The following is a 144,179-nucleotide window of genomic DNA, read 5'->3' on the forward strand; positions in this document are numbered from 1 at the left end:
GATTTACTGGGTGACATTTGAGGAGTCACTGGTTACTTCATTTCAAAATTTTCAGGACTTAGATAGAATTTCACATTCATTACCTTTTTCAGGTCTAGGGAGAGGAATATCAAACTGTTAGGGAATTCATTTCAATTTAGTAACTATTTTTAGGAACTTATTTGCTAGATCTCTTGTGACATAAACATATATTTAAGAGATCTAGCATTTAAGTGAGAAGGTGGAGTATACACATGTAACTAAATTCAAGTCACACCATAATACATACAAAAGAAAGATTTTTTTTTTAACTGTGGGAGATGGGAGCCAAGAAAGAATAATTCATTATGAATAAAGGGGATGGAAAGGCTGGGCAGCTAATACACAATCCTATTGGAGCCTTGAAGTAGAATTTTAAGAAATGCAGAAAAGGGAGAAAACTATTCCAGGCAGAAAAAATAGCTAAGGAATTAGCAAAGAAGGGAGAGGTCAGCCAGTGAATGGGTGAATTTGCCCTAGGTGTAGGGAGGAACCATGAGATATGGCAGAGGCAGGTTGGGGTTCAAGTGGGAGCTTAAACGCTAAGGTACTTGAACTTTTTCTGGTAGACGTCCAAAGATTTTCAGCAGACCAATCCTGCATTTTAGAAAGAAAACTGTGATGATGGTATAAAAAGTGGTTTGGAAACAGGGATGGAGAAAGCACAGAGAGATGATTTAAGAGACTGTCTCATGGTACAAGATCAAAAGGGCTTTAAAGAGAGTAGCAATGGAACAGAAGGTAGGAGATGACATCGATAACCAGGGTAGAGGGTAAAGAGAGAATTGATACAGTGCGGTGGCCGGGAGGCCTGGTGGTAGCTCTGAGGACAAAAAGCAGAGGTTTCTGGTTTAAGTGAATGTATACATGGAAATGAGATAAGCAGAGAAGAGCCTGATATGAAGATAAAAAGAGATCAGAAGGGAATACCGGGAAAAACTCATCTGAACCTCCTCCCCCAAAACTCCTGCCTAGAGCTGAAGGAAGGAATAGAGTTCTTAGCCGTTCTCAGAATGTGGTCCCTGGGTGTCTAAAGACCCTTTTAAGTGATCAGTAGGTCAAAACTACTTTTATAATAATACTGAGACATTAGTTGCATTTTTCACTGTTTTCATGTTTGCCCTGATGGTGCAATGTGATGGTGCCCTGATCTTGCATTGCAAGAACAATGATTAGTAAGAGTAATCATTGCATTCTTCAACACTGAGCACCAGCAGAGAGAGAGAAAGAGGGCGAGAGGGAAAAGAGAGAGTGGGGAAGGAAGAGGGAGGGAGAGAGGAAGAGGAAGACAGAGGAGGGAAGGGGAGGAGGGAGGAGAGAAGAAGGAAGGAAGGAGGGAAGGAAGGAAGAATGGAAGGAGAAGAAAGGAAGGAAGGAACGGAGGGAGGGAGGGAGGGAAGGAAGGCAGGCTAGTTTTACTTGAGAATGTCCTTGACAAACCCATAAAAATTATTACTTTTATTAAATCTTGACTCTTGAGTACATGTCTTATATTTTGCATGAGGAAATCCAGGTAGTACATACAAAGCACCTCTGCTGCACACTGAAGTTGAACGGTTGTCTCAGGAATGAACATGGAACACCAGTTTCACCTGAAAGAACAACTGATAGACAAACTATGATTATCCAGACTTGGGTATTTCACAGACATTTCTCAAAAATGAACAAAGTGGGCCTTTCATTTCAAGTGAAACAACCGATAGTCTATTTTGCCAATGATAAAATTCAAGCTTTCAAATGAAAATTAGAAGTTTGGAAAATGTGTATCTGCCAGCATGAGCTTGACAGCTTTCCAATATGGAAAGACTTTTCTGATGAGATAGGTGGCGATATGATTTTTTTGATATCGTATAATGAAATGTATCAACAAAGAGCTGCATCACTCCATGAACTAGTGTTTTCCGAATGAACAATGCAAGCACAGTGGGACAAAATCTTGCATGAGATCTAGTCAAAATACTCAACGGACCAATGAAGTTTAATGCACCAGGTGCTGGAGAAGGTCACCGAGAGGATAACGGTGAGCTGGACCACGGCAATTTCACAGGCTTTCCCCGCCCCCAGTACACTCTACCCACTGTTCCCACAGCAGGAGTCACTCCAAGCCTTGAGAGATTAATGTTACTGAGACCATCTGAACTGTACATGTGACTGAATGCTATTAAGGCCTCTTTGTAAACTCATCATCTTGCAGGAGGGCACAGAGATCCACTCATCTTACCCAAGTCAAGCCTATTATGCAAGTTCCCTTGCTTATTAAAACTGCCACCTACCAATCTGTAGTGGCCTGCCTCTTTCTGGGGTCTCACCTTGCCCTCCGTGTGCTGACTGTACGTGCATGCCCAGCTGAAGGATCAATGGTCCTATCAAGGCTTAACCAGCTCAGCTTGAACTAGATGCAGCTGACTCCACGCGGAGTCCTAAATTTAGCATGTGTTCCTTATACAAGAAAGTCTTCCAAGATCCTCCAGGTCTGAGTCAGATGGCCCCCTTTGTGACCCTAAGCTACTCTCTGCCTGTATCTATTGGAAGTTATCCTGCGGCTGGTGGTTTATTCCCCCATCTCCCCCACTAGATTATACTCTGTGAAGGGCCAATTTCGAATTTCACCCAGGGTACTTCCCAGGTTGTCAAACCAGCACTAGGGTAGGAAAAGTTCATTGATATGGCTTCCGGTTTCACACTGCAACTGTTACCAAACCAGGTGCATCTTGTCCGACCCGTGGCAAGCCAAAAGGCTGAGGCACAGAGGTTTGCAGCACAGTGAGGGTTTATTTGCAAGGCAGCCAAGTGAGGAGATGGGAGGACAAATCTCAAGTCCACATCCCTGAAGGCAAGGGGCTGGGGCTATTTATGGGATAATGAATAAAGAAGCAGGGTGGTCTGAAGCATGGGGAGTTGGGGAGCATGGGGAAATGTGATTGGAAAAAGGTGCGGTAATCGTTGTTCTGCACAAACATAAAGAAGCTACAGGCCTCTGCACCTTCCAAAGGTCACCCAGGACACTTGCCCAGTTGAAGGATCAGTGGTCCTATCCAGTCTCAACCAGCTCAGCTCAGACTGGACACAGCAGACTCTAAGTTTCTAGAAAACAACTCACTGGGGCAAACATCTTATGATTTAGGCTACGTGCAGCTTGGAGGGCATGCGAGTCTTAAAAAGACTTTGATGAGTGAAGGCAGGTGAAATGGATTTAACCCACAGTTTCACAACTAGTCTTTTAAAAACACCACCTGTTGAATTTTGGTGCAGTATCAGAGGAATAGCCACAAGTATGTTCTATTTTTCCAGCTATAAATCTGTGTGATGACAGATTAATTCATATAATTTCACCAAAACTACATATCTACAACGGATTGACTGCAGAAGCAGATAAGAGAATCCAAGTGTTTATTTTTTAAGCCAGATATTAAAAAGTTTGGCAAAAATGTAAAACAATGTCATTTTCTCGTGAATTCTTTTATTTTGGGAAATAGAGTTATTTTTCATAAAATGTATTATTTATGTTAACATGCAATAGTTTTATTGTTATTTTAAGATGAATTAACACATAAATATTGAAAAATTTATCCATTTCAATTTCTTCCATGGTAAACATTGATAGAAACAATTCACATATACAAAAGTTCTTTGGGATCCTCAATATTTTTTTCCAGCTCTATTGAGGGGTAATTGACAGTTAAAATATGTACATATTTAAAATGGACAAATTAAGTTTTGATACACATATACATTGTGAAATGATAACTGCAACCAAGCTCATTAACATATTCATCACCTCATAATATTTACTTTTCCTGTGTGTGTGGTAAGAACACTTAAGATCTATTCCCTTAGCAAATTTCAAGCATATGAGACAGTATTATTAACTATAGGCACCATGAGGTACATTAGATCTCCAGAACTTAGTCATGTTCTAACTGAAAGTTTGTACCATTTGACCAACATCACCCCATATTCCCCACACCCTAGCTCCTGGTAACCACCATTCTACTCTCTGTACAATAAGCTGACTTTTTTAGGTTTCACATGTAAGTGAGATCATACAGTATTTGTCTTTATCTGGCTCATTTCACTTAGCATAATGTCTTTTAGATTCATCTATGTCACTGCAAAGGGCAGAATTTCCTTCTTTTTTATGGCTGAATAATATTCCATCATATATATAATCACATTTTTTATATTCATTCATCCGAGGGATCCTGAGACCAAAGAGTTTGAGAAGCCCTCCCTTAATCTTATTTCCAGCTCAGAATGTGGTGTCCAGAAAAATTACACCTAGGCAGGATATTTCCTAGGAAGTTTAAGACAGAAGTTCTCAAACTGTTCTGTGTCAGGAACCCTTTACACTCTTAAAAAGTTAATGTGGGGCAGGAGTTGGCTCTTTGTTTCTTGAAATTTGAAATTGTTGCCTGCTCTGGAAAAATATAGCTCCTGATCTATCCTGTACCTCATGCCAGGATGTTAATTTGTCTGGTTCTGAGCACAAAAGCAAAGAAGGGTGCATTTTCCTCTCCAGCGCTCTGAGACAAAGCACAGATTCCTGTCTCACACGAAGGGAACTCTCCTGCCTCCCAAACAAGGGTCTGTTCCAAACACTTACTCACATTTCAGTGAGTCAGAAGGAAACAGACAGATATTCATCTCCCTGAAACCTGGCTGACTTCCTGCAAGAAGTCTGTGAGGAGAGCCACGATTGGGTGTCAGGGTTAGCGAGCGGCCAGCTACAAATTCTCAGGTGCTATGCGGAGTCTTAGTAAGCAGGTGAGTACCATCAACAGCGCAGAAAAAAAAATGTCTTCAAGTGTTTATCGGGATTAGTAAGTAGTAAGTGACAGATAAGAAAACAGGAAACAACCAGGGGCCATAGATTTTGGTTTCAAATGTATTGAGTTTATAGTCATGATTTATAAGCAGTAGCATCTGATGAATACCAATTTAATACTTTAACAATTCGAGACTCCAGCCCTAGCTATGGTAAAGGGGAGCATTTGATTTTTACCAGCTAAGTCCTTCCCATCTTGAACCACTTTGCTTCCTAGTGGCAGTATGCCAGTATCCCATCCTCCTCATAGTACCTGCTCCATAAAGATTTGGAATGGTGATAATAACAATGATTAGACCAGCAAATCCTTAAGTTTAGTTTATTAAAACTTTTGATTACTTCATAAAAGTCACCGGAAGGATTCTGGTTTCAACAATGTGCTGGGAATTTGTGGGTGAACTTTCGGAGGAAAAATCAGATTTAGAGAAAAGTGAATATTCTTTTTCTTAGGTTGGGAAGTAAAAATCTCAGAAGTGGTTATGGAATGTTCTCTTTCCAGATCTGAGCCTGAAATAATGGAAGAAAATGCTCACGATGTAATGTAGACAAACAAAGAATCACGAGTTCATATGGGGGTTCTCACTCTTTTCTGTGTCTTGAAGTAAATCGCTTAAAGTTGGCAATCAAATCAGCTCCTTATTTGGAGAGGAAGGTATGAGGATTTATAACACACACACACACACACACACACACACACACACACACACGGCGCTCTTGCAGCAGCTCTTGCTTAAATATCACTTCGGGATAATCATAACTTGTGGGCAGATCTTCTTTCCTGTCGAGTTAGTTTCTAACCTGGTCCTTCTGCGCTTATTTTTGTCCGTTTTTCCACCCACTTGGGAAAGGCAGGGAAGGCATGCACCGCGCAGCCCCTGAGAACTGTGGCTGAGGCTCACGGCTCCCCCCAGCCCTCCCACCCCTGCCGGGAGCCGGGAGCCGGGAGCCGGAAGGCCTGCACGACGGCCGGGGCCGCTCGGGGACCACGGGTCTCCCGCGGGCCAGCGTCAGGCTGTCAGGGGTGGGGTAGTGACCAGCTAGCTTTCGCCCGTCTGATGCGCCCGGCAGGAAAAGCCCTCAGGGGCGAGGTTCCCACCCCCCGCCACTTCCTGGATCCCCGGGCTGGGAGGGCGTGCGGGGGTAGAGGTGAGGCCTGCGGGGGTGTGGAGGGGCCCAGGTGCAGCTCTCCGGGCGGCGGGGCGGGGCTGGGGCGGGGCCGGGGCAGGTCGGGTGTTTGCTGAGGCGAAGGGGCGGGCCTTGGCGCCCCGGGAGCTGCCCGGCAACTTTTCCCGGCTCACACCCGGGAGCGGGAGAGAAGACCTCGGGACGGCTCCTGGGGAGTCTCCGGGTCCTTGGGTCCCCGTGCAAACCCAGAGCAGCTCCAGTGCCCGGGGCGGCGGGCTCAGGATGCGGCCAGGACGGACAGGCGGCACACTGCTGCGGCTGGTGTTAGTGCTCAATCAAGGTAAGCCACGGGTTCGCTCCGCGTGAGTTGCAGGAGGAACTTGCGTGGGTCCCGGGGGCAAAAGCGAGGAGTTCTGCGCCAGCGAGGCGCAGGTGGCGCGCGTCTCTGCTCTGATTCCACGTGGACCCAGGCGCTTAGCCATCCCAGCAGGATGGAGAGGGACTCCCCATTCCCGCTCTCCCTCGCCTGGTGTCCCCATAAGGCACGGCTCGCCCTGTCTTAAAGCACCCTTCAAAGTCAACTCGATGCGCGCTTCGCTCTTAGGCACACACGCACGCGCACACATGCATGGGGGGGGGGGAGTAAAGATTAGTGGAACGCCTGGAGATCCAGAATCCTGCTGCCGGGCTCGGACAGGTGCCCCGCCAGAGCCGGACCCGGAGGTTCTGTGCGTCCCGGGAATCCGGTCCTGGGAGATAGCCTGCCCCTCAGGGCGATGCCTGGTGGCTTTGCAGGAGCCTGGGAGCCCAATATGCTTATTTTTCAACCCCAGGGTGTGAATAATGTCCCTGTTTCTTCAGGACGCAGCACTGATGTTTCTTCCCTTAGGGGACGTAGGAAAACCAAGCGCCTCTTCAATACTTGGCAGAGGGGAATTCTTCACGCCCTTCTGCCTGCTTCTTACTGTTGTAACGTCGTCTGTTCGACGGATGTAAACTTAGGTCAGGAAGAGTTCTTTTCCGCTTTCTGGATCTTAGGCGCCGCCGCAACGAGAGATTTACCCGCAGCTGCAGCTCCAACGGCAGGGCGTTGAGAGCCGGGCCCACCCGTCGCCTGACTCCTTTTGCACTAAGTGGGGAGATGAGGCTGGGGGTACCCAGCTGCGGCGCAACCACAGTCCCTCAAGAGTACTTTCTCCAGGGGACTTCCCTGGCGGTCCAGTGGTGAAGAATCCGCGCTTCCAGTGGAGGGAGCGCGGGTTCGATCCCTAGTCGAGGAGTTAAGATCCCGCGTGCCGCCAGGTGTGGCAAAACAAAAAAAGGCTACTTTCTCCAGACCATTATCCAGAGCCTCACGTGTGCTTCAAGAACTTTAGTTTACTTTTGGGGTGGGTTGGGGTGGGTTGGGGTGGGGGGAGTCGCATTTGTATATCATAGTTTGAATAGCTATCAAAGCAAAACAAACAAAAAAGTGGTCTCTGATTTTCAGGTGTTTTTACAAAGAGGGTAAATCTTTCTTAAACTGCCCTCTTTTGAGGCATTTAACCAGTTGTTATCATGAAAGAATTCTAATGCAGAAGACCCTGTAGCATTTTCTCCAGGTTAGAGAAAGAGAAATAACACGACCCCAGCGGAGAATAGGCATCGTTAGTTTTCCTGTCTAACCCTGGGTCTGGTGCTTCACAGATATTCTCTCCTGGGACCCCGAGAGTGTTTTGAGGGGCCATCAACCCTAACTTAGGGGTTTCAGAGAAAGTTGGATGCACCTTGAGAATCAGCTCCTGGACACCACCACCTTCCCAAGAGCTAATGGACATTTCAGTGCAAGCCTTTCATCTCTCTTTAATTACCCATTATTAACAGAAGCTATGGAACTATAACATCGTTTTCTTATCTTTGAAGTGTTGAGGCTTGTTCTTTAAAAAGCAGTGAGAAATACTTCAGAGGAATGTAGTGCCGCAAGGCATGAAGTCAGGTACAGAGACTTCACCTGGAGTTGGTTAACAAGCGCAACTCGCCGCAAGCCAGCAGAGGTGATTTAAAATGACATCTGTCCAAATAGTTTGTATATTTCCTCCTTCCTCCTGCTCCAGGTGTTTACATACTCATGGAACAGGTTTTCTCTTAATTCAGGGTAATCATAATAAAACTTTGTCATCTGTTATCTGAACCCAAGTTCCCAGGGAAACAGCATCAGTTTTTGATACCATGAATATCCAAGATTAAAATGAATAATTGAAAGCTCTCGGTTTGTGACAGCTGCAGTGTTTTATGGCATGACCCTGTCTGTATAAAATTTTGAGTACTCATCATTACTGTACAGACACACATGTAGTTGCTTATAAGTTATATCCATGTATATTTGTGTAATATAAATACAAAAAATTAAAATGTAAAAGGCACATATGTGTATGCGTTTATACATCTAGCACACACCAACCACTGTAGAAACTTAAAACCATCAAATCTCACTTTAACACGTAGATTCAAATTCGCTTTCTATAAACATTCTCACAGGTATTTAAGAAAAAGCAGTGCTCATAGTTTGGTTTCATATTTATCACTTTTCATTGATCATTCCTTGGTTTAAGTGCTTGCAATCCTTGAAATGGTAGCCGGCAGGTTGAGGATGGAAGAGAAAGACCATAAGAGGCCTGGATAATCCATAAACTAAGTAATAGGTCCATAGGGAAAAGGGAAATGTGATTTTAAAATGCACGACGTCACTTACACTGTCTAGTGTGTTGCTTGGCTAAGGATAATCCTTCCCTAGCCTCATCTCTTGCTCTCTCTGGTACCCTGCCCGAATCACCCCCTATTTTCAGATCCCTAATTTCCCCTCAGGCGGTAAATATTCTAATTTCCCTCTTAGTAAGCAAGTCCTCCTTTAGTATGTAATTTGGCAGCTCTTTCCTCCTGAAGCACCCTCCACCCCTGGCTTCTGTTCTCCCTGTTTGTCTCCTATTTTCCTGGCTGTTCTTTCTTAGTCTCCTTCCCAGGCTCGGCTGTTTGGCCCAGTCCTTGCTGGTGTTTGCAGAGTTCCATGCTGGATCCTCCTCTTCATTTTACCAGTTCTCTCTGGGCCTGCTCCCCGCTCAAGTCAGCATCTCCAGCCAGACTTCCCTCCTGAGTTCCAGATCAGTGTTTCCATCTGTTAGCAGATATCTCCACCTAGATGCCCTATATGCACGTCCAACTCCACGTGTCCCCAACTGAAGTAGATATCTGTCCTCTGAAATTTTTTCCTGCATTGTCTATTATTGTTTAATGGGCAGCATTATCCTGCAAACGTAGAAACCAGGGATCTCTTGCCTGGTCTACAACCTCCCAAACTGTCTCTAAGTTCTGTCTGCTCTCCCCAACTCATGTGCCTTCCACTACTGCCCAGTTCAGGCCCTCACTTTTTTGTGTCTGGAATCCCACTGTCTTTAAGCTGGTTCTCCTGTGTTTGTCTCTTATCCCTCCGGTCCATTCTCTGCTTTGTCACCAATGTTATCTTTCTAAACACTTATCTGTGTCCAATCACCCCTTTGCGTCAAATGTTTGGTGGCTTCCCATCTCACGTAGTGCACGGTCCAAATTCTGTGGCATGTCAGAAAAAGTCCTTCGCCATCTGGCCGCAGCCTGCCTGTTCAGCTTCTTCTCTACCACACTCCCCTGTGCACACTTACACACAAGCACACACACTGCACATATGCACACTCACAATACACACACCCCAGAGCCATGTATGTGCACCTATACACACCCCTCTGTGTTCTGACTGCACCTGATCATACCATATTTGGTGTTAGAATATTTTCCAGACTATTTTCTTGGCCTTCACTGCCTTGATGCTTTTTCCCTTTTTTTTTCTCATCCCTTTGCAACTCACCATTGTCCTATGTTAAAAGAGACAACCCCAAGTAAAATGATAAAGTAGGGAAGTTTTTATAACAAAAAGGGAAGTTTGAAGTAATCTCTCATTTCTGGGACCCACCCTCAAAGACCTCTCTCATCTCAGCCTCAGCCCCTCAACCACGTTAGACCACCAGCTGATATGGTAACTCCCCTCCCCCATGGCTCTCCAGCTACACCGGCCCAACCTTGACTAAGCTTTGCTTTCCTAAATACTGGTTCACAAGCCACTGTTTTGATTCACATTCATGGATTGGGGCTCTGGATTCAGTATTTAAAAACAATTACTCATACGTTTCTGATGTTCAGCCAGGTTTGGAAGTAATTGCTTAAATATTAGCACTGCACTTTCTCTTTCCTAACAAATTAAAATTCCAGAATTGCCTGTACCACCTTGTTTTGTGATGACCACCAAGTCAGGTGTATTTCACCACCAAGAGTCAGAGAATGCGTCAGTTCAAGTGAATTCCCTCTAAAGTATGTGATGACTGCTCCTGTCTTAGTGTGCTGAAAGCCTTGGGTGTATAAAAAGGGAAAAGCCTGTTAATGCAGAGAGATGAGCTTCTAATGGTGGAATTTTAGACATTCAGCAAAATAAAGGCCATTCAGTCTGTGTGTTGAAAATAAAAGAATTTCAGGAAGAATAGGAAAGATATTTGGGACCGAAAGTGTCATCTTGACATCATGTAAATGTTACCACTAAAGTCACTATCAGCCCTGCTTAACTTGGGACATTACAGAAAGATCCGGCACAGCATAAGAGAAAGAACTATGGAAAGCTGTTACTCCAATCAACAAGTCAAAGATGTGGAGGGTGTGTGTATGCGTGTGTGCTTTTGTATCTTATGGTAACTAATGATTTACCTGGAGGAACACACTGAATAATGACTCTTTTTTTTAACATCTTTATTGGAGTATAATTGCTTTACAATGATGTGTTAGTTTCTGCTTTATAACAAAGTGAATCAGTTATACATATACATATGTTCCCATATCTCTTCCCTCTTGCATCTCCCTCCCTCCCACCCTCCCTATCCCACCCCTCTAGGTGGTCACAGAGCACAGAGCTGATCTCCCTGTGCTATGCGGTTGCTTCCCACTAGCTATCTATTTTATGTTTGGTAGTGTATATATGTCCATGCCACTCTCTCACTTTGTCACATCTTACCCTTCCCCCTCCCCATATCCTCAAGTCCATTCTCTAGTAGGTCTGTGTCTTTATTCCCGTCTTGCCACTAGGTTCTTCATGACCTTTTTTTTTTCCCCCTTAGATTCCATATATATGTGTTAGCATACTGTATTTGTTTTTCTCTTTCTGACTTACAGAATAATGACTCTTAAAGAGAAGAACCTTGATACCACAAATCCCAAGACAACAATAGGTCCTCTGTGTGAAAGTGACCCCTATGATTCTCCCTTCTGATGATACATAGGTGCTTTGTTGCTCTGGATGCAGTGAATTCCATAAAACTAGCTTTTGATCATATCTTTATGCAACACTTGCTTTATGTAAGGCAACGCGCTGGATCCAGTGTGGAACCACTGGAAACTTGAAATGTGGTCCAGAGAGGTTGCAGTCTATTTGGAAACAAGTCCACACATGGGGGAAAGACATTGTCTCAGTCCCTGGGTGGTGCCTAACCAATTTCATACCCTGTCATCCTCCTTTCTGACAGAAGCCCAAGTACTGGGTTAACCCCTCCTCTGCTCCTCTGCACAGCTAGGAGATCCAGGGAAAGTTGAAGGGTAATTGGACTGAGCCAGTGTTGGTGGTCCCAGATCTCTTGCCAGTGTATGATTTAGACATGGACATATAATGGAATTTTGACCAATGAGATATGGAGTGAGATCCCCTCAGGGACTTTGGGGAAAGAATTTTTCATTCCTAAGGGAGATGCTAGTTAATAAACATACTGTCAGGTCTAGATGTAAATCTTGGAACAGCTATAGCCATCTTGCAACCATGATGTCAGGACTAGCTTGGAGATAAAGCCAGTACACTGGCCTAGTGGAAAGAGAGAAAGAAGAGGGTCCTTGATATTGTCTTTTATTGATAGTTACTGAAATTTCGAGCCATCATACCTCCTGGTGTCTTAAAAAATTTCTGTGTAATTTAAAACTTGCTATGTTGTTCTTGTTATGTTGTTGTGTTGTCTATGCCTATAACATAAAGATGTAATGTAAGTTTCTATAACATAATAGGTGTCATATGGTCTCATGCAGTTAATTGCTGAATGAATGATACAGAACTAGATGTTGAGTTCAGAGGATGGAGAAATATCACGGTGACACGTTCAAGTATCAAGCCTCTAGAGAGGCCATCCTGGGGACAGGAAATAATTGTTACCATTCAGATCTACTGTGAAGGGCCTTAGAGATCAAAGTTCAGTTCTTTGTAAATGACTGTAAGTGGTAATACAGTAACGTAATCACTAATAGGCCCCAAGTCTCCTAGTTCCTGGGGCCAGATGTTTTAGATACTTAAATAGGAAAGGAGAAGGCCATTATGCCCGGAACACATTACTCAAGGTATTCACAGAAAGTGAGAGCTGGGAGGCGAGTGGCTGCCCAACCGTGAAAGGCCTTGTACACCCTGGAAAGGAGCATGGAGTTTATCTGGAAGACAGTGGGAAGGCTCTGAAGGTTGTTAAGGGACAGTGACACGCTCAGGTTGGCCCCTTGACAGATCACTCTGGCAGCAGGGGGGATGGTGGAGTGAATGGAAGCCGGACTGAAGGCACCAAGACCACTTAGGAAAGAACTGGGTCTAGGTTCGGTGTTAGAGATGGCAGTGGTTCAACTATACTCCAATAAAAGATAAAATTAAAAAAAAAAAAAAGAAATGGCAGTGGTAAAAACCCAGATAGTGGCAGTAGGGAAAGATAGCTGGGGACAGATGTGAAAGGTATTAAGGAAGAATGGACAGGATTTGGTGATTGGTTTATGAGGGTGGCAGGGAGAGAGGGAGAAGGTTAAGACTGAGACCTGGGCTTCTGATGTAAACGACTCGGGGGGAGCCATTCACCAAGACAGGAGCGCTGAAGGACAGCAAGGTTAGAGGCAAAAGAGAGCAGTTCAGCTTGACAGGTTGAGTTTGAGGCATCCACGTGAGTACGTGTAGCTACTAGATGGTTATGTGTAGCGGTGTTAGGGACAGGAGCGAGAGCAACATGGGGATAGAGATTTAGGAGTCGTGGGCATCTGGAGAGGGATTGAAGACATGATGTTGATGAGTCAGACGAAGAGAGACTAGAAGATGACTTTGGTGACAACCTGGGGAGCTACCTTAGAAGGTCAGGTGAGGAAGCGGAGCTGCCAAGGGAGACAGAAGGCGCAGCTGGAGGAGGAGAGAGAGGACTGCGCAGACTGGGGCACCGCAGAAGTGTTTAGAGAAGGAAGAGTCGGTCCACAGGATCAACGTCTTCACGGAAGTCAGGCAGGTCTGACCTCCTGGGTGAGGGCAGTCTCTGCCGAGGGGAAAAAACAGAACCCGAGTGGGGTCAGCTGAGGAGTCAATGGAAGGTGAGGGATGGGGACAGTGTCAGGAACATTGGCAGGAAGAGAGGAGCGAGGAGCTAGAGGGGCGAGGTGGGAGGGGCTGCTTAAAAACAGACAAGCAAACATTGGAGAAACTTGCATAAACATTATCATTGTGTTTACTTCTGTCACAGTACTGCACGGTACACTTGTAAGTTTTGAAATTTACATTGAGGCATCCGTAGGTGGCAGGAGTCCGTGACACGAGAGAAGCGAAGAGGAGAAAAGGGGCACGCGTGTCCGTGGAAAGGCTGCTGTCAGGGAGAAAGAAGAGGGAGGGGGGAAACTGGATGACCCGCAAGAGCAGCAGCTCCGGACAGATTAGAAACCACAGGTGATCACGTGAAGGAAGTCGGAGCAGGTTCTGGGCTATGAAATGGAGAGGATATTAATTGATGAGAGAAAGGTGAAGCCGACCAAGGCACACAGAGAGAAAACTCAAAACAATCTTTTCAGAAATCATAGTCCCATATAGCACAGAGAACTAGTGTTGTCTTTGAAAGGTTCTGGTCATAAAATATTAAAGCCTTTTATTCTGCATAACAGTGGGTTTTTGTTCAAGGCGTTTTAAACATTTCTATTTAATATAAATTAGAAAAGAAATGAATGTCTACTCTTAATTTTGTTAAAGTTAAAATTAGTTCAAGGTACTATTCAAGTGTTTTATCCAGTCTATGCCTGCTGACTCTTGTACACGTAAATTACATTCACTAACCAGTATAAACTCGAACTGCATATTTTCGTAATGTTTTCAGGTCCATTGAATATTGGGACTGTTGATAATTTTCAAATACATTTTTCCTCCTTGGAGAGAATTGTGTGTTCTGTTGACCAAACAGTTCATAGAAACTTGGCAACTTTGTCAATGAAGATTCCTGCATTATTATTCCATGTTCTGAAAGGGTAACTGCAATTCTTCCTTTTATTGGTTTAAAGGGACTAGAGCAGTTTTTACTGCAGAAACCGTACATAACTCCTGATCATTGAAAGGCTTTCTGTATAAAAATGAGGTTAATGTTTAAATGAGCAAAGGGGAAAAAAAAGAGTGATGGACACTGTATTGTCAGTGTAAGAGATTATTTCATTGTGTTCTGAAGAGCGTGTACAAAGCTATTGTGCCCCTGCATGCCTTGAACATTGGCAGTTGTCATTCTCCTGATTCATTCGAAGGTGGCCTTTGTTTGTCTTTGTGTAGGCCTGATCTCATTTCCATGGATACCATGTAGAAATGCAGACTGAATGCAAGCTGGTTCCTGGCCAGTTCAGTAAGATAACTCTATTCCAAATTGTTTACCAGTTTCCTTCAGGTCCTTTAACCAAATAGCTTCTTGGATGCTTGTTAGAATATGGACAATGAACCTTCTGAATTGTATAACCTTTTTGTAACCATATTCTGAATACTAGTGCATAAAATAGATATTTCAGAGAAATTGACTTAGTTTTCTGTGTACTTATTGTTTGGGGGGGGGTGGGGAGGGAGGACATAGCCTTGGTAATTGGGATACTTTTATGTGATCTTTATTTTCCTTTCAGTATAAAAATGTAATAGCCCAGATAAAAAAATCTTAATGCAAAATGGAAAGATGGTTAAATAATTTATGTGAATGTCATAGTGTCTTAGTTCTTTCAGGCTGCTATAACAAAATACCACAGACTGGATGGCTTATAAACAACAGAAGTTTATTTCTCACAGTTCTGGAGGCTGGGGAGTCTAAGATCAAGGTGCCAGCGTGGTCGCATTGTGGTGAGAGCCCTCTTCCTGGTTCAGAGCTGGTGCCTTTTTGCTATGTCCTCATATGGTGGAAGGGGCTAGGGGTCTCTCTGGAGCCTGTTTTATGAGGCACTAATCCAGTTCATGAGGGCAAAGGCTAAGCACCTCCCAAAGGCTCCCACCTCCTAATACCATCATCTTTGGGGGTTAGAATTTCAACATATGAAGTTTGACGGAACACAAACATTCAGACCATAGTATGTAGTCATTAAGAAGTCCCTTTTATTATTACAGTATTTAATTTTTGCCCCCAAGGAATCAGACTTTAACATATTAGTATCATTTTTGTTTTTTTGGCTACGGTTCCAGTGAAATATGACCTTAGCCCTTTTTAACAGTATAGTCCCTTAGTCTCTTACCTTAATCTGTGTTCTCTCTTTTTAAAATACAATTTAGCCCCCAACCCGTATTCTATACATCCTTTAAGTAAGTCTCAATTTCACTGAGGCTCATGCACCCCAGGAAGCCTTCCCAACCCCTAATCCAATTTAGTTGTCCTCCTCACGTGGACCCTTTCATAGCAGTTGTCACATTCTACCTCAATGATATGTTTACTTGGCTCTAAATCCTATAGATCGCAAACTCTGAGAAGACGGGGGCCATGTCTTCTTCACTTGTGCCAAGTTGAGTTTTGTTGAATGAATGAAACATGTATGACAGCTATCGTAACACGGGTTAAAGGCACACTTTCCAAATGAATGCCAAGCCCAAAACCTCCTAGTTCTTTCCAACTCGCATATGCCAAACGCTTCTATTTGCAGGTTTATCCAAATTTGCTAAAATATTCCTTTAGTTGATCAATTGTTTGTTTGTTTTTTTACTTCCTTGAGAGAGTTTGTTTGCTTTTGGAATATTTCTCCTTTGTCTTGAAATGTCTAACTAGGATAGCGCTATTGACAAGTAACAAGATGAATAAAAGTATTAGGACAGTGCAGACATCTTTTTTTCCCTAAAAAACCCTTTCTTGTTCCCCTCTTCTGTCCTCATACAGCAGTACCATAATTTATCTTCAGCTTGACTCTCTCTCCCACTGAATACATTTTTAAGATCACCTTTCATCCTATTTATCATTGTATTCTCAGGACCCAGCATATAGTAAGCACCCAGAAAATGGTTGGTAAAAAAATTTTTAAATGAAAATAGAATTTTGATAATATGAGGTAAATATGTCCATCAAAGTACTAAACTTGATTAATACTTTCAGTTGATAGCTTTTCTTTATAAAGCAGAATATTTCAATATCCTTATAGAAAATGACATACACTAACATATTCTCGTTAACAGAAAAAATATTTATATTTCTTCCTTTTGGTGTTCGTAAGTGTGGATGTAAATTTTCATAGATATACTTGCCATTTATATGAAAATGACTCATTTACTTTTTTCACTTGGTATCTTTTGTATATACTTTTCCCTGTGGCCCTCATATTTATAACTTTACATTAATACATCCTGCCATGTCACGGTTAACTATTGTCCCATTGTTGTATATTTAGGTTGTTTCCTGTGGGTTTTTTTTCCCCCTACTGCAAGTAATGTGGCTATAAATATCATTGTGCAAGAAGCTTTTTCTTTCTTTTTTCCTTTTGGACAATTTCCAAAAGCAACATTACTGGATCAAAGATTATCTGTATTTTTAGCTCCTGTTGCATACTGAACACTGTGGTCATCAGGAATGTGTGATTTTTACCAATTTTACCAACATTAGATTTTAATTTACTTTTTGTAGGTTTTTTTTTAATATAAATTTATTTATTTATTTATTTTAGCTGTGTTGGGTCTTTGTTTCTGTGCGAGGGCTTTCTCAAGTTGCGGCAAGCGGGGGCCACGCTTCGTTGCGGTGCGCGGGCCTCTTACTATCGCGGCCTCTCTTGTTGCGGAGCACAGGCTCCAGACGCGCAGGCTCAGCAGTTGTGGCTCACGGGCCCAGCCGCTCCGCGGCATGTGGGATCTTCCCGGACCAGGGCTCGAACCCGTGTCCGCTGCATTGGCAGGCAGATTCTCAACCACTGCGCCACCAGGGAAGCTCATGTAGGTTTTTTTTTTTAACTTCTTATAGGTTGATGAGTGTAACCTGGTGCTTCATATTTATTTTAATTCCATGCTTTATATTCATCAGAGTTCATTTCTAAGTTACAATTTTAAAATGCCTATCTTTTGAAAAATATATGTAGAGTAGGATATTCTAGAATTTAGGCCTAGAAGAAACCTCAAGAGACCATCTAGTAAATGCCTCATTTTTACAGTAACCAGCTTTTGAAATGACTAAAGCCCAGGTCCATCATTTCAAGATAGCCTTCAGAATTTCCTCTGAAAATCTCTTTGACAGACTTCTCCTTGTCAGCTATTTCCCACAGATTGATTACAATCCATTTTCATTTGAGGAGTGGCAGTCCTCTGGTTAAGATTTCCATACTTCCGTGGGTCAGAACCTTTTAGGGGGAAAGAGAAGACATTCTGTTTGCCAGAGCACTTGACTTTGAGTCTCCAAATCCGGAGATTGTTCTGGTTAACTATTGCCATGTAACCAATCACCCTAAAAATTAGTGGCTTAAAATGACGACCATCATTTGTTATCTCTCATGGTTTCTTGCATAGGACTTTGACAAGAGCTTGGCTGGGCAGTTCTGGCTTGAGATCTCTCATGTAGTTACCTTCAGAGGGTAGGCAGCTCTCTCTCTTCACGTGGTCCCATCAAGGGGTTTCTTCAGCATGGCATGCTCTGGGTGGCCTGATTTCTTGCAAGGCGACTCAGGGATTTAAAGACAAGTGTCCCCCTCAAAACTGGCAGAAACTGCATGGTCTTTTCTAACCTAGACTCAGAAATCATACAACTACATCTATTCATCAAAGAAATTACCAAGCCATACCTAGATTCTAGGGGAGGAGACTTACTCAGCGTCTTGATGGGAAGAATGTCAAGTAAGTCCCAGACATGTTTTAAAACCACCACAGTGACTTAGTCAACTTAATGGTGTTTACAAGACTGTTGCTTGTTTATATCATAGTTGTTCAACTTCGACATTATTGACATTTGGGGACTAGATAATTCTTTTGGGGGATGGAGCAGTGGCAGTGGCACGAGGGGCTGTTCTTTGCACTTTAGGATGATGAGCGACTTCACTGGCCTCCACCCACTAAATGCCAGTAGACACTCCCCTTCCCCACAACAGTGTGACAACTAAAAATTTGTCCAGACATTACCAAAAGCCCCCTGAGGGACAAAATTGCTCCCAGTTGAGAAGCACTACATTAAACAAACATGTATTAATGTTCATGGCATCATGAAAGGAACTCTAGCTCTGAAGAGTAAATTTTAATTTTAATACCATTTTTCTGGCTGACTTTGGATAAGTCACTGGCAAACTCTTCCCTACCTTGCTGGGTCATTGGGAGGATCAAATGGAATTATGAATGGAAAAGTATTTTGTGCACTGTAAAAGCATATATAATGTTACTTTTCAAAATTCATATCTTTGGTATTCATCCATTTTTTATCATCATTCATTATTTTAAGGGACCTCAATGGAGTGTCTGTCATAGGGTAGTAGAGTGTCAGACACGGAGGAATTGGAGGATTCAAGGCAGTCCCTCCAGGAGCTCTGCTTTCCATTTCTAATGTTACCTGTGGGAGAGAATCTAGATCCTTACCGAATGTAAAATTTAACACTCAAAGCAAAGACTTTTAAGGAAAAGTTGCATTTTTCTTTCTTAATGAAAGCAGGAGAATGTTACGCTGCTACATTCCAAACGCAGTTTTATGCTTTTGGCTTTTGCACTACTTTTATTTTTTCTTTTAAGCACTATAGCTATAAGCCAGACACTCTAGAGCTTAAATCTGTATATACAGTGAATGTGTGGTTCTTTTCAAAGGGCCTACAATTTCTAAGTTTAGTTGCTTTATTTTTTTTTGAGAGGAGGGGGGACAGGCTTTCTAAATTATTTCTGCAGTATTGTCCTTTCAGCATGAAGACAATGCTATTGAGAATGATTTCCTGTAATTTTGTACATGTTCAAAGGATCTAATGTGACCTATGACCGTTTTCTGTTGTACATATTCTAGGTAATGATTAGCTACACTTGAGAGTTTGAAGTCTGTTTTCTTTTTTTTTCCTATTATACTGTTATTTATTTATTTATTTATTTTTGGCTGTGTTGGGTCTTCGTTGCTGTGCGCGGGGGCTTCTCATTGCAGTGACTTCTCCTGTTGCGGAGCACGGGCTCCAGGTGCACGGGCTTCAGTAGTTGTGGCATGTGGGCTCAGTAGTTGTGGCTTGCGGGCTCTAGAGCGCAGGCTCAGTAGTTGTGGTGCACGGGCTTAGTTGCTCCACGGCATGTGGGATCTTCCCAGACCAGGGCTCGAACCTGCGTCCCCTGCATTGGCAGGTGGATCCTCAACCACTGTGCCACCAGGGAAGTCCCATGAAGTCTGTTTTCTTAGTTTCAAAGTCAGGGTCTGAGTAACCCCATTTCCTGTGTTTGTGGTTTCCTGGAGGGTCCGTGGGCTGATAATGTTTTCTTGGCTCTCGTGGTGAGTGTGTCTCAGCAAAATGTAGACACGCTGTCCTCCTATCCATTGCACAGCAGTTCTCAGAAACTTAAATGGAAACTTATTCAGGATATGTTTTTTTATGTGAGAGGTGAAAGTAGGATCACAAATTAACATGCCTTTTACAATTTCTCAAAAAGTATGCTATTATCAGTAATATATAATGATAGTAGTAGTAAAAAAAACAAAAACAAGCTGTCTTTACTGAGTGCTCATCATTTGCTGGACACTGGGTTAGAGTTTTATATATACTGTCTGATCACAATAAGGTAGGCTCATAGATTAGGTCTATTTCACGGGTGAAAAAGCAGTGACTTATATAGGATGAGGAGCTTGTCCAAGGTCACAGAGCTATTCCAACCTCAGAGGCCAAGCTTTTAGGTTCTACGAGGTATTGTTGGTCTTGCCCAGTATGTGGATTTTTCAGTTAAAAAATAAAAGCCTTGTACTTCCAGCACTGGCATACTTCTGCCACTACATCACCCCAAAATATAAGGTTCTCCTAAAACTAGATAAAAAGCAAAGTTAAATGTTCTCTAAAATTCTAAATAGAAAATAAAATGTGTGTATATCTGTATATACATATGTATGTACACATTTATTAATCTTTTAATCTACCTCTATATGTATCTTCTCAGTAACCTGCATTCAAGCATCTTCCTTTGAATCAGTCCAGAACTTATATTTATTGATAAACCTGGTCTTTACTGATCTCCCATTATATGTATAACTTATTATTATGTGGAAAGGCAAAACAATCAGCAGTCCATCTGTTAATTCAATTGATTATTGATCTACAACCATGTAGATACTCTGAGTACGGGGGAATATAGCAGTAAACAAAACAAAGTCCCTACTTTTCGGGACAAAGGCAGATTTACCATAAAACAAGGGAAGCTTAAGCTTCAGGCACCCTCGTTCTGCAGGCCTCTTCCCATGTATTCACATGCCTGATATTTTTATTAAATATGCAAAAGTTCAGATCATTGTCTCTTTTATACCCTAACATAACATATTTCAACAAAGACATCAACAACAAACTGGTTGATAAATGTCATCAGTTCAAAAAGTTTCTGGATTAATCCCTTTAAAAGAAAATTTGAGGTACCTTGAAATATTATAGCTCCTGTATGATGCTGGAAAACAGTCCTAAACATTTACATGACATTACAAATAAGGTGTTATGAAAATGAAAGAAACTTCCCTTAACTGTAAATAATAATAATTTTAAACATTCAATTTACCATGCCAAAAAAATTACTTTTTAGAGAGTATGATTTTATAAAGTTATCAAGTAAAGAGGTGATCAAAAGATGTAGAGCCAAGGCAAAATGTATTACAGAAGTATGTCAGGCAATCAGTAAAAGGTATGTTTTTTAAAAAATTTATTTTTCGGCTTTTAAAACTATTTATTTGCTAGGATTACTTTTCTCATTCTAAACAAAAAGTTAATTTTATACCTGAATTTGTTTCACAATTTTATAATTTTTTCCTTAAAGAGACATTCTGTCCCAAATTGTAGAAATGTCAATCCCTACAAAACTTAACTCTTCTAATACAGATTCTAACGAGGGTGGAAGAAAAATTAAAAAGATAAATACATAACATAAGAGGTAGCAATGCACAGTAAGGGGGACAGAGAATGCTGGGCAGGGAGTGGGAAGCAGGAAGATATTTTTTTGCTTGGGGTTATATTATATCTATTGCTATATAACAAATTACCACACATGGAGTAACTTAAAATAATATACATTTATTATCTTACAGTTTCTGTGGGTCAGGAATTTGGGCATGGCTTCACTGAGGTCCTCTGCTTCAGGATCTCTCATAAGGCTGCAACAGGGTGTTGGCCAGAGCAGGGGTCTCATCTGAATTCTTAACTGAGGAAGGATCCACTTCTGCCCATTTTAATTGTTGGCAGAATTAATTTTCTCCAGGGCTATTAGACTGAGGGCCTCAGTTCCCTACTGGTTCTCAGTGGAAGGCTGCCTTCAGTTCCTTGCCCTGTGGGCCTCTTTGCTTCATCAAAGCCAGCAAGAGAAGGCATCTACTAGCAAGATGGAAGTTACAATCTTATGTAATGTAATTACAGAAGTGATACTCTGTGATATTTGATTCTGCATTTTGAATCTTCATTTCTATTGGTTTGAAGTCACAGATCCTGCCCTCAAGGGGAGAGGATCACACAAAGGCATGAATAGCAGGAGAGGGAGATCACTGGGAGCCCCCTGACCACCACAGGTAGTGAGGATTGGCAGCTCTGATGGGTTGATGTTTAATGTAGAAACAGAACGCTCTGGGAAGAGTGTTTCATGCAGAAGAAACAAATGCAAAAGGCCTAAGGTCAGAGTGAGTTTAAGGGAGCCAAGTGAGTGAGCTAAAAAGTTAGGATAGGAGGTGAGGTCAGACAGGGTGGGGAGGCAATGAGTATGCAACTATCAAGAGACAAAACGTACACAAGAGAACAGTAAGTAACATTTGGAGGTAGTACATCACAATAAGAGATGCAGATGGTGAATTATAAGATGGGTGCATACAGGCTAAAATGATGGGGGAAGACCCAAACCAAAAGTTTATAGAGAAGTGGCCTGTGAACAGAGATATAACAGAAGAAATACTCCCTCAGTTACATCTATTGTTTCCATACATGGCCTCGAGATGTGTCAGGCATATCTTGTTAATGAGCAAGCTATTCAACAGGTGCTGACTTGCTAAATGCACAAAAATGCTATTCTGAGAGAGAGAGAGGGAGAGGAAGAGAGAGGAGTTTCTCCTTTCACATAAAAGGAATTTAGGAAGATACTGTTAAAATAGAAAGTGAATTGATGAGCTGGTATTCCAGTAGTTTACCCCATCCTCCCAGCCATTGGGAGCCAGTGAGTCTGCCAGATGGCAACTCATCCTCCAACATCCTCATGAGAAAAAAGAGAATATATTGAGTTGTTAGGAAGCACTGTCATAATAAATGGACTTCAGAAGCAATTGCTATAGACTTTTGAAGATGTTCATTGCCTGCAAGATCAAAAATTGTGAAAGGGCATCAAAATCACCCAACAATGTGCACAATACTCTAATACTTGATGTAGTTACTTTGTCACAAAATAACGACTTGTATTTTTTTCATACAAAATGTGAACCTTAAATGATATAACTTGAATTAGTATGTATCTCTCCTGTATTTATATATGCACATCTGTATATTGACAGGCTTATCTTTGAAACGCAGCATAGTAAATTGAAAATTTCTGATATTATCCAATTTCCCCCATCTTAGTCTGCTGGAGCTGCCGTAACAAGACACTGCTGAATGGGTGGCTTTAACAACAGAAATTTATTTTCTCACGGTTCTGGAGATAGTAGTCCAAGATCAAGAGGCCATTAAGGTTGGTTTCTGGTGATGCCTCTCTTCCTGGCCTGTAGACTGCTGCCTTCTGGCTGTGTCTTCATGTGCCCTTTCCTCTGTATGTACATGCAAAGAGAGAGATCAGGTGTCTCTTCCTCTTCTCATATGAACACCAGTCCTATCAGGTTAGGTTCCCACATTTATGACCTCTTTTAGCCTAATTACCTCCTTAAAGGTCCTATCTTCATATATAGTCACATTAGGAATTAGTGTTTCAACATGGGAATTTGGGGAAGATGTAATTCATCCATAACACCCCTTTAGGCTTAACTACATAGTAATGCATTTATTTCTGCATGAAAGTGATGCACATATTTCTTTAATATGAATGCAGAGTAAATGTCAAATAAATGATACATGCACACATCATTAAAAAAAAAGTGGCCATAAATTACAAAGCAGAACAAATTATGAAATTATTACCCAGATATTAGCTGTAATCTCTTTGCTTCTTAAAATTGAAATATAATTCTTTTGAATCCCTATTCCACCCTTATAGGAAAATATAGTGCTCTCCCAAGATTTCTCTGAACCCCCAGGAGTTATGCATTTTCATTGTCATTCAGCCCTCAATATCCAGACTGGGGAGTTTTTGTTCTCCACTCTGACAAGTCTGATATTTGATTTTACGCTATGTAAAAGCTAATACATTAGCTCTTTACAGTTTCATGGATGCTGACAGATGACATGAGGTTCCTGAGTCAGAGACCAAGGACTTTATTACTCATAGCATGACAGGTAGCACGAGCATGTTTACATCAGTTTCCCTGTGCTTCCCCACAAAGTATCATGAGGGCAACGGCAAGGGCTCCAAATGGAAGCCTGCACACATTGAGTAGGTCGCATTATGAGAGAGGAAAACTGAGTTTGGTGAGCTGCTGTTTTGCAGCAAGAATTCAGCAAACCCATTCTTTGTCCTGGAGAGTGAGATTACCTTACCCTCAAGGTTTCTTGCTGCAAACACAACCCTGAAAAAATGGCCCAGGTAAACATCGGGCAGGATCTAACTTTACTGGCATACCCATCATATTGAATTGAATGGTGGTCCCCAAAAGATATTTCTATATCTCAGTCCTCAAAATCTGTGAATATTACCTTATTTAGATAGAGGGGCTTTGAAGATCGCCTTGTGGAAACTGTTGGGAGAAACATGAATGTTGAAGCCACTTCCGGTGAGGGCTCAGAAGGAAATGAGGAACACGTTGTTGGAAACTGAAGGAAGGGTGATCCCTGTTATATAGTGGCAGAAAGTTTGGCCTAACTGTGTCCTACTGTTGTGTGGGAAGCTTTCAAGCAATTAACTTAGATATTGAGCTGAGGAGATTTCCAAGCAAAATGTTGAAGGTGCAGGCTGCTTTTTTCCTTGCTGAATGTAGTAAAGTGCAAGAGGAAAGAGGTAAATTGAGGAAGGAAGCATTAAACAAAAAAAGAACAGTACTTAATGATTTGAGAAATTCTTAGTCTATCCAGATTCAAAAAAAAGAAAAAGAGCAAATATTAGGAGACTCATTGTTAGGAAAGTGTGCTCTGAAGAGAAGACCAAGGGTGTGTCTGGAAAACGTTTTGCTGAATGGATTAGGCGTGTGCTTCCTGGATCCTCTCAACCATCTCCGCAGAGGCCAGGAAGAGAGAGAGAGTTATCCAGGAAAGATCTGTGGAGGGCTCTCTTGTCAAATGGCACAGATCCCCATGACATACACAGGAGACCTACAAGGTTTTTAGGAATGTTGTCTCAGCAGAAATGCTGCTCTTGGACTGAAGGGGACAAAGAAGCAGAGGCCAATAGAGCTGTTGCAGGCCCAGAGGACAGAGCCTTGAGCAACAGAGGATTATTTTCAGGCCTGAAAACCTAACGGAATTTGACCTGCTATGTTAAACTTTCTTGGTACCAGTGACTCCTTTATTCCTTCTAATCTCTCCCTTTTAAATGGAAATGTCTCTCACATGCCTGTCACACCATCCTTTTTTAGAATCAGAGAAATTATTTTCTAGGTTCACAGACCCCCAGATGGGGAGAAATTTGCCCCAAGACAGATCATACCTGGAGCTTCACCCATCCCTGATTTAGGTGAGAGTGTTTCTCCTGGACTTTTAAGCACAGTTCTTCTGGGAACCTTTGCTGTCCCTAAGAGAACTCCCCCACGTCTTGGTGATAACTGGACCTTCCTGCTGCCCCTGCCTCTGCCGATACCTCTGCAGCTTCTGAGGACCTGTCCCCACCAGCCATGGGATAGAGATTTGCTCCACATCCTTAAAGCAGTGGCACCCTGTGCTTGCACTTTCGTAGAGATTCAGACCTTAGAGTTCGTGTATATGAGTAATTTGGATTTTATTTTATTTTTTATTGAGATATAATTGACATATTATATTAGCTTCAAGTGTACAGCACAATTAACTTATAAAATTTTTATTGGAGTATATTTGACTTAATGTTATATTAGTTTCTGGTGTACAGCAAAGTGAATCAGTTATGTATATATATGTATCACCATCCTTTTTCAGATTCTTTTCCCATGTAGGTTATTACAGAATACTGAGTAGAGTTCCCTGTGCTAATCAGTGGGTCCCTATTAGTTATCTATTTTACATATAGTAATCTGTATATGTCAATCCCAATCTTCTAATTTATCACTTCCCCCACATTTCCCCTTTGGTAACCATATGTTTGATTTCGAGATCTGTGAGTCAGTTTCTGTTTCATAAATAAGTTTATTTGTATCATTTTTTATTAGATTCCACATGTAAGTGATATGATATCTGTCTTTCTGTCTGACATTATTTAGTATGATAATCTCTGGGTTCATCCATGTTGCTGCAAATGGCATTATTTTGTTCTTTTTTATGGCTGAGTAATATTCCATTCTATATATGTACCACATCTTTTTTATCCATTCCTCTGTTGATGGACATTTAGATTGTTTACATGTCTTTCCTATTGTAAATAGTGCTGCAGTGAACATCAGGGTGCATGTATCTTTTCAAATTATGATTTTCTCTGGATATATGCCCAGTTGTGGGATTGCTGGATCATATGGTAATTTTAGTTTGGTTTTTATTTTTGTTTTTTTATGCCTGTGTTGGTTCTTTGTTGCTATGTGCGGGCTTTCTCTAGTTGCAGCAAGGGGGGGCTAACTCTTCATTGCGGTGCACGGGCTACTCATTGTGGTGACTTCTCTCATTATGGAGCACGAGCTCTAGGCACACGGGCTTCAGTAGTTGTGGCACACAGGCTCAGTAGTTGTGGCTTGCGGGCTCTAGAGCACAGGCTCAGTAGTTGTAGCACACGGGCTTAGCTGCTCCATGGCATGTGGGATCTTCCCGGACCAGGGCTCGAACCCATGTCCCCTGCATTGGCAGGCGGATTCTTAACCACTGCGCCACCAGGGAAGCCCTATATTTGGTTTTCTAAGGAACCTCCATACTGTTCTCCATAGTGGTTGTATCAATTTACATTCCCAGCAACAGTGTAGGAGGGTTCCCTTTTCTTCACACCCTCTCCAGCATTTATTGTTTGTAGATTTTTTTGATGATGGCCATTCTGATTTGTGTGAGGTGATACCTCGTTGTAGTTTTGATTTGCATTTCTCTAATAATTAGTGATGTTGAGCAGCTTTTCCTGTGCTTCTTGGCCATCTGTATGTCTTATTTGGAGAAATGTCTATTTAGATCTTCTGCCCATTTTTGATTGGGTTGTTTATTTTCAACACAATGATTTGATACATGTATATATTGCAAAATGATCTCCACAATAAGTCTAGTTAACATCTATTACCACACATAATTACAAATTTTTTTCTTGTGATGAGAGCTTTTAAGATCTATTCTCTTAGCAACATTCAAACATACAATACAGTATTATTAACTATAGTCACCATGCTGTACCTTACATCCCCCTGACTTATTTTATAACTAAAAGAGTTCTTATATTTTTGTTTACTCCTTAACAGAGACATTTCCTCCCGAAAATGCCAGCATACATCTGCAGGAATGGGCCAGAATGCAATAAGAGAGTCCTAGTTAAAAATACTCCTCTTTTCCCAATTCTACCTCTTGCTTTTGGCCTTAATTCTCTTCTCTTAACATGAATTTTTTTCCCCTTTAATTCTCTGGATCTTTTTGCAAATGAACACCTTCCATGAAAAGCCAGCCCCACCTGCCCTTCAATGTATGTAGATATGCTTAAGTTTTGCATTAGCCACACAGATTAGACTTTCCTACCATCTTCTACTACAAATATGTGTCATTGAGCTCTGACAATGATATCACAGAAATCAAGATACTTCCTGACAAAATTTTGTGTTGAATATAGAATGATATATTTTGTTTAATACATTTATTTCTGCCCTTGTTTTCCGAAGATTTTGTTCCTTTCTGAGCTTCACTACATTTTGAGAACAAAACTGGGTTAACTATATCTCATTACCAAACATATATTTATTTCTCTTTTGAATTATCTTATAACTTAAAATCAGGTTCCAGAATAAAGTGGGAGAATGAACTCCATATTTGCTTAAACTAATTCTTAATTATTAAAGTTTCCCAGAAATCTGTTTCAGAGATGAACAGGAACTCTTAGGGCAGGAGGTGCTATAAAATTTTTAAATGAGTGGAAGAAAAAAGAAGTTTGCATTAATCAATGTGTGCTTAACTATCTGGTTTGCCTGTGGATATAAAAATGACAACAAGCCAGGTTATAATCAAGGATGAAACACAACACCCTTTTAATTGCAGACAGAGAGGAAATTAGTTAACCCTCCAGGACATACATTGCTTATTTTTGCAGTAAGGTTTTGTGAGATTCACTGAATACTTGGGCTCGGTTACTATCAACAAATATACAGCAAGGTCACCTTGGATAAGTACTTTGCTGCACTATTACTGCATTCACAGGCATCCGCATGAGGACAGGAGGGAAGAGTTACACTCTGACATGACCCTGAAAGGGCAAGGCTGAAGTCACCGTGAAACTCACTGCAGCTAATATAGACCTGGAATGTATAAATTAGTAATCTATGACTTGCTGGGCCAGTTTCTCACCGTCCCCATACTCTGCTCTTTCACTTCTCCATAATGCTGAGCAGGATGTTCCTTGGGCCTGGAACGACCTTGGCCTTCCTCTTAATGCAGTGAATTCCAGCTCATCCTCCAAGGTCCATGGATTGCCACCTCTTCTATGAAGGCTTCAAACTCAGATGTACCCTCTTCTCAACTTTTGGATCAGGGTTCTTTTAGCTTTCTGAAATTTAATACTTATCCCATGATGATATAATTGTTCGTTATTTTATTCCAATTACAAGAAAGGAAACTCAAAGACAGCAGAGATCTTGTCTGTTTTGTTCATTGCTGTATCTCTAGGACCTAGGAAAATGCCTCGCACAAAGGAGTTGGATAAATATTTTTGAATGATTCATTTCTTAGTGTGTGGGCATGTTTGGGGGGTAAGGAAACACAGTGAACCAAATAGGGTTGTTATTTTCCATATGATTCAGTTAATTTATGAGAACAGACATAGGAACACATTACTATGACCAGTGGGATTGTAAAAAGGAAATAGACATTGAATTAGACAGAATACTTACATTAAATTTATAGAAGCTAATTAGCTATCATAGGCAAAGTGTGAAATGGTGACATAGTGAGTTTTAAATATATATTTGAGAAAAATAAGTATAGTGAACTGAGATTGTCCAGATTTATCAAAAGTGGCAGGCTCTTGAGGGAAGGATTGAAGTACAGGAAAGAAGAGATTTAGTATCAATGGAATGAAGGAATGGTGATGGAGAAGGACATGTTTTGTGAGAAAAATGAGCAGACCATTTATGAATGGAAATTCTGGACAATAAGTTTGAGAAGATGAGCCAGACCAAGACTCAGATATCAACTACCAATTGTGTGACACTGAGCAAGAAAGACATCTAATCTCCATGAGTTGCAGTTTCCATATTTATACATTGGTAATAATAGCTAGGTTTTTCTGTTTCACAAGGTTGGTGGGGATCAAATGAATCAAGATGATTCTGACATAGACGGACAAACATAAGCATTAAGAAATAGTAGGCTACAAATTGGAATATACATTATGGTTTAAATATTAGAGGGAAAAAATACTGGAAGGAAATTAACTGCACTTGCATGAGAATGATATGATTATGAGTGATCTTTCTCCCCCTAATTTTGTCTATATTCCAAATCATCATCAAAGAACACATATTCATTAAAAATTCATTTCATTCAACAAATATTACCCTAGGTGCTGGGAAAATAGGAGTGAATAAAAGAAATAAGATCTGAGCTCTCAAGTCGCTTAGATTTTAGTAGGCAGAGAGACACAAAACAATGCAGATACATAAGATCACTTCAGATGACAAGTGCTGCGATACTGGGGTAATGATGGAGAAGGATGTTGCTGGTAGAGGAGTGAGGGGAGGTGTCTAAGAGAACAGCAGAGACTTGAGCAAAGACTTAAATGGTGAATAGGTGGCAGGACACAAATACCGAGTGGGGAAGAGGGCTGTAGGCAGTGGGTCAAGCCGCTGCAAAGGCCATAAGCAGAATGAACTGGATGTGTTCAAGGGACAGAAGGAGAGCCAGTGTGGCTGGAACACAGTGAGCAAGGACAGTGGTGGAAAGTGAAAGTCACCAGATACACAAGGGCCAGATCATGAAGGGCTTTTGAAACTGTGGTAAGGAAATTGGATTTTATTCTCAGACATTGGGGTATTTTAAGCAGAGAGATGAAATGATATGATTTACATTTTTAACTAATAGTTTATATATGTATGTATATACACATGCATATATGTGTGTATATACATAGTATATACATATAAGTATGTATACACACATTTGTGCATATATAATAAAATTTAACTGCTACGTGATAAAATGGACTCCATCGTGATTTCATGTCATGCCATGATCTGCCAAGGTCTAATTAATAGGGGAAAAAATGAGGTCATTATATATATGACCATATGTGGTCTTTCGAGCAAAAGATATTTTAAAAGAGGAGACAGTTTGATATCACCTCCCCAAGCTTTTACTAGTTTGTTAGATAATTGGTAACGTATTTAAATAGGATTTATTGAGTTCTGCACTATGGGGTAAAGTTAAACTGTTGATTGGAAACACCAACATTCTGAATGTCAGTTCTGGTTCTCTGCTTACTTTGCTACATTATTTTCGTTTGCATTTTATTTCCTGAAAAGTATAAAGAAGCAGCGGTGCATATCAAAAATAGATATTAAGGAGAAAATTTGCAAATGTGAACCTGTGTAGATTTTGCTACAGAGTATTTGAAAATTATGATTTGTCCTTCTCTTCCTGGCAGCACATTTATTTCTAAAAAATAATAGTGAGCTGAGCACTCTTGAGTGAACAAATCCGCGGTAGAATGATTTGGCAGGTAAAGAGGCACGTCAACTACTTTAAGTCCCCAAAGCTTCATCACTGACCTCATTATTCCTTTGGAGCACATTTCAGAATCTGTCCCCAGAAGTACACAGGCATAATGGAAGAGCCAGCCCTTTTCCTCCATCCTTTCAATGCCTGAAACAATAGATTTATGAAATCCTGTGCACTTTCAATGTGGCCCAGAAAGTGGGTTATTCCTTTGTGAAAACACATATTAATGGAACTTTGATGTCAGTTTTGAAAAGTCCACTCTGCCTTCAGTGTCTGCTAAGGTAACTACTGATCTCAAACAGCTTGAAGCCTGTTCCCTTCTCCATAGAGAACATTAATATCCACACAACCTTCTTTCTCTAGAATGTAGGATGACCAGCATTAACGCTATCAGTGTCAGAGGGGGAGACTTCATCAACCTTACTCTTTCCCCTCTTTCCCTTTCCATCACAAACAAGGTTTTTTAAAAAGGTCTATCCAGGCTTTATCCTATCGAGGCTTTATCCTATCAAGGCCTTTGTTGTTTTTGAAAATGAATATCATTTCTCGAACACTCAGAAAGAAGCATCAAAAAACAAAACCACTTTTGCAGTTCCTGCTGGAATAAAAGATATGACCCCTTTCCCTTACATTTTCATTCTCAGAAATGATCCTTTCTGAAAAAAATGATACAATTTTCAAGCAGCTGTGATTTTTTTTTTTTACCTCCTTTGATGTAGTCAGCAATGCTTTTTCAACAGACATTTCATATAGAGTTCATGTCAAGATCTTCAGGGAGATTCAGAAGAAATAGAAGATAACCTTCCAACCCTGCCCTTGGGTGGTTTAGAGTCTTGCATTAGGAAGGACAAATAGAACTGAAGTTACTTAATCCCTAGAGGTAATATGTTGTTTAAGAGTTCAAGCTCTTCAGTCAGACAGCCCCATGTTCAAATCCTGCCCTTCCCGTATCACTTTCTACCTGTGAGACACACTTATCTCCAGGAACCTCAGAAATTTCTGCAAAACAAATATAATATTAGCAATCAGGGAATTCCCTGGCTGTCCAGTGCTTAGGACTCCACGCTTCCGTTGTAGCAGACACAGGTTTGATCCCAGGTTGGGGAACTGAGATCCTGCAAGCCGTGCTGTGTGGCCAAAAAAGAAAAAAACAATCATATTTTAGGATTGCTATGAAGATGAATGAAATAATGAATCATGGAAGTAAAGTACTTAGCATGGTGTCAGGGCCCCAAATTAGTACTTAAAAATCAGTAGCCACTATTTCTTGGTAAACATTGATAAAGAGAATAATTATTACTTCAAACACTTTATTTTTAAGTGGCCTTTGATAATTATTTTAAACTTATATTCACAAATTGTAAATATGGACTACATTTTTATTTTTCCTTCATAGGCATTTTAAACTGCTGTGTGGCGTACAATGTTGGTCTCCCGGAAGCAAAGATATTTTCCGGTCCTTCAAGTGAACAGTTTGGCTATGCAGTGCAGCAGTTCATAAATCCAGAAGGCAACTGGTAAGAATAGTCTCTTCTTTGTGACTTCAGTAAAAACACTAAATAAATTTAATATTTGACTACAATTGCTTGCTCAAATTGGTGCATGTATATGTAATTAATGGGTAGTCCTCAAATATCCTTAAATGAAGGATTTTTCTTTGGGAGTCGGTAACTCTCCGATTGATAACGGGATGGCATAAAGGTACTTTTTTTAAACCTAGATAGAAAATTTTCTATAAATATTCCATAATAAATTCATAATACCAGATTTTGACCATTTGATGTTAAATAGATAGATAGATAGGTAGATAGATAGATAGATAGATAGATAGATAAATAGATTTGTCTTCCTTTCTTACTCTGTAAACTGGTATCCATTAGGCTTTGTAAGTGCTCAGCTGGCTAGTGCTGCCCCTGGACCATTTCTAGGTGGTAGAATTGTTCCCTAAATTTTCTCCTTCAGCAAAGCTATGTCTATTGGCTTCATTCTAAGTCAGCATTCCCTACTCCAGGTGACAAAGGGTCCTCGCAAGCATTCATGCTCCCTTTTGCAGCAGAAGGCTCCAGACAGATCCCAGCTCATCTAGAGCTCTTTCCAATGAATAAATGGGCTGTTGTTGGCTTATCCAATAAGGGCTAGAATTTATACCTGTCAACTAAAAAAATTATTCACAACCTAAAAGTTGAGAGTTATGTTTTATCCGGTGGGAAATTTTAGGACTTCAAGCCCAGGAGGCCGCGCATCTCAAGTAACCCTGAGAGAACTGCTCCCAGGAGGCGAGGGGGGAGCCAGGATGTATAAGAGTTTTGCAACAAAAGGCAGGTAGTCTGAACGTCAAAAGATTACTGTTAATTAAAGAAAACCAGATATGTCAAGTTAAAGAATTTAGCGCTTTTCTATGTATGGGAAGATGCAAGAATCTGAACTCACTGAAGTCATTCCTTTGATGTGCACCTCAGCTATCTGGGGTCAGTATCCTGTGTTTTCATACCGTGAGTTTCCTCAGGGCTCACCGAAGGGAGTGGCTGCAGTCTGTTGGCTGCTAGACGGCAGGTATTCTTCCCTTCCTGTGCCCTCAGGGCTCACCAGCTCACCATGGGCAGTGTCTGCAGTGCTGATGACTGTGGCATCCTTTGTTTACTGATATGGCGGGCAGTATTCCATCTGTCATACCCTTTTTCCTGTGTGAACTTACGTCTGGTGCTCTAAAAAATGGAATTCAAAGAAACACTCAGAATCCAAATTATCCACATTTTGAAGTGTGCCTGTCTGTATGATGGGGAAACAAAATGAAATTATCACTTATATGGGTAGCGTGTCACAGAAGGCATCCTGGAGGAGGTGAATCATGAGGTGGGTCTTAAGACTGGAGATGAAGAGGTGGGAGAAGATTGTTAACTCATTCCTGCTTCAGAGCTTCGGTGCACACGCTTTTCTCCTGGAAGGGACAGTCTTGCCAAGATTTTGGCTCTGATTTCTTAGTTTTGCTCAAATGCCTCCTGCTCAGGGAGACCTTTCAGAGCCAGCCTGTCTGAATTAGCACCTCACAACACCTCCCAGTCCCTCTCTAGCCTTTTATGTTGGTTTATTTTCTAAATAGCAGTTATTACTATCTGAAACTATCTTTATATGTTTCTATGCTCATTATGCATCTTCTGCCCTGTCTCCGAGGATAGGGACATTGCTTTGTGCGCTGGTACGTGCTCAGAACCCAGAGTGGCACCTGGCGTCGAGTAGAGGGGTCACTAATTACTTGTTGAATTACTGAATGAAAGTCCTAGTCCCCGCTGATTCACGCGAGGGAGTCTACCAAGTGATCTCTAGCAGACAGACTTACGTAGGCGCTGAACAAGACCTTCAGATGCACTCTGATGGTCCACTTCATAAGTGTGGCCTTGCTGAGGACAACCTGGCATTAAACTTGAGGTTATTCTTTTTAAGTAACAGCTTTTCTGGGACAGAGAAAGAGGCACCATTAGCAATAGATGCTGTTAGGGATGATAAGCCTGTCGAGGATTGTAGGCAACTCAAGCACTGGCCGCATTGCAGGTTGGAAGTCAAGACCGAAAGGGACCAAGTTGACAGGAACCTAGCAGGCAGAGTCCTGGCAAAGTGAGCCATATCTCCTTTCTCTTTCCAGGACTCCCTCTAAGCATACAAAGCATTGCTAAAAGACAAATATGTTAACAGTTTATGGTGAGATTCTGGTGCTGATAGGGTTATGTCAAGACCGGGGGACACCAGGCATTTCTAAATCCTGCCTTGACCTTCTCATGACATCCTGGAAAGATACATAAACACAAGACAATGGTTAGTGGCCACCAAGGTAGCACTCTACTATTGGCTGGGCTGGTGCTTTTAGCTCCAGTATAGAGCTTTCTGGTTAGATGTAGTATGAGGCTTACTGAGGCCTTCCTTCCCTCAAGCCTGTGAATAACCACCAGCGGGTATGTGCATACCCCACCCCCAGGAAGAAGAGAAGGGAGCATCTTACCTGAGGGCTACAGCCTGTGAAGGTGTGAAGCAGGAAGGAAAGAGAAGAGAAGTTGGCCCGGCATGCCAGCCTGGGTCCCTCACTGATCTGGCCTTGTAACATCCAAGTCATGGACATGATTTTCTCACGCACCACAGGCTGGATGCTATGTGAGGTGCAGGAAGTACAAAATACAGACCTTGACTTCAAGGCGCGTGGAGTCGAGTCAGTGAGGAAGATGGACGTGCAGAGCAGACAGTCGTGAATAGTGCCAGAGGCGTAAGTGCCAACCCCATAGTTAACAGCATTTGTGTTCCTTTAGTGTCACTTGCTATATTAACTTACTATTAAAAGCTCATTTTCTGAAAATGAAGCTAAATTTTCTGAAAATTTAGCTTTCTAAAGAAGCTAAATTCTTTAACTTGGCATATCTGGTTTTCTTTAATTAACAGTAATCTTTTGACGTTCAGACTACCTGCCTTTTGTTGCAAAACTCTTATACATCCTGGCTCCCCCCTCGCCTCCTGGGAGCAGTTCTCTCAGGGTTACTTGAGATGCGCGGCCTCCTGGGCTTGAAGTCCTAAAATTTCCCACCGGATAAAACATAACTCTCAACTTTTAGGTTGTGAATAATTTTTTTAGTTGACAGGTATAAATTATAGCCCTTATTGGATAAGCCAACAACAGCCCATTTATTCACTGGAAAGAGCTCTAGATGAGCTGGGATCTGTCTGGACTCTTCTGCTGCAAAAGGGAGCATGAATACTTGCGAGGAGCCTTTGTCACCTGGAGTAGGGAACGCTGACTTAGAATGAAGCCAGTAGACAGAAACCAAGGCCTGGGGCAGGGACAGGGTTGCATCCTGACCTCTCTCACTAGCTGGCCCTGCCAAGGTGCCTTGCTCAGAGGGCACGGATGAGCAAGATCCAGGTGAGTGGGCTTTCCCGCCCCAGTGCTGGGGTGGCCGTGGGTAGGACCAGCAGCGTTCACAGCCCTCCGGCTCAAGGAACATGATACGAAACTTGGAATCCAGAATTGCCTGTTTGCTTTGACAATTGGCACTGTGCCCTTCCCCACTCCTAATTTATGACAATTGCACAGACATTATGGGAGTAGCAGATGTGGGAAAGACTGTTTAAGCATTAACTTTTCTTCTGATACTAATCAAGTTAACTTCGGGCACAGAAAGTGATATTACTGTGAATTTCTTTAATAAACTGTGAATTTTTTTCCCTTAGACTTTATATATGTAATACACACTCACACACACATCCCTTTATTTTTTTTTACTCCCTACTGCCTGTTGTGAAGCTGCTGTCTTGGCAGTGTTTTCCTCTGCTCACTTGGACTTTCTTTACAATCTGTCTTGTTGAGCCCTGACTCTATCTTTCAGCCCTTTCCTGCCTTCTGACTACTCACTTAGAGCTCTAGTCTGAGTTTTCTTAAATCACACTCCACTGTTTTTAAAGTGCAACTTTAGCTGTTCCATATGTCCCATTTTTCTAAGAATTTATAGGCATATTTTGCACTGGGATCTACAAGATTTTAACAAAATAATCTTGACTCCTTTGCTAGTTTTATTTATTATACTTTTATTACACTGTGGACTTTTATTCTAAAAACAGTAGTAATACAGCTTTGCAAATTCTTGAAACTTTCTCATGGTCTCACATGAGCTGGATGACTTTGAAAGCAAGATTACCTCACAAACAGAGTACAAGAGCATTCTACCTGTACGGAAATCTGTGGTCTCTTCTCCCCTGAGTGAGACCCACAAAGGGTCGTCCCACTTTGGAGCCCTCACTTTATACACAGGATGTTCGAATGTAGGTGATGCAATCCTTATCACAAACAATTACACAAAGGATTGTGATATGTTTAAACTCACTTCCTGGAAGCTTGTGGTGATATGCACTCTTTCTGTTTGTCTCATCTGAGGGCCTGTCCCAAGAACCGTCTGAGCTCATTATATGACTCAAAAACCTTAGGACACTGCAATCACTTGTGTGACGAGGACTGTCTGGGAATTGAGGGTATTTCCAGTTGTAGAAATGTATTTTCTTGTTCTAGTGAGGACCAGTGCTTGCTTGTTCTTTAAGAGGAGAAATATAATGAACAAGTGCCACAGCCAAAAAAAAAAAAAACTTTCCATCTTTATATAGTATAGCTTTTACTTTTTATAAATTTATTTATTTATTTGTTTGTTTGTTTATTTATTTATTTATTTTGGCTGCATTGGGTCTTCATTGCTGCACATGGGCTTCCTCTAGATGCATCGAGCGGGGGCTACTCTTTGTTGAGGTGCGTGGGCTTCTCATTGTGGTGGCTTCTCTTGTTGCGGAGCACCAGCTCTAGGCGCACGGGCTCAGTGGTTGTGGCTCGTGGGCTCAGTAGTTGTGGCTCGCAGGCTCTAGAGCGCAGGCTCAGTAGTTGTGGCTCACGGGCTTAGTTGCTCCGTGACATGTGGGATCTTCCTGGACCAGGGCTCGAACCCATGTCCCCTGCATTGGCAGGTGGATTCTTAACCACTGAGCCACCAGGGAAGTCCCCGTTTTTACTTTTTAATTAGGAAAAATTGTAGTAAAGCATTATGTGTGTTACAAATATAACAGATTGTACAAAATATCTCTTGTAGAGAATTTTAGATAAATAATGAAGAAGTAACATTCAATTCTGCAACAGACATCAAAGATTATGTCACATAGTACATTGGTAATACCAATACTGGTAAATTCTTTGCCAAACACATAATACTCATGATGACTCTTTAAGAGCTTTGTCGAATACTTACCTATTTTACAAATGAGAGGAGAGGAGCGAGACTTAGAAAGCTTTATTAGTTTGCCTAAGTTTACAGAGCTAAGAAGTAATAAGCATAGGGTAGGTTAATGCAAACAGAGGTAAGGTGTTCCAAGTGGACATATTTTTATAAGTAACCAAGGAAGAAAGTGGCAGAATGTAATTGGCATTTATAAATAATATTTAAATATAATTTTCATATAAACTTTATAAAGTAAGATAAACTTCATTTAGCATTTTGAATTAAAAATTGTTACAGAAAAGGGTTGCCTGGGATGACAGTTCCCATTTGTCTTTTCATTCTCTCATAGACAGGGATTTGTCATATAAGTCAAGAGCCAGAACAGAAGGGTTTTACCCTCAGCTTCCCCACCACTAGCTGGGTGACTTTGGGAAAGTCACACCAACCTCTCTAGAGCACAAAGAAAATGCCATCCTGACCAAACCAGAAGTTTTTAGCACCTTGTGAGAGAATAAGAGTAAAAAACTTCAAAAACTAAACTACTGTGCACATATGAGGTACTCTCATTAGCTCCTTGTAAAAATATACAGGAGGAAAATCAGGATTTTAAATAACGAGTTCCTCCCCAGCTCCCTCCACTGCCTCATCCTCAGCCATTTCTCATCTGTCACGGATTAGCTTTGGTCCATTTCTTCTTTTTCTTGGCCAAGGATGCTATTCTGATCCCTTTTCCAAAATAATCATATCTTCATCTTTCATTATATAACCTTTAAATATTAGCCAATATCCTCCTTTATGTCTCTTTCCAAAGGTAAAATTCTCTTGACATTAAGGTTTTCCTGGTAGTGCCATTTAACATGCTTACTTTGCTTATTCGCAAGGTTTGCTTTTATTTTAAATCCATGACATATGTTTTCCTTTTTGTTCTTCCATTACATTTTAGTTATTTTCACCAACTTCTAACTTAGTCATATTTTTGATTCTGCAAAGGCATTAGAAGTCTGACAGTAATATATTCTTGCACTTTTAAGTTTAAAAAACTTACTGTTAACATTTTTATAACTAATTATTATGCTTGCTATTGTCATGTACTTAAACCAACACTGTTAATATAGGTATACAAAGTGGCGTGTTTCCTATCAACAATGACTTTCACTTGGCTGGCAGTAGGGGCAGGGTAAGTAGGGAACCAAGTACCTTTTAGACCCCCATGGACCACTCTAGTGTTGATTCACCTACCTTTGTCACACCATAGTCGTTAATTTTTTTCCACTAAGTTAAAGTTATCTTTATGGCTAAATTTTTTAAATGGTTTGCATTATAGTAGAAAGGGCACTTGAAATGTTCCCTGCTCTGGACACAGATTTGTATGTGTGCCCACAAACATAGGGACACACATACATGCCCATCTTTCGTGACTTGCATGTGGAATAGATCTGCTGCTCCGGAGTATCTGGAGACCTTCAGTGATCTGTGAAAATCCTCTGTGCCTCACCAGCTAGTCTTATCATTTTAAGCTTTCCTCTGTGTTAATGCCTGAATGTCTGTTTTTAGAATGAGTTCATTCACGATGGTGCTGGGACTCACACACACACACACACACACCTTCCCGGTGGCTACTTGTCTGAAACTTTTCCATCCATCAACTCTGTCTGAAGAAGGATCTGGTAAATGCTAAGTGGCACAGGTGGAACCTATTTGTTAATTTGCTTAGGGCCCAGGTGACAGGACAACAGTGAGTAGCTCTCCTGGAAGAGTTCTAAGTCAGCTTAATACGACAGAAAGAATTGGAGGTTTGGAGTGAAAGGGCGTAGGTGCAGATCTAGACTTTGCTGCCAATCAGACAGAGTCAGTTTCTTTATATGAAAACAGGAGTAGTTATAATATTTGATCTCACAGAGTATTTATAAGGATCAAAGAAGATCCTTATAATAAAATAAAGGATAAAATGTGCTTTATAAAATGTAAAGTAGTTTACAAATATGGTTGCTTTTCCAGTTCTTAGCATTGATAGCCATCTGCCAAAGCACCTATTTAAAAGGTACTATCTCATGGGCTTTGATTTATAAAAATGTGTGACCTTAAAAGCATTCCTTTCCTCCCCGCCGGGGCACAAGAATGTGGAATTTATACCATCCCAAGGCTTTAAATTGACTATTTTGGCTTTTGAGTTTAACTTCAGGAAAACTGCATGTTGGATGAGTCAGCGTAACAGGATCAGTTTTTATTGATTCAATTGCTTCCAGTGCAGAAGCTAATTTCCAGGATTTTTGTGAGACAGAACAGTAGGCTTAAGATGTTCTAGCAATAATGAAGTCGGTGGACTTTGCATTGGGGAACTGAAAGACCCTGAGGGTGTAGCCATCCCACTATTTGAGGAAGTGATCTGGCAGCCACAGAAGTCTGAGGCAGCATAATGAGGCCAGGAGACTAAAACTGCCTTTCAACATATGCCAAAGAGTTTAGCTATTAAATTTGTAATCGCAGTGTTTCCCAGCCAAGAGCTAAAAATGAACTCTCTTACCCGTCTTCTCCCTTCCTAGAGATGTGGAGTCTTACAGGTGAATTCTTCCCATCACCAGCTCCTTTTATGTTCCAAGCAGGTAGCCATATGGAACTCACCGGACTCCTTGTGTTGTCAATGGCCTGGAACTAAACAATATAAGGAACAGTATTTATATTTATAAGCTGTAGGCTTTGAAATTTGTCATCTTAATGTGGGTATTATATATAGTAAGCTTCTAATGCCAAACAAAATACCACCATGGATGGCTGATAGACATCTCCAACTGAAAACACCTCCTGCTGAACTCCTGAACTTCCCTTACCTCAGAATCTTGCTCTACTGACCGTATCCCCCTTATCTGATGATGGCCACTCAGTTGCTTTTAGTTCTAGCTGAAAACCTTGGGGTCATCCTTTGGTTTTTTTTTTTAATTATCATTATTCAAAAACTAACCTCTCAAGAAATCCTGCTGGCCCTACCTTCAAAATATATCTAAAATAAGGATACTTGTCACCACCTTCCCTTCTGACAGCCCCGTAGGAGCCTGGCATCACCTCTTGCCTGTATTATCCCAGGTGCCTTCTAAGCACTTCACCTGTTCAGCCTTTACCCCCATGCAATCATTCTCAACAGAGAAGCCTTCAAAATCCTTCTAAAATATGTCAGATCATACCACTGCTGTGCTCAAAACACTCCAATGACTTTCTTTCTCATATTTCACTCAGAGGGAAAGCTGAGTCCTTACGATTTCATACAAGGTTCTACATGACCTGGGCCTATTACCAACATGACCTCATCTCCTACAATTTCCCCCTTGTGCATTCTGGTCCAGCCACAGGGCTTTTGCACTTGCTGTTCCCATAGCCAGGACTACCCTTCCACCAGAGTCTTACGGTTTTACTCCTTTCCCTCCATCTACTCTTTACTTAAATGTCACCTCTGTGAGGGCTTCCCTGGCCCTGCTAATAAAGATTATAACACCCTCCACCTCATGCTCCTAACTTTATCCTCCTCACTTTTCCCACAAAGCACTGATCACTATCACCGTATGTTTTACTTACTTATTTCACTTATTGTCTGTCTTTTCCCACTAGAATGTAGCCTTTGTGAGGCCATAAATTTTTAACTTACTCTCTAATATCTCCCCAGTGCCTAGAATTGAGTCTGGCACACAGTTGGCCTGGCCACCAGGTACAGCGTCACAGGTTGTATACTGCACAAGGCCAGGGCACACCATGCATGTGGGAATGGTACCCGCTAGAGCTGTGCAACATGTCAGCCCCCTAAGATCTTAAGAAACATTTATTGAATCAAATAAAACATGCTTTGCCCTAGCGTCAATATTTTTAAGTGCACCTCTGTCCATAATCTCTGGAAAAGTCTCTAGTATCGAAGGAACGCTTGGAGAGTTTAGAAAATCACAGACCAAAGGAAGATATTTATAACAGGCCCTGGATTGTGGGTTTAAAACTACCTACACCACCATAAATACTGTTTACTAACTAAACAAAGTATTTTGAATTCCACTGGAGGTGGGCAGATTGGCTATGTTTTGGAACTCTATATAATCACTATTTTCCCACAAGATAATTGAACAGTAAGTGTTATTTTAAGTAGTCTTGGAAGAATTCCCAGTTTCACTGTCGGAAAAGAGGAGTTTATATCTTGGGATTTTGTTTTGCTTTGAGAATCAGCACACACGACTGTTCACGCAGCTCTTTGTCTGGTTGTGATTAAATTAAATCCGTAACTTCAAAGAGGCTTTGCCACATTTCAGCAGGGTTTACCTACCAACGTATCATATTCCCCACCTTTATAACATTCTCTCCTGGCACGTTTCTTCCTGCTACAGCTGATTACATAAAATTTTATAGATAAATATATCCGCCTCCCTCATCTTTCTGTCTGATTAATTTGAGAATGTCACAGTTCCCTCGGAGTAACCATGGGTGATGTCATAGCCTTTCCTTGTGAAGGTGAGTTGTCAGGAACAAGGATTTCACTAGGTGCAAGGGAGGAGGAGAATCTACTGGAAACACTGCCAATAAAGGAGGTGAGCCATGGTTTTACAAACTATTCTCTGTAGTCACTAGTATGACCTGTGACTTCCTACTTACTAATGTGGTTCACAGTATTTAAAGAATGAATCATACACGATGAGGGCATCCTTGCTGTTTTTCAGCAGTCACCAAAATGGTCTGGTTTGCCACTGTCTTCCATTGTTTTGGGTTAAGAGTTCAATATGGCATAATGCTGCCAGAGATTTGTGTGTTCTGTGCGAGAATCTCAGGTCCTTTCACAAATGTCTTGTTAAGGGGCGCACAGCTGCACAGATGCTTGCCTTCTCTTCTTCCTGTCTGATGAATGGGGTGGGGGGGTAACTATCACCGTGGTGGTGGAGATGTCATCATCTCCCTGAGCCTCGAGGTTATCAAATCATGAATTCTGGGAGGAGATAGGAGGAGGTGGGAGGAGAGTGTCCAGGGAATGCTTAGTCGATAGGAAACAGCAAGTGGCCTTTTGAGCTTTCTGACTGAGAAAACAGGTAGCTGGTGATACAGCTTTACTGCTGGAGGCTCTGAGGAACAAAATAGTTAAATTTTAGGTGAGAAACACTAAACTTTTGTTTCTCGGTGTGTTTCTCTGGAATATGCTGAGGGTGGATGGGAAAGGTGCACAGTAGAAGCCACGCAAATGACCACATTTGGGACCATCTGAACATACGCTGTTCTTCCCTGTCTGTAAACAGTACACCGCCCATCTCAGTAGGTGTGGCCTGACGCTCAGGTTCCAGTTCCTACTCCTTGATGATTCTGGAGCTCAACCCATCTGTTCAGACAGTTTTCCCAAGCTGGGCCCTTTGCCAGGCCTTCTTGACACTAATAGGAAAGAGAATAAATAGCCTAAGGGTCAAGAGCTTGGGCGTCAGAATCAGTTATGCTTGGCTCTCACGACCTAGGTGAATATGAGTAAGTTGCTCATCTCCCTGTGTCTCAGCGATTCCATATGGAAAATGGAGATAACATAATCTCAGACTCGTTTTGCACAGGAATTTAATAATGTTCGGAAAGCCTCTCATTCAGTACCAGCTCTTGTAAGATTTGCTGTAATTAATATCAATTCCCAGCATGTAAAGGGGCAAAGCCACACTTCCTATTATAGTTTCTTGCTATCAGGTGCTATGTTGTTCCCTACAGACTCCTCAGTCAGCTTTTGTTTAAAAACATAAAGACACAAGTTAGACGCATCATGGATATGTGGAGACTGAATCAGGCACAGCAGAGAGAACAGTAACCGTATAATGCTTTCCTCTCAACTTGGTGGAGTTTTTTCACCTCTTCTTGTTTGTCTGTTTTTTCTTCAATTTGGACAAAAAGAAATGCTCCTCAATAAAAACAGAACTAAAAATTTTCTACTCAACTTTTCCTCAAGTAAGAGAATTCTCTTAGGTAATAATGTAGAATCAACACAACATTGTAAATCAAGTATACTCCAATAAAAATTTTAAAAAAATAATGTAGAATCAGCCATTCGTTTGTTTGTTCACTTGTGTTTTCATTCATTTGTTCAACACCTAGTCCCTCAGTGCTATAGTCTCAATTCCTGGTCCCCATGGACTTTTCCTCTCTAGGGGGGATTTAGTCAGGAGGCAAGCACTTCCAGGGTAACGTGATGAAAACTGGGACAGGGAAAGCTCAGAGGCTATGAAAGTCTTCAGGAAATCCACCTTGCTCAAATGTGGAAGAACCAGGTGACTTCCTGGAGGAAGTGGTTGTCTAATGGGAGACATAACTAATGAGCAGAATTTCCCAGGCAGGGAACAGCATGTGTGAAGGTTTAGAAGCAAGAAAAACTCAGCTCCTCCACCAGATCAGAGTCTAATGACTAAAATACAGAATTTCAGGAATGTACCAGGAGAAAACAGGGCTGGAAAAGTAAGCAAGGGCCAGATTATCTCTTTCTTTCTTTATTAAAGAAATTTTTATTGACGTGTAGTTAATTTATAATGTTGTTAGTTTCAGGTGTACAGCAAAGTGATTAAATATATATATGTGTGTGTGTGTGTGTGTGTGTGTGTGTATATATATATATATATATGTATGTATATTCTTTTTCAGTCTTTTTCTTTCTTTCTTAAATTTTAAGATGTATCCTGCACACAAAGATCAGAGGTAATACTGTGTAGTTCCACTATGGAATGAAGACCAGAGATTTGTACAAATGGAGAAAAATCGAGCTGCTGGAAGATAGTTTTTACAATACAGAGTCTTCATAAGTTTCCTGACTTCCTCTGAGTTGTCATGAATTTGAAGAACATCAGATATGTTCAAGCATGCACTTCAAATCCTGCTCTATGATTCTCTCCCTCCATTAAAGTGAATATTGGGACTTACTAATAGCCAATATGTCAATTCCTATTTCTATTTGTATTTCAGGTATACAGATAGTGGTTCACAATTTTTAAAGGTTATGTTCCATTTATAGTTATTATAAAATATTGACTATATTCCCTGTGTTGTACTATATATCCTTATAGCTTATTTATTTATACATAGTAATTTGTGCCTCTTAATCCTCTACCCCTATATTGTCCCTCCTCCCTTCCCTCTCTGCACTGGTAACCACTAGTTTGTTCTCTGTATCTGTGAGTCTGTTTCTTTTTTGTTCTATTCACAAGTGTGTTTTATTTTTTAGAGTCCGCATAGAAGTGATATCCTACAGTATTTGTCTTTCTCTGTCTGACTTATTTCACTAAGCATAATACCCTCCAAGTTCATTCATGTTGTTGCAAATGGCAAAATTTCATTCATTTTTTATGGCTCAATAGTATTCCATTGTGTGTGTGTGTGTGTGTGTGTGTATACCACATCTTCTTTATCCATTCATCTGTTGATGGACACTTAGGTTGCTTTCATATCTTGGAAATGGTAAAAAATGCTGCTTTGAACATTGGGGTGCACATATCTTTTCAAATTAGTGGGGGTTTTTGTTTTTGTTTTTGTTTTTTCCCCACATAAATACCCAGAAGTAGAATTGCTGGGTCATATGGTAGTTCTATTTTTAGTTTTTTAAGAAACCTCCATACTGTTTTCCATAATGGCTGCACCAATTTACATTCCCACCAAGAGTGTACGAGGGTTCTCTTTTCTCCACATCCTCACCCACATTTGTTATTTGTGGTCTTTTTGATGATAGCGATTCTGACAGGTATGAAGTGCTATTTCATTGTGGTTTTAATTTGCATTTCTCTGATGATTGATGATGTTAAGGATCTTTCCATGTGCCTATTGGCCATCTGTATGTCTTCTTCGGAAAAATGTTTCTTCAGATCTTCTGCCCTTTTTTTTCTTTTAAAACATCTTTATTGGAGTATAATTGCTTTACAGTGGTGTGTTAGGTGCTGCTGTATAACAAAGTGAATCAGCTATACATATACATATATCCTCATATCCCCTCCCTCTTGCGTCTCCCTACCACCCTCCCTATCCCACCCCTCTAGGTGGTCACAAAGCACCGAGCTGATCTCCCTGTGCTATGCAGATGCTTCCCACTAGCTATCTATTTTACATTTGGTAGTGTATATATGTCCATGCCACTCTCTCATTTCATCCCAGCTTCCCTTTCCCCCTCCCCGTGTCCTCAAGTCCATTCTCTATGTCTGCGTCTTTATTCCTGTCCTGCCCCTAGGTTCTTCAGAACCTTTTTTTTTTTTTTTTTAGATCCCATAAATATGTGTTAACTTATGGTATTTGTTTTTCTCTTTCTGACTTACTTCACTCTGTATGACAGACTCTAGGTCCAACCACCTCACTACAAATAACTCAATTATTTCGTTTCTTTTTATAGCTGAGTAACACTCCATTGTATATATGTGCCACACCTTCTTTATGCATTCATCTGTCAATGGAAACGTAGGTGGTTTCCATGACCTGGCTATTGTAAATAGTGCTGCAGTGAACATTGTGGTACATGACTCTTTTCGAATTATGCTTTTCTCCGGATATATGCCCAGTAGTGGGATTGCTGGGTCGTATGGTAATTCTATTTTTAGTTTTTTAAGGAAACTCCATAGTGTTCTCCATAGTGGCTGTATCAATTTACATTCCTCCAACAGTGCAAGAGGGTTCCCTTTTCTCCACACTCTCTCCAGCATTTATTGTTTGTAGATTTTTTTGATGATGGCCATTCTGACCGGTGTGAGGTGATACCTCATTGTAGTTTTGATTTACATTTCTCTAATGATTAGTGATGTTGAGCATCATTTCATGTATTTGTTGGCAATCTGTATATCTTCTTTGGAGAAATGTCTATTTAGCTCTTCTGCCCATTTTTGGACTGGGTTGTTTGTTGTTTGATGTTGAACTTCATGAGCTGCTTGTATATTTTGGAGATTAATCCTTTGTCAGTTGCTTCATTTGCAAATATTTTCTCCCATTCTGAGGGTTGTCTTTTGGTCTTGTTTATGGTTTCCTTTGCTGTGCAAAAGCTTTGAAGTTTCATTAGGTCCCATTTGTTTATTTTTGTTTTTATTTCCATTTCTCCAGGAGGTGGGTCAAAAAGGATCTTGATGTGATTTATGTCATACAGTGTTCTGCCTACGTTTTCCTCTAAGAGTTTTATAGTGTCTTACATTTAGGTCTCTAATCCATTTTGAGTTTATTTTTGTGTATGGTGTTAGGGAGTATTCTAATTTCATTCTTTTACATGTAGCTGTCCTGTTTTCCCAGCACCACTTATTGAAGAGGCTTTCTTTTCTCCATTGTATATCCTTGCCTCCTTTGTCAAAGATAAGGTGACCATATGTGCATGGGTTTATCTCTGGGCTTTCTATCCTGTTCCATTGATCTATATTTCTGTTTTTGTGCCAGTACCATACTGTCTTGATTACTGTAGCTTTGTATTTTAGTCTGAAGTCTGGGAGCCTGATTCCTCGAGCTCCGTTTTTCTTTCTCAAGATTGCTTTGGCTATTCGGGATCTTTTGTGTTTCCATGCAAATTGTGCAATTTTTTGTTCTAGTTCTGTGAAAAATGCCATTGGTAGTTTGATAGGGATTGCACTGAATCCTATAGTATAGTCACTTTCACAATATTGATTCTTCCAATCCAAAAATATGGTATATCTCTCCATCTGTATCGTCTTTAGTTTCTTTCATCAGTGTCTTATAGTCTTCTGCATACAGGTCTACCTAGGTAGGTTTATTCCTAGGTATTTTATTCTTTTTGTTGCAGTGGTAAATGGGAGTGTTTCCTTAATTTCTCTTTCAGATTTTTCATCATTAGTGTGTAGGAATGCAAGAGATTTCTGTACATTAATTTTGTATCCTGCTACTTTACCAAATTCATTGATTAGCTCTGGTAGTTTTCTGGTAACATCTTTAGGATTCTCTGTGTATAGTATCATGTCATCTGCAAAGAGTGACAGTTTTACTTCTTCTTTTCTGATTTGGATTCCTTTAATTTCTTTTTCTTCCCTGATTACCATTGCTAGGACTTCCAAAACTATGTTGAATAGTAGTGGTGAGAGTGGGTAACCTTGTCTTGTTCTTGGTCTTAGTGGAAATGGTTTCAGTTTTTCACCACTGAGAACGATGTTGGCTGTGGGTTTGTCATATGTGGCCTTTATTATGTTGAGCTAAGTTCCCTCTATGCCTACTTTCTGGTGGGTTTTCATCATAAATGGGTGTTGAATTTTGTCAAAAGCTTTTTCTGCATCTATTGAGATGATCATATGGTGTTTATTCTTCAATTTGTTAATATGGTGTATCACATTGATTGATTTGCATATATTGAAGAATTCTTGCATTCCTGGGATAAACCCCACTTGGTCGTGGTGTATGATCCTTTTAATGTGCTGTTGGATTCTGTTTGCTAGTATTTTGTTGAGGAGTTTTGCATCTGTGTTCATCAGTGCTATGGGCCTGTAGTTGTCTTTTTTGTGACATCTTTGTCTGGTTTTCATATTGGGGTGATGGTGGCCTCATAGAATGAGTTTGGGAGTGTTCCTCGCTCTGCTCTATTTTGGAAGAGTTTGAGAAAGATAGGTGTTAGCTCTTCTCTAAATGTTTGATAAAATTGGCCTGTGAAGCCATCTGGTCCTGGGCTTTTGTTTGCTGGAAGATTTTATCATAGTTTCAATTTCAGTGCTTGTGATTGCCCTGTTTATATTTTCTCTTTCGTCCTGGCTCAGTCTCGGAAGCTTGTGCTTTTCTAGGAATTTGTCCATTTCTTCCAGGTTGTCCATTTTATTGGCATATAGTTGCTTGTAGTAATCTCTCATGATCCTTTGTTTTTCCTCAGTGTCAGTTGTTACTTCTCCTTATTCATTTCTAATTCTGTTGATTTGAGTCTTTTCCCTTTTTTTCTTGATGAGTCTGGCTAATGGTTTATCAATTTTGTTTATATTCTCAAAGAACCACCTTTTAGTTTTATTGATCTTTGCTATCATTTCCTTCATTTCATTTTCATTTATTTCTGATCTGATCTTTATGACTTCTTTCCTTGTGCTAACTTTGGGGTTTTTTTGTTCTTCTTTCTCTAATTGTTTTAGGTGTAAGTTTAGGTTGTTTATTTGAGATTTTTTTGTTTCTTGAGGTAGGATTGTATTGCTATATACTTCCCTCTTAGAACTGCTTTTGCTGCATCCCATAGGTTTTGGGTCGTCGTGTTTTCATTGTCATTTGTTTCTAGATATTTTTTGATTTCCTCAGTGACCTCTTGGTTATTTAGTAGTGTATGGTTTAGCCACAATGTGTTTGTATTTTTACAGTTTTTTTCCTGTAATTGATATCTAGTCTTATGGCATTGTGGTCAGAAAAGATACTTAATATGTTTTCAATTTTCTTAAATTTACCAATGCTTGATTTGTGACCCACGATATGGTCTATCCTGGAGAATGTTCCATGAGCATTTGAGAAGAAAGTGTATTCTGTTGTTTTTGGATGGAATGTCCTATAAATATCAATTAATTCCATCCTGTTTAATGTGGCATTTAAAGCTTGTGTTTCCTTATTTAATTTCATCTTGGATGATCTGTCCATTGGTGAAAGTGGGGTGTTAAAGTCCCTAATATTATTGTGTTACTGTCGATTTCCCCTTTTATGGCTGTTAGCATTTGCCTTATGTATTGAGGTGCTCCTATGTTGGGTGCATATATATTTACAATTGTTGTATCTTCTTCTTGGATTGATCCCTTGATCATTATGTAGTTTCCTTCTTTGTTTCTCATAATAGTCTTTATTTTAAAGTCTATTTTGTCTGATATGAGAATTGCTACTCCAGCTTTCTTTTTTTTTTTTTTATGTAATGTCTGAAACATTTATATTAACATATTTCCATACATATTTCCATACAAATACAAATATAAGATTTTTAGAAATTTCATGTAATGTCTGAAACATTTATATTAACATATTTCCATACAAATAACCCAATGAAAGCTTAGTATTAGTTGTTTTGTTTGTTTTTTTATACTGCAGGTTCTTATTAGGCATCAGTTTTATACACATCAGTGTATACATGTCAATCCCAATCACCCAATTCAGCACACCACCATCCCCACCTCACTGCAGTTTTCCCCCCTTGGTGTCCATATGTCCATTCTCTACATCTGTGTCTCAACTTCTGCCCTGCAAACTGGCTCATCTGTACCATTTTTCTAGGTTCCACATACATGCATTAATATACGATATTTGTTTTTCTCTTTCTGACTTACTTCACTCTGTATGACAGTCTCTAGATCCATCCACGTCTCAACAAATGACTCAATTTCGTTCCTTTTTATGGCTGAGTAATATTCCATGGTATATATGTACCACAACTTCTTTATCCATTCGTCTGTTGATGGGCATTTAGGTTGCTTCCATGACCTGGCTATTGTAAATAGTGCTGCAATGAACATTCGGGTGCATGTGTCCTTTTGAATTACGGTTTTCTCTGGGTATATGCCCAGTAGTGGGATTGCTGGGTCATATGGTAATTCTATTTTTAGTTTTTTAAGGAACCTCCATATTGTTCTCCATAGTGGCTGTATCAATTTACATTCCCACCAACAGTGCAAGAGGGTTCCCTTTTCTCCACACCCTCTCCAGCATTTGTTGTTTGTAGATTTTCTGATGATGCCCATTCTAACAGGAGTGAGGTGATACCTCATTGTAGTTTTGATTTGCATTTCTCTAATAATTAGTGATGTTGAGCATCTTTTCATGTGCTTCGTGGCCGTCTGTATGTCTTCTTTGGAGAAATGTCTATTTAGGTCTTTTCCCCATTTTTGGATTGGGGTGTTTGTTTCTTTGATATTGAGCTGAATGAGCTGTTTATATATTTTGGAGATTAATCCTTTGTCAGTTTATTCATTTGCAAATATTTTCTCCCATTCCAAGGGTTGTCTTTTTGTCTTGTTTATGGTTTCCTTTGCTGTGCAAAAGCTTTGAAGTTTCATTAGGTCCCACTTGTTTATTTTTGTTTTTATTTCCATTACTCTAGGAGGTGGATCAAAAAAGATCTTGCTGTGATTTATGTCAAAGAGTGTTCTTCCTATGTTTTCCTCTAAGAGTTTTATAGTGTCCAGTCTTATATTTAGGTCTCTAATCCATTTTGAGTTTATTTTTGTGTATGGTGTTAGGGAGTATTCTAATTTCATTCTTTTACATGTAGCTGTCCAGTTTTCCCAGCACCACTTATTGAAGAGACTGTCTTTTCTCCATTGTATATCTTTGCCTCCTTTGTCAGAGATTAGTTGACCATAGGTGCGTGGGTTAATCTCTGGGCTTTCTATCTTGTTCCATTGATCTATGTTTCTGTTTTTGTGCCAGTACCATATTGTCTTGATTACTGTAGCTTTGTAGTATAGTCTGAAGTCAGGGAGTCTGATTCCTCCAGCTCCATTTTTTTGCCTCAAGACTGCTTTGGCTATTCGGGGTCTTTTGTGTCTCCATACAAATTTTAAGATGATTTGTTCTAGCTCCGTAAAAAATGCCATTGGTAATTTGATAGGGATTGCATTGAATCTGTAGATTGCTTTGGGTAGTATACTCATTTTCACAATGTTGATTCTTCCAATCCAAGAACATGGTATATCTCTCCATCTATTTGTATCATCTTTAATTTCTTTCATCAGTGTCTTATAGTTTTCTGCATACAGGTCTTTTGTCTCCCTAGGTAGGTTTATTCCTAGGTATTTTATTCTTTTTGTTGCAATGGTAAATGGGAGTGTTTCCATAATTTCTCTTTCAGATTTTTCATCATTAGTGTATAGGAATGCAAGAGATTTCTGTGCATTAATTTTGTAACCTGCAACTTTACCATATTCATTAATTAGCTCTAGCAGTTTTCTGGTGGCAGTTTTAGGATTCTCTATGTATAGTATCATGTCATCCGCAAAACAGTGACAGTTTTACTTCTTCTTTTCCAATTTGTATTCCTTTTATTTCTTTTTCTTCTCTGATTGCCGTGGCTAGGACTTCCAGAACTATGTTGAATAATAGTGGTGAGAGTGGACATCCTTGTCTCGTTCCTGATCTTAGAGGAAATGCTTTCAGTTTTTCACCATTGAGAATGATGTTTGCTGTGGGTTTGTCATATATGGCCTTTATTATGTTGAGGTAGGTTCCCTCTATGCCCACTTTCTGGAGAGTTTTTATCAGAAATGGGTGTTGAATTTTGTCAAAAGCTTTTTCTGCATCTATTGAGATGATCATATGGTTTTTATTCTTCAATTTGTTAATATGGTGTATCACATTGATTGATTTGCGTATATTGAAGAATCCTTGCATCCCTGGGATAAATCCCACTTGATCGTGGTGTATGATCCTTTTAATGTGTTGTTGCATTCTGTTTGCTAGTATTTTGTTGAGGATTTTTGCATCTATATTCATCAGTGATATTGGTCTGTAATTTTCTTTTTTTGTAGTGTCTTTGTCTGGTTTTGGTATCAGGGTGATGGTGGCCTCATAGAATGAGTTTGGGAGTGTTCCTTCTTCTGCAATTTTTTGGAAGAGTTTGAGAAGGATGGGTGTTAGCTTTTCTCTAAATGTTTGATAGAATTCACCTGTGAAGCCATCTGGTCCTGGACTTTTGTTTGTTGGAAGATTTTTAATCACAGTTTCAATTTCATTACTTGTGATTGGTCTGTTCATATTTTCTGTTTCTTCCTGATTCAGTCTTGGAAGGTTATACCTTTCTAAGAATTTGTCCATTTCTTCCAGGTTGTCCATTTTATTGGCATAAAGTTGCTTGTAGTAGTCTCTTAGGATGTTTTGTATTTCTGCGGTGTCTGTTGTAACTTCTCCTTTTTCGTTTCTGATTTTATTGATTTGAGTCCTCTCCCTCTTTTTCTTGATGAGTCTGGCTAATGGCTTATCAATTTTGTTTATCTTCTCAAAGAACCAACTTTTAGTTTTATTGATCTTTGCTATTGTTTTCTTTGTTTCTATTTCATTTATTTCTGCTCTGATCTTTATGATTTCTTTCCTTCTGCTAACTTTGGGTTTTGTTTGTTCTTCTTTCTCTAGTTTCTTTAGGTGTAATGTTAGATTGTTTACTTGAGATTTTTCTTGTTTCTTTAGGTAGGCTTGTGTAGCTATAAACTTCCCTCTTAGAACCGCTTTTGCTGCATCCCATAGGTTTTGGGTCGTCGTGTTTTCATTGTCATTTGTCTCTAGGTATTTTTTGATTTCCTGTTTGATTTCTTCAGTGATCTCTTGGTTATTTAGTAACATATTGTTTAGCCTCCACGTGTTTGTCTTTTTTACGTTTTTTTCCCTGTAATTCATTTCTAATCTCATAGCGTTGTGGTCAGAAAAGATGCTTGATATGATTTCAATTTTCTTAAATTTACTGAGGCTTGATTTGTGACCCAAGATGTGATCTATCCTGGAGAATGTTCCGTGCGCACTTGAGAAGAACATGTAATCTGCCGTTTTGGGATGGAATGTCCTATATATATCAATTAAATCTATCTGGTCTATTGTGTCATTTAAAGCTTCTGTTTCCTTATTTATTTTCATTTTGGATGATCTGTCCATTGGTGTAAGTGAGGTGTTAAAGTCCCCCACTATTATTGTGTTACTGTCGATTTCCTCTTTTATAGCTGTTAGCAGTTGCCTTATGTATTGAGGTGCTCCTATGTTGGGTGCATATATATTTATAATTGTTATATCTTCTTCTTGGATTGATCCCTGGATCATTATGTAGTGTCCTTCCTTGTCTCTTGTAACATTCTTTATTTTAAAGTCTATTTTATCTGATATGAGTATAGCTACTCCAGCTTTCTTTTGATTTCCATTTGCATGGAATATCTTTTTCCATCCCCTCACTTTCAGTCTGTATGTGTCCCTAGGTCTGAAGTGGGTCTCTTGTAGACAGCATATATATGGGTCTTGTTTTTGTATCCATTCAGCCAGTCTATGTCTTTTGGTTGGGGCATTTAATCCATTCACATTTAAGGTAATTATCGATATGTATGTTCCTATGACCATTTTCTTAATTGTTTTGGGTTTGTGTTTGTAGGTCCTTTTCTTCTCTTGTGTTTCCCACTTAGAGAAGTTCCTTTAGCATTTGTTGTAGAGCTGGTTTGGTGGTGCTGAATTCTCTTAGCTTTTGCTTGTCTGTAAAGCTTTTGATTTCTCCATCGAATCTGAATGAGATCCTTGCTGGGTAGAGTAATCTTGGTTGTAGGTTCTTCCCTTTCATCACTTTAAGTATATCATGCCACTCCCTTCTGGCTTGCAGAATTTCTGCTGAGAAATCAGCTGTTAACCTTATGGGAGTTCCCTTGTATGTTATTTGTCGTTTTTCCCTTGCTGCTTTCAGTAATTTTTCTTTGTCTTTAATTTTTGCCACTTTGATTACTATGTGTCTCGGCGTGTTTCTCCTTGGGTTTATTCTGTATGGGACTCTCTGCGCTTCCTGGACTTGGGTGGCTATTTCCTTTCCCATGTTAGGGAAGTTTTCGACTATAATCTCTTCAAATATTTTCTCTGGTCCTTTCTCTCTCTCTTCTCCTTCTGGGACCCCTATAATGCGAATGTTGTTGCGTTTAATGTTGTCCCAGAGGTCTCTTAGGCTGTCTTCATTTCTTTTCATTCTTTTTTCTTTAGTCTGTTCTGCAGCAGTGAATTCCACCATTCTGTCTTCCAGGTCACTTATCCGTTCTTCTGCCTCAGTTATTCTGCTATTGATTCCTTCTAGTGTAGTTTTCATTTCAGTTATTGTATTGGTCATCTCTGTTTGTTTGTTCTTTAATTCTTCTAGGTCTTTGTTAATCATTTCTTGCATCTTCTCAATCTTTGCCTCCATTCTTATTCCGAGGTCCTGGATCATCTGCACTATCATTATTCCGAATTGTTTTTCTGGAAGGTTGCCTATCTCCACTTCATTTAGTTGTTTTTCTGGGGTTTTTTCTTGTTCCTTCATCTGGTACATAGCCCTCTGCCTTTTCATCTTCTCTGTCTTTCTGTAACTGTCTCCAGCTTTCTTTTGATTTCCATTTGCATGCAATATCTTTTTCCATCCCCTCACTTTCAGTCTGTATGTGTCCCTAGGTCTGAAGTGGGTCTCTTGTAGACAGCATATATACGGGTCTTGTTTTTGTGTCCATTCAGCCAGTCTGTGTCTTTTGGGTGGAGCATTTAAAACATTTACATTTAAGGTAATTATCGATATGTATGTTTCTATTACCATTTTCTTAATTGTTTTGGGTTTGTTTTTATAGGTCTTTTCCTTCTCTTGTGTTTCCTGCCTAGAGAAGTTCCTTTAGCATTTGTTGTAAAGCTGGTTTGATGGTGCTGAATTCTCTTAGCTTTTGCTTGTCTGTAAAAGTTTTAATTTCTCCATCAAATCTGAATGAGATCCTTGCCAGGTAGAGTAATCTTGGTTGTAAGTTTTTCCCTTTCATCACTTTAAACATGTCCTGCCACTCCCTTCTGGCTTGCAGAGTTTCTGCTGAAAGATCAGCTGTTAACCTTTTGGGGATTCCCTTGTATGTTAATTGTTGCTTTTCCCTTGCTGCTTTTAATATTTTTTCTTTGTATTTAATTTTTGACAGTTTGATTAATATGTGTCTTGGCATGTTTCTCCTTGGATTTATCCTGTATGGGACTCTGCACTTCCTGGACTTGAGTGACTATTTCCTTTCCCATATTAGGGAACTTTTCAACTATAAGCTCTTCAAATATTTTCTCAGTCCTTTTCTTTTTCAATTCATCTTCTGGGACCCCTATAATTCGAATGTTGGTGCATTTAATGTTGTCCCAGTTGTCTCTGAGACTGTCCTAAATTCTTTTCATTCTTTTTCTTTATTCTGTTCTGCAGTAGTTATTTCCACTATTTTATCATCCAGGTCACTTATCCAGTCTTCTGCCTCAGTTACTCTGCTATTGATTCCTTCTAGAGAATTTTTAATTTCATTTATTTTGTTGTTCATCATTTTTTCTTTGCTCTTTAGTTCTTCTAGGTCCCTGTTAAAACGTTTCTTGTATTTTCTCCATTCTATTTCCAAGATTTTGGATCATCTTTACTATCATTACTCTGAATTCTTTTTCAGTTTGACTGCATATTTCCTCTTCATTTGTTTGGTCTGGTGGGTTTTTACCTTGCTCCTTCATCTGCTATGTATTTCTCTGTCTTCTCAGTTTGCTTAACTTACTGTGTTTGGGGTCTCCTTTTAACAGGCTACAGGTTCATAGTTCCCATTGTTTTTGGTGCCTGCCCCCAGTGGGTAAGTTTGGTTCAGTGGGCTGTGTAGGCTGTGTGGCAGGACCTGGTGCCTGTGTTCTAATGGGTGAGTCTGGATCTTGTCTTTCTGGTGGGCAGGACCATGTCCAGTGGTGTGTTTTGGGGTGTCTGTGACCTTATTATGATTTTAGGCAACCTTTCTGCTAATGGGTGGTGTTGTGTCCTGTCTTGCTAGTTGTTTAGCATGGGGTGTCCAGCACTGGAGCTTACTGATTGTTGAGTGGAGCTGGGTCTTAGCGTTGAGATGGAGGTCTCTGGGAGAGCTCTCACCGATTGATGTTATGAGGGTCCAGGAGGTCTCTGGTGGACCAGTGTCCTGAACTTGGCTCTCCCACCTCAGAGGCTCAGGCCTGACACCTGGCTGGAGCACCAAGACCCTGTCAGCCACATGGCTCAGAAGAAAAGGGAGAAAAGAAATTAGAAAGAAAGAAAGAAAAAATAAAAATAAAGTTATAAAAATAAAAAATAAAAAAATTATTAAAATAAATAAATAAAAAGGTAAAAAAAAAAAGAAGAGAGCAACCAAACCAACAAACAAATCCACCAATGATAACAAGCACTAAAAACTATACTAAAAAAACCCAGAAAGAACCCTAGGACAGATGGTAAAAGCAAACCTATACAGACAAAATCACACAAGGAAGCATATACATACAGAATCACAAAAAGAGAAAAAGAAAAATATATATACATATATATGTAAAAAGAGGAAGAGAGCAAACAAATCAATAAACAAATCTACCAATGATAATACACTCTAAATACTAAACTAAGATAAACATAAAAGTAGAAACAAATTAGACACAGAAAGCAAACCCCAAGTCTACAATTGCTCCCAAAGTCCACTGACTCAGTTTGGGGATGATTCGTTGTGTATTCAGGTATTCCACAGATGCAGGGTACATCAAGTTGATTGTGGAGATTTAATCTGCTGCTCCTGAGGGTGCATGGAGAGATCTCCCTTTCTCTTCTTTGTTTGCACAGCTCCTGGGGTTCAGCTTTGGATTTGCCCCTGCCTCTGCAGGTAGGTCGCCCTTTGGCATCTGTTTTTCACCCAGACAGGAGGGTGTTAAAGGAGCGATGATTCCAGGGCTCTGGCTCACTCAGGCCGGGGGAAGGGAGGGGTACGGTAGTTATACTGAAATGCGGGGTAAGCCTGCGGTGGCAGAGGCCGGTGAGACATTGCAACAGCCTGAGGCATGCTGTGTGTTCTCCCAGGGAAGTTGTCCATGGATCACAGGACCCTGGCAATCGAGGGCTGCACAGACTCCCAGGACAGGAGGTGCGGATATTGACCCGTGCTTGCACATAGGCTTCTTGGTGGCTGCAGCAGCAGTGTTAGTGTTTCATGCCCATCTCTGGTGTCCACGCTGATAGCCGCGGCTCATGCCTGTCTCTGGAGCTCGTTTAGGCAGTGCTCTGAATCCCCTCTCCTTGCGCACCCCGAAACAGTGGTCTCTTGCCTCTTAGGCAAGTCCAGACTTTTTCCCAGACTCCCTCCCGGCTAGCTGTGGTGCACTAGCCCCCTTCAGGCTGTGTTCATGCAGCCACCCCCAGTCCTGTCCCTGGGGTCTGACCTCTGAAGCCTGAGCCTCAGCTCCCAGCCCCCACCCGACTCAGAGGTTGAGCAGACAAGCCTCTCAGGTTGGTGAGTGCTGGTCGGCACTGATCCTCTGTGTGGGAATCTCTCTGCTTTGCCCTCTGCACCCCTGTTGCTGCACTCTCCTCCATGACTCCGAAGCTTCCCCCCTGCCCACCCTCCATTCCCACTAGTGAAGGAGCTCCCTAGTGTGTGGAAACCTTTCCTCCTTCACAGTTCCCTCCCAGAGGTGCAGGTCTGTCCCTACTCTTTTGTCTCTGTTTTTTCTTTTTTCTTTTGCCCTGCCCAGGTACGTGGGAAGTTTCTTGCCTTTTGGGAAGTCTGAGGTCTTCTGCAAGCATTCAGTAGGTGTTCTATAGGAGTTCTTCCACATGTAGGTGTATTTTTGTTGTATTTACGGGGAGGAAGGTGATCTCCACGTCTTACTCCTCCGCCATCTTGAAGTTCCTGCCTCCCCCCTTTTTTTTTTGATTGTTTTTTTTTCTTTGATGTTGAGTTGTTTGAGCTGTTTATATACTTTGTATATTAACCCCTTATCAGTCTTACAATTTGCAAATATTTTCTCCCATTCAGTAGGTTGTCTTTTTGTTTTGTCAATTATTTCTATAGGCAATATTTTAACAGGTAAATTAGGTAAAGTATCTGCTCAGAAGACAAAAACTTTCAACTCTAACCTTAATCAAAGTTAGCTGTTTTAAAGTATTCTAGGAACTTCCCTGATGGTCCAGTGGTAAAGAATCTGCCTTCCAATGCAGGGGACGCATGTTCAATCCCTGATTGGGGAACTAAGATCCCACATGCAGCCAGGCAACTAAGCCCTTGCGCCACAACTACTGAGCTTGTGTACCTCAACAAGAGAGCCTGCGTGCTGCAAACCACAGAGCCCATGCACTCTGGAGCCTGCACGCCACAACTAGAGAGAGAAAACCCGCACAACACAACTAGAGAGAAGCCCGCGCACTGCAATGAAGAGCCCACGCACTGTAACGAAAGATCCTGCATGCCTCAGCAAAGATCTCGTGTGCCAGAACTAAGAACTGACACAGCCAAAAAAATAAAGAAAATAAATAAATAAAACGAATATTCAAAACATAAAGTGTTCTAGAATGCTCTACAAAATATTAGTATGAAAATAATTGTATAAGAGGAATAAGGGGAGAAGACTATTACTGAATCATTAACTCTCTTTCAAAATAATTTGTATTTTCCTCTTTCCGTGATTGTTCGTGATGTTCCCTCTGTTAAGAATGCTGACTACCAGCCTCATCCTTTGATGTCCATTTTTGCTTCCTTAGACCATTTTACTTTTTTTCAGGAAGGGGAACTTATTCATATCTTTCCACTCATTTGTATGATTATTACTATACTTGTTATGTATTTTAAACAGTTTTACTAAGTTAGTAGACAGAAATGTACCTTTGACTTTTTTATCCACTGTAGCACTTAATTGGGCACATGTTGTTTAATCAATAATGTTAAAATATTTAGACAGAAGTCTCATGAAATAATTTAAGTTTCATAGATCAATAATCTAATCCTTCCCAACTTTGACAAGGAAAAAATGTTGAGTCAAACATGCTTCCTTAGTCACTGGATGCTGCTGAGTAATTAACCTACAGGAGTTTCTAAAGATCAGGCTGTTACATGGACTCTTTCTGTCCATTCTTCTGTGGCCAGAAATGTCGAGTGAGTGGTTCTACAGGGAAATGCATAGTCTCTTACCGGAAAAACTCTGTAGGAAGTGAACTAACCAAGGGGAAGATGTTAGCACCCATCTCTGACCTCAGTGTTCTGTATTTCGGCTATAAACATGATACACATAAGGAGAGCCCCATGGTACACTCGCTCTGTATTTTTGCTGAGGATTCCTTTATATAGACAATAAGCATAAAGCCACTAAGATAGCTCATCTGCTCCCTAAATAACATATAAAAGTGCTTAGGGCATAGAAAGCACTAGACAAATGTTAGTTTTCACTTTAGCTTTTAATATCATTTCATTCTTTAGAGCTATGCTGACCAAAGAGCCACTGGCCACCCATGGCTACTGAACACTTGAAATATTACTTGTCCACATTGATATGTGCTCAAAATATACACACTGAATTCCAAACACTTAGTATGGAAAAAAGGATGTCAAATAACTCATTAATAATTTTAATACTGATTGCATGCTAGTGTGGATATATTGAGTTAAATAAAATATATTATTTAAGTTAATTTCACCTGTTGCTTTTTTGTTTTATTAATGTGGCCACTAGAAAACTTAAAATTACATATGTGCCCACATTTGTGGCTTGCATTATATTTCTGTTGGACAGAACTGCTTTAGAGAGACCTCCCAGGTGTGTGGCAAGACAGCTGTACTGTAGATGTTCATCAAGGATCTTGATCAGCTAAGAGGAAAAGAAGGAGAACAAATTATAGCTGAGCAAATAGAAACTGTTCACTTATTAAAAATTGAAATTAAATTTGGTTTTTTTTTACTGTTTTGTGGTCAGCTTTGTCTTTAAGAAACTATAGCTAACATTTTATGTCTAATGGGAAATAAAATCCCTATTTCTAGGTTACTGGTTGGTTCACCATGGAGTGGCTTTCCTGAGAACCGAATGGGAGATGTGTATAAATGTCCTGTTGATCTATCCACCACTACATGTGAAAAACTGAATTTGCAAAGTAAGTTATAATTAGCAATGTGATTTTTTTACACGTAACAAAATCTCATTTGTTATATACCCAGTTGAAAAATAACAACAAAACCAATCATAGTTTTGTCTTTAAGGAATATAGACAGCTTTTGTTGCCTTTATCTCTGTAGTCATATGGGGCCCAACTGTATTCAAATTTCCAACACAGTTTGATGACCTGATTAAGTAAGATGGATGCATGGGAAACGTGCTGCCTCCTGGGCCATCTACCCCCAGACTGTGGACCAGTTTCCACCGACATGTAGGATTATTTTGCTGGTTACTTATAGAAATCTGAGACTATCCATACTTCTCTCCCTCCTCAAAACAAACCATTAAGTATAGAAACATCAGTACTAGGGCTGATTTTGGGGGTGCTGAGGAACACTCTGTATTTCTGGTCATGTCTAAATGATTTCATTCTACTAAAAAAACATTCACAATTTGGAATTCTTTGTAATTGTTTGGAATTGCTGTTTTAATTATCCACAAAAGTAGACCTCCGTTTCCAGAAGTTAAGTAGTGAAGGAGAATTGGGAAAATAGTTTGATAAGGTAGCAGGGTTAAGAGACAATTTTTCCAATAAAAAAGAGATGATCCTATTTGTAGGGAGAGTGGAAGGAGGCAATAAAAAGGGAGTGACTACTGGTCAAGAATAAAGTTAACTGGATGGAATTAATGCCTCTGGTACCTGGGAAAATGAGTCTTAGGAAGAATGCTCTCTTCTCTGAAACACAAAGGAAAGAGAGAAGTCAGAATTCTAGAAGGACCTTTAGGTAAAGATGAGAGAAGTTGAGATTATCCTTCAAGTGTGATTATCTTCTTTGCAGTAGAGATTGATGGGATCTGGGTTGAGTTTGGAGGCTTGAGAAGAAGGGTAAAGTTTTAAAACAGGTATCCTGGGAAATGGGGGATAAACTATATAATAAAACTTTTGAATACTCACCCCTAATATATATATATTTTTATTATTTTAGAAATTGTATGCATATGTATATATACATATGAGCAGATGACTTAGCATAATTTATGTGTATACACATATACATAAACAGAGTAATTTTATGTATATGAATACCTGTATGTGTATATATATGTATACACCTTGGCAGAGATTAGAGGATATGAGAAAATAATGATATTATTGAGAAGAATTTCAATGTTCAGTAGCTCAAGAATGGATACAGCAGATGATGCCCTATTTGAGTGAGAGAGAGAAGGTTGGAGAGATTTATCTATTATTCTACATGCTAGTGTCATGATTTCCTTTTAAAGTTCATTCACTATTGCTTTGAGCCAGATTCTACCATACGGCATTCTTCGATAACACTTTAAGGATATTTTTTTCCGATCCAGAATAAAGCTTTAGCTGGAGCCACCATGACCTTTGCAGACTCCACCCCCTAGGATCACATTCTGCAGATGTGATCACATATTTAAATGAGCTGCCAGATCACTGAAGGCATCTCATTTGCATACACCTCATTATATAACACGAGCACTAAATTCAATGCTACATGTAAACCTGAGCATACATTGAAAAAAAAATGGCTTTAAGTAAATGATTTAACCACTCTTAAAAATCTTCTCCCCTTTGAAAGCTTCCACGAGCATTTCCAATGTTACTGAGATGAAAACCAACATGAGCCTTGGCTTGACACTGACAAGGAATGTGGGAACAGGAGGATTTCTTGTGAGTGTTTACTTTTCAAATCCTTATTCCTTTCAAGAAAGTATGAAGTCAGTGTCTTCTCACCATCCCTCCTAGCAAACCAAATCTTGAGGTTTAAATGTTTGAGCTTGATTTTGGATAAGACATGCTAGATGGAGAGCCAACATGAAAGGACAATGTGTTGATATGTAGACGTCTTAAGATATTTAGTAAAACCATTGCCACAGAAAGTTCTGGAAAAAGGGATCAGAAGGAACACCAATTCTTTACCCTTAGAAAATGTGCTTTGTATTTGTTGATAACAGCAGAATTCTAGCTCTCATTTCTCCTTCCTGTAGGAACATTCAGGATAGGTACTGCAAATTCAGAAAGCAGTTTTCAAAGCTACAAAGTACTTTTGTTTTTAATCATTTCTGATAATCATTGACCAATCTGATATTATTTAAGGCATGGCTTGATCTCATCTTATTTCATGTTAATGTGTACTCTCATTTAGTTTCTAGAAAGCTGTGAAAAGACCACCACAAATCAGTAAAAGAGAATGCCTTATTTAACAAGAGGTCTGGGGACAATTAATTGGTGAATAACTTGCATATCCAAATATACTTCCGAGTGAATTAAAAAGTTAATATAAAAAACCAGAAGAAAATGGAATTTTTCTGAAAGAGAGAATAATTTCTGAGCTTGGGACTAACAAAAAAATAACATAGAAAATTGTTGAAAAGATGCGACTGTAAAAAAATGAAAACCATCACACACCAAAAAAAAAAAAAAAAAAAAAAAGAGTTTAAAGGCAAACAAAAACCCAGTCTCATTTGACATTTCTGCCACTCCATGTAGGTGTAACCTAGTTGTATAGCCCTGTTAAAATAGTCTTAGAAAGCTTACTTTAACTTTACATTAGTTATGACATGCTACATTAATATGCTAACTTAAAAGCCTGGGTGTATAACCAGATTACTCTAAAAATGTAATCAATTTGGAACAATATCATTCTATTTTTACTGAGAGAGATTAGAGAGACCTTGGTACCACTAACTGAATTAAGTGTTGCTTATAATATGTGTTAGATCAATGCATAAATGAATATTGCAATGAATATTCCTGGTTTATGATCTTCTGAAGTCTTTATCATAAGGTTGCTTTTGTCTTTTTTGTTTGTTTTTTTTTTCAAGTTGAATAAATTAAGAAAGAAAAACATATTGAGATACAGGGATTACAGAATGTGTTTCAAAGTTTTTAGTCTGTAACTTCAGGTTTTAATCTGTAACTTCAGATTTTTAATCTGTAACTTTATAGATTTTTATATGAAAAATAAAACATTTTGTAAATCTTATTTATAAAATAAAATTGCAAGAGAATTTGAGAGATTAACAGTCAATGTAGCAAGTAGAAAGAAGGAGGGAGGGAGGGAAAGAGGGGAAAAAAAAAAAAAAGGAAAAAGAAAAAAGCCAAAGTCTTCTTTCCATACCTAAAAGGTCAAAATCTTAAGATACTCTTAAGAATTCTGTGGAAAAGACTGACAATCATCACATTTTTTTTTTGTTTGAAACTTCTTAAGTTCCGGGCTTAAAGCAGGAATGTTGTTCTGGCATTAACAATTGGCATATTCTAATTTCAACTCCTTAATGCTGTTTTCCATTGCTTTTAAAACAAAAAAATCTTTTTTAATACTTCATGAGTTAGTATTTTCAAGGGTGATTAAGGTAAACCAACTTGGGGGTGGGGATATAGGAATCAGTAGTTGGTATCTTATTCGGTATACTAACCCAAGGCATCAATAGTGATGTCCCCCTAACTAATTGGCAAAATGAACCAGTTTTATAAGGGAAAAACTATGCCTTGTTCATTGAGCATGAAATATGACCACAGCTGCTTCTCCTTTGAGCTACCAACAATTAAAGTGGGTCAAATAAGTTCCCTTTCATTCTTCCAATCACTTTTTGCAAGTCCACACGTTTCAGTTAAGTTTTAATAATTGGTCCACAGCTTTACATAAGGTTAAACTATGTAGATTTTTTTTAAGATCATCGCTAGACTTCTCTTCCCCATTTTTTCTCCTTTCACATCTAACGATTTGAATATTATTGAATCTAATGTTTCCCACGTGATTTAATCATGATTTATTCAGGAGTTCTTGGCATTCAAGGGCCGCTGAAAGGGAGAGCTTTGGGGTCAGGTCAGTGGAGATATTAATAGTTGGAGTATGATGTGCTCAAGAAGACAAACGCCAGCTTTGATAACTGAAGGTTCTAGGGGCCAGAAGTATGGGGTTCTGAAGTCCTCAAAGAAATACTTTGATAACTACAAAGTTAAAAACTGGCAGTTCATGAACCTCCTGTGTGTTTGTGTAGCATGTAGAGTGTTTCAGGTTTTTGTTAACTATACATTTTCACACAAAATTCTCTCTTTGACTCTCCTTGAGAATTTGGGAGGTCTGGCCACACGGGGCCTGTTTCACACCAGCCCGTGGGCAGGAAACACAGTGGTCTGCCCTGCACAGAAAGCGTGGGCTCTTCATTCACTGTGGTGTCTACACCTGGCTGGAGCTCTCTTCCAGGCTGCCTGCCTGGCCCATGGGGACATGAGGACTTATGGTTTCCGCTGAATAGTATAAATGGAAGGGACGGGAGGAGACCTATGTTCAAGGAATAACAATGATAATGATGCTGGCTAACAATTATATATCCCTTGCTATTTACCCAGCACTGTTCTAAGTGTTTTATAGCTGTAGACTCATTCCGTCTTCACAGCAGCCTTAAGTTAGGAGGTCTGATCATCCTCATTTTACAGATGAAGCAGCTGAGACCCAGGTATCTGAGAGACAGAAAATGAACTTTGCACGCATTTTTCTCCTGGGTGTTCTCTGGAAGGACAGCACCCCTGTTGTCGAGCTTGGTGGGTGACCTGATGGGCTCCTCCCTACACTGAAAGGCCCAGTGCCCCGGTCCCCAAGACGCCTGCCACCGGGCACAGCACATCTGCCACCCTCTCCCCCCCTTCTGTGGGCTCCAGTGCACTTTCTCTCAAAGGCACTGTGGACTCGTTAGTTCCAAGAGTTGACGATTCCTAGAGTCTTAGAATAGAAATAGTCCTGAGTTTCACAAATGGCGCGGTGGAGGGTTAACATTTTTCATGTGTTTTGTCACTGTTTTCATTTCTTTTAAGACCTGTGGTCCCCTGTGGGCACAGCAGTGTGGAAGTCAGTTTTACACAACCGGGTTATGCTCTGATGTCAGTCCCAATTTTCAGCTCCTGACCAGCTTTTCACCTGCAGTTCAGAGTAAGTTATGACTGTGCAGAGGGTCTGAGCAATGCCTTACATTAAAGGAGGGGAAAAATTGTATCAACAAGTGCCATCCTTTTTTACTTTGTCTCACTTGTGTGTGGATGTGATTTTGCCTTACCTATGGATATATGTTTCTTTCATCGTTTCCTGTGTAGCCTGCCCATCCCTCATAGATGTTGTGGTTGTATGTGATGAATCAAACAGTATTTATCCCTGGGATGCAGTAAAGAACTTTTTGGAAAAATTTGTGCAAGGCCTGGATATAGGCCCCACAAAGACACAGGTATGGACATCCATTATATATACATTAACCCACGGCTTTCGTTCTGAGAAAATATTATTAGAGATGAGGTCTTTATCTTTGCATTTGTCAAATCCCCATATTAAAGGCATTTAATGGTAATCTTGAAAGTTAATTGAAATTTGTGCTACACTGAGTTATTCTATCTCTGATTTCCCCTAATGCTAGTCTTTAAGCTTGGATTTCTATTCCTGATTCAGGCATCAGATATGTGTATAGCATCTTAATCCTCTTTAGTTGCTTATTTTTTCCTCCACTAACTCATGAACTAATCAATACATTTAGAAATCCAATATGTATTTTTTTACACACGCTTGGACTGATGATGACTTTCTTTCACTTACTCTTTACTGGTGAAAAAATTATCTTTGAATTTTTATAAGTAAGTTCATAGACAGCATAATTCTACCATTTATTATTTTATAGTCTTTTGTCATATTCTAGTCTAGCCTTCCATTTTTCACGTAGAACAAGTCTTTTCAATACTTTTGTATAACTTTTTATGTTTTAAAGAGTCTTTAATTTGGTTTTCTGTCTTCCTGAGGTAGGCAAGCAAAACTCAGGAGCAGAAACGTCATGCTTTTATAATGCTGAATAGCATTTTTAAAGTTTCGGGGTTTTTTTTTTTCTTTCTTTCTTGTTGAATCTGCTATTTCGTGGGCCATCCTGGTTGTAGCAGCACATTGATCCAATATCAACAGGAATCAATTCACAGAGTCACTAGTTCCTGGGTTGCATCTGACGCTCCAGGGCCCAACAATTGTTGGACCACTTTTCTAAAATGCTTTCCAGTTATCTATATTGAAATTTGCTTTTCTGCTTCCCTATACAGTATTATAAAATATTGTTGTATATTTTCCCCATTGACATTGCTTTTCAATACCAAGAGGACATTAGTGTCTGTCAAAACTTTGGAGGCTTCACTGTGGGCTTTCACCAGAAAATAAAATAAAATTTCTGTTAAATAAGACTAGGTATAGTACTGGTTTCTGGAGAGCATCACTGTTAAGGCCCCTCATAAGAGAAGTTTTCATCTGTATCTGCTTATTTTCTCTGTTTCTGAGTGGGTTTCCCCCATAATGTGACTTATTGTATTTAATAGTCTCTTGTGTGGAATTCCTGGCCTTCCTCTTCTATCTTCCAATCCCAATGCATCTTCTTCATCTCTAGAGGTGGTTTTACTCAGTATCTTCTCATCCGTTCTAAATGTGACCTTTCTATAAGCCCTACTATACCACATTTCTTTAAATCTTCTCTTCCACCTTAATCTCTTGCACATAGAGGTTATGGGGCTGTGTCAGGGGGTCACCATTCTCTTCCTATCACCTTAGATTTTGAAATCCTTAGAGTTATTTTTGATCCTTTCCTCTCTCTCAAATCTTACATCCTATCCTAAAGAGGAGGGTTCAGTAATATATTTTTTTGTCATTTTTCCAGTGCCTAGTTAACTGCCTTCCTAGAGAAAGTAGCTGATTGAACTCAGAAATCCAGGCCTTGCCCTTCCCACCTTCCTTACACACTGACCTCTATTTCAGAGACCCTTTTACCACTGATCCCTCATCACCATTCCTATTCTGGAAGCCCCAAATCCTAGGCACAGAGGGTGATCTCAGTGCTGAGAACAAGGACATTAACAGAAGTGTCTGACCTCCTTGATCTGAAGGATTAGGGTATGTGTCCAAACATCTTGGTCAGAAGTTGTTCTGCCTCTCGGCCCTCTCGAATAAGACTCTCTCCAATGGCATTTTCCCTGAAGACCAGAAACTTCCTGCCCTAAATGCACATATAGCAGCTTTCTTTCTAACGTCTGTGATTAGAGGAAATCCAGCACAACAAAAACATTCATGTTGACCACATTGATTAGCACATCACTTTTCCTTGTATTCAACTATAGTTCTTTGTTTATTATATAATTATCCTCACTTGACGAGATGTTCTGTTCCATCCATGACTGCTTATAATTGTTTACATGTTTATATCCATTGGTAACTAGAAAATCTATTTATATCATTTGAATCTTCCTTTTATGAACTTAATTCTCCTATTCATCCATATGGCAGTGCTTAAAAATCTACAACTATTACTCTTGAGAACCCAGTGGTCCACAAGTGGCACATTATCTTGCTTGTCAGTAAGTACGGCTGCTCTGCACTGATGGCCTCTGACCAGGAAGTTATTCCACTGGAAGAAAAATAACTATTCTTAAGAAAAAAGTTGGAAATGATTCCCTTAAGCTATCAGCCCATGTCTAAATGTACTTTCGATTTTTATTATATTGGTTAAATAGGAATGATTTATAACTTAATGACAAACCTGTAATAAACTTCTTTTCTCTTGAAGGTGGGGTTAATTCAATATGCCAATTATCCAAGAGTTGTGTTTAACCTGAACACTTTTAAAACCAAAGATGGAATGATTAAAGCAACATCCCAGACATCCCAGTATGGTGGAGACCTCACAAATACATTCAAAGCAATTCAATATGCAAGGTAAGTTATGATGCTAATAGGCCAATATTTTGATAAAATAGAAGTGCTCATAAGTAATAAAAAGGAAAGACAAAGAAAAATAAATATGTGGTACCTACACTTAAATCAGAACTAGTAGAGAAGAAAAGTCTGAACATTCTGTTACTTGAATACTTTGAGAAGGGAGTAGGGAATGAAATTTTTAAATCTTTGATCTCTAGAACTTTTATAAGATATTACATAATTTTTTAAGATTTTACATGAAGTAAGTACAGTGAAATTAAAAGACCTTAGTTTAAGTTGGCAATGGAGCAATCTGCATTTATTTGTTAATATTTATCAAGGCCACAGACAACTTGAGCTAGTGGAGCACTTCATGCAAATTTAGAAGGGCCATAGACTCCTAAGTGTTAATGACCTAGAAGTCTGAATTGAATTGAAGGGCTCATTCTACTTATAACAGGCTGGGGCAGTGTGAATTTCACAGCTATATAACATTCTCCTAATTCTTTGCTCAGTGTCTCTTATTTTCTCAGCACTGTTGACCTTCATCTTCACTCTGCTTTAATCAGATACCTTTACAAAAAATGCTAAATATTCTCCTAGTGTTAGAAAAGAAATGAGAACTGTAGGTTCACCTTCCCTTAAACCTACTTCCTGCCCTTTTTCATCGAGTTGTGAGTTCCTTCCTTCCACTGCCATAACTCCTTGAAAGAAGTGTCTATACTCCCTTCTCCATATCCTTGAAACATATGGCTCTGCCATCAGGTAAACATGGTCCTGCCTCAAGCCTCATCCTCTTTAGCTTCCCTGAACATTTGACAATAATGAGCACGCACTGCTATTTCTACTCCAGTTGCCATGACACCACACACTTCTAGAAAACCTGCCAACTTTTTGTCAACAAGTTTGCATCTTCACTGGCTCCTTTCCCTATTTTTTCTTCACCAAACAGAGCCCACTCTTTTATACCCCTGTTCTCTTAGGCTTTGTATCCATTGTATACACATGAGCCATCAGCCCTGCCTGGGTTACCCCATTGCTTTGTCATTAGCCCTGACCTCTCTCCTACAATTCACACAGGCATCCAGCTGATGCTGAAAATCCTTATTTGGAGTGTTGGCTCACTAATCAAATTCAGTACATTCTAAACTGGCCTTACTCTTTTCCCTACCCCTCCTCATGACTCTGCCATTTTGATTCATGTGTCCACCTTTTCCCCTAGTCATTCAGACTAAACACTTGATGGTTTACTTTATTCTTTCTGCTCCTCCTTAGGTCACATATCTGGTCAGTCACCACATCCTGTCCTTTCTTTTTCTGAATTTCCTATTTTATCTGTCCCTTCTTTTTTCAGTATATTATGTGTTCTAGTTGCTGCTTCTATCAACTGCCCACTCTCCCTATATATCTCAAAAGTAGATGCCCTACAAGAGAAGATATGATTGGTTTGGTTAATCTTTTTTGTCCCTATTAAGATGTCTTTTGGAGCCAAGCCATCTCAGAGGCTGCTGGCCAATTGCCATTATGCAAAGTACCCTTCCTGTTCCAGTAAAGTAGACTTAGGGGAAGACTAAGATGACATAGAAAAATGGCCTCGTAGGAGTTAGAAACAGCAGAGGGCCTGTATTTTTCCCAGGGAATGTGGGTGTGGCATTTTTCCCTGGAAAGAGCCCGGGGGCCTGGCAAGCTTCCTTCGCAAGGAGAATGGCCACTTTCTGTTAAAATGGGACTCATATGGCTTTCGTGATCTTTTCAAAACTTGGTTTTTCTCCCCAGCATCCCTGTCTCACCACAGTTTCCCAAGCTAACAGGATTCTTTCCATTGTTAGGAGAGTCACCTAACTTCTCACACCTTCTGGAATTTAATTACTTCTATTTCTTTCTCTTTTTCTTCTTCTTCCTCCTCCTCCTCCTTCTTCATCGGTTTCTTTACAACACCAAATAGAATTCCGATACTCTTTTAGTAAACATTGCCATTTTCCATTGATCTTATCTGAGTGCCTACACTTACAATTTACTGTTCCAAGCCCTGCAGATAATCAAAACTAAATGAGGCATGGTTTCTACCCACAGCAAGCTTATAATCCTACATGAGCTCTACTGTATGTCATAAAGAGTATAATTCACTCAAAAATTATTTGATGTGAGTACGAGAATTCAACTTTGGCTGAGAAATATGAAATATTTTTCCATATTTCTATATTCTGCTGTATAGAATACAAAAAAAGCTTTAGGAAATAAAATGATAGTCTCAGTTTTACATATGTTGAATTTAAAGAGCTCCTTACACTTTCAGGTGAAAATATTCAATGCATTGAATACACAAACTTGAAGATAAGAGGGATGAATGGAAGCAAATATAGACTTTAAATTGTCATCATGTAGGTGGTGGTGGTGAACCTATATGATGACACCAGAAAGCATGTGCAACAAGAGAATCCAACAGACAGAAAAAAAAGTTGTTGGACAACTTGTTAACCATCTAGAAACAAAATAAAGCTGAATCCCTGCCTCACTCCTTGAATCAAAATAAATTTCAGCTGGACCACCAATTTAAATCTAAGAAAATGAAACCATTAAAAGACTATGAGAAAACTTGGGTGATGAAAGAGAAAAGTCTTAGAGATAAGACCTTTTACAATACCATGTCAAATATAAAAGACACACACGCAGGGGCTTCCCTGATGGCGCAGTGGTTGAGAATCTGCCTGCTAATGCAGGGGACACGGGTTCGAGCCCTGGTCTGGGAGGATCCCACATGCCGCGGAGCAACTAGGCCCGTGAGCCACAACTACTGAGCCTGCGCGTCTGGAGCCTGTGCTCCGCAAGAAGTAGAGGCCGCGATAGTGAGAGGCCCGCGCACCGCGATGAAGAGTGGCCCCCGCTTGCCACAACTAGAGAAAGCCCTCGCGCAGAAACGAAGACCCAACACAACCATAAATAAATAAATAAATAAAAATAAATTAAAAACAAAAACAAAAAAAAAAAAAAAAAAAAAAAAAGACACACACGCAAAAGTTAATGGATTTGATTATATCAAAATATAAAATTTCTGTACAGAATTAATATCACTAAAATTCAAAAAGTGATTAATGAACTGACAATTATTTACAATATATATGACAAAGGATAATTTTCTTTATTAACAGAAGTCTTACTTGTCAGGAAAGTGATGAAAAACAAAGAAAAATGGGCAAAGATAAAGAAAAATCAAGAGTTCACAAAGGAAGAAGTATAAATGGCTAATAAACATATTAAAAATACTCATCATCCTTCATAGTGAAAAAGTACATATTAAAATAACAATTATATATTATTTCTCACTTATAAGAGCATCCCAGATTAAAAAGTTAATAATGCTCATTGTTATGGAAAGGAGGTGGAGAAAATTGCGTTCTTGTACACTGATGCCAGTATAAATTGGTGGAATTTTTTTTAATAAATTTATTTATTTATTTGTTTGTTTTTTACTTTTGGCTGCGTTGGGTCTTCATTGCTGCGTGGGGGCTTTCTCTAGTTGCAGTGAGCAGGGGCTACTCTTTGTTGCGGTGCGCAGGCTTCTCATTGTTGTGGCTTCTCTTGTTGCAGAGCATGGGCTCTAGGCACATGGGCTTCAGTAGTTGTGGCATGAGGGCTCAGTAGTTGTGGCTCACAGGCTCTAGAGCGCAGGCTTAGTAGTTGTGGCACACGGGCTTAGTTGCTCCACAGCATGTGGGATCTTCCCAGACCAGGGCTCGAACCCGTGTCCCCTGCATTGGCAGGCGGATTCTTAACCACTGCACCGCCAGGGAAGCCCTAAATTGGTGGAATTTTTGAAGAGCAATTTAGTATTTTATTTATCAAAATTTGAAATGTGTAAATACTTTGTCTAAATAATTTCTCTGCTAAGATTTTACCTACTGACACATTCGAAAAAGTATGCCAAGATAGATACACAAGGACATTGATTATAGCATTATTTGTAAAACTCAAAACAGCCTAAGTGCATAATAATGGGAATTGGTTAAATAAACTATGGTTCCTCAAAATAATGAAATATTATGTAGCCATTAAAAAAGGAGAAGTCTAAACTAGTGGTTACCAGTGGTGGGGGAGGGGCAACATAAGGGTGGAGGACTGGGAGGCACAAACTACTGGGTGTAAGATGGGCTCAAGGATGCACAATGCGGGGAATAGAGCCAATATTTTGTAATAACTGTAAATGGAAATTAACCTTTAAAAATTGTATAGAAATAAAATCAGAAAATCAAAATCAAACACAAAAAGGAGAGTTCTATATGTGCTGATATGGAAAGGTCTCTATCAAAATGAAAAACAACTGCATAGAATATGTTCCCATTTTTATAGAAGTCTAAGGAGTAACTTTTGCATATATTTCTCTAGATGAAACCTTTTCTAGAAGGAAACATAAACTGATAATAGTGATTACCTTTGGAAGAGCGGCTTGGTGTGAAATTTTTGTTTTACACCTTTCCAAATGCTTTGGATTTCTTTTACCATGTATATTTATTACTTTTTAAAAAACAATTTACTGTTGAAAAAAATAAATGCAGATCCAATGAGTAATATTTATGACAGGAATGAATATCTTTACCCTGTTGATTAGTTTTAATGAGTTTAATCTTATTAGCAGAAGGTAATTCTAAGGATTCCTGATGTAAATACACACACACCCACACACCATGGAAACCATGGAAGTTATTTTTAATGCCAAGCAAGATTTATATTTTTATATGTTTCTCTACAAGCTACGAATAGAATGTAGTTCAGAAGTCACCAGCACTGATAGAGAAATTCTAAATCACAATAGGTTATGCTCAAAGAAGTCAGTTTCATATTTGTATTTCTAACCAGAGGTCCACGTGTTTAGTTTATTTTTTGATAGTGAGTTTTTATTTTATCTGCCACAGAGATTCTGCTTATTCAGCAGCTGCTGGTGGACGACCAGGTGCTACCAAAGTCATGGTGGTTGTAACTGATGGTGAATCCCATGATGGTTCAATGTTGAAAGCCGTAATTGATCAATGTAACAATGACAATATACTGAGGTTTGGCATAGCAGTAAGTGGCTTTTCTTTTTACTTGTCTTTCAGTTGATGGGTAAATATTACTTTATAACATCACTTCTGAAGACTGCACTTTCTTATTGGCTGTTCATAGCTTAATATAAAAGTATATTTTTACTCTACCTCTGCTTCTTGCTGATTTGCAGTCCTGTCAACGAAGAGGATATGGAAGTGTTACTTGATTTACTTCTCCAGAGGGCCTATTGTGTTCAGAAATAGCCTAGAAAATACTAATAGGAAAATTGAAGTACAACACTAATGGCCTTCTCCCCTCTTCCTCTATTTTCAAGGTTCTTGGGTACTTAAACAGAAATGCCCTTGATACTAAAAATTTAATAAAAGAAATTAAAGCAATTGCCAGTATTCCAACAGAAAGATACTTTTTCAATGTTTCTGATGAAGCAGCTCTACTAGAAAAGGCTGGGACATTAGGAGAACAAATTTTCAGCATTGAAGGTAAAAGAACTCCTTCTTTCCAGAATTTTCTTTCAAATTTTTTTCAAGAGAACAAACTTATGTTTAACAGGTTGTAAGGGGGGGAGGGATAAACTGGGAGATTGGGATTGACATATACACACTACTGTATATAAAATAGATAACTAATAAGGACTTACCGTATAGCACAGGGAACTCTACTTAATACTCTGTAATGGCCTATATGGGAAAAGAATCTAAAAAAGAGTGGATATATGTATTTGTATAACTGACTCACTTTGCTTTATACCTGAAACTAACACAACATTGTAAATCAACTATACTCCAATAAAAATTAAAAATAAAATAAAATGTTCTTCAAAAACCTTTAAAAAAAAGAATTCTTTATTACCACATACTTGTCCTATTAATGTTAACTTATATACTTTATATAAAGAGAACTCCTAAATAGCATCAGTAAGAAAAATAGACAAAGAATGATGAATAAGTAGTTTATAAAAGATAAAATACAAATGGCCAATAAACATAAGAAAATATTCCCAATTTTAGTAATTATTTTAAAATATAAATGAAATCAATGTTACTTTGTGTCTAAAAGATAACAAAGATTAGTAATGTTTAATCTTGGAGAGATTCTGGGGAAGCAAAAAAGCTCATACACTGTAAGATTATAAACTGTATAACCTTTGGGGGTGGCAACTTAGTAATATCTATTATAATCGTAAATAGTTTTACCTTTCCATACTGTAAACAGTTTTTGTAATCATAAAAACTTTTACCTTTTTACACTGTTACATAATTTCTGAAATTCTTGAATTTGTTTGCAACAAACACGTATACTTTTAAAATTAGAAAAATATAGTGAAGATTTTTAATAGTTCAGATTTTGAGGAAACATTTTACTTACCAGATCTACAATAATTTACTTCTATGGCCTTGGAAGGTCTAGTCTCTATAGAAATATCATGTGTTCAAGAGCTCATTATAAGGAGGACTAGAACACAATTCCCAGTTGGTAAAAAGTCCCACATGACCTAAATCCTGGTTCCTGATGGTTAACCCAAATAACTCTCATATTTTATTGAGCACCTACTATGATCAAGTACTGCTTCAGAAGCTGGATCCAAGGGGATTGTGTAAATTAAGTATTAATCCCTATAGTCAGATCTTTATCTCCTGATTATCCACTGGAAGGGTCTATCTAAAAACTTTTATTCTTCTCTACATTAATGTGGCAGTCCAGAAATTTAGCTTCCTTTTTGCAAAGATTAGTGAAATGTAACCGCTTTGGCCACATGTATGGAAAATGAGTTCTAATTGAGTCTTATGGTGCTAGTGTCAGAGGCAAGCACATATGTAGAACTTGGACCAACTTCCCAATTGGTAAAATTCCTACTCAGTCTTGAATCCTAGTTCCTGAGGCCTAATCCAAATATCTCTCAGCACAGTCTTCACTACAGAGCAATTGCCTGGCTCCTCCAACTGCATCTGAGATATATGTGCATTTATTACTACAAATATTTAAAAGCTAAAAATTCAGCTAGGTTCTTAGCAAGTAATGATAATTTTTTAAAAAAAGATAATCATGTCAGTTTTCATCTTACCTCATCCCTATGCTGAGTGTTCTCTGATATCAGAAATTTCATAAGTATGCCAATAAATACATTAATGTATGATCAAGATTGATGCCAACTTCAAACACTACCTCAGAAGCATTGTGGATTTCTACATCTGTTAGAACACTTTCTTAGAGATTCCTCCCTCTCAGAATCTGACAGCTCTATATTTTTGAGTAGACATCAGAACACTTTGTGTGTGTGTGTGTGTGTGTGTGTGTGTGCACGTGCACATGTGTTTGAAAATTTTATTTAAGACTGATAACAGTGATATGATTTTTGAAACTGTTTCCTAGGTACTGTTCAAGGAGGAGACAACTTCCAAATGGAAATGTCACAAGTGGGATTCAGCGCAGATTACTCTCCTCAAAATGTGTGTATATCAGATAACATTTGCCTTAATACTTCCGGGTGCAGTAACCCCATACTAAAGTGGGAAAAACAGCCATCTAGTGATCAACAGTTTTTTTATGGGAAAAAAATGATAATATACAAGAAAGCTTTTGAGTGCTCCAGGGAACAGGCACTATATTAATTCAAGGTATTATCACTGCAGGAATTTTCTTTATATCAATTAACTACCGGAAAAATTTGTTAAAATCACACACTCTTTTCATCACTGTCGTCGAATTCTGAGTTGCCGGCGTATCTTTTTTTCTAAGAGCAGAGACAGAAAAAAATAGTTGAAAAAGTAAGGAGTTAGGAAAAGAGTGAGATGGGACATCTTCTCAGCTTAGGGAAGTCCATTCTTTCTTAGAAACATCCATCTCGCAGGCCTCTGATTCTAATTCTACTCAGGATATGAGTGCAGTAGTAATAATAGTAAAAGAGGCAAAGAGACAGGTGACACTGGGAAATGCTCAGGGAACAGTATGAACTCAGGGGATTTGCTTGACAGAATAAAGGACCAGGATCACCTTATTTCTCTCTATAATAGAAGGTGCTAACCTTTTCTGGATCACCAGTTGTTAGAGATGAAAGTTATGGGTCTTTCCCTCAGAAAAAATCTAAGTGAACCCAGAGAGAATTTTTCACATGATTTCCTGAGGTTTTATACACTCCCTGAAGCTCCTTCCTGCACCCAGATTCGGAGTCCTGGATTTATGACAATCATTCACATAATTTCATGGTCTCTTATCCTCAAAATGGGACACATTATTTCCCCGTTTGCTATTTTTTTAAAGGCTTTGTATTTTTCATTCCAAAATCATATCTTGATAAACCATAATGGAAAAGAAAATGAAAAAGAATGTATGTATAACCAAATCACTTTGCTGTACAGTAGAAATTAATTCAACATTGTAAATACTTCGATAAAATAAGTTTAAAAAAATTAACCAAAAAACCCCCAAATCGTATCTTTGATGTTTTTCTAAGATCTAAGATCAAAAACTTAAAAATAAGAAGTCCCATCCTGACCAACCCTACCTTCTGCGATGACTTGTACCTTTGAATATTCAGATTGGGTTTTGAGTCAATCCCGAGTGGCCTGTCCTCTTTGGCCCTTCCCCACTGGTGCTGACCAATGGCAGTCTTTCTTCTCATATCGAGTGTCACAGCTTCAGGTTCCTTTTGTAGCTGTGCCGAATTCAAATAGATGGGATAGGATAGAGAGGATTAGAGGCACATTTGAGAAGGAGTAAAGAAGAAAGAGAAAGAAGTTGAAGATAGACCAGGTCAGAAGAGGGCCGGCACGACAGGTCCGGGCTAGCAGCGCCCACCTCTCCTCCTCTGGCAGCAGCACTTCCTGCTTCTGGAACATGCCTCATATCCTGAGCTCTTCTTAGGAATCTGTGAGGCTGGAGGCTCACTTCTGACTCCTTTCTAAAGGCTCACAACTGTTTGTCATTTGCAAACATGTGCCTTTGCATGGAAATTTGAAGATGGCTATGTGCCCCTCCTGTGCTGTGGTACAGATTTATCTTTAAAATGTGTTGTACTAAACAGAGCCCAAGGTAACATAGCCCGTGGGAAGGCTTTTTTTCTGGCACAAAATATATCAAAACAATTCAGAGATATATCAACACACAGTCTGTTAAAAAAACAAAATTCAGCTGAGTGAATTTGAAGATCTAAGCAGCTTTATTTAATGATTCATGAATCAGGCAGCATCCCATCTAACAAACAGAAAGGAGCTCCAAGGAGCTGTAGAAAATGGAAGGCTTTTACAGGCAGAAGGGGAAACAGTTATATTCGTTCAGGCAATGTCACCTTCCTGTAGGGGATGGAAGGGCTCTATCAGGTGGATTACCTCACTAGTGCTGACCAGGAAATTCCAAACTGACCAGTTAAGATCACATTCCTGGGAGGGGGGCGTTTGAAACTGCAGTTAGGTTTGGTATTAAGTCTGGGTTTGGTGACGTGGACTTGGCACAAGTGTTTCCATTTTTGGCCTGTTGTCTCTTTTCTTTTTAGCAATTCGTATACATTTTACTTCATCACGCTTAGTTTTTTTTCTTTAAATTTAGACCATTTGTTTCAGTGTTTGGCACACACTACACTCTTATGCTTTACAGGTGATGTTAATGCTTTTCATTTTTCAATTATTTTAGGATATTCTGATGCTGGGTGCAGTAGGAGCTTATGACTGGAGTGGGACTGTTGTCCAGCAGACACCTCATGGACATTTGATCTTTCCTAAACAAGCCTTTGACCAAATTCTGCAAGACAGAAATCACAGTTCATATTTAGGTAAGGCCTAGCAGCATTTGGCTCAGCAAATTTAAATCCCATCCTTTAAACTAGCGTCTTGTTGAATCTCAGGGTCAGTTCAGCAAAGTGCTTGAGCTATCCTCTAATTGTTATATTTGTTGCACATATTTCTGTTGCCTCTTTGCCAGTCAGGCCTTAGCCCGTAACTACTTAATGAAACGCTGTATATTTGACTCATTAATCTCTTCTGGCTGTTCCAGCAGTTGTTATTCCTGGGACATGATTGTGTTTCTCCAAAATAGAAATAGTTCCTAAAAGTCAATACCGTAAGTGGTGGTCTTATATCAATTTGGAGTTCCTAGTCTTTTTGTTCGTGAAATAAGCAGCCACCAATTTCGAGCACCTACTATGGGACAGCTCCTGAGCTGGCTCTTCTATCTACATAACATTTAATCCTTCCAACTACCCTTTGAAGGAAATATCATTATCCTCATTTTACCTTTGAGAGCCAAAGAGGTTAATTACTTGCCTAAAGATTAAAAACTTACTAAAAGTGGCAAGTCCAAAATTTGAACCTGGGACTGTCTGACTCCAAAGCTTATGTTCTTTCCACTGTGCAAATTTCCACCTTTTAAATTCATTTAGTTATTCATTCAAGAAATATTGGTTGAGTGTCAGATTCATGAGTGGCTGATGGGGACAACCCAGAATCTAGGGCCAGCTTCATAGGGAGATGCCCCACCTCCACTGGGCAGTGCTGGTGGCCAAGGGGCAGAAGCAGTTTATCTTAGAAAAAGGAGGATGTGCACTCAGGAGCTCTAGCAACTGTGCGTCACACTAACGAAGGGGACCTCTGATCACCTCCACTGAATTCACAAGCCCATCTGGCCAAGATATTCAATAGTACCTACTCTGTAACCCCTTCTCTCCTAGGTTACTCTGTGGCTTCAATTTCTACTGGAAAAAGTGTCCACTTTGTTGCTGGAGCTCCTCGGGCAAATTATACCGGCCAGATAGTGCTGTACAATGTTAATGAGAGCGGCAATATCACAGTTATTCAGTCTCACAGAGGTGACCAGGTAAATTCCATTGTTTAAGAAGATGAAATTAATTTCAGGGACAACAGGACAGGTGGGGAGTTAGTAGAAATGGAAACTAACATTTATTGAGTGCCTCTCCTGTGGCTGGCTCTGTAATCTGTGTTTACTTGAATATTCCTTAAATCTTCACAACAGTACTGAGATCTACCATCCCCTTTTGAAAGGTTACTGAGGGTTTAACTACCTTTCTAAGGCCACATAGCTTTCATGGGGTGAAACTGTCATTAAAGCCCAATGATGACAGGCACCTAACCAGTGCTTTGTAGGCAAGCCCCTACGAGGAGCCAAGTATCTGGAGGAGAAATAAGGAGAAGAAGGGAGCAGGATAGCATTATAAAGACTGAGCTACTACATCTGGGCTTGTCAAGGTGTCCTGTGGCTTTGACATTTCTAAAAGTAAAACAACTCCCTTCTCTGCCACTTTCTTCTGATGCGTGACGGTTTGGTAGTCAGAACCTGTGACGCCCCCCAGTCATGGCCCGCGAGAGCAAAGGCCAGCTGATAGATTCCTATTTCCTTGAGAAGTAGTTTTGACTCATGGACTTTGCACATATTTGAAATGAGCATCACTGAACTCTAACAGCCAACAGAAAATGTTCTTCCTTAAACCAGAGAAACCGACTATCCACAGATTTCCCTTCTCTGGGATTAAATCTGATCCACTGTCTCTATGGACTTTCCAGGAGTAAGAAGATCTGAGTCTTTGACTTCCTTGACCACAAACCAGCGATGGTCACATACTTTTCCCTCCTCTTTAATATTTTAAAGAAGGGTGCTTTTATTCTGAGAAAAGTAATGCAAGTGTTATGGAAGGAATCATTTCTTATTCATTTCTGAATCCTCAAGAGGCATTCACGTAGGCATACGTTGAACCTTGGTTGAATGGAATGATGATCATTCAGATTCCCAGCCTCTCATTTCCTTTTATCAGCAACTAGTTCTCCAGCGCAATCTATCTGGGAACTACTCTACTGTCCCAGATCATGCCATGGACACTTACATCACTCGTGCTTTCCCACTCCACTCCACCTAGCAAATTCCTTGCCGTCTTCTAAGATGCAATTCAAATAATACTTAATCTTTCTAAGCCTTTCTGACTCCTGGGCACTCTGATCACACAGCATTTGTTACTTGCCTCTATTATAATATATTTTACCACGGAAGCACAATTATTTGTTCCGCCTCCCTCTTCCCCTCCTGCCTTTCTGTACAACATCTCACAAAGTTTCTAAGTGTTTCTTAAATGTGGTCTTTTACCCACCAGCATCAGAAGCACCTGGAGTGCTTACTTAAAATACTGTTTTCTTGATCACCCCATGGACATGGTATCAGAATCTCTGGAAATGGGTCTCAGGAATCTGTATTTTACAGATACTTTTTTGGTGATTTTTGTGCACCCTAAGGTCTAAGAACCAAATGTTAGATTGTGATACAACCGGAGAGGAGGGGCTATGTTATCCATCTTTAGGTACCTAGCACCTTACAGGCAACGAATGCTCAATTTTTGCTTGTTGAATGAGTAAACAGAAGTTCAGCATAATACTAGGAGTATAGGAATCCTAAGGTTGATATGCTTTATTACTCCAGATTGGCTCCTATTTTGGTAGTGTGCTGTGTGCAGTCGATGTGGACAAAGACACCATTACAGATGTGCTCTTGGTAGGTGCGCCAATGTACATGAATGACCTAAAGAAAGAGGAAGGAAGAGTCTACCTGTTTACTATCACAAAGGTAAAAAAAAAAAAAAATTATTAAACTGACTTCGTTTGATTTGCTTTAGTATTGGTAAATAAAAGTTAATCTGCATTTTTGCAGAATTAAGAAAATTTATTATTGAATGATAATTTTCATATAGAGTATGGTTTATTTATTTATAAATTTATTTATTTATTTTTGGCTGTGTTGGTTGCTGCTCACGGGTTTTCTTTAGTTGCGGCGAGCGGGGGCTACTCTTCGTTGCGGTGCACGGGCTTCTCATTGCGGTGCCTTCTCTTGTCGCGGAGTACGGGCTCTAGGTGTGTGGGCTTCAGTAGTTGCAGCATGTGGGCTCAGTAGTTGTGGCTCACGGGCTCTAGAGCACAGGCTCAGTAGTTCTGGCGCACGGGCTTGGTTGCTCCGAGGCATGTGGGATCTTCCCAGACCAGGGCTTGAACCCGTGTCCCCTGCATTAGCAGGCGGATTCTTAATCGCTGAGCCACCAGGGAAGTCCTAGAGTATGGTTTATATTTCATCATTTTGAGGATGTCAGCATTAAGTTATAGTTTTAAAAATCACATTCACAGGCATAACTTAGAGCTTAACGTATAGTGCCCTGCCGTTTTCCACGAGGTCTTTAAATACATATTCTCTTTGCAAATAAAGTCATTATAAATGCACATTGCTTTTTGAAATACACACACACACACACGCACAAACATCTGTGTACTTCCCAAGTATCTCATTCAATTATTCTTCTTTGCTATAAAGGTATAACAATAACAGGGCAAAGCTACCTTGTTAATATTTTACAGTGGTAAGTACAAATTTTACCAGGCACTTTAGAAACCTCCATATATTCCTGGATGCTTTCTACAGTAGTTTGTCAGGAAATTCCATTGCTTAGTGTAACATTTAGGTATATATCCAAGTCTTGGAAATTCCAGTTCTTGCACATAAAATTAAGCATACTCTAACATGGAAAAGCCCAGTTTTTCCAACTTGCAGACTGAAGTCTCTCAATCCATGCACATAAGTATAGAGAACTTAGTGAAACCTGAAAGAAAACCAAAATTAAAGGCACAGGTTGACATAGAAAATTAGATGACCAGATACAGAAAGGATGGAAAAAGAGAAGCTAATATTAATATAGTAAATATTATATTTATCTGTTGTGATATTTTGTCCTACCTTATTTATTTAAATTAATGTAAGAGTTAGCCCTTTATCAGAAGCAGTTAAAACAATTTTAAAGCATATAAAGAATGTGCAATTGAGTATTTAATAAGGGAAGAGCATATCTACTAGTTTGGAAATTTAACAAATCCCCGGTTTCTTAAATGTTTCTTGCTAGTCAGTCTGAATTATCATCAATTGTTGAAGGTGAGATCTTCCAGTATTTTACCAGACTCAGCAACAAATTGATTTCCATAAGGTTATTATAGAGGAGAAGGAATCAACACTGACCCAGTTTCATGGGTGAGAAGCATTGCTTTCTTATGAAGTCATGAAATATTTCCATTCTTGATTTCAAAATCTGAAGAAAAAAAAAAAACACGACTGTGTCTTTCACAAGAAAATGTCTTTTCTTTGGCAGAATTATTCAGTGTTTCTTATAATGGGATATTAACAATCTCACTTTTCACTTTCTGTGCTGTTACAATTATGCCACTGTTGTTCAGTAGTTTTTAACTAAAGGACTAAATTAAGATATTGTGTTTTATTTTGTCTCTACCTTAATTTTATTGAAGAGATTAGTAGATTTTTACCAGAAAATTTTTAAATCAAAAAATTTGGAAACAGATGAGGGAGGATTCTAATATTCTGAAAGGGGGGAAAAAAGACAAAGAAATGGACATTTTTATGTAGGTTGTGCAGCCACAGTAAAGAGAATTGCTTCCTTTCACCTTGGTTTATGAGCAGATTGATTGCCTATGACCTTACTTGCTAAAAAAATTTTTTGTAAGTCTCATCATAAATAGAGAATTTTGAATTCTAGGTTTAAAATCCTATCCATCTTTAACAGTTTGCAAATTGGTTTGGGCATCATTTGCTGTGAATTTTAATTATAAAAATTGTAAGTTTTTCTCTTTTTTTAATTGAAGTATAGTTGATTTACAATGTCATGTTAGTTTCAGTTCAGCACAGTGATTCAGTTATACATATACAAACAGATATAGATATATTCTTTTTCAGATGCTTTTCCCTTTTAGGTTATTACAAAATATTGAGTATAATTCCCTGTGCCATACAGTAGGTCCTTGTTGGTTATCTATTTTATATATAGTAGTGTGTATATGTTAACGTAAGGTTTGCTTTAATTGTCCCCTTTCCCCTTTGCAAGGGCGTTTTGAATTGGCACCAATTTCTGGAAGGCCCCGAGGGTGTTGAAAATGCTCGGTTTGGTTCAGCGATTGCAGCTCTTTCAGACATCAATATGGATGGCTTTAATGATGTGATCGTTGGTTCACCTTTGGAAAATCAGAACTCTGGAGCTGTGTACATCTACAATGGTCATGAGGACACCATTCGCCTGAGGTATTCCCAGGTAATCCAGTTTCGTGGTGATTATTTACATGTGAGTATCATTCCTTTAGAGCTAGAGAGTATCATGCGGACCATCCAATCCACCCCTCTTGTTTTATAACTTCATTCACTCATTCATCAGATGCTTGGTGAACCTCTACTGTGTGTCAAGCGCTGATAAGTCTCTGGGAATGCTGTAAAGTACCGGACAGACAAAACTGTGCTCTTTGTGGATCTTCCATTCTTGTGGAGGAGACAGGGGAAAAATGAGATAAATAAGATAAAATAATCCAGATAATAATAAATAATAAGGAATTTTAAAAAACTAAAATAGGGAATAAATTTTCAGGGCTGGGAGATATCAGGTATTTGAGTGGGTGACCAAGAAAGCCTCACTGAGAAGGCAGCTTTTGAATAAAGACCTGAAGGAAGTGAGCTAGGAGAAGAATCAGGACCCAAACTTGCATCAACTCCTTCCCAGTCCACTGATCTTTTACTGCTTTGTTGTTTTATGTGAGAGATTCATGCTGTTTCTTTGATGAAAATGTGGCTGCAAGAATGATAATCAGATGAGATAAGATGTGACTGAAAAATCAATGGAATTCTGTGGAGAATAAAACAACCTGGGAAACGGCCATATAAAGAACATACCAAATACCATACGCTAACACATATATATGGAATCTAAAAAAAATGGTTCTGAAGAACCTAGGGGCAGGACAGGAATAAAGACACAGACGTAGAGAATGGACTTGAGGACACAGGGAGGGGGAAGGGTAAGCTGGGACGAAGTGAGATAGTGGCATAGACATATATACACTACCAAATGTAAAATAGATAGCTAGTGGGAAGCAGCCGCATAGCACAGGGAGATCACCTCGGTGCTTTGTGACCACCTAGAGGGGTGGGACAGGGAGGGTGGGAGGGAGATGCAAGAGGGAGGAGATATGGGGATATATGTATATGTATAGCTGATTCACTTTGTTATAAAGCACAAACTAACACACCATTGTAAAGCAATTATACTCCAATAAAGATGTTAAAAATAAGTAAATAAATAAATTTTAAAAGTATGATTATTAATTCTTATCATAAATAATTCTAAAGTATTAAAAAAAAAAAAAGAACATACCAGCAATGTAGATGCTGCCTTTTTTCTGTTTCAGTTGTCATGCAGTATAATTTCATCTCAAACTTGCTCTTTTAGAAAATCTTGGGGTCTGATGGAGCCTTCAGGAGCCACCTCCAGTACTTTGGGAGATCCCTGGATGGCTATGGAGATTTAAATGGGGATTCCATCACTGATGTGTCTGTTGGTGCCTTTGGCCAGGTCATTCTGCTCTGGTGAGTCAGTGAGAGCCAGACACAAACTAGCTAACGAACAAATGGGCTGCTAAGTAGAGCAGATTGCTGTGCCAGTATTGCTGAAATGTCACATGCGTTATATAAGACTCTACGACATTTATATGTCATAGTTTGCATAGAGGAAGGAATATGTTCTTCCTGGTGGGAGGAAAAAAATATTTGCTTAACATTAGAATCAAGTTTCTCTTCTCTATATAGTGAGCAGAAAAAGTACATTGAAAAGACAAAGCTCTTGAAATGGTATTCAGGATATTTCTGATTATTATCTTCCAAATAGCCTTACCTCAGCTTGCAGAAAAGAATTCTCATGAGAATGCTCTAAAAATACTGAACACTGAGACCACACAAGTAAAGTGCAACTTGTCATGTGGTTAAAAGGTATCTTTTACAATTATTGGTCATAAACAAAAAGCCATTATTTAGGTTTAGCTGACCTCTCGTTGACCTCAGGAGGAGTTGAAGAGCTGGGGGGAACAATAAGGGATTCAATGGCCACGTGAGTCAAGGACAAAAATAAATATATTGGGCTGGTGAAGGACTGAAATCAAAAAGAAATAGAGAATTTGATCAAGAGTCCCCAAGAAAATATAGTTCAGTTATCCATTCATGTCTGCTGAAAAGTGTGCTTTTTTAAATGTCCAAATACATCAAGATCAGAAAATAAAATTACCTATTGAGTAAATTACATTGAGTTCAATGACGCTATTTACAGTATCTCACTTGTGCTTTTAAAGGCTGAAATGCATTGTTTTTAGTGCAGCATTGTTTTTTTTTTTGGCTGCACTGTGCGCGGCATGTGGGATCTTAGTTCCCCAACCAGGGATCGAACCCGTGCCCCCTGCAGTGGAAGTGCGGAGTCTTAACCACTGGACCACCAGGGAAGTCCCTTAGTGCATCATTTTAATGAAACCTTCATGTGGAAAAAATAAAACTCAAGGATAATATTTAAGACTTTGAAAAAAGAAAATATATTTACTGAATAAAATCAGTTAAAAGTAGCATTAAAATAATACAAGGTATGATTACACATAATTATAAGGTGATTTGTAAACAATTTTGTAAGAAATCATACCTTTCAGTGAACATCACCCTGTAGCCACCTTGGTTGGCCTCATGCTTGGTAGGCTATATACTTACTATATTATGACATTCTCTTTTAAGATAGTCCATGGTAGCCAAACTTTTTTCTTTGAAGGTGAATTTGATTCTTCTAAAAAGTCAAGACACATGGAGTCAAATCAATTTATTGAGGGGATCAGTTAAGCTAGGTTAATGCCATTTTGTGGTCACATTCCTGTAAGGTGCTAAGACTGGTTTTTCTGGGTAACTTCCTGAGAATAATTTTTTTTAACATTTATGTCTTTCAGGTCACAGAGTATTGCTGATGTATCTGTAGTTGCTTCATTCACACCAGAAAAAATCACTTTGCTCAACAAGAATGCTGAGATAAACCTTAAACTCTGTTTCAGTGCCAAGTTTAGACCTGCTAAGCAAAACAATCAAGTGGGTGAGTAAACCTGAAATAATCTATACAACAGATAGGTTTGCATATAGAGTTTTAGTCCTGAACGTAACCCATACTTTGGATTTGGAAACCAAAAGAAGTAAGGGTCTTGCAGACATTTGAATTGCCACATATTTGAGGTGCCTGAGAATGGTTAATTCGGTGTGGAAGGTTTGTTTAGACCTTCATCCGTCATCTCTAGAACGTAACATTCTGCTGCTGAAGGTCATAATTTCAATGACATAATCATAGGCTCTCCCAATCTGTCCTTTAAGTCTCTCTTACCCACACCTTCCTAACTGAAAACCATGGGCATGCGCAGATTACACTGAACTCAAGCCCGTATTAAATGAGTACACTGTAGGTTGGCTTTGCCATGATCTCGATAGAGTGTGTTCAGTACAAGGATCAAATGTTCCTATTCTTAAAAATTTAATAGGCATGAAATAATGAGAAAGTATAAAACAATATATAATTTGTGCCCAGTGTTTCACATTTTCTAAATAATCCAAAGAAGTGAGTGAAAGTCTGAGGCATGTCCTATCAGCAGGAGAGAGTAGGGAAGTCTGTGAGCAGATGTCAGCAGAAGCTGTTGTCGTCTCTCCCTGGATGGGTCCAGTCATCTTCCAGGGCCTGGGTGAGGTCCCACAAGCTCTCTGAAGTCTTTCTAACCACGCATCTCACCTCCATCTCTCCTGCTCCAATTGTCTCAGTTCCCTCAATATGTAGCCATTGATTTAGCACTTGATCCAACACTACCTTCTTTCATTTGCTGCTGTTTCATGGGTCCTAATCCCCCTTCATCAGATTTTGGCTCTAAAATTTAGAAACCTGTAGTTCCTACAGCTATTTCATTAGGTGGTGAACAAATAAACTAGCTTAAAGGGTAAAAACATAGAGGCAGGTTATTTGTCACGATTCATACCGAGAAATAAGTAGCTTACAAACACAAAAAGTTTGATTCACATCTTGGCACGCTTTCCATATTTCCTGCTTTTCATATTCATCTGGCATTTTTCCTTTCAGGTGTTCAAACACTGACCCAACTCTGAGTAGCACATCTCACAGACCTGCCTTGTAGCACGTCCATCTCAGTAGCCGCGATAGTTGAGTCAAAAACCATGACTGTATAAACATAAAGTGGCTAGATGGAACGTAGAGCATGGTGATTTTCATTAACAATACTGTATTGTATATTTGAAAGTTGCTGAGTTTAAAAGTTCTCGCCACACACACAGAAATTGTAACTTTGTGAAGTGATGCGTATGTTAACTCACTTTATTGTGGTAATTATTTTGCAATATATAAAATCGCTATGTTATATACCTTAAACTTACACAATGTTCTATGTCAATGATATTTCAATGAATCGGGGGGAATAAAACATTAAATATAAAAGATTAATTTGGAAAATCTGTTAGTTGGCAGAAATGACTGGTAGGTCACCTCTCCTGGCCCTGAAGCATGGATTTGTCTCATGTATCTTCCAATTTTTGACTGTACTTCACCTCTTCTGTTGCCACACACTCAAAAAGGGCGTTCTGCTTTGAGAATTTCATTCCCTTCCACTCATTGTCTAGGGTCTCCTGCTATTGGGCATCTTTCCCTTTGAATCCTTCTTAATGACTTAGGTCTACACAGTCATGATCATTTGTCACTTAATTACCTGGCAATAATAGTATGTAAGACAGGAATCCCATCTCCATGACTTTGAAAAGTGAATTTATAAAGCATATGGCTTCTATTATTTATTGCATCAGGTGCACACTCCAGTTTAAAGTTAATAACATAAAAAGGATTATTATATTGCCTATGTGACTATGTATCATTTTTACCAAGCTGTTGGAAAAAAATAAAACAGTATAATTACCACACCTACTAACTTTGTCCTAGCTACAATCACTTCCCCAGCATAACTTTTCCTTTGCTTTATTTTCACCATTTATTTTTAGTTCTTGATTCCTTTGTATTTTATCTTTGTTAACCTCATTAAGTCATCGGAGCAAGAAAAATTATACATCACTTCTAATAGATATTTGAAAGGTAGCACATAGAATGCTTTTGGAAGTATATTCAACCTTTAAAATATTGGAAGTAATGAGACAGAGTAGTCCCAAATAAGGCAGTTGATGCTATTAATAGTATCAGATCTTCTCTCTCAGTTTTGGACATGCAGCCAGCAGACTTTATTGAAGGTTCTGATAGTTTGGACATTGGCTACTGACATCAATTTTTATCACATTTGTTTCTCATTTCCGTTTCCCTAGGTTAGTATTATATAATACTAGTTAGTATTATACTTCCCTAGGTTAGTATATAAAACAGTATCTCTGTTTTATAGATGAGGAAATGGAGGTTCAAAGAGGTTAAGCAAACTGCCTAAAGCTCGTAAATGGTGGGATTAGGATTCAAAGCATCTGTATGATTCAAAACTTGTTACTGCAATGTTACATACCTTTCCCCAAGTAAGCATCTAGAATATGCCAGGCACTATACATGTCCCCTTAGAGTATCTAACTTAATCCCCAAATAACAGTGAATCCTCAAAACTGCATAGAAACAGCAGGAACATGGGATCTGATTTCAAAATTACCCAAACTTTATTTCTGACCATGCCCTAGCTGTATGAACTGAGGTGAATTATTTGGAAAAATAGGATAATATTCTGCTCATAATCTGAAAAGTAGGATAATAATATCCACATTCCAGGTTTATTGTAAAACTTGTATAACATATAAGAATGTGTTCAATTGTAGGCAGTCAACAGTTCCTTTCCTTTTCATGTCACCACGTTATGGACAATGAAACCGATATTTGAGTAAGTAATTTGGCCAACTTCATTCAGTAGATTTCCTGGTGGCGAATCTACTTTTCCTTCCACTGCATCAAGCCACGTTTCTTTGAATCACATTTCTTTGCATCCACAGTCACGTACTGACACATCATACCAGAGCTAGAATTACAAATATCATAGGCCATCCATGGTTCACAGTCCCTCAATAGAAAGACTGGTTTTTGTTCTCTTGAAGTCAAAGACTTTACCCAATAAGACACGATAAAACAGGGATGCTTTTTCCTTAAAAGTTTATTTGTAATAACATTTCTTTATGACTTTTATTATAGCCATTGTATATAACATCACAATTGATGCAGACCAATATTCATCCAGAGTAACCTCCAGGGGATTATTTAAAGAAAATAATGAAAGGTGCTTGCAGAAGACCACGATAGTAAATCAAGCACAGAGTTGCTCTGAGTACATCATCCACATACAGGTGAGGCCTCAGTCATCCCTTTCATCTCATTTCTTCTTAAAGACTAATGAATGGCGAAAGCCTAAAATGGAAGATTATGAGTTAGATAAATGCTTGTTCTTCTAGTTAATGCTTTTCTTATCTATGAACAGGAGTGTATTTCCTTTATACTAGTATATATGGTCACATTCTATTATTGTGTAAGTTAGTTGCATTAAATTTTATTTGGGATTGCAAGTAAAAGGGCTGAAAATAAGATTCTTAAAGAAATCAAGGACAGTGCTTTCTTAAACGTTTAACAGGAAGAACTTTTAGTTGACAATAAATTTTATTTTGACATTTTCATATGAGAAATTTTATTTATTTTTAAACGACTGAAAAGGACAATTCTAATTGTCCTTTCCATTATTGGATTAAATTGATATAGGCGAAGGATGGTAGATTATCAGGTAAAAATTATTGGCTATAATCTTATGCCATAATTACTACAGTTCACATGGATTTTGAAACTCTCCCAAGAAGGAAAAGTGCTTCTCAGGAGAAAACTAAAAGAAAATCTATTTTATAAATTACATGAATATTTCCCCCTAGAAACCATGTAATGGTATTTGAAAGTGTAATTTACTCAGGAAACTATTTTTAAAAGAGTTGTTTAAGAACTTTCCTAGAATGTGGTTCTCAGAGTTTAAGATGCATAAGAATTGCCAAGGAAACTTTTATAAAATGGATATTCTGGAACCCCACCACCAGAAATTTGGGTTTGAAGGTCCAAGGAATGCGCAGGTCTAAGGGGCATCCCCAAATACTTCTGATGTAGATGGATGGTACAGAGATAACATCTCAAGAAATGCTAAGTATGAGAGTTGGAAAAACAAAGTTAATGGTCAGATGAACTAAAATCAGTGAGTTATTTATATTCAAGTTGAAGGTTTCTTCTTTATGAAGGCCTGGATTTTTTTTTTGTTAGTGTGCCAATTATACAGCTTCTTTAAAGGAATAAAAGCCAGATTCCATTCTCTCTTACCCTTGTGCTAAGTGGTGGATCAAATTAAATGTGTAATCCATTGTGGGGGAATGAAGACAGCCAGGCTGTGGTGTATGTATGTATGTGTGTACATAGATATATCTCCTGTTCTCTGACATGTATACTTGTGAAGTTTTTACGAGGTGCGTGTTATTGTGGTCAGCTAAGACCACAGGTGTTCCAGGTAACACACCACATTTGCTATCAATACCAAAGTCCATCCTACGTGCCAACCCTGCAGCCAGCCGAGGACACATTTCCTTGTAGTCAGGAAGCCATCGTAGTGGTCAGGCCCCTCCAAAAGGGCTCAAGATAGGAGTAAGTCCTGCCTGTGAACGAACTAAGAGATAATAAAGCTATCACTTCTAGGAAAATGCAGATTTCATTTTTAGTGCTTCCCATTGTACAGACATTGTTCTTTCTTGAAGAAGAATGCTAGATGGCATTTGCAACCCTGTTTTGGCATTATTTTCATTTTTCAATAGACAGGAAACCTCAAAAACCGGAAGCAGCCCAGGCCTCCTGGAACACTGCAAATCCTCCACTGTTTTTACTAAAGACAAAGAGGAAATGTCGTACTTGTAGCTGGACAGTGTTGGTTTTAATGTCTGTAGAGTGATATGTGCATCATCTTCTATGTGCAAAAAGCAGTTCAGCCACTAACAGTCAGCTAGGCCAGAAGTTGGGGAGCTTGGTTTGAAGTGTGGGAAACACTTTTATCTGGTTTTGTAGACTAAAGTTAGGTTCTAAGGAAGGGAGTCCTCTTGTCCATTCCTGACAGCCAACCCTGGGCACTTTCCCTTGTAGGTCCTAATATTCTCTTCCAGAGATTTGGTCAGGATACCTAAGGACTCCATAAGTCTTGGCAATAGGAATTGGAAGAACATGGCCAACAGCCCCAGAGCTTGGTACTGACAGAGGGGTCTTCTGAGCATTTAAAACTGGACATCTCATCTAAATATTGATAATTACTTGTGTATAAATAATGAGATTACTGATGAGCTTAACTAAGAATTACTGCTTCAAATTTTTACTGAGCCCAGGTTTTTAAGTCTCTTAGAAGCAGAGAGGCTAAGAGCAGACTTAGGACAGAAGTGAAGAAGCAAGAGCCTTGAAAATTCAAAACAGAGCTATTCTGCATGATTGAGAGTAGACTGTGTCCTTAATCATGAACACATTTGTGGTTGTTTTCTTGTTTTGAAGCTGCCGTGCCCTAATCAACTGACTCTGTGCATGTGTGTGTTTAGGAGCCCTCTGATGTTGTCAGCTCTCTGGATCTGTGTGTGAACATCAGTCTGGAAAACCCTGGCACTAACCCTGCCCTCGAAGCCTACTCTGAGACAGTCAAGGTCTTCAGTGTAAGTGTGGTTTGCCCTTCTTGGAATTCAGACTAGCTGCCAAAGTTTCACAGTCACTGCCTTAGTGTTTGAAGGATACTTAGGACATAGCCTTTAAGTTGTTAATTTTCTAATTGAAATACAGTTACTTATATGTAAAGTTTACCAGCATGTAATTTCCATGAAGGCAGGGATTTTTGTTCTCCTTGTTCCCCGCTCTATTCCCAGCACCTTGAGCAGTGTTTGGCCCACCACAGGTGCTCAATAAATGTTTGTTGAAGAAATAAATAACAATAAAGTGAACACCTTGTGCTCACCACCCACTTAAAAAAAATAAAATGGTACCAATACCTCTGAAATTCTCTGTATCACTCCCCACCCCATCATACCCACTTTTATCTTGTTCCCCCAAGCAAATCATCATCTTGAATTTTGCATTTATCAATGCTTTTCTTTCTGATGTTGCTAAACATGTATATATTCCTAAAACGTTGTTTAGTTTTGCATGGTTTTGAACTTTATGTAAATGGAGTAATACTATATGTGTTCTTCCACAATTTGCTTTCTTAACTCAAGAGCAAATTTCTGGGATTATTTTTCCTTTTTTGTAGATCCCTTTCTATAAAGATTGTGGTGATGATGGAGTCTGCATCTCTGATCTAGTTCTACATGTTCAACAGCTGCCAGCAGCTCAGTAAGTTTTGCTTTAAAGTTCAGTGAAAACTGTAGAAATAAAAGACACATTAGATTACTTCATTTGGGTGAATGTTTATGGAGATTTTTTTCTATAAAAGAAACATCTATAACTCTTAAAAACCTTTAAAATCTAAATTTCAAAGTATCTAGGAATAAACTTAACCAAGGAGGTAAAAGACCTATACTCTGAAAACTATAAAACATTGATGAAGGAATCTGAAAATGATCCAAAGAAATGGAAAGATATCCTGTGCTCTTGGATTGGAAGAATTAATTTTGTTAAAATGTCCATTCTGCCCAGAGCAAACTACAGATTTAATGCAATCTCTATCAAAATGTCCATGACATTTTTCACAGAACTAGAACAAATAATTCTAAAATTTATATGGAACCACAGAAGACCCCAAATTGTCAAAGCAATCTTGAGAAAAAAGAACAAAGTTAGAAGTGTCTTCAGACTATGCTACAAAGCTACAGTAATTAAAAGAGCATGGTACTGGCACAAAAACAGATATATAGATCATTGGAACATAATAGAGAGTCCTGAAATAAACCCATGTATTTATGATCAATTAGTCTATGACACAGGCAAGAATATACAATGGAGAAAAGACAATCCCTTCAATAAGTGGTGCTGAGAAGGCTGGACAGCTACATGTAAAAGAATAAAATTAGAACATTTTCTCACATCATATACAAAAATAAACACAAAATGGAGTAAGGACCTGAAACCATAAAACTCCTAGAAGAGTACATAGGCAGAACACTCTTTGACATAAATTGTAGCAGTATTTTTTCTGTCTCTGTCTCCTAAGACAAAAGAAATAAAAGCAAAAATAAATAAATGGGATCTAATTAAACTTAAGGGCTTATGCACAGCAAAGGAAACCATTGACAAAACAAAAAGACAACCCACTGAATGGGAGAAAATATTTGTAAATGATATGACCAATAAGGGGTTAATATCCAAAATATATAAACAACTCATACAACTCAAAAAACCAAACAACCCGATTAAAAAATGGGTAGAAGACCTGAATAGACATTTTTCCAAGGAAGACATACATATGGCCAACAAGCATATAAAAACATGCTCAACATCGCTAATCATCAGAGAAATGCAAATCAAAACCACAATGAGATGTCACCTCGTACCCAGCAGGATGGCTATCATCAAAAAGAACACAACGAATGTTAGTGAGGATGTGGAGAAAAGGGAACACTTGTACACTGTTGGTGGGAATGTAAATTGGTGCAGCCACTATGGAAAGCAGTATGGAGGTTTCTCGAAAAACTAAATATAGAACTACCATATGATCTAGCAATTCCACTCCTGGATATGAATCCAAAGAAAACAAAAACACTAATTCAAAAAGATAGATGCACCCCAATGTTCATAGCAGCATTATATACAATAGCCAAGATACAGAAGTAACCTAAGCGTCCATCAACAGATGAATGGATAAAGAAGATGTGACACACACACATATATATGTACATACACACACATTTATATATACAATGGAATATTACTCAGCCATAAAAAGGATAAAATTCTGCCATTTGCAATAAACATAGATGGACCTAGAGCATATTATGCTTCATGAAATAAGTCAGAGAAAGACAAATACTTTGTTACCACTTATATAGAGAATCTAAAAAATAAAACAAACATATATAGCAAGACAGAAACGGACTCACAGTTAAAAATAATAAACTAGTGGTTACCAGTGGGCAGAGGGAAGGAGGAAGGGGAAAGACAGAGGTAGGGGATTAAGCGATACAAACTACCATGTATAAAATAGATAGGTAATAAGCATATATTGTACAGCACAGCAAAATATAGCCATTATTTTGTAATAACTTTAAATGGAGTATAATCTCTGAAAAGATTGAATCACTATGTTGTACACCTGAAACTAATCTTGTAAATCAACTATATGTCAATAAAAAAATAAAAACATAAATTTCAACTTCTCTCATCCATATAGAAGTAAAACACCAAGAAACATAAAACCGCTTGTATTTGGATCGTGCTTTTTTCTGCAATGTAACTAAAAGCAACAAAAAAGAAAATCCAGTAGCATTTAGTCTTTCATTGTCAATATTATTTTACTATGAAGATAATTTATTATTAAGCAATTTTCTGTCTTCTAAATAGTAAATCTAAAGAGTTTTTTTAATGAGTAAAGTATTTGAATACTAGCTTTTTAAAAAAAAAACTGTAATGACTTTTTTTCTTTTTCTCCTTTTTACTTCTAACAGACAACAGCCCTTCATTGTCAGCAACCAAAACAAAAGGTTAACATTTTCAGTAACACTGAAAAACAAAAAGGAAAGTGCATACAACAGTGGGATTGTTGTTGATTTTTCAGAAAATCTGTTTTTTGCTTCCTGGTCCATGCCGGTATGTGAAGGCACCCTGTGTTAACTGCTGATCTGTTTCCTACTTGTTGTCAATTACTGTCTCCCTTATACTCAAATCTCCATGTCCTCTGTGTTTTCTGAAGAAACACCTTAACCCCGAGCATGATCAATCCTGACTTGTGGCTCCCAACTAGTTAAACCACTTGAGAACACAGCCTGGCTGTGTATCTAGACCAATTCTGCTTCACAGCTTGGGTCAGTTTTCCTTTGCCCTGACACTTGGCAGTAGTAGCCAGACTCTACAATAAACTCTCCTCAAGCCATCTGTGTGATGAGGCTTCCTCGGTGCCGCACAGATGCTGGGAGCTGCACTTGCTCTGAGAAATTAGAGTCCCACAGCTCAGCCCGAGCTTAGTAACCACAGGTCTTGCTGCTGCCAAGATGCTGCATTCCAATGAGGTCAGTTAATCATGTTGACTTGATCGCTATACCAGGAACACACTTGCCCATGAATGTCCCCCTGGTCCCTCCTCTGCCACCAAGCAGTGAAAAGGAGAGAAGGAAAAAGCTGAGATTTTCCAAATTCACTATTTGATGAAAGGATTAAAAAATGGTTTCATCCAGTTTAAAGTCAATGTGAACTTAATAGATTTAGTGTTCTAAACCTATTCTGACTTCAGTGTTTAAATTTCTTGTGCCAAATGACAACTTCTTATTTTAAAGAGAAAAAAACCTGAGGAAAACTAAAATGATTCTTTAAATTATTTAAGGTATAAACAAAAACTATATTTTATTTGTCTTTCTCTTGAAACTACAACTTTGAAATATACTGAGAGAAAAGTATGTATTAAAGACAGCATTTCTAAATAGTGGATTAAAGTTATTTTGTGCTTCTGAAATATAAGAAATATGATTTATTTCTGGGTAAAATTCCAGTATTTGACCTCTCCTTTGTCTTGTTGGGTGTCCTGCTTAGCAATAAAAAAAGAGTATGTTAGCCACTTGGACAATTCATACAAGACTTTCAAGTCATGGTGTGAACCAACTTTACTACTAGAATTTCCAGGTGGTTTATACATCCTTCAGCACGTATGTGTGTGTGCATGCACACATACACACATTGCATACTAATCATTGTTTCCTTGGTCTCATTCAGGTTGATGGGACAGAAGTGACATGCCAGATTGCTTCATCTCAGAAGTCTGTTACCTGCAATGTGGGCTACCCTGCTTTAAAAAGGGAACAACAGGTACACCTTGCATTTTATCCTTAAATCCATGCTGGCTCCTCCTTGCCATTGGTGTTAACCAATGAACCATCTTTATTAGGTATCGTCATTTGATAGGCACCACAAAATAACTGCCTGCATGTGTTTTAAAAAAAATTTTTTTTATACAGCAGGTTCTTATTAGTTACCTAGTTTATACACATTAGTATATATATATGTCAATCCCAATCTCCCAATTCATCCCACCACCATCACCACTGCCCCGCTGCTTTACCCCCCTTGGTGTCCATACGTTTGTTCTCTACATCTGTGTCTCAATTTCTGCCCTGCAAACTGGTTCATCTGTACCATTTTTCTAGGTTCCACATATATGCGTTAATATACGATATTTGTTTTTCTTTCTGACTTACTTCACTCTGTATGACAGTCTCTGTGTCCATCCACATCTCTACAAATGACCCAATTTCGTTCCTTTTTATGGCTGAGTAATATTCCATTGTATATATGTACCACATCTTCTTTATCCATTTGACTATCAATGTTGCCTGCATATTTAGAGGAAGTTTTTAAATATCTGCATGTTTTCTTTAAGTTATTAATAAAAGTGGGATTTTCCCCTGTGCAGTTCATTCCCAAAGGCACATACAATATAGAAAGTTCTTTATTTCTGAACACATTGACCAACACTGGTCAAAGTGCTTTACAGAGTCATGGATATCATTTTTAACCCCTGGTAAGCAAATTTTACATCAGCACAAAGCCTTCAAATTCAGATAAGTGTAAGTGCCTGTGATGTGCTGTATGTATATGTCAGGTGAATTCAGTTATATTCTGAAGGCAAGGCAAGGTGGACAAATACATAGATATTCTACAAATTATAAAGCTTAAGGTTTATAAAATTCAGAATCAAATGGGAGTGAGTTTACTTTTATGGGACACTTTTTTTTTCATGTTGGTCCCGGAGCACAAAGTGTCATAGATTGATGAATTTTCATTTTGTGTATAGGTGACTTTCACTATTAACTTCGACTTCAATCTTCAAAACCTTCAGAATCAGGCCTCTGTCAGTTTCCAAGCCTTAAGGTAAAACATGATGAAGTCATGAATTAATGATGGGTGGTTTTTCTAATATTTTTCTTTCAGTAATTTCCTCATGTTCCTTTCAATAGTGAAAGCTACGAGGAAAACAAGGCAGATAATTCAGTCAACTTCAAACTCTCTCTGCTGTATGATGCCGAAATTCACATAACAAGGTAGGTGAAACAGTGGGCAGCCTGTGACCGTGGACATCACTCTGGCTCATAACATATTTGGTTCATGACTGAACAAGTCCTCTGTATGCTCATTCTTAACTGGGGAATTTGAATTAAAATATTTCCTCCTTGTCAACTAAAACAGAAGTCCAGGGACAAACTCGTCCCTAGGGGTATCTTGAGGGACTCTTTAGGTTTATTGACTAAGGGCAACACCAGAAAGACAAAGGAATAATCCTCTGTCACACGCCAAGGGAAACTCCCCCGCAGGCCCTCGGACGGGCTGTCAAAGCAGAACTCGCAGGGCCCTGAGGAGTTGCCGCCACTTCCTTCTCCACGCCTGTGTCCTACTATCCACATGAGATCTCAAGCAATGTCCCCACTCCTGGACGTTGAAGCCCCAAACACAAATACTGAATCTAGTTACAGAAAATTAGTTTCTGGGTGGAAAATTCCTGACATAGCAGATTAGGGGTTTCTTCCAACCAGGAGAAAATGAGGCATTTTTCAAAAGAGGTCATCCAGAAGGACATGAGTTATTCCATTTTCTTGCCCGCCCAAAGCAAGTAAACCTGAGAGCACCAGGCAAAATGGTACTAGTTGATACCAGTTATCTTGAATTGTTCAGAGAGACATGTGTCTTGAGAGGTGAATAACATGTAGACACCACAGGTGCTAATAGGATCACCTTCAAGAAGGGAAGTGGGTTCATGGGCACAGACACATTGGGGCACAGCTATGCAGGTACACAGGCTGCAGGTGACACCCATTTCCAAGCCTGGGAACCAGAGTTCTCTACCTGCTGAAACACTAAGGCAGCTTCGCAGCACAGATCAGTGACCCCTGGAAAACACGCAGCAGTGTATCCCCAAGGAACCACGCTTCAAAGCGTCCAGTGACCGCAGATTTCTCTAACATCGCTCCAGCCCCTAAAGCATGGAATATGTAGATCATCCAACAGATCCCTGAGCAAAAACAAAAAGGAAAATATGTCATTATGTCTAGAGCTAGAGACACATGAGCAAAGATGAAAAGAATGCTTCCTTATCGAGTGAGTTGCAAACAGCAAAAGCAGAAACAGAGTATAGCCCAAGTCATCCATCCCTGAAAAATTATTCAGTAACTGCAGATTTCAAAGGGCCCTCAGCTGCTAAAATAAGTAACTGAAGACAGATGCAGCCAAAGAGATTGATAGCACCACATTACCTGATTTTTTTTCTTCCTACCTTTAATGCTTCTTTCTCATCCTAAATGCTTTTTGTTAATAGAGCCTTTTTCTAATTCCATTCTCCCACCATGGCCAATTTTTTCAGATATTTTAAGACGAAATAAATACAATACTGAAGTGGGACTTCACTTTTACTAACATCTTAGCTATGTATTTTTTGTGATGGTAAATTAGATTCTCAGACATTCTCCTATTCTTTTAAGTATATCATGCAGTTAAAAAAATATGGAGAATTATAAAGAATAAAGCTAAAGTGGCTCCTAATCCTACCTCTCAGATAATTTCTCTTAATGTCTCTTCTAAAAAAAGATATTAAATGTACATGGATAGAAAATCCAAACATTACAGAAACATACACAACAGAAAGTGAAATCATCCCTCCGCATCTCCTCTGGTCATTTTGTAGATGACTAACTTGACTGTTTTCAGAATACCTTCCAGTTACAGGGTTTATTTACCTACCAGGATATATGCATCACACACACACACACACACACACACACACACACACACACACACACACACACAGAGTTTACTTTTTTTGAAAAAAAGTCCTACCCAATTATTGAGTATATCCCTTAGGAATCACTTTGATACTGTGTAAGTGTGTAATTATTTTGTGCAAATATGATGGATGGAAATAGATGACAGTAGAATTACTTCTAAAACAAGATCCGCCTGAGTACAGCTAACTGCTAATATAAATATATTGATCAATAGTTAAGTAACTGAAGGAACACTTAAGTAACATGGAAAAATACTGGATCTCTTTAAAATGCAAAAACAGAGCATATTAATCAGTTTAAAAACTGGCCATACTTAGGGGCTCACACAAAGATCTTCTGGAAGGCAAAGGGAATAATTCATGGACATACAGCCAGACTTTCTGTTTTATCTTCTTTTATTGTAATTAATTTTTATTGGGGTCAGGCTTTCTGTTTCAAATCCTAGTCAGTTTTCCCATTTTCCATGTAAGGCTGACAAATCATTGTTTCCTCTCATAGACATAACCTTGACAAATACTACATCTATTTAAGTCCCTATGGCATATTTTCCTTTTGAGAATTTGGGAAAAAATTCTAAGGCATAAAAAAAGAAAAAGGCAAGATTTTCAGTAAAGAAACCAAAAAACTGTATCTCAGAAAATATCCAGTCCAATTTTTATTTTTTTTAGGAAATAGAATCAACATCCTGTAGTTAGGATAAATTGTCTGTTGGGAATAAATATTGCTTCTCAGACTCTCATCCCTGCTGTCTACCCTCCACCCCTCAATGAAGCTACCCTAGTTGAAATCCATCCTCAGATTCCCAGAAATGAGTGAAGAGAGGGAATGGTATTCAGTTACCTTCCAGTCTGAGTGGTCCTGTGGGGTTCCCTCTGGCCTGGTCATTACTTCACTTGCAAACCCTACTCAGCAGCCCCAAGCAAAGAAGTCCAATTAGGCCAGTGCCTCTAGGCCTAGTCTAGTAAAACTCCTGGGTCAGCCACCTTAGAGATGGTCTGTATGGTCAGTGGTGGAAACAGACTGACAAACCCCAATTCAGACTAAAGCGTCAGAGCTGGTTTGGAACTAGGGAAGAATAGGGAGAAGGAATAATAAATAAAATGTACACCCCGTTTCACAGGCATCCAGTGATGAGTAGTGCAGGAGCTAATGCCCGATATCTTATCATGCTATTTCAGCCATCATACCAACTGGAGAATCCTCTGCCTTATAAATCCATTCATCCAATCAATAAGGACCAAGTGTCCACTATATTAACACACCTGTCAATATATCTTGACACACCTGTCAAGAGATAATACAATATCTTGAGAAGAGTTTCACTACAAATTCTTAAGTAATACATTTGTACTTATTTTAGAAACTTTACAACTGATACACATATAACACAAAGAATCTCAGCAGAATGATCATTAAGGGATATGTTTTCAAAGGAACTTGTTTTAGCCTTAGAAATGTATACTGGATCATAAGTCCATAATAAGCATTTGTTTTCATTTAATGTTTTGTACCTAAATGTAAACTCTTTCACTTGTAAAATAAGCTAGAAGATATTTAGATAAAAGAAATATTAAACTTCAAGAACAACAGCATAACTAAAATATTCGGCTTTGCAAACATCATCCAACAGATCTACCAACATAAATTTTTATGAAGTCTCCTCGGATGGGAATATTCCTTCTATTGTGAACAACTTTGAAGATATTGGCCCAAAATTCATCTTCTCCGTTAAGGTTGGTAAGCCTGACATAAGAATGGAAAATCAAGAGAAGGGGGGGAAAAAATGAGGGCAGGAGGAGAAGAAGAAAGTAAAAGGAAGTTGAAATATACCAGTGGTTCTCAAACTTGAGCACGCATTAGAATCACCTGGAGTCTTGTTAAAACACATGTCACTGGGCTCCATCTCCAGTGTTTCTGATTCAGAAGGTCTGGGGTGGACCTCACAATGTGCAGTTCTAACAAGTTCCCAGGTGATGCTGATGCTTCTGGGCCAGGTGCCATACTTTGAGAACTAAGGTAGACCACTGATAAGTAAACAGGTGGGCCTTGTACATAGCTATGTGTCCTGGGTAAGGGATAATCGATGTATTTTGAAAGCAAATGTTGCACATTAATCAACAGAGCAGTAATATAATGACATTACTATGGACAAAAGTCTCTGAAATATAATCAGTATGCCAATTTATCCTTGGAAACCACTTCTATTTGAGAAGCTCACCATTTGTATACAAATATTTATTTTGTACAGTCATGCTAAGTAGTATATAAAAATATTTTAAAATCAGTTTCTATTGGCTATTACTTAGTAATTATTAAAGTTTGTTTTCAGTTATATAAAGAGAAATGAATTTATGAGAGAATGATATTTTATAATAACATTGCATAAACTTTGGAAAATAAAAAGGGAAGAATCCATCCACCGCCCTTAATCACTACCAGTTTATTTTTGTACATTTCCTATAAGTCTTTCACATGGTTGCAACTCTATAATTCAGTGATTTAAAAAGTTCTTAAAGGAGTCTTGATTTGTGACCCAGATACTAGAATTTATAAAATGTACATGGTATTTGGCAACTACTTCTTTAATGAAACATTTAGTCAATTAGTAGTAAATATTATAAAATAATATTCAAAGAGCATGTAATAAGTATCAGCCTTTGTATGAAGTGCTTTATGTATGTTAACCCATTTAATTCCCAGATCAGTTATGAGATTGATAGGATTATTATTCCTATGAGTGTTCTTTAAAATGTTTAACAACCAGTAGGGCATAAGCCCTGGACAATTAGGACAGACTTTCCACCAGCGAGAACAGAGGCTGTATCTGTGCATACCTACTGATTTGCCAATTATCTTTATTTTACAAATGAGAAAACTGAAGCATAAAGTGGTCAAGTACCTTGCCCAAGCCACACTGCTAGTCAGGGGCAGAGTGGGACTTCATGCCCTAGCAGACCAAACCCACAGATGGTAGGTGTTTTTAATCATCTCCTAAGTCACAAATTATTTACCAGTTAAAATTGTAGATGTTGAGATTCTTCCAAGAGGTAAAACACAGCGAGCCAAAGAGTGACCATAAAGTAATGACTCACTTTCATATGGACTCACTCTTACCACCTAATAGTTGCCCTTCATCAACACTGAGGTTATTGATCACGTTCCTTCCAACATGTGTATGATGTAGCGGCAATCAGAACGTTTTCTTACTACATAGGTAACAACAGGAAGTGTTCCTGTCAGCATGGCATCTGTAATCATCCATATCCCTCAATACACCAAAGGCAAGAACCCGCTGATGTACCTGACTGGGGTGCACACGGACCAGGTAAGTGCATCCAAATTGCCTATAAAAACGTGTACCTTCCATACGGAAATGTTCCATGAGGTGGGGGTGATCATGTCTGCATCATATAGACAAGAAATTGAAAAGATAACCCCTATGCACCCTGAGTGCCAGGTAACTAGCAGTTAATTTCATATTAGAAGCAGGATATTGTTATAAGAAATGTCTGAGTCTAGGGATGTACAGATGGCAGAAATTATTAAAACCTCCTTCTGACCAGCTGAAGATCTGACTTTGTCAGAGCCCTGTTTATAGAGAAGTTAGTTGGCTGGGAAGCGAGAGGTTGAACCCATAGTGGGAGAGTAGTTGGTCTACACAGCTGCAGTCAGTAGCTGGTCTTCAAGCTGCCAGCCTGGACTTTCAACTGGTAGTTGTCAACCCTGGTTGCTCATTTAATCACCTGGGTAGCTTTTTAAATATGTGTGATGCCCAGACCTACCCCAGGCAATTAAATCAGAATCTCCAGGGCTAAGGCTCTAGCACCAGCGTTTTTCTTTAAAAGCCCTCTGGGTATTTCTCTAAAAGCCCCCCGGCTACAGAGGTGCTATAGCCAAACCCCTGACAGTGGCTCAGCCATAGTCTAGCACTTAGCTAATGCTACAGCAATGTTACTTCCGTGCTGTTTATAGGTGACTACAGGAAAGCAAAATCCTAAACTGTTCCACAGAAAAGAACCCTGAATTAAATAAATCACTCACAGACAATTGTTATTACAAATTTGTGTCATCACATGTGGGCTGCAAGAACCAGCGCCATGCCATCGACTCACATCAGGAGGATTTGAATACTTCAGGGTTTACATTAGTGATGAACAGAAGTGTGGCCAGGTCAGCACAGTGAAGAGAATCCTGGGAGCCCCTCCCCTGCCCCAACATGTGACAATAGGATTTCCTAACAAGTCGAAAATAACATCATAAACCATCTTGCTTCCTAAGACTGATTTGATGTCCTTCTTTGTAGGCTGGTGACATCAGTTGCAAAGCCGAAATAAATCCACTGAAAATAGGACAAACATCTTCTTCTGTATCTTTCAAGAGTGAAAATTTCCGTCATGTAAAAGAATTGGTGAGGACAGGTTAATGGGGTGAAAACTTCCTTTAGTAATTCATTGTTTGTTTTACCTGGAAATTGAGGCACTTCTTTTTTCCTGCCACCTCAGGTGGTAGAACTTTCCTATTTTGCCTTTGATGATCTGTGTGAATCAAGAAAATACACGCTGAAATCTAGGTTATTGGAATTATTATTTATGCCATTATTATAAAATACATGTTCCAAATTTCATGATATTAAAAGGACTCCATGTCAAACTGTGTCGTGCACATTGGAAACGTTGCAAAGAGCTGAGCAGGAGCTGGGCATGTTTGGGAGGTGAAGCCCCCACACCTCCTCCACATAATCACTGATGTCTTCTACTGAGCTGTTAAATTTGACTCTCTGACCACCCTTCTCTGTTTTCAATATTTTGTCATCTCCTGCTCGAGAGTTATGCCACTTTTTTGGGAAAGACACTTGTGTAGCATCTAGCATGGTGCTTGGCACATATGAAGTATTCAAATAAGCAAACATTTAGTAAACAGTAAAAGCTAAACCAACCTCAGTTCTCCCCTATGAACAACACTGAAATTCTCCTGTTTTTCTTTTATTGCAATTATTTTATTTCATGAAGGATGGGAAAATAGGAGAATGAACAGTTTCTTATTTAAGTAACTATAGTGTAATTACAGTGTAAATGTGGTCTAAATCTGAACAGAGGTATGTAAAAATGCTCAGGAGAAACTCATCTCAGGGTATGAGATGAGTTATACCTCTCAGCATTTTCCTTATTTTTGTGAAAATGTTTTGATTTTGTAAAAAAAGGCAACTTCTGTGAACAATATAGAGGAGACATAACACGAAAAACAAAGAAGAAACTAAAGTTCTCCAGAAATCTAACAGCTGACCACTTAACATTTAATGAACATTCTTCTTTACCTCTAATCATTAACCTACATATAAGCACATGTACACTGTTACATAAATGGACCAAGCTACCTTTTTTCATTGGCCGGTATGTCACAGATCTTTTAATAGGCTTTATTTTTAGAGCAATTTTAGGTTCACAGCAAAATTGAGTCTAAATTACAGAAATTTCCCATATACTTCTTGCCCCACTTACCCACAGCCTCCTACACTATGAACCCGCCGCCCCCCGCCCCCCGCCCAGAGTGGTACATTTGTTTCAATTGATGAACCTGCACTGACACATCATAATTACCCAAAGTCCATGGTTTACATTAGGTTACCCTTGATGTACGTTCTATCGGTTTGGACGAACGTACAATGACATGGATCCACAGTTACGGTGTGCAGAATGGTTCACCGCCCAGAAACTCCTCTGCGCTCCGCCTGTTCATCCCTCCTTCCCCCCTAACCCTTGGCAACCACTGATTCTTTTACTGACAACTTTTTTAAAATTCAAGGAATGCATCTGTATCATGAGGTTACTGACTAAATTGTACTACATTTTGTGTATGTATATTCAATAATTAACTAGTGCACTGTTGATAAACACAGATTGTTTAGTCTTTTGGGTTTTTTTAAATTTTTATTTTACACTGGAGTATAGTTGATTAACAGTCTTGTGCGGGTTGTTGTTTCTCTTTAACTCTGAGAAACAGTAGTTCAGTAAACAGGCCTGCTGTACTCTTCTGCACACACTTATGATTATCTCCTGAGGCCTTCCACACAGATGGGAAGCGGCAGGGGCAAAGGACATGCACTTTTTACATTTTGAAGCAAAGTGCTAAAAATCTCCAGAAGAAGGGTTGTAACTAGTAATAGTTCATGAGATTGCTGATTTCCTTAGATCCTTCCCAGTACTGGGTTTTACCTGTCTTTGTAAAATTTTGGTGTTTATTTTTTAAAGCCCGTACTAACTCTCTCTTCTTTTACCCTTGACTCCAACCTGAAAGAACTGCAGAACTGCTTCATGTAGTAACGTCACCTGCTGGCTGAAAGACCTTCAGGTGAAAGGAGAATACTTCCTTAATGTGTCTACCAGAATTTGGAACGGGACTTTTGCAGTAGTAAGTATCAGCTTTGTTTATTTGGCTCATTGATAGCAATGAAACATAAGCCTTCACTGTCAATAAGGTTGCACCCTCTGACAAAATTAGCATTCTGACTAATGTCAGCCATGCCCAGTGACCCAGTAAGAGCAATCTTACCTTGGAAGGCAGTATGCTTCCATCCCTTTCCAAAGCTTGCCCAACCTGGCTGGGCCTCAGAATCACCTGGGCTGCTTGTCAAGCATCTGCTTCATAGATTCCATGCCAACCTACTACAGCAGAATCTCTGGAAATGGTGTCAGGATCCCCTCGGCTGCCTGGGGTGCGGTGGGCCACCTGCTCTGTCTTCCTCCTCCTCCTCTTGACTTTTCTGACTTCTGGTCTCCTCCACCACACCCAAATCAAAGTGCCTCAATTCCTTGTGCTCCCAGGTGGCTGTTGATTGATCTCAAACTACCTGGTAGATGAATCTAACCTACGAATCCATCGTCCTATATTAGAGCCAGGTGTAACCACTCTGCTCTCCTGTTTTTAATCCCTTCTCTGGTGGAAGCCCCGGTGTGCTTACAGTTTTTTTTAAGTCATTTCAATCTCACAACGAGTTTGAGGAATGTGCCAGAATGATGTCAGAGTGTTTTTCCAATTGGCAGGTGTGACTTGGCAGTAGTGATATCTGCTTTCAGCAGAGATTTCGGTAGCCAGAATTTCAATCTGGCATGAAGTGTAAGGATGGACAGAGCTCCTTACATCTGACTACATAAGCGGCGAGCTGTTCATTTTACTAACACTGGCTCTGATTGAGGCAGCAAAATAGAAATTAGTTTGAAACCTCCAGGGGGCCTTGTGGCTCTCAGTGAATTTTTTTTAAAACGAATAAATCAGTCTTCAAGGTGCTCACCAACCATACCCTATTCCCTATTTTCTAACCACTTCATGGTCTCTCCAACAAACCCCTCCCTGCTATGGAGTTTTATGTCACGTCAGAGAACTTGGCTCCCTCCGAACTTGGCCCCGGAACCAAAATATAAGCAATATTCTTCGATAAAGACATAATAGAAAGAGGAATTGTGAAAGGCAGGTGAAAAACTAGAGAAGGGGAGGGGTGATGAGTTGGGTTGTCTCCTTGTTTGCCTTTATTTGGTTTTCTTGTTAGTTGCATTTGCTTTCAAGCCTTCAGGATGCCTCTAAATCCTGTAAGATGCAAAGCAGGCAGTTATACCATCATCCCAGCTGCTGCAGTTTGGTGCTCAGTTTTACCCATTGGATCTTGGCTCCTTGGATTTGAGGAACAAATGTTTTCATAGTAACCTTTGCCAGCTGGGAAGGAAAACGGACTGTTGCAAATCAAAAGGCAATCACCCCGGCTCTGTAAAAAGCATTTGGTTTTTCTTGAGTTTGTTTAAAGCTACATCATTTTAACTGTAAGACTTTTTATAGTACCTTCCCCAAGGTTTTCAGAAGCAGCAGTTTCATTTCTGGAAGCAACATTCTGAAGAACTGTATTATTTATGCTTTTTCAACATGGTTATGATAGTTAAGCTGAAAAACACCCCTGAGAGTTATTGCATATCAAGTCCTACACATCTTCCTCCTTCATAAAAGGTCAAATGTTTATCCCCACCTTGCTTTGAACCGTTTCAACAGTGGATGTTCTCAGACCATCTAGGAGATCCAGTCTGAAGTATGAATCCTACTTCCTGTATTAGAGCCCATGAATATACTAACTTTTGCCCTTTTTCTGAGGCAGTGCAAGTCAACTTAACATTTCAAGTAATTTCATCACAAATTGATTGCTCAGGTTTCCAAATCAGTGGCATTGTTGGTTGCCGTTTGTAAGGAAAAGGCTTGTTGAATGCTAGCAGGTGTGTGACTTCACTCTCCTGGGTGTGCATGGTACGCCTACCACTACTTGTTAACCCTGCAGGATACTGTGTACCCGTGCAAAGGGCCAGACTTAGGAGGGCAGATATATCAGTGTTGTAAGGAAATTCTTTCATCTTTAGTCTGCAGGGACTATTAAATAAGAACATTCACTTAACTGTTACTCCTTTTTAAATTTAAACCATTATCAATACTCCTAATGTTCCCCAAATAATGTATGTTTGAGAGACCAGTGATCAGGGTTAACTTCTACTGCAATCTTCCATCTTGAGAAAATTAAGGCTAATCAGAGACTGAGCCAGTGGAAAGGAAATAAATTGCTCACTTTTTGGATATGCATTCTCTCTTTCTGGCTCCCAGATATAGTTTAGCAAATTACCTCATGGAGTATATTGAATCATGTGCCCTAGTAACCACAAAAACTAAATCCTAGTAGCCAGATCATGTGAAGGCAGTTCTCAAATCTGGGCATTGTATTCCATCTCGAAATAAGCGTCAGTCCCGATACTTGATTATAGAGTAAAAAATATACACATCAGTAATATATCCATTGAAAAATAGATTATTTTTCTGTAACTAGATTCAGGAAGGCATGTAAAATTATTTCATTTTTGGAGGTTACTAATAACATCAGCATAAAATGTATGCCCTTCCTATATGCCTGCCCCAAATCCAGTTATTTTTTATAAAAATGCTTAGATTAGGAAATCTGAAATTATTACTCATGTTATATAGGACTGACACAAGGTTTAGGATGTCTGCCACTGACATGCACGGTCTTTAAACAGTATTATTTTACACATGTGTACCCAGAAGAGAAATTCTCTTCCTTTTGAATCTGATTTCACATTCTGTTTTGTGATTTATTCAGGTAAATATTTAAAAATACCAAGTTTTCAATGTTCTCTCATGTCACAAACTTCATTGCTTTTAAAAACCTAAACTATGATCTTTCCCAATTAAAAACTTCATTTCTAAACCCTTGTTTTTCACCCCTGTTTACAAGTTAGAGTTACCGGGAGAGACGCTTTAACCGGCTGGTATCTAGACCCCACCCCCCAGAGACTTCATTTAATTTGCTATGGCAGGGTCCAGTCACCCGCAGGGTTTAAGTTCCCACATGGGGTCCCAGCATATCGGCGATTTAAGCACACACAGATGCTTGTCTTCAGAGTTGGCATTTGCACTTGTCACTTTCCACAAGGAAATAAATAAGAAGCATGCCGAGTTGTATACATTAACTTCTGCTAGGATAAAATATACTCTTTATTCTTCTTATGTTCCAGTCGGCTTTTCAGACAGTACAGCTGACAGCAGCGGCAGAAATCGACACCTATAACCCTCAGATATATGCGATCGAAGAAAACACCATCACGGTGAGTGCTTGGCATCCCTCCCTGTGGGCGCTGGAGTCTCTGACAGGCATTCCATTTCTGACCATTTACAATGGTCACTTTCGCATCTACATGTATATAGAAGTATCTTACTGAAACTCTGAGAGTCTAATGTTTATCATGCTGAGCTTTTGATAAGGGTGTTTGCTACTCCAAAAAGCCCCTTGGTGTACTTGCCCTCCCCCTCGTCCCCACGCTGGCAAAGCTGGATCAGAAGTGATGATCTGACGGGAGGCACAAGGGAAAGGGCCCCATCGTGCTGTGGCTGTCTCCTCCCTGCGCCGGGCCTCAACCAGCACCATGGCTCCTCCTTTCTGCTCACGCTTACACAAAGCAGTTTACATCCTAGGCCATGAAACCTAAGTCATGCTCCTTTGAATCAGACATAGTATTTTAGAGTATTTTTGAAAGAGAAGTGCTGAAGTATGCTTAATAAATAAGGCATTTACTAGAGGGCTTTTTCTTTTTTTTTTTTAGCGGTACTCCTTAAAACTAGACACTGACACTGTGTGAAACATCCATTCATTAGATCTTCAGTCTAGAAAACTATAAATGCTTCTCTTGATTTAAAAAAAAAAAAAGGGTTTGGCAAAGAAATGTACGTTCACAGAAGACAAAGGCTCACTGTTCCAAGCGCTGGCACGGGACAACTTTCCTTCGCGCTGGAACTCTGGTTAGAATATGCCATATTTAGATATAGCAGGATTTCCATGCTCAGCTAATCTGCTGGCAGAGCCCTGGTCATCTTCCTCCCAATGCTTTTGTTAGGAACTGGAAGCCAGTTCAAGACTCTGCCCCGAGGCCAGCTTGGCAGCTGGCCCCAGTCCACTAGAGTCCACTACTGCAGTCTATGGACTTGGCCAAAAAGCCAATGGCCTTGTGAACTCTGGACCTCTCTCAATGCCTGAGAGTGGCGCCCACAGCCCTGCTGTCCCACTGTTGTCCCAGCAAAAACGATTCCACACAGAGGATGGTGCTCTGCTTCTGGTTTAGGACTATCAGTGAAGGCCCGCACCCTCTCTTCAGAGGCTGGGGTGTGGAAGATCAGAAACGGAGGCAAAGGAAACGTGGGCTTCAAATTCAAAGTGCTATGAACTAAGCCTCGGGAGGGGGGAAGTACTATAGATATTTTAAAAGTTCATTTCAGAAAAATGTAGTATTCAGACAATACCTGGACCTCTGCTGAAATCTGGTTTGTTTTTTAGAAAGCAGTATTAAATAAATGCATTAATTAAAAATTCAGATTAACAATTTCAATGAACCTTTCCGGAGATTTTTCTTTTCATGGTTTTCTCTGAGCAATACTGATAAATAATAGAGGCCAACTATTACTTGTGTCTATAAAAATACTTTTTGAATCCAAATAACTATTTTAAATAAATTTTAAAATTATATTTTGGAATCCAAATAATAAATTGACCTATCCCTATAGGTAGACAAGTGATTCTTAAATTTATTTGAATTCCAGGCCTACTTAAAAAGCCAATACAAAAATCATGTACTCATAGTTCCCTAAAGATCCATGGAGCCTGGATTAGGAAGTTCTAGAATAGAGAGAAGTAGGGACATGACTGCCACTAAACAGTGAACTACATGAATCGAGTTATTTTATTCCTAAATTTCTAAAGCCTTAGTTTAGCTCTTAAAAATCCAAATGGGAAGAAATATAGTCACCAAAAGGCCAGACTCAAGTTTAGCCCAACTCATAAATTCTGTGGTGAAAAGGAGCTTATCTGCCACTGTGATTCAGTGTTAAGTCAAGTAAATAAATTAGGTTTTCTCCCCTCATTTGGCTCCAAAATTAACTCTTTGAAAATGGTTGTGATTCTTTCCCCAATTAAAAAAAAAGAATATACAGTTTTACTGTTAGAATTCTTACGGCAGCCATGCTATTACAAAGCCACAAAGACTGCCAGGAAGTAGACGTTAAGAATCATGTGTAACCTCAAGGGCAATTTATCACTGAAAAGGTCAACTTGAGCCCTGAGATATTACTTCTACTTGTTAACAATGCATATCAAATAAATCAACATTTTAGGAGCCCAATTCAAAGTTGTTGTTGTTGTTATTGTTTGATCACAAGGGATTTGGGTTGTTAATTTTTTGACTCTCCTCCCCAAGACTGGGTTCCAAATGCTTTCATTTGATGATGAGACTGGATGCCAGAAACTAAAGTTCCAAATTTTGTAAGTGATTAAAGCATCTGAGACTGTCAGAGATGACATATCCACTAAATACTGATGCAGTTAAAGGAAGGAAATGGGAAGACTTGCATGCCTTGCCTGTATCTGCAGGAGCATTTTCTCTCGAGATTGTACTGTACAATATTTAACTGAGGAATGTGATCGTGAGGAAGTCACATCCCCTTTCCAGACCGTCACTTATAAAATTAGAGGATTTGACTAGACCATCTCACTTTTTTTCAGTGCTAAAATTAACGCAATGGTTTTGTATATACACTTACAGATTCCCATTACCATAATGAAACCCCACGAGAAAGCTGAAGTACCAACCGGAGTTATAGTAGGAAGTGCAATCGCTGGAATCCTTTTGTTATTAGCTCTGGTTGCAATTTTATGGAAGGTAAGAAATGTTTCATATTTAAAAATACAGGGGTCCTGAAGACCTCTGTCTTGAATTTCCTTATCACATGAGCCAACCCTAAGTTTTATATGGTACCTCCTCGTCTATCATAAGAAAAAAGGAAATGCAAGTTTATTTGCAAATTCTCACTCATGTTTTTGAAAACAATCAGTAAGGATTTTATCTCCTTGCTCTTGGTCCCTTTTCTCCAACCCTCCTTTCATCCAGACCCTGAATGTTTTGTTCAGCTGCAAGTAAGTGGACCCTGAAAAATTTAACTTTATGCAATTCATTTCAACTCTGGGTATTAATCTCCTCACTGAAGGGCTGATGCCAGGTCAATCACTCTGCACACTGACCTGTCCAGAGCCCCACGATTCCCAGAGGTGCAAGGAGAGGGGAGTCTGTGTCCCATATAAAATAAGCCAGAAGTGGTAATGTTTTTACATCATCATCTTACAGCTTGGATTCTTCAAAAGAAAATATGAAAAAATGGCCAAAAATCCAGATGAAATTGACGAGACCACAGAACTCAACAGCTGAATCACCCAGCAGTTCCCACTGCAGTGGGAAGGGGCAGCATCTCAGCCAGGGTTTACTATTCGCAGGAACGGATTTCTTAAAAATCCCAGTGCAACTTAATAATGTAATAGCTAAACTAGAACTGCAGGTCAGTTTGGAAAGAAACTGTGAGGGATTTGGGAGGGCAGGAGTATAAAGGGTAAAAGACTATTTTATGTTGGGGGGAAAGTGATCTTTACATTGGCTGGTCCACAGTTTACAGGAAATGCTTCCAAACAGGAGAACTCTTAAAGAAAAATATAACCTTTCTCAGAATTTTTTTGGGGGAAAAACCCAATCATTTAAAATGATTGTTTTTAAACAACAAAAGTGGAAGTACTCGGTATAGGTATATAATTAGCTTGGATATATTGATGCTGATGGGCAGAAAACACAACACAGGTCTTCAACTTAACGCTGCTCATCCAAAGTTGCCACAGAGGATATTTTCAGTGATAATTTTGTTTATACACTAGGTAAAATTTGCTGTTGTCAGCCCACAGCTGCTTCCTTAGAGTCCCTTTCTTGCGATGATGTACTTATCAAAACATGCTTGCTGACTGGTAGAGCCTCCTGCAGAGGAAATCTCCATTTCACTGGGGGAGGGTTAGGGGCCGAAACGATTTAGTGGCCAAAGCACAAACTTTTGTTTAAAATCTGTAACATCATTTATGGTAAAATCTTGTCTGCCGGAGGCCCCGCCTGGAAGGAGGAGGAAATTTTTCTCCTTTAGGATGGCATAACTGGCTGACCTGGCTGGCTGGCTGGCAGGGGACCTTGTGAATTTTTGAAAGATGAGTAATTTCTTTGGAATCCTTCCTCCTTCCAAAATGAACCTCTCCCACCTCCTGGTGCCCCCGTATTCTCCATGCCTGCTGCTGCCCGCCTTCCTCTCCAGGAGTCCAGAGTTTTCCACCCTCCTGTAACCCCTTGTCCAAATCTCCCATTCCCAGGGCAGCTGCTCTTCTCCAGGTGTGAGAAGGAAGTCATCTGTTTCACTTCCACACTTGTGTGAATTACTGTATAATCCCCTTAACTTCAGGGAGCTATTTTCATTTATTGTTAAATATGCAAGAAAAGCCCAAGTGGATTTCTAATTGTTGAGATTTCAGGCAGGGTAAACAAGGTAAAGTATAAACATCTCAGGAATTTTCAAGAAGTTACAAGGAGACATTAGAAACCACCAAATCAGCATGTGCACCTGCTGTGCTTGTCTGTTTCTGGAGGACTTACTTACACTTCCAGAAGAAGGACTTTCACCTGGGAGTTTGCTCACCAGGTAGAGTCTCACGCCCCAATTCCTGAGAGTCTTATTTAGTCGTCAGATCGGGATGAAGCCTGGTGACCTGTATTTTATAAGCATCCCGGTCCTTATGATGTAAACGGGCCACTGTGAGGACCACCACCCATTTCTCCTCCTGCACCTTCTTTTCTCTACTTCTGCGCCCACCTATCCTCTAGGAGGGACCGGGAGAAAAGGGGCAGAGCTGAAGGCCGTGGGGACTATTTTATGTCAGAAAGTACATACCCAAAGTTTCAGATAGACAAGTCACTTAGCCTCTGTAAACTTCAGTGTCCTTGTTATAAAATGGGGAGACTGGGGCAGAGTTCAGCAGCGACGCTTTTAACTTTAAAAACCTATCTGGGTTTCTTACAACACAAATAGACAGACAATCCTCCAAGAATCTGACACTGAAAAGAATTCGGAGGAAAACAGATATTTGCCCATGTGTTCCTGTGATGGCAGTGCAGGGCTGTCTGCACAGTTACAGAATTTATTTTGCATCTGACAAAACAGGGGAAAAAAAAAACAATTAGAAATAAAACATCAGGGGTTTACAGCAAAAACAGCATGGTATTCTCTAGTTACGTGCTAGAGCCCAATTCTTTTAACAGCTGGATTCAAACACTGTTTCATTCCAAGAAAAATTGTTTTAAAAAAAGAGTGGAGGGGAAACTGGTCATTACGTTGATAAAGACTATTTAATAAACTGGGTAACTGCTGTATATATTTACTAGTTTTCTGATGTAATATACTGAGAACAATGGAAGTCATCCTTTTATTTTACTCTGCCTCCCCTTCCTTAGATGATAAAACACTAATCTGAGGTCACATACTCAGTGAGCTTGCGAGCTCTGGCAAGCCTTGCCTTGGAATGTGCCGCCCTGACGGCACTGTGTCCATGAAGGAGTTGGATTACTATAAACTAAAAAATTAGCCATTTGTCTCTGCACCATTTATCACACTGGGGCAGGGTTTCTCAGCCTGGGCACTGCTGACATTTGGAGCCAGGTAATTCTTTCTTGCGGGGGCCTGAGCTGTGCAATGTGGGATGTTGAGCAGCAGCCCTGGCCTCTGGCTCTGGCCTCTACCTACGAATACCACACGCTCCCTCTCCCCCTCGTCGTGGTGATCAAAAAATGTCTCCAGACATTGGCTAACGCCTCCTGGAAGGCAAAAATCACCCCGACTGAGAACCACTGCACTAAGCAAGTGGCCTAAATATACAACTTCTGTTACCAGATCACAGATTTGAGGCAGAGGCTCTAGTGAGGAGTATTTCTCAAGCACTTTTAAGCAAAGGTTGAGTATTCATCCAAGAAATTAAAAAAGTATTTGAGAAAAAAAGCTCTGTATTCCTATTCAGCCATACTTTTATTTTAAAAGTAAGTAGAATATGGGGCTTAAAAGATGTCATCTTCAAAGTTTCCATTTCATAAATGGTGTATAGACAATATGTATAGAATGTGATAAGAATTGAGTTGCTTCATGCCTTGTGTGCTTCATGCCACACAAGCCTTACAAAATAGTAAAGTAGAACAGTCTGTGAAAAACCTGCATTGAGATTTGAATTTGTGCATTGTCCATTGTAGCAGCAAAATGAGAACCGGACAGATTCCTAGCTGGCTGTGCTATTTTTATAAAATAGTAAAAGTTATTAACTGTGAAAAGAAAACTAAAACCAATTTATCATAATCACACAAGTGATTATACTACAAGTTATTATAGAAGGTATAATTTTATAATGTATCTATTCTGATATACAGCTATAACATAATATGACAGTCCCATAAATTAAGCCATCATTAAGCAGAAAGCATTAAACAGGATTCCTCAAACTGAGCTCCCTGGTCCATCATTAATACAATTTGCACACAGAAAATAATTATATACACAGCTCTTAGGACTATGCCCTCATTAACGCATACTCATTTCAATCAATTGGAAAGACTAGACCTCTAGAGGTAAAAGGTATACATGGGGGTAAAGTTTGAAACAAAAATGTTAACTATTTCTTTGAACCTTAAAGAATGAAAATGTAGCCATTATGTAAATATAAAAAGCTGGTTTCATTCGTACCTGATTTAGTTTGGCAGATAAAGTCAAAATGTAAATGTATATATTGCACAACTATGTTAAATTGTATATTTTTTTAAAGACAAATTGTCTAGGGTAGTTTCCTTCACACATAATGTATAAATCTTTGTTAAGTATATTTGCTTTTTTGATAAACTGGTTTTTGTCTTTTTTTCTCTCCACCAAAAATATAAAAATGAATATGCATGTTTGTATATGAAGTTTCACAATTCGTTTGATTTTTGAGAAGCAAAAGATCAAATTGGAGCAGTAATCAACATAAACTAGTTAAGAACTTTTCTCCTATTAAAGTATGAGAATCAAACAGAAAAGTATTATTTAATTGTAAACCCCTCTTTAAATACCACATTACTGAATACAATTAAAATCATTTTGAAAATAAAGCTATTTACTTTGGAATTTGAATTTTACGACTTAACGTATTTCACTGTACTTATCTCATGCACTCACTGTGCTTCAGAACACATTCAAGACTCAGCAGAAGAAGAGTGAGGACGTACCTAACCTCTTACGTTAGTAGCAGTGGCCACAAGGATGCCTTTGCAGGAACCTTACACTGCCTTCATAGCTTAGAGACTAGGTGTAAAGCCTTGCTCCACACAATGTGGTCGACGGGTAGGCAGCGCCGCATCACCTGGAGGCTGTTACAAAATGCAGATCTCAGGTGCCACACAGAACTGAATTCCAACTGGAAGTTTAACAAGATCACCAGATGATTCATATTATGTTAAAGCTTGAGAAGCACTACTCTAAAGCACAACTTACCTCTAGATATAAATATGTGCTTGATATAGGAAAAATAAAATCGGTCAAACCGCTGCAGCCTATGTGAGTAGTCATCTGCATCGTGTTTTTAAAAATTTTAATAGTAAGCAAGAGGGTTTACATCGTAAGGATTAAATACGCTGAAATGAACGCGCTGAAATTATAAAACAAGATACATCATATCAGGCTCACAGACTGGCCCTCATTCTATAGCTGGCGCATCTGTGCAAAGGTTGCTGGGTGTGTGTTGCCTTTCACACCTATGCACAAACATCTCCAGTTCCTACCAGGTGAACCTCCACGTGCCTTCCTCAATTTGGCCCATTCTCAATTCTGGTGAAGCACATCATAAGGGCAGCTGATTGCAGAACCACTACCAGTAAGCGTATCTGGTATGCTTCGTACATTAAAATACAACTTTGGAGAAAAAGAACATTCATTTTTCTTTGGATTGTCACAGAGTAGGTTAAAGACCTGTATCAAATCTACCATTCTGTCCCAAATCGGAAAAGTTTTATATTTATGTATTTTTAAAAAGTAATTCCTTTCATTCATTCTATATCACCTTTTAAAAACTACATACAACATTTTAAAAAAATTCCTCATCCTATCATAACCCTTTAATATTTTAAACTAAGATACCAATTAAAGATTGGAAATAATCTTATTCAAAAAGAGGGACTGATTTTCATCTTAGGACCACTCCAACCTAACTAAAAGAAAAAGGCTACTAACTAAACTGAACTTCTTGATTCTGTGCAAAATAAAAGTAAAAAGCTAACTCAAGTTGTTCTTACTATAGCCCTAGCTCTACTGCCCTCTGCTGGGTGAGCTACCTAACTACACCATACAAATCGTTACTGCCTTAAGAGAGGCCTTTACTACAACTAGGTGCTCAGGAACTATGTAGGAGAGACATTGCAGGATGGGAGTGAGGAAGAGAGTGCAGAAGAAAAGCTGCACCTATCCACTCATTCATCTAGCCAGATACTTTTACGCATCTGTAAGCACTACAACTACACATCGTGTCACGTGTGTTTAATTTGGGGGCACAATACTTAACACCGACAGAACTTCTGAGCACTCTTGAGTGCATGTCATGGTTAGACACTGTGGTGACAGAGACAAAAAATTCCTGGCCTCAGGAAGCTGACAGTCTAGTGATGGAGATAAACGAACAGATGCAGTACATGAGGTAGTGGTTAAGTGCCACTGCAAGATATTAAGTAGAGCAAGGGAAGGGAACAGGAATCCAGTTTTAAATAGGGTAGTCAGAGAAGGCTCTCTGAGGAGGTGACATTTAATTAGGGAGGAAGTGAGGAAATAAAGTGAGGAAGCAGACTATAGGAATTCCTGGAGGAAGGGCATTCTAGACAAAGAGACCAGCAAGGACTCTTAGGGAGAATAAGCCTGCCGCAAAGCACCATAGCAAAGCAGGGAGCCTGGTGCAGGAGAGGAGGTGAGAGGGGCAGGCAGGAGCCCGATCATGTAGGCTGTAGGTCATGATGAGAACGCTGAAGTTCCAGGATGTGATTACCTATCAGAAGGTTCAAGTAGGATGACGAAGTGACCTAAGTGGGAGAAGGAAGGGGGACCAGGCCACAACAACAGGTCAGGAGAAATGGAGTGGTGGCTTGGATGACAAATGTAGCAGCGAAAAAAAGAAATGAGTGGATTCAAAAGATATCCAGGAGTTGTTTTCTAAGATTCAAACTTCTGGCTCCTTAATCACTATTTCTCAAAACATGCTGAAAATACAGTGGCTCAACATCATATCTAAAGGACAAAAATACCCACAAAATCACAAAACACTTCATTTGTTGACCATCCGCTATTACTTTCGTTCAAAGATAAAATTCTTTAAATTTTGCTACCTGTTAAAAAACTTGAAACACGAGTAATCTGAGTTTCCTACTTCTTGGGTGAATTTACATAGGCTGTCATACAAAGCCACAGTTCCAAAGCGACTTTAAACATTACAATCCACTTAAAGGCCGATTTTTTTAGGTTACTCTTCTAATTAGTTAAGCAACTAAGTTACGGGTATAGAAAGGCTGTATCAAAGTGATGCTAGCCCCTTATTACCTCACCACCAATTAACACTGCCACACCTAAGAAACTGGGGATCAAAGACCCTATTTAAATCCAGTGCAATGCACTAAAAACTGTCAGGGATGTTCCATCCCAATTTTAGCGTGCCCCAGATTAACCCCTTAACCTCTGTACTGGAGACTTAAAAGCATAATAGTCTGTGTTCCTGACTTAGAACAAAACCTACTCAAAATTAAGACATGATTCTTTAATAAAACATGCTTAGAGAATACTTTATGTTCTTTAAATATTTAATTACCATCAATAAAGATCCTCTAAAGAAATATTTGAGTAGAAAAATCCTGAAATCCACATATATCTCATACGGACCTATATGACATAATAAACAACATATGAACAACATGGGTGCAAAATCCCGGGAATATCTGGTGGCCCAGTAATCTCATGATACTGTGCTTTCACACAGAATGTAACTGACTCTTGTCCAACCACCAGCCCCTGTTCTCAAATAGGAGCAGGACAAAGTCTGGTGGGAGGGAGGCAGGCAATGAATTCAGAGAGGGTAAGGTTGAGACCAGACAGGCAACCCCATCTCGGTAAGGGAACAGTTGGTGGAGGATTTGTCAGCCTTCCCAGGATTCTTCTGGTCCAATCTCTGAATAGGTGAAGGAATAAACACCAAATAAGCAGGAGATTCCTAATGTCCATATGGCCGTTCCATAGGTCCCAGCCAAAGACAGGATGCAGGACCTTCCCCATGGTATCTAATATTGGCAGACAAAGACCACTGGTGGGTGCCTGGCACAGAACAGGCATTCAGTATTTGTTGGATAAATGAATTCCTTAGGTAAAAAATGCTTCGCTAGATGTAACTAGTGATATTACTGAAAAAAAAATCTTTGGGTATGAAAGGATAAGTCTTTGTTCCCAAAATGCATAATGAAAATTTTATGATGATGTCAACTGCCCAAAATTATGCCAATATATTATTACTTTAAAAACTATATGGAGGTCAGATCAAGATGCCAAAGTAGGAGGACATGGAGCTCACCTCCCCTGACAAACATATCAAAATACAGTTACATGTGGAACAATTCACACAGAAAACCAACCGGAAACTTGGCAAAAGAACTCCTATACAACTGAAATGGCAAGAGAGATTTCCACATAACTGGGTAGGATGGAAAAGAGGCATCAAGTTGGGACCTCCACCCCTGGAAGGGATCTGAAAGGAAGAGAAGGTCTGCACAGGTGAACCCTCCTCCTGGGGTGTGAGCAGGCCGAGCCACAGACGGGGCATCCCAGTCCCGGGGTCCTACGCAGAGGAGACAAGCCTGGTTGGTTGCTGGGAAAACTGCTGGGGCAGACGGAGGGGCTGGAGAAGCCTAAACTCTGTTCTTGAGGAGTGCACGCGTGCCGGCTTGCCAACGATCAGGGTGGAGAGGGCCTTGCACTGCTGGCTGCCACCTCGCTGCACTCCCCAATCCAAGCAGGGTGAATACCCTGGGCCCTGCTCACTCCACATCACCTCTTGGCACAAGAGCTCAGCCAGCCGGACCCTGGGAAAAGACTCATTCTCGCTACGCAGAGACAGTCCGGGGGGCCAGGGGTGATCCAGGTGGGATAGCAACGGCCACTGTAAGCACACGCACAGGCAGTGCCACTGGAACAGGCTGCGGTCAGTCTCCCGGCCGAGCAAGCACCCTGGCCCCACCCACTCCACAGCTTGGCACTGGATCTGGGGCAGACAGGTCCTGGGAAGACTGCCACAGAGGCAGCCCAGACCTCTGGTGGCAGAACAGCCACCTCAATTCCTGCAGCCACACGCCCCAACCTCCAGCCCCAGCTTAGCAAACGCTCTGGCCCCAGCCACTCCAAGCCACAGCCCTGCACTAGATCAGGGACAAACACAATAGGGGAAGAGACGGGACCTTGGGCTGTGTGTGAGCAGAGCCATAGATACCTACACAGGCACCACCTCGGTCCTCTGTGAGCTCACGGGCCTCACTTGCTTCAGCACTCCCCTCCTTTGGGGCAGAGCACACACTCAAGGGGAAGGGAGCCTGATTGAGCCTGACCCTCAGAGCTTCTATTCCAGCAACTGGGGATCAGACTCCACCCTTATCAGTGTGGTGACAGCCACAGGGCAGAGAGGAAGTTCTGCCTCACACCCTGCACAGGCTTTAGATCCTCCAACACCAACCACACCCCCTATCAATGTGATAGTGGCCAGCACACTCTGAGGGAAGACGTGGCTGGCATCCATATCAAAACCAGCCCCTGCACCCAAGACTTTGGACACACACAGTCTACATAGGGATGCTCCCACATAAAAACACCCCTTCAAGACCAAAATAGATAACTTTCTCCTAAGTTCATAGGGACAGAGAAAGTTAAGTAAAATGAAAAGGCAGAGGAACTAGCACCAATTAAAAGAGTAAGAGGAATTCCCTGAAATAACGAAACAGAGTTCATCAGTCTACCACACCCTGAGTCTAAAAAGTTGGTAATAAAAATACTAACTGAATTAAGAAAGATTATCACTATAAATGCAGATACATTAAGAAGGAACTAGAAACCCTAAAGATGAACCAATCAAAAATAGATAATTCAACTTCGTAGATAAACAATCCAGAAGCAATGAATAGCCAACTAAATGGCACAGGAGAACGAATAAGTGATCTGGAAGAGATGGAATAATGGAAATCACCCAATCAGAACAGTAGACAGAATGAAAAATTTAAAAACATGAAAGCAACATGAGATCTATGGGATAATATAAAACAGGCCAACCTACACATAACAGGGGTTCCAGAAGGAGAAAAAAGAGAAGGGGATCGAAAATGTAATTAAAGAAATTATGGCTGAAAACTTCCCAAACCTGAGGAAGGAAACAGATATCCAGGTACAGGAAGCATGGAGGCTCCCAAACAAGATGAACCCAAAGAGGTCCACACCAAGACATGTCATAGTTAAAATGGCAAACATTAAAGATAAAGAGAGGATTCTAAAGGTAATGAGAGAAAAACAGTCAGTTACGAGGGAACCCCCCCTAAGGTTATAAGCTGATTTCTCTGCAGAAACTTTGCAGGCCAGAAGGGAGTGGCATGATATATGCAAATTCCTGAAAGGGTAAAACCTGCAACCTATGATACTCTACCCAGCAAGACTATCACTTAGGATAGAGAGAGAGACAGAATTTCTCAGACAAGCAAAAACTAAAAAAATTCAGCAATACTAAACCTACACTATAAGAAATATTGAAGGGTCTTCTCTAAATGGAAAAAGAGAATCTATAGGAAAAGGAAAATCCCAATAGGAAAGGCAAATATAAAGTAAGGATTGAAGATCACTTAAATAAATCAGTACATAGACTGAAAAACAAACAGAAAATGTAAAAGCGATTATAACTACAATAAGCAGTAAAAGAATAAGCATGAGGATGTAAAATAGTACATCAAAATCACAAAATGTGGAGGAGGGGAGTAAAAAATGTAGATATTTTAGAATGTGTTTGGACTTGAATAACAGTTTAAAGCAAGTAGATATAGTTATGGATCAACATACATGAACCCCATGGTAACCAGAAATCAAAAACATACAACAGATTCACAAAAAAACAAAAAGAAAGGAATTCAAGCATACTATAAAAGAAAGGAATTCAAGCATACTATAAAAGAAACTCACCAAACCACAAAATGAAAAAGAATAAACAAAGTAGAACTGGAAAACAAGGAATAAAATGGCAATAAGTACATACCTATCAATAATTATCTTAAATGTCAATGGACTAAATGCTCTAATCAAAAGACACAGAGTGGCTATTGTATAAAAAAACGAGAACCTGCAATATGCTGCCTACAAGAGACTCACTTCAGGGCAAAAGACATACCAGACTGAAAGTGAAAGGATGGAAAGAGATATTTCATACAAAAGTAAATGACAAGAAGCTGGGGGTAGCAATACTCATATCAGACAAAATAGACTTTAAAACAAAGGCCAGGGGCTTCCCTGGTGGTGCAGTGGTTGGGAATATGCCTGCCAATGCAGGGGACATGGGTTCAAGCCCTGGTCCAGGAAGATCCCACATGCCGCAGAGCAACTAAGCCCGTGTGCCACAACTACTAAGCCTGCGCTCTAGAGCCTGCAAGCCACAACCACTGAAGCCCGCGTGCCTAGAGCCCGTGCTCTGCAACGAGAGAAGCCACTGCAATGAGAAGCCTGCCCGCTGCAACTAGAGAAAGCCCACCCACAGCAACAAAGATCCAACGCAGCCAAAAATAAATAAAATAAATTAAAACAAACAAGCAAAGGCCATAAGGAAAGACAAAGGAGGGTGTTATATAATAATAAAGGGATCAATACAAGAAAAGGATATTACACTTGTAAACATATACACACCCAATACAGGAGCACCTAAATATATAAAGCAAATACTAACAGACATAAAGGGAGCAATTGACAGGAACACAGTAACAGTAGGAGACTTTAAGACCCTGCTGACATCAAAGGACTGACCATCCAGACAGAAAATAAATAAGGCAACAGAGGTTCTAAATGACACAAATGACCTGCTGGACTTAACTGATATGTATAGGACACTACAACCAAAAAAAAGCAGAAAGCACATTCTTTTAAAGCATGCATGGAATGTTCTCTAGGCTGGACCACATACCAGGACACAAAACAGCCTCGAAAAATTTAAGGCGGTAGAAATTACATCAAGCATCTTTTATGAACATAATGGTATAAAACTAGAAATCAGCTACAGAAAGAAAACGAGAAAAACACAAAGATATGGAGACTAAACAACATGCTTTTAAAAAAACCAATGAGTCAATGACAAAATCAAAGAAGAAATAAGAAAATACTTGTAGACAAATGACAATGAAATCAACCTTACAAGATTTATGGGATGCAGTAAAAGCAGTTCTAAGAGGGAAGTTCATAGTGATACAAGCCTTCCTCAAGAAACAAGGAGGGCTTCCCTGGTGGCACAGTGGTTGAGAATCTGCCTGCCAATGCAGGGGACACGGGTTCGAGCCCTGGTCTGGGAAGATCCCACATGCCACGGAGCAACTAGGCCCGTGAGCCACAACTACTGAGCCTGCGCGTCTGGAGCCTGTGCTCCGCAACAAAAGAGGCTGCGATAGTGAGAGGCCCGCACACCACAATGAAGAGTGGTCCCCACTTGCCGCAACTAGAGAAAGCCCTCACACAGAAACGAAGACCCAACACAGCCAAAAATAAAAAATATAAAAAAATAAATTCATTAAAATAAGATTTAAAAAAAAAAAAAAGAAACAAGGAAAATCTCAAATAAAAACTTATCACCTAAAAGAATTAAAAGAAAAACAAACAAAGCTCAAAGTCAACATAAGGAAGGAAATAATAAAGATCAGAGAGGGAATAAATAAAATAGAGATCAAAAAACAATAGAAAAGATCAATAAAACCAAGAGCTGGTTTATTTTAAAAGATAAACGAAAGTGACAAACCTCTAGGCAGGCTCACCAGGAAGAAATGAGAGAGGACTCAAATAAACAAAATAAGAAATGAGAGAGGAGAATTAACAACTGATACCACAGAAATACAAAAAAAAAAAAATCATTCAAAGCAATCTACAGATTTAGTGCGATCCCTATCAAAATACCCATAACATTTTTCACAGAATTAGAACAAAAAAATCCTAAAATTTATAAGGAACCACAAAAGACCCAGAACTGCTACAGCAATCCTGAGAAAAAAGAACAAAGCTGGAGGCATAACCCTTCCACCAGACTTCAGACTATACTACAAAGCTACCATAACCAAAGCAGCATGGTACTGGCGCAAATACACACACATAGATCAATGGAACAAAACAGAGAGTGCAGAAATAGACCCACACACCTATGGTCAGTTAATCCACAACAAAGGAGGCAAGAATATACAATAGAGAAAAGACAATCTCTTCAACAAGTGGTGTTGCAAAAGCTGGACAGCTATATGTAAAACAATTAAATTAGAATATTCCCTCACACCATATACAAAAATAAACTCAAAATGGTTTAAAGACCTAAATATACAACATGACACCATAAAACTCCTAAAAGAGAACATAGGCAAAATATTTTTTGACATAAATCTCAGCAATTACTTTCTTAGGTCAGTCTCCCAAGGCAAAAGAAATAAAAATAAAAATAAACAAATGGGACCTAATGAAAGTTAAAAGCTCTTGCACAACAAAGGAAACCATCAACAAAATGAAAACCTACGGAATGGGAGAAAATACTTGCAATGATGCAACTGACAAGGGGTTAATATCAAAAATATATTTATAAACAGCTCATATAATATCGAAAAAACAAATGACCCAATCAGAAATTGGGCAGAAGACCCAAATAGACATTTTTCCAAAGGAGACATACAGATGACTAACAAGCACATGAAACACCACTAATTATTAAAGAAATCCAAATCAAAAACACAATGAGGTATCACCTCACTGAGTTATCACAGTCAGAATGGCTATCATCGAACAGTCTACGAATAATAAATACTGGAGAGGATGTGGAGAAAAAGGAACGTTTGAACACTGTTGGTGGTAATGTAAACTTGTGCAGCCACTATGGAAAACAGTATGGAGGTTCCTTAAAAAACTAAAAATAGAACTGCCACATGACTGAGCAATCCCACTCCTGGGTATATATCCAGAAAACATGAAAACTCTAATTCGAAAAGATACACGCACCACAATGTTCACAGCAGCACTGTTTATTACATAATAGCCAAGACAGGGAAGCAACCCAACAGATGACTGGCTTAAGAAGATGTGACATATACACACATACACATACAATGGAATATTACTCACCACACACACAAAACAAAATCACCATTTGCAGCAACATGGATGGATTTATGGAATCTTATGCTTAGTGAAATAAGTCAGACAGAGAAAGACAAATGCTATATGATATCACTTATATGTGGAATCTAAAGAAATAACACAAATGAATCTATATACAAAACAGAAACACTCACAGACATAGAGAACAAACTTATGTTTACCAAAGGGGAGAGGACGAAGGGGAAGGACAAATTACGAGTATGGGATTAACAGATACAAACTACTATACATAAAACAGATAAGCAACAAGGATTTACTGTACAGCATAGGGAATTATACCAACATCTTGTAATAACCTATAATGGAATATAATATGCAAAAACCCCCAAATCACTATGCTGTACACCTAAAACTAACAAAATATTATAAGTCAATAATACTTCAATTTAAAAAAAAAAAGAACTATATGGAACTTATATACTAAGATCTACCAAGATGGTATATAGGTCGACCAAGCAAAAACTGGACCATTATTTAGTATAAAGATTTTGCAGAAAACATTATTAATGATAATGTTGCTTAAGCTAAAAAAAACTATCTGAAAATACTTTACCAAATAATCATATAATTTTCCTTTTTAATTGGTTGTGGGTACAATTTTATAACTAACATTATAACACAAAGCACCCTTGTTGCTAGTTTGCCTTGTTTTACAACAATTTTATGCTAATTTATATATTGATACAATACTAATAACTAATAAAATATAATAAGTATTATGGTAAGATTATTGATTCTGTAATACTAGAAAGCTTCATATGATGAAATATCTTAGGTATTATCACTGAATTTTTAAAAACAGGAAAATATTGCTTTTAAACTTTTAAAATCACGTTTATTTAGCTTATTTTGAAAATACATAAATTCTAAAAATATATCATACCAAGAGTAACCGATAAGGACTTTTTACACCTTCCAGTTCCACCTACATTCCCAAAACGCATCCCTGACACCAATGATATCACTGGGCATAGAGGTAGGGGGTTGGGGGTAGCCTCTGAGACAGTCACTGAGGAGGGCCCACACCTCAATGTGAGTCAAGTTACAGTTAGAGCTTAGTCATAGAATAATATGTCTACCACAGGCATCTTTCCTTACATTTAAATTATTCTTCCATTTTTTCCCTAAAGCCTTTCTTTCCTCTATCTCTAGTTCCCGAATAAGCCCTCATCCTAAACACTCATTTATTTTGCTTTTTTTTCTCTCTTGTTCCTCTGGTGTAACGTAAGAGTTTATGTTCAGTAAACTATCTCCTGGAGAAGAAAAATCAAAACATGATCAAAGATAAGAATTTACCAAGTTAAAATTTTAAGACTCTAAAAACCTAAGTGGTTTAATCATCGGTTGCCCAAAAGCATTCTTTGTTTCTTTTCCAAGATGATGATGATTCTTCATACATTTCCTAAAAAGCAGAACCATAATAAGAATTTAAAGGAGAGCATTTTAATAAATGCAAATATATCTGAATAAATCAGGCAAATGAATATCACAACTATTTATATCTGCTCCTCTTTTAACAATCCAATGGCCATTTGCATAAGGCAATGAGAGCAAACAAACGAATAAACATGCTCCCTACACTCAAGGACTCAGTCGAGTAGGAGAAACGGCAGACAAGAAGCCTTAACAAGACAAGGGGCAAACACAGAAAGGAATAAACAATTAATTTCGCTAGGGATCATGACAGGAGACACCCTGGGCAAGGTTATGTAGGGAAGATGGAAGGTCTTTAAACATTTTTTTCTTTCCAGACACACCTACTACTTCCACATTTCTAAATATGCGTTTCCAAAGGCCGAAGGGATATTTCCATTAGCTTTGAAATTAAGAGACCACCACAAAGGTTCCTAAACAGGTCTGAGCTGCGTGGTGGTGGCAACCACTCTGTAAGTGCGTGCCCAACCCACCTGCCCATTCCTTGCCTGTATCACAGATGATCTCAAAGCATGGGCTGAAACCAGAACCAGACTAGAATTCAGATAATTTTTGGACAGAAGGGGAATAAGAATATATCACTTTCTCTTCTCACTCTCTAGTCAGATTCTATTTCTGCAGGGGTAGAAATCCAAATTCAATTATCCTCTGAACACCTGTACACCCTCCCACCCTCTACAGACAGAGAAGTAAATAGAAAGCCCAGCCAGTTCTCAAAGCATCACAATGAGAGTATACCCCCAACTCCTACCCACTCCCTTATTTGGGGGGCCTACCGTCTCATCTACTTTGTCAGCTGGCTGTCCATTCTTTGCTCCAAGGCAAAGAATCTCTTCCAGCCAGGCTCACAATTCATTCTGGAATACTTTTCCTACCTTGCTCTCTCCAGGGTCTCATGGTCTATCAAAATTGTGGCAGCCTTGTTCACAGCAAAGCAACCAGATATCTGAGCTTCACTAAGACAGATTCCTTTCACATATCCTATCCTCTAATCCCTAAATATCCCCTTATAACAATGGGTTTCAGTTTTTATCCAGAAAATATGGTCACTAAATTTCACAGGTGCTGGTTCAGAGTCCAATTTGCTCATCTCACCACTGGTCCTTCACCCTGGCCTTCTGCTCTACTGGACAGTGGATCCATTCCTCAGCTTTGCTATCAGCCACAATGCTGTGGGCAATTTGAGGCTCTTAAGTGTAATTACACATTTCTGAGAATACAGAGTGATCCCACTGTTGAGGTTACTACACCAGGGGAGAAATCAGGGAGCTAGGCCTTTTCATATCTTCAGAATGCTCTCTTTAAGCAGGGGCTTGTTTGCTTTTATTGATGGGTTTGATGTATGGACAGAAAACAAGCTAGAATTTCCTAGTTAGGTTTTTAAATCCACTTACTATGCATTTTCTCCAAGGAGGCAATATCCCACTTTTCTTTTCCTAAAATGAAGGAGTTCTAGGAGAAGGCTCTTTTGCCTTGAGAAGTCTCCATTTTAGCCATTGACTAAATAGCCATGCATTATTCCTGTTCTCCAAAGGAAAGACCCTCTAACTCAAGGGAATTCTAATATGAGGGATAATACTTCATATATGAGCCACTGGAACATTCTAGACTAGGAATTCTAACTGTTACCACTTGTTGAGGTCTTCTCCAGGCCATGCATTCTTTGGGGCACATATTTTTCATGCTTAATAAACCTTGGAAAGGAGATTATTACATAAACACCCCATTTCCTAGAAAAAGAAAACGAGATTCTATGAAGTCAGGGAAGTACATACTCTGTATGTACTCTTCTTCCTTGTTCTTTAAAAATTCCTGAGAAAAATCATGTCCAAAGACAAAATCAGATATTTTCCTAACTTACCTTTTTCCATATGGGCACCTTGGCTTTTAAAGTATCAATGGCATAGCTCACAGCTTCGAGGGATGCAGTCCTATGGGCTGAGGACACAGCAATGATAATGCTTGCTTCTGACACTGGAACTAAGCTTTAACAAAATGAAGAAAAAAATTCATCATCTCCTCTGAAGCTACATGTTAAAAAATCTACTAGACATGTGAAAAAAAAAAAAAAAATTCCAGTGAAGCATTCCTAGAACTAAATATCCAGTTCTGTTTTACCTAAACATCCCATTTAGTTAGAAAACAGTAATTCATCCCAGTTGCATTTAGCAGGAGATGCCAAGCTTGTGACTAATCTATTAGCATGTATCCACTAAATTTACTGAATGGGCAACAAGATGAAAAGTACCTCACTGATTCAACAAATATCTGATCAAACAAACAAGGCACAGTGCCAGGTAATGCCTAGAAATACAAACTAATCGCATGATGAATATAAGGTAGAATTTAAAGTATTAAATAGTAATGAATAGTAAATAACAGAATTGATAACATTAATAAAATTATAGTTACCAATAACAAAGTAATAACTAACAGATGATAGATTTAGTCCCATTGCTGGGTTCTTTTCAAAGTCTAGAACTCCACTCTTCTTGGTGATACAAAACAGCAAACTAATCTAATGACCTTAAAAGGCTTTTACATCAAAAAAAATCTCAGACTGTCATATAAACAGGGTACAGACTACAAAACAGTTCTGAAAAGGTCTCATGGCCTTTAGCACATATCAGCACAGACTGTTGGGCACAGGGCCAAAGAATCTTGCACATTTGGACTTTGTTACAGCATCAGCCATTCTCCAAATGTTACAATGTAACAAGCAGCCTTAAAGCCCCTGTCTGCCAGAATGATAAACAAACCTCCCTTTCAGGGTAACACAGGATGCCAATGAAAGATTCCAGAATCAGAATTAGTACAAAGGCGGAAAACGACTACACTTAAAACTGATAAAGGAAATCATACCCAAGCCGATGGAACACTGCTATGTGTTTGACTGGCCATTTCTGCCTAATGTCACTACAAATTTTTCTGACTTCATTTTCTGCCATTGGTAGATATGCTTCATACTCTAAGCTAATGACTTTTTTCCCTTCGAAGTTATTCCTTGTAGTTCCTAAAATAAAAAAAAATAAAAACAATACAAAATAAGCTTTCTCCCTACAGTAGAAATAGCACACTAATAGAATAAAAAAGGATTATTTTTGCATAGACGAGTAGCATACCAATTTGTCTAAAAATTACTTTGAAATTTTCTAAACACAAAAACTTGATTAGAAAATCGAGATAATCATCACAAAGATGAGGAAATAAAATGACACTGATTACCCAGGTTTACTGAAAACATTCAAATGACAAACCAGTATATATTCCCTTTGTAACAATTAGAATTTGACACTTAAAAGGAAAATATTATGTTCCCAGGATTATCAGAATTCTCTCTGCTAATAATGAGTTTTAGTCTACTTTTGTTTTTTTTTTTTTGCCTTTAACATAGGTTAATTTGAAGATTAGTAAAACAAAACAAGAATTTAAAAAATTTCTACTCACCACCATGGGTAATCCTGGCTAACTGCTCCGTATCTTAAAATCCTCTTACTATTAACACTGAACATGAGAAACACCTGCTAATTTCTACTGTCTTGTATAGTCAATAGATGCTATGAAAATTACAACTCACCTACAAATAGGGATATTGCACCACAGAGTGGAGAAATCACCAGCTGTGAGACTTCATCTACTGAAAGTTGCTCAGATGTGAATTTTATTATATCTTTCGATTTCTCTTCAACTTCATTTATATCTTTCCTGGAAATAAAATATTACCAAACCTTAACATTGGTACTAGAGTAAAAACACCCAGCTTATAGGCTATGTTTCAATTTATATATTTTTTCTACATTAGATGTGTTAGGAGGCATGATTTGATCCGAATGATAAAAATAAGCAAGTGTAAAATTTTAGCAAAACTCAGTAATTTTACAAATATCCCTAACGAATCAAGCATGATATAAAAAGGAACTTACCATTAACATGATCACTTAAAATGTAATCTATTTCATTTGCCAACGTATTCCAAACTCTCTCCTGCAACCACACACACATCACCTCTAACCACTGGATTACCAAGCACCACACCCAGAACTGCCTTTTTCTTTACCCAAAAAGGAGGGCAAGCAAAATGATGACTCCACAGGATCTGGGTTCATTTCATAATCAGGCACAACCTCAGTTAAGTAACTAAGGAAATAAATGAATTGACTGCACGCCTATTCACCAGATGCTGTAAAAGTCCTTCACCATGCATTTTTCATTTCATTCATCAAGCGTTTATTTCGTACTCACTAAGGGTCAGAGACTAAGCCCACACACTGGATACAGACCAGGGAACAAAAGACCTGGCTCCAGCACTCAGGGCACTTATGCTAGTGGAGGAACAAAGCAATAAATAGGAATTACAAATAGGGATAACTAATGGAAACAAACAGGGTTCTGAGACAGAGCATGGGGGCTGGGGAAGGTGTGTTTAAGATAAGAGGACCATGCTACTGAAAAAAACCCATTCAGATGCTACTGGATTCCAAGATGCTTCAACCTCCTGTACATGTCACCTGAGCTTCTTCCACTTCATCTTGCAATACGATATAGGTAACCCAAACATCGTCTATGAACTTCAGACCACACTGAGTTCCCACAACTTGATTCTGTAATAACATAGACTCTAAAACTGCATATTACAAATCCTGTCAAACACACTCAAATCATACACAATGCTGCTGAGTATCTTCCTAGTCTTCCCAAAGAACAGTTCTAACCATCACACACAAACACACACCTATGGCAGCCCACTGTTTGCTGAATAAATTACAAACTCAAAAAAAAATAGCATTTTTCTATATCATGGTGGTGATATGGTGACCACAGTTTCCAAATAAAACTGAGATACATATCTAACAGAGAATTCTATTATTTCCAAATAATAGGACTAAGAAAATCCAATCTCTATCAACATGCCAGGCAATTGGCTTTACAATATTTATTCTTCACTTTTGGGACACTACCCTCCAGAAAAGTGGGGAAGAAATGGGTGAAAAAAATAAATAAGCATCCTTGGCTTGTTCTTTTCTTTAATAAAACCAAAGTTTTGCCATCCAATATGATATTTACTTGATTTTGGAGAAAAACACTATCAAATTAAGAAAGTTTTCTTTCATTCCTAACTTATAAGAGTTTTCAGTTAGGGATGATTATTAATTTCTACATTATTTCTCAGTTGACAAATTAAGCCTCATTCTGTCTGCCTCTCCAGACTATACTAAGAAGTGTTCTTCAGTATGGAGGAGCATTAAAAAACTAAAAATAGAACTACCATACAACCCAGCAATCCCACTACTGGGCATATACCCTTAGAAAACCATAATTCAAAAAGAGTCATGTACCACAATGTTCATTGCAGCACTATTTACAATAGCCAGGACATGGAAGCAACCTAAATGTCTACTGACAGATGAATGGGTAAAGAAGATGTGGCACATATATACAATGGAATATTACTCAGCCATAAAAAGAACGAAATTGAGATATTTGTAGTGAGGTGGATGGACCTAGAGTCTGTCTGTCATACAGAGTGAAGTAAGTCAGAAAGAGAAAAACAAATACCGTATGCTAACACATACATATGGAATCTAAAAAAAAATGGTTCTGAAGAACCTAAGGGCAGGGCAGGAATAAAGACGGAGACATAGAGAATGGACTTGAGGACATGGGGAGGGGGAAGGGTAAGCTGGGACAAAGTGAGAGAGTGGCATGGACATATATACACTACCAAATGTAAAACAGATAGCTAGTGGGAAGCAGCCACATAGCACAGGGAGATCAGCTCGGTGCTCTGTGACCACCTAGAGGGGTGGGGTAGGGAGGGTGGGAGGGAGATGCAAGAGGGAGGAGATATGGGGATATATGTATACGTAGAGCTGATTCACTTTGTTATAAAGCAGAAACTAACACACCATTGTAAAGCAATTATACTCCAATAAAGATGTTAAAAAAATAAATAATAAAAATAATAATGGGTTAAATTAAAACAAAAACCCAATGTTCTTACACATTATCCTACTCAGACATGGCTTACTTTATTTGGAAAGATGGAAAGATGACATGGGTCCTAGAGCCACTAGCAATATAACTATAATAATAAAGCTGTTTTTATACCTGGAAAATGGTAAGCGTTTTTCAGGAAGAGTGATCTTTTTACTTCCCAGCTATGCAATTTTTCTACATTTCTCTGTGCCCAGGAGAGCTATTATCCAGTACTAATAAGCATATTTGTGGAAAAGTACACAGAGAGTCCAATAATAATCTGAGTTCAAATGTTGGCTCTGCCACTTATTAGCTCTGTGATCTTAGAAAAGTTTTTTAACTTCTCCCTCCTGCAAAATAGGAGTATTAAAACTCCAGTGTCTAGCGCTGTGCCTGACACAAAATATCAATAAACCATGTTGAATCAATAGAATGAACAAATCAAGATGACATTAAACTGCTTACAACACAACTGATGCAGAGATGATAGGTATTTATAAGTCCATCTGCACCAATAAAGAGTTGCTGCTTTACCAAGAGTTGGTGCAGACAGCCTTACAAAGAGTATACAGTTAAAGGAAACCATATATAAGTTATTATCTGTATGATCCTTCTCCACAAGATTGCCTAAGAAAAACCTATCTCACATACCCAGGTGGCTCAAAAGCACTATCCTCCACTAATTGGGGGGATAATGGCAATTTCGTCTCCTGATTGAAGCAGGAGGAGCTGATCTCCAAGCTCGACATATTCTTGACGAACAGCAAATATCACCTGATTTCTGACATCAGCCAATCTGAAGGGAAAAAAGTATAATTAGATGTATCAATGCTGTTAGACCCCAAATCTCCTCAGCTGCAATCAAAATTACATAAATATTACTTTATGAAGCATCATCTGCAAAATCGCTAATTAAACTCATATTTTGCAGAGAAAGGATATATCCACTGAAGATAAGTATGTTTACTTATTCACCACAAAGAATGCAGTAAACTGCTAACAACTCTTTACTGGATGTTGGGTGTCTTGGGGAATTAAAGAAACAAACAAAAAAACACTAGACTGGAGACAACATTCAGACCAGGTCAAAAAAAAAAGGACAATTTCTTAATCAGTACATGCCCTCCCCAGGAGCTTTCCATCTAAGCATACAAGTATACTAAGTATACCCTGAAAGGTTCCAAAACACCAGGTGCCTCTCAGCAGGTAAAAACGTGAAAGGTAAATTAGGAAGAGGCCCCACTACATTTCATTGATTATCAGGGCATTTTAAGAACTTAAAAAGATATGAAATCAAGAAGGAATAATTTTCTTTTTGAACATACATTGTGGGCTGTCTTTTACACAGCACTAAGACTTCCAAGTTAAACAGTCACACAATTTAAGTGACACTACTAATATACCTGGAACACGTTCAAATAGGCCACTTTTATATTTTGTTCCAAAAGAGACTCATTGAGGTACGAACAACAGCAGTAAAATGATATTTTCAAGAACCAGAAAAAAAATCAAATATTGTAAAAACTCAAATTCAGCAGCAGCTAACGTTTGTTATCTTTCATTTTTCTTTCAATCTTAGAAATTTCTATTTTGAGTTCTCTAAAGAAGGGGCAGGACATAAAAGTTTAAAGCACACATTTTTTAACAGAATATGTAACAATTTCATTTAACGTTACAAAAATGCAGAATCTACATTTTCAGTATTTTGTAGATTATAAAAGCAAATATAATCATGTCCCTTTGGGAGTATCACAGCTCACTGTGTTTTTTAAGTAAAATATTTTTAACCGTTATTAAGGAATTTTGCATTTTTAAATACTAGAACTTAAGTTTTCAGAAAAAATACAACTAATGATCCTTCTGACATTAAACATGGAAATCTAAATTAACTTTTTACTTTTATCATTTACTCACACATTTTTAAATATTAAAAAGTGTTAATCATATACATTCTGCAAATTTTTAACTACCCAGGATGGCGCGTTTCTAGCTCATTCCACAGCTGCAATGCTTTTATTTCTTGTGGCACAGAAATGGTCTCTGAGCGAATTCCTGTTATTTCAGCACTTTCTGCAAAATACAACACTTCCACCTGAAAAGAAAGAAAATGTTTTTAACAATAACAACCCATGGTCCTTTTCTGACTGTCCACGCTGGGTTTTGTTGTTCAAATGTATTACTTTAATCAAAGACCCTTTTTATAAATTAGAAAAAATTAAAAGTGCCCATAAAAATTTCTGCATACCTACAAGTTCAAATTTTGAAAAATTTTTATGTTTTAAGTACAAGTCAGACTAATTTCCAGATGCTTTTTAGTTTTATAAATGTTATGTGTGCCACAACTAAAATCCTAACAATATCTTCTTAGAAACCATGAGGTTGGCCTTTAACTGACATAAAATTATAGCACCTTTTATACTTAAGCAGTGAACAAATGTCTGAGTCAAGAGACGAATTACACAAATAAATGACCAAATAAGTTAAAGACACATCTTTCACGGTTGTCATATGACCTTTGATTCCAGTCTACATTACATTGAACCCAGCTGTCCAGGATTGTTATGCAACATACAAACCCTGATATTTACAAAAGCAGATGGGTCTGAAATACAGGATAAACTGCTATTTCCTAGGACAAACTTATGCAGACAGCCTGGTATCTAAGCGATCCGACCAAGTAAAATAACCCACCTGTGACAGAGAGCAAATCATTCTCTACGAAATAATCAGAGGCCTGCAAATAATCAAGGGTTCACAAATGCACAGATGGAGCACATTTCATCAAAGAATTCTTAGTTAAGGGCATTTCTTTTAAAATTGAAAACTTGTCTTCTTAGAAACGAACAATCTGAGAAGCAAGGGCAAATACCGCGGGTGCCTTTAGAAACCAGCTGGTCTTCCAGGCCGTCACCTGCAGAACAAGAGTTCGCGGAATGGACTTGACTTTCGTTGGGGAGACCAGAGCAAAGCCTCCGAAGTCGGGAGGGCCCACCGCGGCGGTGGCGGTCGCCGGGGTCTGGCCGAGCAGAACCGGGTCTGTGGAGGGAAAGAGAGAACAGACACATCCCGGAGGGCTTCCCCATTCTTACCTGGCACCGCGACACCATCCCGCCGGGTATCCTGGCGCGGAAGCCGAGGCGTCTGGTCGACGCAGCGCGCAGGCGCAACCTGCCGGACACCCCCCGCCGCCCACATAGAGCATGCGCAGAGCTAGCTCCTCCCCGCTGTTCTCCCCGCTTCGTTTGTGCAGCAGGCGCCTGCAAATTGGTGTTCACTCGCGGATGGGTCGCGGTGGTGGGCGAGAGCTGTAGGTGTAGCTAAATGGGAAAAGGGCTGGCCACGCATGTCTTTAGCCTCAGCTGAGAGGCTGAAGTGTGGGAGAGCTAACCCCGGACTCTCCCGGACATCTGCCACCTCCGTTATAGAAGCTCGACTGTTTCCGCCGCTTAACTGCAGGGTTCTCTTTAACACTTTTTATTTACCCAACCTTCTGCTTTATGATTACTGTTCCCTAAAGACTTAAAGCATTCAACGTATCTGAGCACTCGAACTGTATCACATTTACACTTTTCCTGTTTGCTACCTGCTTAGTAATTTGTCCACACGCCATCTAAAACAGCGGTCCCCAACCTTTTTGGGACCAGTTTTGTAGAAGACAATTTTTCCATGGGGGGGGGGGGGACGGTGGTTTCAGGATGATTCAAGTGCATTGCATTCATTGTGCACTTTATTTCTATTATTATTACATTGTAATGTATAATGAAATAATTATACAACTCACCATAATGCAGAATCAGTGGGAGTCCTGAGCTTGTTTTCCTGCAACTAGATGGTCCCATCTGGGGGCGATGGGAGACAGTGACACCCCAAGTGTGTTGCTAATGTCCAGTCTCCTCCGTGATCTCGTTTTGGTTGCTGTCACTGCAGAAAACCCTGCTTCACAAAGACAGGATGTTGGAAATGCAAGCAGGCTTTTCAGTGCTTTTGTGGCAATCTCAGCATATTCCGCCTTGACTTTAATCCAGAACGTATGGAGATTTGAAGTTGTCTCAAACATACTTTTAAGGGCCCGTCATTTGCGATCTCAAGCAGCTGATCCTCTTCTAGCACGGACAAAGTTGATTCACCTGGCTTATTCACAAATGGGTCTCAGATCCATTCCTTCCCAGTTCAGGGGTCTTTTGTGGTTGGGAAGTAATGCTCAAACTCTTTTGAAAGCTGAGAAAAGTGATCATGCACCAGCTAGAAGAAAGAAGGCCCTGGTTCAGTCTCTCAAAATCTCTGCTAATGTTTGAAACATGCCAAAAATCCCAATGTTCACCTTTCTCCCCCATAATTCCAGTTTGGCTTTGAATGCAGCCACTTTATCTGCTGACTTGAACACAGCTGTTGTTCTCCCCTGAAGTGACAGGTTGAGTTTGTCGAGCAGGTTGAATGTGTCACCCAAGTAAGCAAGTTTTGCGACCCATCTGTGTCACTGAAATGTGCTGCCAGGGGTGACTGTTTTTCTAAAAGAAATCTCTGAAGCAGCTCTCGTAACTCAAAAACTCTGGCCAGTGATCTACCTTTAGAAAGCCATCTGACTTCTGTGTATAAAAGAAGATGTGTGCTCTGTGTCCATATCCTCACAGAGCTGCACGAACAGACCTGAGTTAAGGGCATGTACTTTAATGTGGTTGTTAATTTTAATCACATCCTGCAAAACGTTGTTAAGTTCAGGTGACATTTTCCAGCTAGCCAGCATTTCTCTATGGATGACACAGTGCGTAGACTCACATTCAGAAGTGACCTCTTTGACCCGAGTAGTGAAACCAGAAGGCCATGAAGTCATGGCAGCAGCTCCATCCATGCATATACTGACACAAAATGACCAATTCAGTTTTCCTGATACGTAATCATTCAAAGACTTGAATAGTTCTGCAGCTGTGGTGTTGGTTGGCAACAAAAGTGCACATAACATATCCTCACGCACATCCTCCTGAAAAATATATCACACAAAAACAAGCATTGTTGCCTTGTTAACATCAGTAGACTTGTCAACCTGGATCGTGTACCACAGTGACTCATTAATCCTCTAACAATTGTGCCTCAATATCCCCTGCTATTTCATCAATTCGTCTAGTTATGGTGCTAGCCGAAAGAGGAACACCTGCCACCTTTTGAACTGCAGCCTCTCCTAAAAGTTCATGACAAATGTCCATAGCAGCAGGAAGGAACCACACTTCACCAACAGTAAAGGGCTTCTTAGCTTTAGCAAGCGGTTAGCTGCTAAGAATGATGCTCTCAGTGCTACACATTTGATGAAGTGGTGGCCTTCAGTAATTGCTTCTGCTCTTCGTGTTGACGTTTTTTTCTTTTGAAAAACTCCAAAGGCTTGTCTTTTAATGCAGGGTGCTTGGTCTCCATGTGGTGAAGCAGTTTTGAAGGTTTCACGGCTTCGTTGGATAGCCGGTCTCCACATATTATACAAAGCTGGCTTGGAGAATGTGAATCACCTGTTGTGATGAACCTGTAATTTAAGTAGGACTCTTGGTAGTTTCTTTTAAACGCAGCTTTCTTTTTGTTGTCAGTCTTAGAGTCTTCTGCTGTCTCATCATTGCGTCTTTCCCCCTTTTCAAAGAAGCTCTCCAGTGATGTTTGTTTTTTACACATTTTGGGTAGGGTTAGCTTGTGGGCTTACCAAAACTGTGACTGAGACAAGTGTGCAGTGCCGGAAAGAGGCGCAGATGGAACTGGTAAATAAAATAATGGGTGGGCCAAGCGCAGGCTAAAATAAGTGTCGGATTCTGACTTAAAGCCTGCCACCAGATGCAGGTTAATTGTCGTCACTTGCCACTCTCTGATAGAGTTTTGATATGAGTCTGCAAGCAACTTATTTATTATGGTCTCTGTGCAGTCAAACCTCTCTGCTAATGATAATCTGTATTTGCAGCCACTCCCCAGCACTAGCATCACTGCCTCAGCTCCACCTCCGATCGTCAGGCATTAGATTCTCATAAGGAGCTCGCAACCTAGATGCCTCGCATGCACAGTTCACAGTAGGATTCACGCTCCTATGAGAATCTAATGCCGCCGCTGATCTGACAGGAGGCGGAGCTCAGGCAGTAATGCGAGTGATGGGGAGCAGCTGTAAATACAGATGAAGCTTTGCTCGCTCAGCTTGCCCGCTGCTCACCTCCTGCTGTGCGGCCCGGTTCCTAACAGGCCACGGACCAGTACCGGTCCATGGTCCAGGGGTTGGGGACTCCCGATCTAAAATCTCCAACATTTTACCAACATAAACTCTTTTAAATTGCATAGTTATGTGGGTATAAACTAGGCGGCCCTCCCCTTGGAGCTCACAGTCCTGGATGTGAGACAGTCATAAACCTGTGATGGCAGATCAGTGCACCAAATGTAATACTACGGGTACATGTTACATTCCATAGGGGTGGAAGGGGAGAGTGGCCGGTCACCTGAGGAGTGTGCTCTGGAAGTCCTCACGGAGGAGAGAGATGCTTGAGCTAAATGTGCTGGAAAGAGCAGCAGCAAACAGCAGGGTGGAGGGTAGGGATGAGGGAATTTTACTAGCCTGTGCCAAGCCAGAAGAATATTAAAGCAGCATAATGAGGTCACAGAAGGGCAAAAAGTTGGCAAGGTGGACATGCCCCCTGCAAGGAAGTAGTGGGAAATGAGGCTGGAGATATCAAGTAGTAGCCCACGGCAGAAGAAATTGACAAGGACTAACACCAATGTATATTCTGGCCAAGTTGCTAAACATCAAGGATAAAGAATTTTATTCCCATCCAGATAGAAAAACAGGGGAATGATGACGACGAACTTAGACTTGTCTGAAACATGTGATGCCAGAAGATGGTGGTGTGCAATATCTTAAAAAGGCTGAGAGCAAAAGCATGACCCAAATTATTACATACAGCCAAGCTGGTGTTGACAAAGGGCAAACTAACACTCCTAGACCCACAAAAACTCAAAAATACAATAACCAAGAGCTCTTTTTAAAAAAATCTACTTCAGCAAAAATCCAGTCTATCAAGAGGGTAATCAAATTTTAAAACTCAGTGATAAGGAAGTTAATGGTAAAAAAAACAAAAACAAAAACAAAAACTGGAGGTGAGATTTTAATCCCTTTAAATATAAAACAAAAACAATTGTGGGATTATGGTTATGGAATAAAATGTGACATCACAATATTAAAAAAATAATAATAGACACTGCCCCAAATTGGAACATGTAGTTAACAAAACATTGGTTCAAGCCTCTTAATAGTTCTCACAGTCTTGTTAAGTTTAGAAGGGTATTTTAGGGGTGACTATGTCTTGTGAGTAAATAATCTGATGATTATTAATTCCTTCAGTTTTACTTCAGTTATTTTGTTGTAAATAAAATAAACTAAAAGTAAAAATAAAAGTGAAATTAGAGTAAAATTTAAAAAGAAGAATAGTATATAGTATAATTGCATTACATTTTTATTATATATATATAACCTTAACGCCCAAAGAAAAGGGATGGAATAACATTCACCAAATAACAACAGTTACTGTATCTGGGTAGTAGAATTGTGGATAATATAAAAAATTCTTTTGCTTCTTCTTGTAAATTTCTGTGTTGCTTGATTTTTAAAACATATTGAGGCCACCATTACCCTGACACCAAAACCAGACAAAGATGTCACAAAAAAAGAAAACTACAGGCCAACATCACTGATGAACACAGATGCAAAAATCCTCAACAAAATACTAGCAAACAGAATCCAACAGCACATTAAAAGGATCAAATACCATGATCAAGTGGGGTTTAACCCAGGAATGCAAGGACTCTTCAATATATGCAAATCAATCAATGTGATATACCATATTAACAAATTGAAGGATAAAAAACATACTATAATCTCAATAGACGCAGAAAAAGCTTTCAACAAAATTCAACACCGATTTATGACAAAAACTCTCCAAAAAGTAGGCATGGAGGGAACCTACCTCGACATAAAAAAGGCCATTATATGACAAACCCAAAGCCAACATTGTTCCCAATGGTGAAAAACTGAAACCATTTCCACTAAGATCAGGAACGAGACAAGGTTGCCCACTCTCACCACTACTATTCAACATAGTTTTGGAAGTTTTAGCCACAGCAATCAGAGAAGAAAAAGAAATAAAAGGAATCCAAATCGGAAATGAAGAAGTAAAACTGTCACTCTTTGCAGATGACATGATACTATACATAGAGAATCCTAAAGACGTTACCAGAAAACTACTAGAGCTAACCAATGAATTTGGTAAAGTAGCAGGATACAAAATTAATGCACAGAAATCTCTTGCATTCCTATATACTAATGATGAAAAATCTGAAAGAGAAATTAAAGAAACACTCCCATTTACCATTGCAATTAAAAGAATAAAATACCTAGGAATAAACCTACCTAAGGAGATAAAAGACCTGTATGCAGAAAACTATAAAACACTGATGAAAGAAATTAAAGACGATACAAACAGATGGAGAGATGTACCATGTTCTTGGATTGGAAGAATCAACATTGTGAAAATGACTATACTACCCAAAGCAATCTACAGATTCAATGCAATCCCTATCAAACTACCAATGGCATTTTCCACAGAACTAGAACAAAAAAATTCACAATTTGTATGGAAACACAAAAGGCCTGGAATAGCCAAAGCAATCTTGAGAAAGAAAAATGGAGCTGGAGGAATCAGGCTCCCTGACTTCAGACTATACTACAAAGCTACAGTAATCAAGACAGTACAGTACTGGCACAAAAACAGAAATATATATCAATGGAACAGGATAGAAAGCCCAGAGATAAACCCACACACATATGGTCACCTTATCTTTGATAAAGGAGGCAAGAATATACAGTGGAGAAAAGACAGCCTCTTCAATAAGTGGTGCTGGGAACACTGGACAGCTACACGTAAAAGAATGAAATTAGAACACTCCCTAACACCATACACAAAAATAAACTCAAAATGGGTTAGAGACCTAAAAGTAAGGCCAGACACTATAAAACTCTTAGAGGAAAACATAGGCAGAACACTCTTTGACATAAATCACAGCAAGATCCTTTTTGACCCACCTCCTAGACAAATGGAAATAAAAACATAAATAAACAAACGGGACCTAATGAAACTTAAAAGCTTTTGCACAGCAAAGGAAACAATAAACAAGACAAAAAGACAACCCTCAGAATGGGAGAAAATATTTGCAAATGAAGCAACTGACAAAGGATTAATCTCCAAAATATACATGCAGCTCAATATCAAAAAAACAAACAACCCAATTCAAAAATGGGCAGAAGACCTAAATAGACATTTCTACAAAGAAGATATACAGATTGCCAACAAACACAGGAAAGGATGCTCAACATCACTAATCATTAGAGAAATGCAAATCAAAACTACAATGAGGTATCACCTCACACCAGTCAGAATGGCCATCATCAAGAAATCTACAAACAATAAATGCTGGAGAGGGTGTGGAGAAAAGGGAACCCTCTTGCACTGTTGGTGGGAATCTAAATTGATACAGCCACTATGGAGAACACTATGGAGGTTCCTTAAAAAACTAAAAACAGAACTACTGTATGACCCAGCAATCCCACTACTGGGCATATACCCTGAGAAAACCATAATTCAAAGAGTCATGTACCACAGTGTTCATTGCAGCTCTATTTACAATAGCCAGGACATGGAAATAACCTAAGTGTCCATCGAAAGATGAATGGATAAAGTAGATGTGGCACATATATGCAATGGAATATTACTCAGCCATAAAAAGAAACAAAATTGAGTTATTTGTAATGAGGTGGATGGACCTAGAGTCTGTCATACAGAGTGAAGTCAGAAAGAGAAAACCAAATACCGTATGCTAACAAATATATATGGAATCTAAAAGAAAAAACAAAATGGTTCTGACGAACCTAGGGGCAGGACAGGAATAAAGAGACAGATGTAGAGAATGGACTTGAGGACACGGGGAGGGGGAAGGGTAAGCTGGGACGAAGTGAGAGAGTGGCATGGACATATATACACTACCAAATGTACAATAGATAGCTAGTGGGAAGCAGCCACGTAGCACAGGGAGATCAGCTTGGTGCTCTGTGACCACCTAGAGCGGTGGGATAGGGAGGGTGGAAGGGAGACACAAGAGGGTGGGGATACGGGCATATATGTACACGTATAACTGACTCACTTTGTTATACAGCAGAAACTAACACAACATTTTAAAGCAATTATACTCCAATAAAGATGTTTAAAAAAAAGTAATATATTTATTCTATAAATATTTATTGAGTGTTTATTGTTATTTAAGCACTGGGGATACATCTGTGAACTATAAACATAAGGTCCTTGCATCACGGAGCTTACTTTCTAGTTAGGAAGACAGACTATATGTAAGAAAACAAATAAGGGTAGTTTATGATGAGTGATATGAAGGAAATGAGGAGGGGAGGAGCAGGGTGCACATTCGTTAGGATCAGGAGTGAATGAACACTGAGCTGAGCTGAGACCTGAAGGAGCAGAGGAGCCAGCCTGTGCGGTGCTGGGGGAAGAGCATTCTGGACAGAGGCAACCTGGCTTCGGGGTAGGAAAAGACTCAGCACATTTGAAGAACACAAGAGAGGCTAGTGTGTCTGAAATATAAGGGAGAGAGCCTGGTGGGATGATTTTTAAGAGATAAAAGGGAATCTGAACATACAGATCCTGGGAGGTCCTGAAAGCCAGTTTGGATTTTATTCCACTTTCATTAGCAAGACACACACACACACACACACACACACACACACACTTTTTCAGATATGACTGCATCTACTTGGAGCCATTTTTGAGGAGCCTGAGCTCAAACAGTTCTGAAAAGGAAGCCAACAAGGCCTCATCCCTGGACACTTCACTTATGCAAGATAATAAATTCCTTATTTTGCTCAAATATTTTCTGTCATCATTTTCAGCTATTAAATGGTATCTAGTCCCAGGTACCTTGTCATATGTTTGGGCCCATTATCAGGAACTCTCCATGAAATGCTACTTAGCTTCAGTGACTTTGAGCAAGTTGAAGCCTGTATGCTATGTTAAAAAATAGAGGAAATAGATTTTCAAATCTCAGTCCACATTTACCTTTTTATTAAGTGTAGCAGAATTTATGGAAAGTGAAAATATCTCTGTATGAGGAAGTTTGAACTGTGTGGTAGGAAATCTGCAGACATTTGACTCATATCTTTAAGATATTTTTGGTGGTATTTGAATTTCTCATTAAAAATAGATGATGCAGTAGTTATTGTGTAAATTATTAGTTCAACATAAACCCATCTGGAATTGCTCATTTTAACAAATCACCCAGTATTTCAAGCTCCTTTCTATATATCTGGCTTGTAAAGACAGATTGTAGCACCTACTAACAGCCTAGCAGAGAGCCTTGCACCTTGTAGGTGTACAAAAAAATTGTTGATTAGGCTTTGTGATTGGATAGAATTATTTACAAAATATCACATTCTACTCGTGTAATTTTATTCATTGGTCACAAACATAAAACCCAGCATAAACTATATGTATTTGTTAGTTTTATTGAAGGAAATGAAAATCAAAAGAAACACTCCCCCTTGCGGTTAATTATTCCAATTGCAAATCCTTCACCTTACGAGCGGAAAGAATTTAGATACAAAAGAGCTTTTTGCAAATATGTTCTTTACCGACCATATTCTAAAACCAATATAGGATCTCCCAGTTTCAGATGGTAGAGGAAAACCAGATCTCAAAGTTTCATTACTGTAAAATCTAAGACATACACAACAAATTGGTTAAAAAACAGAGAAAAATGCCCCCAACAAAGGTTGATAACCAATGAAAAGCAAAGCTCTCTTAAGGAGTGCAGTATGGGCTCTAGGAAAGCTCCTAGAACTCACTTTCTGGAGTCATTAAGAGAGGGAGCTGAGGGAAACAAAAACCTGAAAAACATTACCAAAGGGGATTTGGTGAAGCAGAAACCTATAGAATTGGAAGACCCACACCCTCAGAAATAAAAAAGAGATCTGAGGCAGTTGCAGGTGCAGGGAGAGGCTGAGCCCAGAGTCCTTGGTGGACAGGCCAGGAAAAGGCCTCCTCGTCCTAAAGTTGCTCAAGAAGGGAGCCAATTCACTTTTCACACACCTGTCAGCAGTATGAGAGTAGAAATGACTGACACCTGAATACCGGGCAAGAGCAGAAGTGGGGCTGCGTTTCCTTAAAAGTAACAAAAGTTCCAGAGGCCCCAATCCAGCTAGAGGTTGAGGATGATCTGAAGCCCAAGTTTACCCCTAGATGTAAAGAGGACACCCCTGGCATTATGAAGTAAACCCGGCCGAAGACCTTTAATAAAGCCCCAGAGGAGAGAACAGAGCCTGTTCTGGCCAATGAAGGCTGCAGGCAGGCCTAGCTGAGAAAAATCTCTTCCAACCCTTACTGACACCCCACCCCATGCCCTCAGGCTACACATAATTTTTCCTTCTCTGTA

The 144,179-nt window shown here is 39.2% G+C and overlaps 2 protein-coding genes across 2 annotated transcripts; one reads left to right on the forward strand and one right to left on the reverse strand.

Moving 5' to 3' along the window:
* The first annotated feature begins 6,133 nt into the window (after positions 1-6,133).
* On the forward strand, positions 6,134-114,724 carry ITGA2 (integrin subunit alpha 2). The gene is made up of 30 exons (XM_007195575.2): positions 6,134-6,308; positions 31,926-32,046; positions 59,667-59,776; positions 61,389-61,480; positions 64,628-64,742; positions 64,904-65,031; positions 67,390-67,538; positions 72,431-72,581; positions 72,877-73,042; positions 74,934-75,010; positions 77,190-77,328; positions 78,223-78,368; positions 79,977-80,120; positions 82,429-82,632; positions 83,818-83,954; positions 85,343-85,482; positions 88,603-88,754; positions 91,005-91,115; positions 91,706-91,788; positions 94,056-94,197; positions 95,314-95,406; positions 96,392-96,468; positions 96,555-96,638; positions 100,003-100,105; positions 101,587-101,697; positions 102,676-102,780; positions 104,667-104,780; positions 107,930-108,019; positions 110,504-110,620; positions 111,083-114,724. The coding sequence occupies exons 1-30, from the start codon at positions 6,251-6,253 to the stop codon at positions 111,161-111,163; spliced, it is 3,540 nt and encodes a 1,179-aa protein (XP_007195637.1). The 5' UTR covers positions 6,134-6,250; the 3' UTR covers positions 111,164-114,724.
* Positions 114,725-124,116: 9,392 nt separating this feature from the next.
* On the reverse strand, positions 124,117-134,684 carry MOCS2 (molybdenum cofactor synthesis 2). The gene is made up of 7 exons (XM_007198575.3): positions 134,548-134,684; positions 133,649-133,770; positions 132,330-132,474; positions 129,280-129,407; positions 128,565-128,715; positions 127,564-127,687; positions 124,117-125,670 (listed from the first exon to the last, which is right to left on the reverse strand). The coding sequence occupies exons 3-7, from the start codon at positions 132,425-132,427 to the stop codon at positions 125,602-125,604; spliced, it is 570 nt and encodes a 189-aa protein (XP_007198637.2). The 5' UTR covers positions 132,428-132,474; positions 133,649-133,770; positions 134,548-134,684; the 3' UTR covers positions 124,117-125,601.
* Positions 134,685-144,179: the final 9,495 nt, after the last annotated feature.

This window comes from Balaenoptera acutorostrata, chromosome 2 (genome assembly GCF_949987535.1).
Source record: "Balaenoptera acutorostrata chromosome 2, mBalAcu1.1, whole genome shotgun sequence".
In the NCBI taxonomy this organism is placed as follows: Eukaryota; Metazoa; Chordata; class Mammalia; order Artiodactyla; family Balaenopteridae; genus Balaenoptera; species Balaenoptera acutorostrata.

Excerpts from the sequence above, each read along its gene's own strand:
- ITGA2 (XM_007195575.2), top strand. The coding sequence starts at position 6,251 with ATGCGGCCAGGACGGACAGGCGGCACACTGCTGCGGCTGGTGTTAGTG. Across the intron at positions 67,539-72,430 it reads AAAGCAATTCAATATGCAAG|AGATTCTGCTTATTCAGCAG; the intron begins GTAAGTTATGAT and ends TATCTGCCACAG. Across the intron at positions 82,633-83,817 it reads TTCGCCTGAGGTATTCCCAG|AAAATCTTGGGGTCTGATGG; the intron begins GTAATCCAGTTT and ends TTGCTCTTTTAG.
- MOCS2 (XM_007198575.3), bottom strand. The coding sequence starts at position 132,427 with ATGTCGAGCTTGGAGATCAGCTCCTCCTGCTTCAATCAGGAGACGAAA. Across the intron at positions 128,716-129,279 it reads TGCAATATCCCTATTTGTAG|GAACTACAAGGAATAACTTC; the intron begins GTGAGTTGTAAT and ends TTTTTATTTTAG. Across the intron at positions 125,671-127,563 it reads AGGTGCCCATATGGAAAAAG|GAAATGTATGAAGAATCATC; the intron begins GTAAGTTAGGAA and ends TCTGCTTTTTAG.